At 35.3% G+C, this 144,179-nt stretch overlaps 5 protein-coding genes and 1 long non-coding RNA gene across 6 annotated transcripts; 4 read left to right on the top strand and 2 right to left on the bottom strand.

The window, feature by feature from the left end:
- Positions 1-1,252: 1,252 nt before the first annotated feature.
- Positions 1,253-2,062, top strand: LOC128210935 (putative deoxyribonuclease TATDN2). The gene has a single exon (XM_052915280.1). It carries the CDS (start codon positions 1,253-1,255, stop codon positions 2,060-2,062), a length of 810 nt encoding a protein of 269 aa, XP_052771240.1.
- Positions 2,063-41,213: 39,151 nt separating this feature from the next.
- Positions 41,214-45,197, top strand: LOC128210412 (uncharacterized). The gene is made up of 4 exons (XR_008257162.1): positions 41,214-41,366; positions 42,754-42,832; positions 43,181-43,221; positions 43,611-45,197. It is a non-coding gene; the product is annotated as an uncharacterized LOC128210412 (long non-coding RNA).
- A 3,887-nt stretch (positions 45,198-49,084) lies between these two features.
- LOC128212196 (mitochondrial proton/calcium exchanger protein-like) lies at positions 49,085-76,522 on the top strand. The gene is made up of 16 exons (XM_052917521.1): positions 49,085-49,223; positions 50,358-50,412; positions 50,719-51,292; positions 51,810-51,947; positions 52,165-52,299; positions 52,974-53,186; positions 53,505-53,645; positions 53,944-54,054; positions 54,459-54,575; positions 57,624-57,692; positions 60,342-60,501; positions 63,127-63,338; positions 67,510-67,641; positions 67,962-68,071; positions 71,592-71,733; positions 73,425-76,522. The coding sequence occupies exons 1-16, from the start codon at positions 49,181-49,183 to the stop codon at positions 73,644-73,646; spliced, it is 2,574 nt and encodes an 857-aa protein (XP_052773481.1). The 5' UTR covers positions 49,085-49,180; the 3' UTR covers positions 73,647-76,522.
- A 594-nt stretch (positions 76,523-77,116) lies between these two features.
- LOC128211256 (uncharacterized) lies at positions 77,117-84,787 on the bottom strand. The gene is made up of 2 exons (XM_052915832.1): positions 83,755-84,787; positions 77,117-77,680 (listed from the first exon to the last, which is right to left on the bottom strand). The coding sequence occupies exons 1-2, from the start codon at positions 84,623-84,625 to the stop codon at positions 77,271-77,273; spliced, it is 1,281 nt and encodes a 426-aa protein (XP_052771792.1). The 5' UTR covers positions 84,626-84,787; the 3' UTR covers positions 77,117-77,270.
- A 14,059-nt stretch (positions 84,788-98,846) lies between these two features.
- On the top strand, positions 98,847-112,760 carry LOC128211257 (cell growth-regulating nucleolar protein-like). The gene is made up of 8 exons (XM_052915834.1): positions 98,847-98,899; positions 106,505-106,661; positions 106,890-107,010; positions 107,209-107,316; positions 108,385-108,477; positions 109,721-109,997; positions 111,472-111,665; positions 112,122-112,760. Exons 2-8 carry the CDS (start codon positions 106,537-106,539, stop codon positions 112,260-112,262), a joined length of 1,059 nt encoding a protein of 352 aa, XP_052771794.1. The 5' UTR covers positions 98,847-98,899; positions 106,505-106,536; the 3' UTR covers positions 112,263-112,760.
- A 1,046-nt stretch (positions 112,761-113,806) lies between these two features.
- On the bottom strand, positions 113,807-141,784 carry LOC128211255 (exportin-7-like). The gene is made up of 27 exons (XM_052915831.1): positions 141,736-141,784; positions 138,507-138,653; positions 137,653-137,746; positions 137,215-137,285; positions 136,812-136,985; positions 136,349-136,498; positions 135,019-135,145; positions 134,335-134,408; positions 133,476-133,748; positions 132,824-132,996; positions 127,515-127,572; positions 127,049-127,184; positions 126,105-126,210; positions 125,502-125,637; positions 124,900-124,973; positions 124,176-124,320; positions 123,362-123,518; positions 123,012-123,076; positions 121,810-122,006; positions 121,184-121,266; positions 120,576-120,630; positions 120,255-120,414; positions 119,788-119,926; positions 119,130-119,290; positions 118,521-118,619; positions 117,471-117,598; positions 113,807-116,116 (listed from the first exon to the last, which is right to left on the bottom strand). Exons 1-27 carry the CDS (start codon positions 141,748-141,750, stop codon positions 116,005-116,007), a joined length of 3,309 nt encoding a protein of 1,102 aa, XP_052771791.1. The 5' UTR covers positions 141,751-141,784; the 3' UTR covers positions 113,807-116,004.
- Between the last annotated feature and the right edge of the window lie 2,395 nt (positions 141,785-144,179).

Below are 144,179 nucleotides of genomic sequence, written 5' to 3'. Positions count from 1 at the left end.
GGGTCAAAGGGCAATCAGTATTTTCTCTGCTTTCAGATGTCTGACTTTGGAGAATGTTTGGAACGAGCAGGGGAGAAGAAGGCCTTGGTAGCTAGCCGGAACCTAATAAGGGAACTAGGTCTCTCCGGGCCATCAACGGAGCGTCAAATGGCCCTGTTGCAGCAGCAGGTCGCCATTGCGAAGAGCCAAAACCAACGACAGTGGTTGAGGACCGTGGCTGTAGAAGCTTGCGATCTGCAGTTTCAGTCAGACCAGTGGGTAGATGAAAATATCTTCAATATCCTCCACAAACAGAAGCCCGTCAGTGAGATGCCGGCTGGTCCCTGAAAGGACATTCGCCTTCAGCAAGAACCTTCCCTGGAGCAGGTTCTCGTGAACTTCGCAAAGGCTTCACTTGAGCCAGAAAGTGCATCAGTAGAGATGGTGGAGGCAGAGGAGGAAGCTATGTTGGCTGAGCCGACGGAGGAAGCGCAGGAGCCGTTGCCGCCATCACCGCGTCGAAGTCCACGCAGGAAGCCTGTAAGTCAGGCTACGAGTCAACAGAAGGCTACCATTAGGGTTGCTCCTAAGGAGAAATCAGCGCACAAAGAAGTGAAAGAGCCGGAGACAATGCATCGTTCCTCAAGGGACTCTTCACGTCGTAGCTCTGGTTCGGGTTATTGTTCCTCTGGGGACTATTCCCGTTCCAGGCAGCAACCTACAAAGAGGCAGCGAACGCCAGATAAGCATCGGAGATCACCAGAAGGCGAAAAGCCGACTGGTCGTCAAAGGTCTTACCAGCCCAGATCACGGCCTATTGATTCCGGTACTAGGAGTCTTAGGCGCGTGAGTCCTGTTAGACAGCCAGCCAAGAAGAGCAGCTCGTAAGAAACATCTGTTGTGTGGCCTGATGTGGAGCAGCCTCTACTAGGGCCCATGCTTTTGAGGCTCATATCCAGGCATCTTCAATGAGGAGCAGATCCTCACTGAAAAGGTGACTACGCAGCGCCTTACTGTCCTGAATCTGCAGGCCATGCAGCTGAGTCGCACCCCGGACCTGCAGTCCCTGGTTAATTACATTGACCTAGCAGGCCAAATCAGGGCAGATGAGATCCAACTTAACAACATCAGTAAGGCCTCAGTACTGGCCCTTTGTGATGCTCTTGAAGTGCCTTGTCCGGAGGTGCTTTTTCTGTCCCCTATTTCAACCCCTGGTTTATTGCTCCACTGAAGAGCTCAGATTGTCAACTGCAGTCTATTAAACCAGTCCAAAATGGAGGACATGAAGAAGGCCTTTCCAGCTGTGGAGTGCCTGGAAATCCCCGTATCATGCGATAGTCACTTCCATGCTGACCGTACAGCAGAACGGGCCAAGATGGGGATAGATGATTTACAGTCCTTTGTCGATTCGGCGCTCTGTATCCCTTCTCTGAAGGTCAATGTAACTGGCGGAGTAGCGGTGTTCTGTGACGTGAACAGTTACCCTACTCAGCTAGATGTGGATCGGCTACGACAGCAAGGTGTTGTGGTGGTTGTTGGTATCCACCCGAAGCATGCTGCAAAGTTGACCGAGAAAGATTGGTCAGCTTTTGAGGCAGCATTGGCATTATCGGGTGTTTCTGCCTTGGGTGAAGTAGGCCTAGACTACACTTCACAGCCATCCACATGGGGGATCCAGCATTCTGTTCTCCATCGTGTCCTGGGGTTTCTTCGCCCAGATCATGTTCTGGTACTCCACAACAGGCCAGACAAGCGCAATGTTGGGGCTGACATGCTGCAGCTTTTGATTCAGCTAAAGGGCTGCATCCCAACTGAGCAGAGGATCCACCTGTATTGCTTTTCCGGAAGCCAGTATGCAGTGGACCAGTGGAGTAGGCACTTTCCCAATACCCAATTTGGGTATACTACTTCATTCTTGAGCAATGGGAAAAGTGCCATTCAAGCTCTGCGAAACATGGATGAGTCCCGATTCCTCCTGGAGACTGACTCTCCATACATCGGAAATACGAAAGCAAGCCACGCTACACCTGGACATCTGGGGAGTATTGCCAGTGCTGTTTCAAAGGTCAGACAGGCACCATAGCAGGATGTGTTGAAGACAGCCAATACTAATGGTAGGAGGCTGTATGCAGTATCCTGAAGTACAGGATAAGCTGCCTTCCTTTTCTTTTAGGTGGGAGGGGGAAGGTGAAGTAGGTGGGTTGAATTTGAGCCCATAACACCTAGTTGCAGTTGGTTAATCCATGTAGCCTCACCCAGAAGTGCTGGAAGAAAATATTTACTGATGTAGATATTTTGGTAGACGTCAGTGGCTCGTTCAACTCACTGGTTGGACCAGTCCTAGCAGTGATTTTGTCAGATACTTTTGACTTGATCAGCCTTCAACAAACCCCGGTGCCGTCCCAACAAAAGAAACAGGGGGAGAGTGAAGTGCGAGTGCACTCTTTGACCTGTTTACACATGGAGTGCTGACGTCACTGGTGCGCGCGCATATCTCGGGGAGTTCGAGATCAGCTGTTGAAGAAGCAAGACGTTCTTTGATAAACTGCTTAATAAAGACCTCACGTGTTCTTTCCCTAAAGTTAATGGTAAGCTAGGTTTGGTCTAAATAATAATAGGGAATACTTTAAACCTCCCGGTTCTTTCGTAATGGCGAATTTCAGCTTCAGGTCGGTGCATTTTGTTTGATTATACCGTAAAGATCAATCTTACTAGCATAAAAGTTATATTTTTCTTGTAGATGGGAATCTTACCGCATCAGAACAGTAAAAATTATTAGATTATCTCAATATTTTAGGAACTATGCTTTATTGATTAGGTCCGTTTGGAATTGATGATTTTTTACACATGTTTACCTTATATTTATTTATATATTATACTAATTTTCTTTCATGATCTTGACCGAAATAAATAAATGATAAAAAAAAAGAAAAATAAAAGAAGAAAATATGAAACAAGTATGTATTACTGTATCCGGGCAATGTGACGAGCACCTGTGGACACCACCGATGTTCAAACAACCAAGCGATATGTTAGACCAAAGTCAGAATGAGAGGCGAACTATTACCACGTATTTGTGTGTAAGTGTTATTTTTATACTTAATATATTTTTTTTAAATATAAAAATGGTGTAAAAAGTGCCGTAATGAGGAACTAAATGGAACTGTCATTTATTTTTAGTGGGTGGGGTAGGTCAGCTTCCATTTCGCAGATGCTGAGATATTTAATAATAATTTTGAAGCTCCAGTGATCAGTGGCAAAAATTAAGAACACAAATACTTAATTTGATTTCTTTGAAATACAGATAAACTTGTCTGAATCTGACTTTACTAAGATTGTTGATAACAATGTAATGGCACAATTTGATGCCTGTTCACTATACACCAGTCATTTGTAACCACGCCCCCCCCCCAGGTCCGGGGAATAGCGGGGACTTTGACTTTCGGTCCAGCCAAGCCCGGGCAAAATCTCCGCCCTGCGGGGATGATCTGCTGGTAAAACCCCCGCCAAATGCCCCAGCACCCAAGGGACCCTAGATCAGGCCAGTTTCCTGCTGTATTTGGCGTAAAGACAAAACCACCGCATTCACCCAGCACTGCGGGGCCACCTGGAAGGTAAACACACGGCCCATTTCCCCGGCTGTCCCCGATATACCCTCGTGGTTACAATTAACAGGTGCACTATGTAACAGTCAATTGTAAGCGGGGACTTTGACTTTCGACCCAGCCAAGCCTGGTTAAGACCCGCATGACGGGGACGACTTGCTGGTAAAATCCCCGCCAAATGCCCCCGCACCCATGGGACATTCCCCGGTGTTTTTGGTGCAAAGACAAAATCACCGCATTCACCCGGCACTGTGAGCCCAACAGGAAGGTAAAAGGAAGGCTCATTAAAAGACAAAAATAAAAAAGGTGTCAAAACAGCATACATGCTATATCCCCCGGTGGGGGAAAAAACCCGGAATTTCGACCCATCCCCTGGTCCCCCGCCCTATATCCCCTAGAACTTATTTTTTTTTTTCAAAACTTGACTAAGGTTGACAGTGGAAAGCATCAATAATATTAGGAGTGTGAAATTCCATGAAGGACCATGATGAATACGTCCAAAAGTTATTGTAATTTGAGTGTATTTCTGTATTTATTCTTATATTATAAATGCAGATATTGCACTAATTTTCATAGCGTAAAAATCCCCTGGTGTAATATAAAATCCCCTGGAATTCAGACCCAATTCCCATGGGAAGCCTCTCAGAAATATGGCATGTATGAAACAGTAAATACGAGAGGATGCAGCTTTAAATTGGTGTGACACTAGTTTGAGCATACTTTTTCTTTGTTATTGTACAGGCTTTAAAAATAATTGATTTAAGAAACCTCATTCCTATTATTTCTGTTGTATTTTATGTTTTCGATTTCAGGCACTGGAGTGTTATCAAAAATGCCATAGTACTTAGGATTGACCTGCAATACATGGAAAACATGTAACACAACTGCAATGCCAACCTGGAAGGGAAAATAAGTGCAAGATTGCATTGACAGACCAAATAAAGGAGAAATAATTTTGTTTGGTTCAATTTTAAAGATTTCAGAAAATCCTTTAATAGGGCACAACCTTGGAAATACCATATTGTGAATAGGGCTCTTTAAAATGTGAAAAGGTGAAAATGGTCTAGAGGATAAGCCTAGGTGTCTTCCTCAATCCAATGTTGTAGGTTCAAGCCCCACCAAGATACTTTCTCATGGCCTCAGAAAAAGGTTGTCCATACTAGTTTCTACTAAGGCAACAGACTTAAGAGTTATTTTGTGAGCTTTTAGCTTGCATAGCAATCTAGCTGAAATGATTAGGCATAAAAAAGATACTAGCTGACTTGCAATCAGTTTACAATTTAAGTTGGTTTGTTTTTAAGTCGGTTGGAATGTTTTTAAGAAGTGATGAGCATTGCTTACTGCAACCAATTTTTTTTTCTTTATTAAGTTGAATTCAACGAACTTATAACATGATTTTACAAACACATTTTTATTTCATTGATTGTATGGGCTTATTGACTAAAATGATGCAATAAAAGTTATTCTGAATTTTCTTGTTTTTGTTTGAAGAAAATGTGTTGAGGTTTTGGCATACATGTAGCATGAGTGTCATCATTATTGTTGTGTGCAAATAAATCATTCAAACAATGTCATAAAACCATAAGGTCAAGCCAAATACTCAAAGAGGCACATGGTTGTTGCCAAAAGACCAGTAATATATTTAAAAAAATGCATAGAAATATTTTGAACTCCGACGCATTGTAATGCTTTAGATATCTTATTGTGAGTTTATGGTTAGGCTGTGACATGCAGTATTTTTTATAATACAGATTTAGTTTTGTATTGGCAACTTAATGCCATGAATAGGGTTTAACACCAGAAAGATTATGAAGTCTCCCAAAATACTTGATGCACTTACCAGTACATGTAAAAGGGCTTGGCACAGAAATGAAATTTAAAAGTGGGAGCAAAACCTTAATTATATTCAATATTACATTGGATTTCATGCATAATAAAGGGAGAGCAATAATTTAAAGAAATTATTAAGAATGACTACCCTACCACATGTTATAGGTAGGATGTTGAATATCTATCCGTTTGTCTGTCTGATTGCCTGATGCCAAATACTTTGTATTGAATTCTCCCCTTAAGGGAAATGGGATCATTTTTAATGGAGCGCTGTTCATGAACATTCAAATGTGAAGCATGGATTTCCATACTTCTGCTTTATTGCTTATTGAATAATTTGAAAGTTGAACATTGGAGTATTTGAACATTGAAGTATTATAGAGACCAAATTGACCTTACGACAGGATTTGATTGACAGGTCCTATCAGCCAATCAGAATATAGCGCTGATAAGCCGTGTTGTTATCCGCCATTTTGTCCGTAAAACTGACCAGAGTCCGTTATATACATAGGCTGGCATTTCCTCGCCTTTTGTAGTATAATGATAAAAATTTGTTGTTATGGCACTTGTAATTCGGATACAAGGTAGCCAGGCCGACTAAAGATGGCGAGCAATTCGTTCCGTATTCGAAACCAGCGACTAATTTAGAAAACATGCAAGCGCTGGATCAGACTCTGTGAAATACCTCACCAACAGCTGAACTTGGAAATTTTGAAAGATCGTTCAAAGGCAAAACATCTATACGTCTGTACAAACTACTTATTTGCTTATAAAGGGGGATCCGCTAAAAAAATATTTAATACTGAAATTGTCCGTGCATGACCTAAATTACTGGTTGGAAAACAGTAGCCGGCGGAAAGCAGTAGCCGGCAATCGCTTTTTATTCTTGTTTTTTTTTTAAATGTTCTTAAAAAAGGTGAGAATGGTAAAAAAAGAACCGTATCCAAGCAACACCATTTGCATGGAATCCAACACAAAGCGTACGTTTAAACATTTTATTTACAAAAAGTATTGGAAATGTCAAAAAGTTCGCTAACTTTCTCGTGGGGGATGCTCACGTAAATGTTACTGCGCATGCGCAATTGAATAAATTTGCATATCTAATTATAGCACTAGCATTTACCGACAGTCAAGTGTTGGTTATAAACGATTATTCGTCGATGAATCACAGCAAAATGTATTTTGCGCTTGGTTTACCAGTATTACTTCCCTGTTCAATAGAGGCGCCCCATGGGGAAATTTTACTTAATAAGCCGATAAATATCGGTTTTATAGTCAAGGAGCGGTACTGAAATAAAAACTGCCGGGTACTGCTTCTCATAATCCGTAAATTGGCACTAATTGATTACCCTCTTTGTGGACCCAATTAGGCACGCGCTTCATTACGACACAAATTTTAATATTGTAAAGTTAGTAGACCTTGACCCCTAGTTTAATAAAATCTAAGTATTATTTCCATTACATTTTGATCTGTCGAGAAAAGCTTCAAAAACATACAAAAACTGCCGGCTACTGCTCTCCAACCATTAGTGTTACTATTTTTAACTAAAAAAACATCGTACAGTTATGCTTTGGCTTATGCTGTCAAATCGGCATTAATGGCCATTTAATATCAGGTTTCAACATGGACACGATTGATTTCATTCAAGATAAAGGTATTTTTGTTGATACCCGTTACGTATGATTATAAACTGCTTTGCTTTCAATGTAAATCAGAAAATATCGTACTACTAAATTTTTGTCCGAACCATCGCATGCTTCCGAATCTCATCCACTCGTAAGGTTACTATGTAAACAATGGCTATTGTAGCTGTCATTTCGACATATTTCATAGATCTCTTATTTTCATATTAGCACTTTGTCGACGGGAAACCCAATCAAGAAAACCCTGACCCTCAAGCAGATACTGTATTTGACCAGCTCACACCAGCTAGTCCTCCTCCAAAAATCAGATTAATATCTGAGCCACCAAAAAAAAACCAGAACAGAACGGTCTGAATCGTTAAGGTATTATTTTCTGTATATATAAATCAATTTATTTCACTGTACTGTACATTTAAATCAATTATTAAGTTCATTAGAACTTGATTCTGCCAAACATATTCTGTAAAGACTTAAGCTTAATTATGAATAAAGAACAAGTCAAACATGTAAATGTATGTTTTTCAATGTTATTCTTATATATGGTGCCATTTACGTAAATCTACAATATTTCATGATAGTTCATCCCATGTTCAGCTTCCGGATCACATGCACATATGATTACCAGCATTCTTAAAGTTGCACTCTCACAGATTTCTGTTTTGACACTTCTTTTGTCTCAGAATCAGCTTATTTTTTGCATTCTTTAAATTAAGTCCTAACATATAAATCACAAAGCAAACTTCTCCGAGCCAAAATATGATAAATGCAATCGAATCTTGCGTAAGTTGTCAAACCGATCAATCTGTGAAAGTGCAGCTTTAACAATTAAAAATAACTTCTGCTTATGCTATATATGCCATTGCAATAAAGAGATGTTGACCTACAGTATCATACTTAAAGCACCAAAGAAATATCAAAGTTTAAGTAATTTTTGCAAAACAACAATGTATTTAATAAATCTGATATTAAATATGCAACAACTGGGGCCGGTTGCTCAAAACCTCAATTAAATTTAACAGTACGTTACCTTAACCATCCGTTATAAGTGTTATACTCCAGAACTAAAGCTAACACCATAGAGGTACATCCTTCCAAGAATCCATCAAAACAACATGCTGAACAACTTCAATGACTCTCTTCAAGAGACCACACTTTCCTGAAATAAATAAAAGATGCCAATATTAAAATAAATCAGTTACATGTATGGTTAAATATATTAATACTAGCTGTAAATGCTACTGCCTTCGGCTACCTCCGACAAGCTTCGAGATAGACCTCGTAAATCGTAACAACTCGGCCATGGCCGAAATGTTCCGGTTGTTTAAAAATTGGGTCCCGAAGCCTTGCAGGTGCCCTTCATGTATATATCGCTATGTTTTGACAGCAAGAAATGAAAATATACCACGTCAAACTCATAATCATTCGTAGGATATGACATTTTTATGTATGGAACTTATATAAAATAACATGATCTGGTAATATTTCTTGTTTTAATGATATTTTTTATTTGTTAAATGCTTTAACCCGGAATTCCGATCGGAATAACTACCCAGTTTCGATACTAAACAATTTGTACGTGAAAGATTTGCCATATCAAAAAACGTAAAATAAATCCGTAAACGTACATTTATTTGGACTACGGGTTCCCCATTCGAGCCATTTATGATTTACTCATATTGTGCGATGATTTTGTCTTTGTTTCAACAATACTGTTAGAATGACCGGTGTTATTAAAAGTTAAACTTACCCTTGTTTGCATTTACAGTATGCGTCACACACACGCTTTTCTTTTGTATCGATGTCAATGTTGACAACATGGCGGCTATCCGATTTTCTCTGACTTAGATAGATTTCACCCCGTAAATGTTAGATATCGTCATCCTCTAAAGATATATCCAGCCTTCCGATGTAGCACCCAGTTACACATTCCTTTGACTATTTTTTTTCGCAGTGAAATGTCACATTTATGATAATTTGTCAGGAATATCGGAAAGCGAAACGACACGAGACGCCATTGCTTCCTTGTTTGTTTGACGGTCAATTGAATTCTGTTGCATATGATACATGTTTTGGCAGTCCATTTCTTGTAAGTTATATAGGTTAGTTTTCATGATGTAGGGGCATTCCCTTCATTTACAAAAATATCATTCATCTACCTTTAAAATATGTTCAAATGCCTAAATACACAAACATATTAACCTATGATAAGTAAGTTATAAGTGAGCTTGCCCCCCCAGTCAGCTTTATCAGGTGATAGCCATGCATGCCTTTGATTCAGCATTATTGGGTTCGGGCTGCAAAGTGAACAAGTTATGTTGAGTTGGGATAGGGTGGTGACTAGTTTGGAAAATCTTTCGTGACAAAATTTTATTCCAGTTAAGGCGTGTTGTTAAATAGATTCTCTTTTTCATTAGTTTCCGAAAATCAGATTTTGAAATATTTATCTCAGTTAAGTGCTAATAAAGTTACAGGTTTAGATGGTATATCTTCTCGTTTTTTAAAAGATGGAGCTTCTATTATTGCCGAACCTCTTGCTCATGTTATAAATTTATCCCTTATTCAAGGTGTGGTACCAGATGATCTTAAATCAGCTAGAGTAGTTCCCATATTTAAAAAGAATGACAAAACTTCTGTAGGTAACTACCGCCCGGTTTCTATTTTAAGTATTGTATCAAAGATTTATGAAAGGGTTGTATATGACCAAGTTGAATCATACTTCAAAGTGATTTAAACAAGTTATTGTATAAATTTCAGTCTGGGTTTAGAAGTGGCTACTCAACAGATACATGTCTAATTCATTTAACAGATTTCATAAGGATGGAAATGGACAAAGGTCACGTAGTAGGTATGATTCTGTTAGACCTCCAAAAGGCTTTCGATACAGTCGACCACTCCATTCTTCTTATGAAGCTTTGATCAGCAGGACTTGATGATGACATTTTGATGACATGGTTTGAATCCTATCTTTCAGATAGAAAGCAACTGGTTGATGTCTCCAGTACACACTCTACCACTTCTACTATTTCATGTGGAGTTCCACAGGGTTCCATACTAGGCCCTCTTTTATTTTTGATTTATGTTAACGATATGTCAGCCGTGGTTAAAAACAAGCTCTTGTTATACGCTGATGATTTCAGGTAAATGTAAGTTTTCTGTGGAAACGTCATTGAAAGATAACCTGCATCTTGTCAGTCAATGGTTGGTTGATAATAAGTTGTCACTTCATTTAGGCAAAACTGAATTAATTTTATTTGGGTCTAAACATAAAATAAGGTCAAACTCAACACTTGATATTACATGTAATGGTACCATTATCCAACCAACTTCTGCTGTTAAATATCTTGGCGCAACTATTAATCAGACTCTATCTTTTGATTCAATGGCTTGTTCCATATTAAAAAAAAAGGCTAATGCAAGATTGAAATATCTATATCGAAAGAAAGGTTACCTTACAAAACACACCAAGAAACTCCTTGTCATGATCTTAATTCAATGCCATTTTAATTATGCCTGTTCTATGTGGTATCATGGTCTGACCAAGTTACTTATAACCAAGCTCCAAACCACACAAAATTAACTTATGAGGTTTGTTTTGGATCTAGATGCAAGGTCTCACATTGGCCCAAAACACTTTAAATTACTCAACTGGTTACCTGTCAACAAACGTGTAAACCAGATTAGTTTGGGTCATGTCTTTAGAATAAAAAATGGCATAGCCCCGGACTACATGGGAGACAATTTTATCTCCCAAGATACTGTGCACACACATAGGACAAGGTTATGTCAGAAAGGGGCTTATGCTGTACCAGAGGTCAAAGGTTTTGGGTTAAAGTCCTTCTTTTCTGGTATTTCCTTATGGAACAAGTTGCCATCTTGTATCGCACAGACTAAGAAATTACCTGTTTTTAAATTGCTAGTAAAGAATCTTTTTTTTAGATAATTTGGCATAATTAGTTGTGCTATTAAAAGGTTTTGTTTGTTGTTTTTTTCATTTATTTTATTCAAAGATTTCCAGTAAAGGAACTATTTTAACTTAACCTCGCATTTTATAAGTACTACATACTGTCATATTCATACTATATTGTGATAATTATATTTAACTTTCTCAACTTACAACTTTATGTTACTAAATTATGTAAAGTGACTGTGTGACTAAGGCAATTTTTTATTTTAATGCATAAAGACAAACTTTTAATATATTTGTGCAATTTCGATTACAGCTATATTATTATTTAATTATGCAATGCCTCCCTATGCCAAGCCACCAAAACAAAGGTCCACAATGGAAATAAGAGTTTTGTCTTTTTTGTGTCATCCTTTGATCGGTGTGCCTGTCATGGCTATTGAAAATATCATGTATGTATAATGGTATTTACTATACATGCTGTTTATTTAAATGTCCATGAATGTGCATACCTTTCTGAAATAAATATATCTATATATAACTGTAAACCCGATTCGTATACAAAATAAATGAAGAAACACAATAACAAAAGTATATATGTGGCGTTGGAAACTTATAACTTGGTAAACAATAAGGATGCACACATGATCGTGAATCATAATGGTGAAAACCCGTATAATACCATGTTCATGCAGCGCTATCAGCGCTTTGATAAATATTGTTGATTTGAAGCAGACGGTCACTGACGATTAGATTTGTAAACAAAGGAAAGGTGGCGCGAACAAAATCAAATACATCACTTTATCAGTAAATGTTTTCAAAGTTTATTTGTAAAATATTCATGATGAACATTTCTTTGTAACCCAGAAAAAATATTTTGATGCTTTATGTAGCGTTTACCTATCATGTTTACGATCATGTCAAAATTCGCCAAAACCGCCATTTTGTCAGAACGATTTTCGGAGTTATTTTATCAATGTTTTATGCTTTACAAGTGATGTTTTAGGCAAGGCCAGTGATTTTTATTGTCATTTTATTCTTAAACATCAGCATATTAAACATTATTTTACCAAAGACAGTTAAATAACAGCCAGGCCGAATGTAACATCCGTACGTACTAACTAAAATTCGTCCCCAAGATATTTATTTTTGTGTGTATTTATGTTTTTATGATTGTTTCAAATAACACTTAACTATCTAAATCTGTTTTTAGCTCACCTGAGCACAAAGTGCTCAAGGTGAGCTATAGCGATCGGTCTATGTCCGGCATCTGTCGTGCGTCGTCCGTCGTTCGTCGACCGTCGTTCGGCGTCAACAATTGTTATAATCATCTTCTTCTCTTTAACCGCTTGGACAATTTTGATGAAATTTCATAGGAATGATCCTTGGTTGGTGTTTTTTCAAAATTGTTCAAAGAAATGAATTCCATACAGAGCTCTGGCTGCCATGGCAACCTAAATGAAAATGTCAACAATTGGTTATACTCATCTTCTTCTCTTAACCGCTTGGACAATTTTGATGAAATTTCATAGGAATGATCCTTGGTTGGTGCTATTTAAAAATTGTTTAAATAAATGAATTCCATGCAGAGCTCTGGTTGACATGGCAACCAAATGGAAAATGTCATTAATAGGTTATAATGATCTTCTTCTCCTAAACCGATTTGACAATGTTGATGAAATTTCATAGGAATGATCCTTGGTTGGTGCTTTTTCAAAATTGTTTAAATAAATGAATTCCATGCAGAGCTCTGGTTGCCATGGCAACCAAATGGAAAATGTCATTAATAGGTTATAATCATCTTCTTCTCCTAAACCGATTTGACAATTTTGATGAAATTTCATAGGAATGATCCTTGGTTGGTGCTATTTCAAAATTGTTTAAATAAATGAATTCCATGCAGAGCTCTGGTTGCCATGGCAACCAAATGGAAAATGTCATTAATAGGTTATAATCATCTTCTTCTCCTAAACCGCTTTGACAATTTTGATGAAACTTATAGGAATGATCCTTGGTCGGTGCTTTTTCAAAATTGTTCAAAGAAATGAATTCCATGCAGAACTCTGGTTGCCATGGCAACCTTAATGAAAATGTCAACAATTGGTTTTACTCATCTTCTTCTCCTAAACCGCTTGGACAATTTTGATGAAATTTCATAGGAATGATCCTTGGTTGGTGCTTTTTAAAAATTGTTTAAATAAATGAATTCCATGCAGAGCTCTGGTTGCCATGGCAACCAAATGTAAAATGTCATTAATAGGTTATAATTATCTTCTTCTCCTAAACCGCTTTGACAATTTTGATGAAACTTCATAGGAATGATCCTTGGTCGGTGCTTTTTCAAAATTGTACAAAGAAATGAATTCCATGCAGAACACTGATTGCCATGGCAACCTAAAGGAAAATGTCAACAATTTAGTATAATCATCATCTTCTCCTAAACCCCTTGAACAATTATGATAAAACTTCATAGGAATGATCCTTGGTTAGTGCCTTTTCAAAATTGTTCAAAGAAATAAATTCCATGCAGAACTCTGGTTGCCATGGCAACCTTAAGGAAAATCGTCAACAATTGGTTGTAATCATCATCTTTTCTTAAACCCATTGGACAATTTTGATGAAACTTCATAGGAATGATCCTTGGTTGGTGCTTTTTCAAAATTGTTTAAATAAATGAATTCCATGCAGAACTCTGGTTGCCATGGCAACCTAAAGGAAAAATTACAAAACTTATGAATACTATGAAGCAAATACTATGAAGCTTAGTGCTTAAATATTTGGTGTGTAACACTGTCGATTGGCTATCTACCATGTTTATTCAAATTATGCCCCTGGAGAAAAATTGGCCTCACCGCGTGGGTTATAAGTTCATTATAAATACATTTTGTTAAAATCTGATTGTTTTGTAAAGTTTACTCTTGAAGCAAGGGCAGCAAGTCCTGCTATATGGTCTGCCTTTTTGTTGGAGATTCCACTACTTTCTATTTTTAGTTACAAGGGAACAGATTTTGAATTTTATAATTTAGTCACTTCTGAGGTAATTATTGTTCTTTTTTAAGGTTTATAGATTCAAATTATTATTATACACTTTATTCACAGAAGAAATTTCATTTTTACTTTATATTAAATTTAATAATCAGACTTTTTCATTGAACTTCATGTAGATTATTGATCATGCAGATGCTATAATCTTATCTTTTGTGTGGATAGTGTTATTCTCTTAAAATTCATATAATGAAACTTTTTTTTAACAACATTAGAAGGAATGTGATGTTGTCCTAGATAGGTTAATGTGATAATGTTAGTTGAAGGTATTGAATTTGATCTGATATTTGATTTTTAGAGCTTAAGGCAGTTTATTGATTTTGTTGAATGGTGCACTGTTTGTTGTTTGTGTATCTTTACTTAAAGTTCTTTCAGTGTGCAAGCAATTTGACATAGTTTTGTCAGTGTGCAGGCAAATGAACAAAGTCCTGTGTGTGTGTGCAGGCATTTGAACTAAGTCCTGTCAGTGTGCAGGCAACTGAAAAAAGTCCTGTCAGTGTGCAGGTATCTGTACCAAGTGCTGTCAGTGTGCGGTCAATTATCAAGTCCTGTCAGTGTGCAGGCAATTGAACAAAATCCTGTCATGTGCAGGTATCAGAATTAAATTCTGTCAGTGTGCAGTCAATCATCAAGTCCTGTTAGTGTGCAGGCAAGTGAATGAAATCCTGGCAGTGTGCAGGAAACTGTAACAAGTCCTGTCAGTGTGCAGGCAACTGTGACAAGTACTGTCAGTGATTATCCAGGCATCATGTTTGATCAGTATGTTTTTCAATAATCTTGAGGACAAATATCAGGCTATATTGATTACAAAGGTTAAACCCTTTACTCAGGTGAACGATTTAGGGCCATTATGGCCCTCTTGTTAGCTTTATTGGCCAAATGCCATTTTTAGCTCTATTGGCCAAAGACCAGAAGTGTCTGTTGTTCTTGCATCCATCTGAACTCAATTGCTTGTGAATGTTTGTACAAATTATGTCCCTGGAGTCATTACTGGCCACGCCCCGGGATTCACAGGTTTGGTTTTTAGCTCTACTGGCCAAAGGCCAGAAGAGCTTATGCGATGGTAATGTTCACACAGTATGTGCGTCCGTGCATCTGTAAACAATTGTTTGTGAACTCGATACAGTCTTCAGTTTTGATTGTATCTCGATGAAACTTTTACGGTATTAAGATATCCATAAGAGCTCGGTTCCTTTCGAAAACCAGCCAGATCCGCCAATGCATGCCTAGGTTATGGGCCTTGAAAGTATAAAAAATATGTGCGGGTGTAAACAATTGCTTGTGAACACGATACAGTCTTCATTTTGATTGTATCTCGATGAAACTTTTACAGTATTTAGATATCCATTAAACCTCAGCTATTTTTAGCTAAGTCTATTTTTAGCCAAGTCTACATGAGCGAAGTCTATTTTTAGCCAAGTTTACATGTAAAGTCACAATTGCTTGTGAATGTTTGTTCAAATTATGTCCCTGGGGTCATTACTGGCCACGCCCCCGGGTTCACATGTTTGGTATACTTTAATTGGGAAATGTTAAAAACCTTTTTGTCTGAAACAGCTATGCAGATCCTTGCTATTTTGAACAAGGCTTAATTTAGTGGTCCACTACCATGGTTGTTCAAATTATGCCCCTTGGGTCAAAACTGGCACTGCCCCGGGGGTCACAAGTTTCCTAGAGACTTCAGAAATATTTTCAAAATCTTCTTGTTTCAAACCACAAGGCTTATACCTTTGATATTCGTTGTGGAGCAACACATGATGACCTTTTACCAAGACAGTTGAAATTATGCCCCTTGGGCCAAAGCTGGCCCCGCCCCTTTTCACCTACTTTATTTTTAAGCTACAGCAATGAAATTGGACCATGTGTACAGTTTGGAAACGAGCATCAATGTTTTCTTCAGATGACCTTAATTATTTTTGAAGCTACAGCAATGAAATTCATGTTTACTATTTTGTAAACAAATATTTAGTTTGTACTTTGATGACATTGTTTGTGACCTCTTGACCTACTTTCTCATTTTTAAAGCTATAGCTTATTTTTGAAGCTAAAGCAATAAAATTTGGACCATGTGTACTGTTTTGATAACAAATATTAATGGTGTGCTTTGACGACCTTGTCCATGACGTTTTGACCTTCTTTATTATTTTTGAAGCTACAGCAATGAAATTCATGTTTACTGTTTTGTAAACTAATATTTAGTTTTTATTTAATGACATTGTTTGTGACCTCTTGACCTACTTTCTCATTTTTTAAGCTACATCAATACAATTTGGACCATGTGTACAGTCTTGCAAACGGGCATCAATGTTGTCCTCGGATGACTTTGACTGTAACCTTTTGACCTAATTTCTTATTTTTGAAGCTAAAGCAATACAATTTGGACCATGCGTACAGTTTTGATAACAAATATCAATGTTGTGCTTTGATTACCTTGATTGTGACCTTTAAACCTACTTTCCTATTTTTGAGCTTCATCGATTCATTGTAGTATGATTGATTGATTGATTGACATTATCGCGTGATTTTATCATGGTTTCCTTCAAAGGTCAAATTATCCATATACTGTTGTAGATGTCCTTGTCGACTAGTGCTTTAGGCGTCGGTTTTAAAAAAAATCCTTGACTTAATCGGCGTGGGTTCGCACCCCACTAAAACCAAAAATAAATTTGTAGTTGAATTGTATTTTTTCTGCAATTTCGGATTCATTGAGTAAAATAATGATAAAATAAGTGTTTGATAGATGTTTTACCAGGAAAACTAATTTTTGGTCCCCCAAAAATAATTGAGTCCCTTTAAAATATATGGTACCATATGAATGTGTGCTGTAACTAGTATATACATGATTTGGAAATGAACTGCTGTCACTGGCACATATCAAAAAAGTTCATGCAATTAATCTGCTTACAACATTTTTTTCTGTCCTCAGATGTTGAACGTGCAACGTTTTCAACGTTCCAAGTGAACAATATTTGTTGCCTATTACCCATTGTATAATATGTACTCTATACACACTTATGTCGGATCTTTATGTCGCCTGCGTAGGCTCTGGATTGAAAATGACCACAAGAGCCATGCCAGTAGAGCATAGGCCCTCATGGGCCTCTTGTTTCTTCTCCAGACAGACTTATTCAAAATGATGCCCTGAAGTAAATGTCAAATCTCGTATGTTTTTTCTGTACAGTACTTAAGTTTACTAAAGTACTTATTTTTTGTACCTTTTAAAGCACTACTTATGACTAATTTTGAAATTACAGCAAAAAACAATAACATTTTTTTTTTATGTTTCAGTTGAGAACAGTGATAAAGGTGATGAAGAGAGCTCTGAAAATGATGATTCACATGGACGTAATGACTAAGTTGAGGACAGTGAAATAAGTGAGGAAGAGACCTCCGAGGAAGATGATTTACATGGAAGTAATGACTCAGTTGAGAACAGTGATATAAGCGATGAAGAGGGCCCCGGAAATGATCAAGACTCGTCTGAAAACAGTGATGCAAGTGAAGAAGAAGAGGAGCTTGAAACATTCAACAAAGTAGATATACTTGAGCAAACAAATCCGTTTCGCCTTACACTTAAAAAGGAAGTGGCCTTGTACAAAGTAAATAATGATCGAATCGATGGGTTAAATAGAGTAAAGTCAGAAAATGATATTGAAACATGCATTATCGAAGAATTAGAAAGAGACAAGCATTTGGAAAAGAAAGACATCAAACGAAAAGATTGTCCTCCATTTAAGATAGTTTGGTTCCACTATTCAATAGAAAAGGAAACAAATATTCGAGCCTCGCAAAATGCGAACACCCTGGAAGCAACCAATAAACAAAGATTACCAGGAGATCGAATAACTGGAAACCTTCTCATGTATTACAGGTTTTTGAATGGCACGCCTGAGGTTTACTTTCTTAGCAATGGTGGAGCATTTCATGGTATCTTACATTTGGTGGATAATGACTTCAGAACAAAATTTGCAAAATGTTTCTTGGATGATCAGTGTATCAAAGAAATTGAAACAATTAACATTGCCGGACCAGCCACACAGGTGAAAACCACATTTAAAATGGGTACAAAGAAAGCATTGCAATTGCCTTTATATTTGGATAAAGTCATAATCTCCCTAACAAGCATTCTTAAAAAGGACTGTGATCTCTATAAAATTATAAACGGCAGTGTTGACTGTGTAAAAAAAAAAAATTGAAAATTGGAATCAATACAGTTCGCATTTGTGTAAAAATGAGCTATGAGATCTGGTCTAAAGTTATTCAACACATATCAACCGAAGTGTCAAAACCCGTCCCCGAAACAATCATCTACACTGTACTCGATTTTGTCCGACAGGTGAGTGGCACACATCAGCGCCAGAAATTGTCATCAGCTATGTCAAAAGAAGCGGTTGATTTGATTCTTAAAAATAAAGAATCGGATTACTTTTACCTTAGCCATCGATATGCAAGAGACTTTATGCTTTCATCAGATTTTCGTATTTTTATAAAAGAGTCTGGTCAACGAAACAAAATCTTCCAACAATGGAACAGTGTTCCGAATTTGCTAGACATAATCAATGCGAACCGTGAGCGAATCGGCAGCCGAGATCTGGAAAAAGATTTAAATGATCGAAAAATCATTTTGGCATACAGAAATCAAACAGGAAAACTGGTAAGCGAAGCAGTGCAAGACTACATACACGGGTCAATTCAGGTCGATGACGAACTTTTTCACAAAATAGGATCGAAGTGGTACCAGCTGTCTTCACACTTTTCCCAAACAGTCGATAGAACGTTCACAGAATTTTCAAAGAACTGCACATTTCAACAAGAGGAAGAATCTCGTATGAGAGATGTTTTCAAGTATCCATGGAAACACTCCGGCAAACAGTTTAATATTGAAGATGTAAACTCGGTTCTCGGAATTAAGGAAGAAGAGGCAAGACTTCTTGTGAAAATACTTGTAAAAAGTCATATAAGCATTGCCTCTGGAAACAGTGAAATGAGTTTCACAGATAGCAGCTCTTTGTTTCCAGAAAGATCAGAAATGTCGGCAGATGTTGCAAAAGAAATCAAAAATGTTGACAAGCAGCCAAATTCATCTTCGTCGACGACTAAAGAAAAGAAGGAGCTGTAAACAGGGGAGGGAAACACTATACAACGGAACAGCGATAACAAAGGAAAGGCGAATTTGTAGAAAAGTCAATGGAATATATGAGGTTGTTAATCCGGTTTTAACACCTGCTGTATACCAAAAAATAGCCAAGAAGTTTCCTGTATTAATGGAATATGAAATAACAAACTTTTGACGAAGCATGATGCCACTAAATGAGAATGAATATAATCAGTTGTATCTTCATCAAACGTGCACAGAAATTGTATTCCCTGGAGATCGAGTTGAGGCCAACAATGTTGAACTTTTTGATATTCTACTGCATGACAAAACGCGCAGACAAACATTTCTTATATACAACAAGAACGGTTTTGGGAATACAACAAGAGATGCCTGCGCTCAAATCAGAGATTCCGCCGAACTTCTATGGCATGATTTCATGAGAGGACTTCAAACAAACATCGAGCTATTTTGGGATGCTGGAACTAACTCGTCTGTTGCCTTATCACAATACAGGGAACAGTTAAAAGAAAAACTCCTAAGCATCGGGAAAAAGGAGTATTTAGGAATATTTGCAAAGGACGTAAAGTTTGTCTTCGTGTTTGCATTTGTGTCTTCAGCCAAAACAGACCACAACTTGAAATTTGATTTTAAGGCATTGTTGGGGAGAGACTTTAAAAGCGAAGGACTATGTGCAGATGGTACAGTGGTATTGCAAGAGTTGCAATATAAGAAACTTGTTACCAGAGACGGATACCTGACTGATAAGTTCTTGGGTATTACAAGTGAAAAGAAGTTTCTCGAAGAATGCGAAAATTTGCATATTTTTGAGAATGAAACACAAAAAAGAAAAAAAAGCCATTTACAGTATTTTGAAAAAGAAGGGAAAATGCAGTATTTCTACAATTGCGAAAATAGAATTGCTTGCCCTCGACAAAGACTTTGCAAAATACCAGATTGGTGGAGAGAGGAAGTTCGATCTTCGCATTCTACAGCTAAAATCAAGCTGATATTTAGTTGACAGGATATGATACCAGAACGGACTTAAAGAGACTAACCACAGATATCCTATCGATATAGAGTACATGCATTTCTTGCATACCGGACGTGTGTTTCCGGTCATGTGACCAGGGCTGGAAAAACCCATCTTACATACCCCATGTAAGATGAGTCACGCGCAACAACGCGCCACTTCTTATTTCATTTATTGTATGTTTCTTATTTCATTTATTGTATGGTTTATGAAAAACATATTATGCCTTTTTTATTAAGCGCAATCAAATACATATGTTTGCAAGACTTTTAATTAAAATTGAACATAAATAATCGTTAAAAACGCTATTTTGAGTTATTCAAAATTACTGCGCTCTATGACGTCGGTAAACAACGTCGCACGCGCTTTTTGGTGTAAAAGTACAAAAGTTCTTTTCAACGTCATTCTTCCACAAATTGATAAATTTAGATATGCAAGAAAAAAAATCAATCATGTTTTTCCGGTCCGGATCGAAAAATCCGACCCTCGGGCACGTTGGGTGGCCGGTAACTCGGCAAGCCTCGTTACTGGCTTACGCACGTGCCCTCGGCTTGGATTTTTCTATCTGTACCGGAAACACATGATAGATACTTATAGTCTGTATAACGCATTTGGCATGTAACACTGTGACCAATGTGGCTATACTTACTTTGTATTGAAGATTAGTTGTTCTGAAAGATATCGCTTTATCAAATGTGTTGGTCCTTATCAACATCACAGCTAGGATTTTAGTAATCCGAACATTTATTGTTATACAGTCATTTGTTATTATGTGTGTAGTTTCGTTTTTTTGTCCGTTTTATTTGGCGTTTGATGATATTTCACTATTGTAATTCCTTTCTTTGACATGATAATATTATTTCCGATATTTGTCTTAAATTGTAATATTCTAGTGTCATATTTTGCTACACATTTGTTTGAAATGAACTTGAGGAGCCAGTTTACAGAAAAGGCGAACAAAGTTAAAATAATAAATGACCTTGTTGTCATTTTTGACGTTTAAGATTATTGAAGATCCTTTGGCTCATCATTGTTGTTTCTCAATCTTTATAACTGATATTAAGTACATACGTTAAATATACATGAATATTTATAGAAGGTGCCCAAAAGCGTCCGCCACTTTGATTGTATATTTTTTAACGGAAATCTATATTTTTGAAATGAGATAAAGATATGAGAAGTTTACGTAAATCGATATGACATTAACCAACAACACATATAGGATTAAAAATGGCGGCGTAGCGTACGCGTTTTTTGTGAGCGGAGAAAAGAAAAAATATAAATCTGTAATTATTGGGCTATTTTGACTTTTTTGGAAAATATTTTATTAGCAAAAGGTGTTGTTTGTCGTGTTTTGTTGATAGTGGATAGTTTTACGGATCTAAATGGATATAGACACTGGATTTGCAGTACCTGTAAGTAATCGTTTCCAAATTTTGCAAGGGCGCGAAAGTGACGAACAAAGGAAAATGCAATTTTTGAACACATCTAGACAAAACTTCGAAAATAGTTCTGTAGACAATAAACTGTTCTTGATGTTTGATGAGTTACGTTCTATTCGAGGTGAGCAGGCTAACTGTAAGCATGAAATGATAAACTTTCAGCAAACACTTGGTACAATGAATGAAAAACTAGTTGAAGTCATACACACTGCTGATACACAGTCCCAATTCATGAAAACACTTGCTTACAAATCAATCGATGCTGAAGCCCGATCGAGACGCAACAATCTGATTTTTCGTGGTTTTGTGGAAAATGAAGGTGAAAATTGTACCTCACTTATTTTAGATTTTATCGAAAATCGGCTGACAATAAGAAGTAAGGACGTTCGAATCGCACGTGCTCACAGGCTGGGCATGAAGGATCGTAGAAAACATATACAGCGCAGACCTATAATTGTCAATTTCACTGAATTCTGCGATGTGGAAATCAATAAGAAAAATGTGACGTTGCTGAAAAATACCGGGTTTTCGACTGACTATGATTTCCCGAAGGAAATACAATAAGCCCGATCCCGTTTTATCCCCGCATGAAAGATCTTAAAAGACAGAACCCCCAGGCTAAGATCGTAATGGTATACCCGGCTAAGCTCCTCATGGACGGTAAACTTATAGGCGACGAGTTACCAGAGTGGAATTCTTTCATCAGGGCCAATCGTCTGGACCCTGTGGGTGGTGCTTATGCTCGAAGTGCTATGTATGGTAATATTCCCATGCAGACTGGTCAACATGCGATGACGCAATCTGGAAACATGTAACATGCAGTGACAAACTTACCAGGCTACGGGGTACAGGCTCCTGTGGGTAACTCTCCCTCAAGTAATCCATACGGCACGGTTAATCCCCAGTATTATATCCAACAGAATCCAAACACTTGTATAGGATATACTAACTCCAGTCCGAATCCTGCACCTTCACACAACATATTAAATCCTATGTCCAATACGCAATCCCCGCTACCGTACCAGCACCCTACAATTGCTCCACCAAACTATGTCCCTGTGTGCGGTGGCAATAACTCTGTTCAATCATACAGACAGACTGGGCCTGATTCCGAAATGTCCCCTCATCAACACACTCTTAGTACTGATACCACGGGCAACCCAGTAGTTCCTACACAACTACACCCTACAGTGCACCAATCCACTCATGTCATTCAGACTAACTCTATACAGTCAGAATCCATGCCGGATCCTAAGCCAACGAATATGCACGAGTCCCTTAGTTTGTCCGCTAACTCAAACCATTATTCCCGAAATATCCATGAAACCCATGTCAAATCCCTTCACAGTGAGTCTGTACATGAAACACTTCCAAAAACATTGAGTGTCAAGAAAGTGAACCAGGCATCTGAATCTATACAGACTGATTATACACAACGGCAGAGTCGTGGGCGTGCACGTAATCCACGTGCTGCGTCTAAAGTAAGAGCGCATTCAGCTGTACCATATAGACGACAGAGTGTTAGTGTTACACGGCAGAACAATCGTAGCTCACCTGTTGCTATAAATAGACTTGTTCAGCAGGTAGCCAGTGTGCAGCATGCGGAACAAGATCAACCGTGTAGAGATGGGTTTTCCCCTACTATGGTCAACACTACAGACAAGGGTCAGTAGGACACAGCTGAGAAGGTCACGCTTAGGTGTGCATTGCTGAATGTACAGGGTTTAAAAACGAAGCGAACTGATAAATTAAAATCGCCTGAACTGCAGTCGGTATTTAATTCGCATGACATTGTGCTATTTACCGAAACTTGGTCAAATGAAAGTGTTGATTTGCATGTTAATGATTTTCATTATCACGTTTTACATAGAACTCAGAGCAAAAAATCCAGCAAAAGAGATTCTGGTGGTATTATTTTATATTTGAGAGACAACTTTGTTTCAAATGATACTCTCGTATTTCAGAGCGATGATGATATTGTATGTATTAAAATTAGTGGTAATTTATTGTCTTTGCAAAACGACTTGTATGTGCGCTTATGTTATGCAGTTCCCGAGAACAGTAGTAGACAATCAATGATAGAAACAAGTATGTTTGATCGTCTTACGGACTTTATTACTAGCTTAGGGTCTACATGTGAAGAAAATCTAAATTTTATGTTATTTGGTGACATGAATGCTCACACAAGTAATTATCCTGATTTTGTCACTGATGATAATTATTGTACTCATATGAATGTTTTACCTGTTGATTATGATATTGACCCAGTTATGAATCGTTATTCACAAGATAAATGCCGTGTAAATAGTTATGGTTTAACATTGTTAGATATTTGTAAACATACTGGCCTAAGAATTCTGATATCAAGGTTTGGCAAAGATAAATATATAAGTCGCAACACATTTGTTGGGAGTAGAGGTAGTAGTTTAGTTGATTACGTAATAAGTACACAAAATTTGTTTCAATATATTGACGTTTTTGAGGTACAAGATCCAAATATATTAAGTGATCACTGCCTTGTGGATATATCTCTTGTTTTTAATAAACCTGTATCTGTACATGTACAAAATGCCAAGTCATGTGAAACTAGAGATAGCTTCAAATATGTGTGGAATAACGGTAAAAAGCATATGTTTGCTGAAAACCTATCTTCAGAAAATACGATGAGTAAACTTAATTATTTCAATGTCAAGGTGAATAATGTTAAGTCTTCTTCTGATATTGATGAATGTATTAATGATTTCTCTAATATTATTGACGGGGTTGCGTCCCCTTTGTTTAAAAAGGATATTAAACATACATTAAACGCTGATAGCGATGCTTCAGCCACTCATATTGTTGATTGTAAATGGTATACGCAAGAATGTTTTGAACTTAGAACTATTTTTCACAAAATGTTAAATATCTATCGAAATAATAGATCTGATTTTAATAGAAAAAATATGGTTCATGCACGTACGAAATATAAATCATGTATACGCAAATGTAAAATGGATTATGACCGCAATGAAACGGCAAAATTAACCGAGGCAAAACATAAAAACGTTAAGTTGTATTGGAAAATGCTTAAAACTTGTGCTGGTGTTAAACAGTCTAATATTCAAATTGATGTATTTAAGAAATATTTTGAGTCTGTGAATAACCCAGACGATCACTTTTTTAGGCCTGATGAAGATGTTTTGTATTTTATAGAGAGGTATGAACAAAATGATTTTAATATAATGTTTCATGAATTGAATGTCCCTATTACTGAACAGTGCTTACTAAAAGCAATTCGTCAACTACAGACAAATAAAAGTAGTGGTCCGGATAAATACCTTAACGAATTCTTTATTAATGGTAAACATGTTTTAATGCCATTTTTGTTAAACCTGTTTAACAAAATTTTTGAAGAAGGATACTTCCCAGAAAGTTGGTCTGAAGGATTTGTAATACCCCAACATAAAAAGGCAATATCAATGATGAAAACAATTATAGAGGAATTACATTATTGAGTACATTAGGTAAATTATTTTCACGTGTTTTAAATAATAGACTGGTAGAATGGGCAGAAAATTATGGTGTATATATTGAGGCCCAGTCAGGCTTCAGGCAAAAAATGGGCACGGTAGATAATATATTTGTTTTGCATGGTTTGATTTCTCATATGATTAATAACGGTAAAAAATTATATTGCGCTTTTATTGATTTTAGCAAAGCCTTTGATTATGTTGTTAGAGACAACTTGTGGCTGAAATTAATACAATTAGGCGTCCGTGGCAAAATATTGAATATTATAAGATCTATGTACAACTCAGTAAAATCAAGAGTAAAATATTGTAACTCTTTAAGTGAACCATTTAATTATATTTAAGGGGTACGTCAGGGTGAATGCTTATCACCATTTTTATTTGCTATGTTTCTAAATGATATTGAATACATGTATATACATAGTGGTATGCAAGGTATAGATGTCAATATGTTTAAAATATTTCTTATTTTATACGCGGATGATATTGTTTTATTTGCAAACACTGAAAAAGAATTACAGAATAGTCTAGATATGTTATATGAATATTGTAATAAGTGGAAATTAGTTGTTAACACTGATAAAACTAAAATTATGATTTTTCGCAAAGGTGGCCGATTGAATGTTGATACTATGTTTTATTATAATAACTGTCCTGTTGAAGTTGTAAACAAATTTACATACCTATTGTATTCACTACTTTTGACACATACGACGAAAATGTGAATTATTATAAACATGTACATCATGTAATAGGTGAATATAAGTCTTTATCTCCTATGTAAAATGTGCTACTGTAATGCATGTATGAGATCATGTCAACTTAATATTGATGCACGTTTGCCATATCATATATTTTGCAAATTGTACCACAATGGTCTATGACCTTCTGGGAAAAGAGAAATAAACACATATTTCTAAAATTAATGAACATATTTTAACTAAGAAAGTACGAAGCTGGAACAAGAACTGTCACATAAACGTACCAAATGCCCCTTGCGCCTGTTGGATGGGAAGCCATTCTTTTATATATAGATATAGGTCAAGAACAAGGTCAAAGTGTGTTTACTTAATGTGCAAGGCTTAATAGGTAAACAAAACAATAAACTTGACTGTGAAGAAATGAAATTATTGTTTAATACTTATGACATTCTTTTATTTACCGAAACTTGGTCAAATGATTTATTTAATTATGATGTTGATAATTTTACTGCATATATTCTGCATATATTCTTCATAGAAAAGATAAAGTTAAAAATTCTAAAAGAAGCAGTGGTGGTGTAATAATTATATTCATAATAAATTAAAACAGTTCGTTACATTTGTAAAGAATACTAGTAATTGTATCCAATAGATAAAATTAGATGGGAACTTCAATATTAATCATGATATTCTGTTGTGTCTTACCTATGATGTTCCACAAGGTAGTTGTAGGGAATATTTGATTGATAACAATGTGTTTGAATTGATATAAGATGATATGTTAAATTTTAATACAACGTTTGACAATGCATGTAAAAAAAAAATATGTGGGGATTTTAATGCACGAGTTGGTGAAAGGCCTGATTTTGTATTAAATGACAATACTCACCCGTGTCTAGAAGATATTTTACCAGATGATTATATCAAGGATGAATTTTTACCAAGAAGCAATTTTGATAAGACTGTAAATGAAAATGGAAATCAGTTATTAGATTTTTGTAAGATGTCTGAAATGAGAATTTTTAAATGGCAGGGTAAGGTTAGATGCGGGCATAGGAAAATATACATTTGTTAATTCACTTGGATGTAGCACCATTGATCTAGTTTTATGTCAAAATGATATGTTTTCATATGTGAATAGCTTTGAAGTATTAGGTCCCAATATATTATCTGATCATTGCATTGTGAGTTTTAGCTTAAGGTGTTCAACAAGATTTTTTATGAGTGAAATTGAGGTACCTTGTAATGAGGCTGTGAATATTGAGCACAATGTTAGTGGCTTACCATATAAATACAAATGGAATGATGAGAAAAAAAATAATTATGTAAATGCATTAAATGATGTATGGGTTACAAATAAGCTTGGAACACTGTGAAAATATTGAAAAATTCAAAGAATAATTCTGATATAGATTGAGAATTGAATTATTTTTGTAATATTATTGAACATGTGTGCTCACCATTGTTTAAAAAAAGTTGTACTACTAACAATATCTCTAGTAATAATAAAACTGATGATGCTATATATTTTGATGATGAGTGTAGAAACTTAAAACATTGTTATTACAAGAATTTGAATGTATACAGGAATTACCCATGTGATATAAATAGAAAAAATATGGTAGAAGCTAGAAGTATACATGTATAAAAATACTGTTAGAAAAAAGAAATATATTTATGATAGACAACAAACACAAAAGCTAGATTATCAAATGCTAAACTGTATTGGATATTGTTAAAAGGGTTGATTGTAAAAACAGACAAATTGAATTTGTCAAATAAAGATTTCCTGGAGTATTTTAAAGCTATCAATGACCCAGATTCAAATTTTTATCAACTTGATGAAGATATTATACATTTGCATGATAGATATGTACTTGGAGAATTAAGTAAGTGTCAAATCTCGTATGTTTTTTCTGTACAGTACTTAAGTTTACTAAAGTACTTATTTTTTGTACCTTTTAAAGCACTACTTATGACTAATTTTGAAATTACAGCAAAAAAACAATAACATTTTTTTTTTATGTTTCAGTTGAGAACAGTGATAAAGGTGATGAAGAGAGCTCTGAAAATGATGATTCACATGGACGTAATGACTAAGTTGAGGACAGTGAAATAAGTGAGGAAGAGACCTCCGAGGAAGATGATTTACATGGAAGTAATGACTCAGTTGAGAACAGTGATATAAGCGATGAAGAGGGCCCCGGAAATGATCAAGACTCGTCTGAAAACAGTGATGCAAGTGAAGAAGAAGAGGAGCTTGAAACATTCAACAAAGTAGATATACTTGAGCAAACAAATCCGTTTCGCCTTACACTTAAAAAGGAAGTGGCCTTGTACAAAGTAAATAATGATCGAATCGATGGGTTAAATAGAGTAAAGTCAGAAAATGATATTGAAACATGCATTATCGAAGAATTAGAAAGAGACAAGCATTTGGAAAAGAAAGACATCAAACGAAAAGATTGTCCTCCATTTAAGATAGTTTGGTTCCACTATTCAATAGAAAAGGAAACAAATATTCGAGCCTCGCAAAATGCGAACACCCTGGAAGCAACCAATAAACAAAGATTACCAGGAGATCGAATAACTGGAAACCTTCTCATGTATTACAGGTTTTTGAATGGCACGCCTGAGGTTTACTTTCTTAGCAATGGTGGAGCATTTCATGGTATCTTACATTTGGTGGATAATGACTTCAGAACAAAATTTGCAAAATGTTTCTTGGATGATCAGTGTATCAAAGAAATTGAAACAATTAACATTGCCGGACCAGCCACACAGGTGAAAACCACATTTAAAATGGGTACAAAGAAAGCATTGCAATTGCCTTTATATTTGGATAAAGTCATAATCTCCCTAACAAGCATTCTTAAAAAGGACTGTGATCTCTATAAAATTATAAACGGCAGTGTTGACTGTGTAAAAAAAAAAAATTGAAAATTGGAATCAATACAGTTCGCATTTGTGTAAAAATGAGCTATGAGATCTGGTCTAAAGTTATTCAACACATATCAACCGAAGTGTCAAAACCCGTCCCCGAAACAATCATCTACACTGTACTCGATTTTGTCCGACAGGTGAGTGGCACACATCAGCGCCAGAAATTGTCATCAGCTATGTCAAAAGAAGCGGTTGATTTGATTCTTAAAAATAAAGAATCGGATTACTTTTACCTTAGCCATCGATATGCAAGAGACTTTATGCTTTCATCAGATTTTCGTATTTTTATAAAAGAGTCTGGTCAACGAAACAAAATCTTCCAACAATGGAACAGTGTTCCGAATTTGCTAGACATAATCAATGCGAACCGTGAGCGAATCGGCAGCCGAGATCTGGAAAAAGATTTAAATGATCGAAAAATCATTTTGGCATACAGAAATCAAACAGGAAAACTGGTAAGCGAAGCAGTGCAAGACTACATACACGGGTCAATTCAGGTCGATGACGAACTTTTTCACAAAATAGGATCGAAGTGGTACCAGCTGTCTTCACACTTTTCCCAAACAGTCGATAGAACGTTCACAGAATTTTCAAAGAACTGCACATTTCAACAAGAGGAAGAATCTCGTATGAGAGATGTTTTCAAGTATCCATGGAAACACTCCGGCAAACAGTTTAATATTGAAGATGTAAACTCGGTTCTCGGAATTAAGGAAGAAGAGGCAAGACTTCTTGTGAAAATACTTGTAAAAAGTCATATAAACATTGCCTCTGGAAACAGTGAAATGAGTTTCACAGATAGCAGCTCTTTGTTTCCAGAAAGATCAGAAATGTCGGCAGATGTTGCAAAAGAAATCAAAAATGTTGACAAGCAGCCAAATTCATCTTCGTCGACGACTAAAGAAAAGAAGGAGCTGTAAACAGGGGAGGGAAACACTATACAACGGAACAGCGATAACAAAGGAAAGGCGAATTTGTAGAAAAGTCAATGGAATATATGAGGTTGTTAATCCGGTTTTAACACCTGCTGTATACCAAAAAATAGCCAAGAAGTTTCCTGTATTAATGGAATATGAAATAACAAACTTTTGACGAAGCATGATGCCACTAAATGAGAATGAATATAATCAGTTGTATCTTCATCAAACGTGCACAGAAATTGTATTCCCTGGAGATCGAGTTGAGGCCAACAATGTTGAACTTTTTGATATTCTACTGCATGACAAAACGCGCAGACAAACATTTCTTATATACAACAAGAACGGTTTTGGGAATACAACAAGAGATGCCTGCGCTCAAATCAGAGATTCCGCCGAACTTCTATGGCATGATTTCATGAGAGGACTTCAAACAAACATCGAGCTATTTTGGGATGCTGGAACTAACTCGTCTGTTGCCTTATCACAATACAGGGAACAGTTAAAAGAAAAACTCCTAAGCATCGGGAAAAAGGAGTATTTAGGAATATTTGCAAAGGACGTAAAGTTTGTCTTCGTGTTTGCATTTGTGTCTTCAGCCAAAACAGACCACAACTTGAAATTTGATTTTAAGGCATTGTTGGGGAGAGACTTTAAAAGCGAAGGACTATGTGCAGATGGTACAGTGGTATTGCAAGAGTTGCAATATAAGAAACTTGTTACCAGAGACGGATACCTGACTGATAAGTTCTTGGGTATTACAAGTGAAAAGAAGTTTCTCGAAGAATGCGAAAATTTGCATATTTTTGAGAATGAAACACAAAAAAGAAAAAAAAGCCATTTACAGTATTTTGAAAAAGAAGGGAAAATGCAGTATTTCTACAATTGCGAAAATAGAATTGCTTGCCCTCGACAAAGACTTTGCAAAATACCAGATTGGTGGAGAGAGGAAGTTCGATCTTCGCATTCTACAGCTAAAATCAAGCTGATATTTAGTTGACAGGATATGATACCAGAACGGACTTAAAGAGACTAACCACAGATATCCTATCGATATAGAGTACATGCATTTCTTGCATACCGGACGTGTGTTTCCGGTCATGTGACCAGGGCTGGAAAAACCCATCTTACATACCCCATGTAAGATGAGTCACGCGCAACAACGCGCCACTTCTTATTTCATTTATTGTATGTTTCTTATTTCATTTATTGTATGGTTTATGAAAAACATATTATGCCTTTTTTATTAAGCGCAATCAAATACATATGTTTGCAAGACTTTTAATTAAAATTGAACATAAATAATCGTTAAAAACGCTATTTTGAGTTATTCAAAATTACTGCGCTCTATGACGTCGGTAAACAACGTCGCACGCGCTTTTTGGTGTAAAAGTACAAAAGTTCTTTTCAACGTCATTCTTCCACAAATTGATAAATTTAGATATGCAAGAAAAAAAATCAATCATGTTTTTCCGGTCCGGATCGAAAAATCCGACCCTCGGGCACGTTGGGTGGCCGGTAACTCGGCAAGCCTCGTTACTGGCTTACGCACGTGCCCTCGGCTTGGATTTTTCTATCTGTACCGGAAACACATGATAGATACTTATAGTCTGTATAACGCATTTGGCATGTAACACTGTGACCAATGTGGCTATACTTACTTTGTATTGAAGATTAGTTGTTCTGAAAGATATCGCTTTATCAAATGTGTTGGTCCTTATCAACATCACAGCTAGGATTTTAGTAATCCGAACATTTATTGTTATACAGTCATTTGTTATTATGTGTGTAGTTTCGTTTTTTTGTCCGTTTTATTTGGCGTTTGATGATATTTCACTATTGTAATTCCTTTCTTTGACATGATAATATTATTTCCGATATTTGTCTTAAATTGTAATATTCTAGTGTCATATTTTGCTACACATTTGTTTGAAATGAACTTGAGGAGCCAGTTTACAGAAAAGGCGAACAAAGTTAAAATAATAAATGACCTTGTTGTCATTTTTGACGTTTAAGATTATTGAAGATCCTTTGGCTCATCATTGTTGTTTCTCAATCTTTATAACTGATATTAAGTACATACGTTAAATATACATGAATATTTATAGAAGGTGCCCAAAAGCGTCCGCCACTTTGATTGTATATTTTTTAACGGAAATCTATATTTTTGAAATGAGATAAAGATATGAAAAATTTACGTAAATCGATATGACATTAACCAACAACACATATAGGATTAAAAATGGCGGCGTAGCGTACGCGTTTTTTGTGAGCGGAGAAAAGAAAAAATATAAATCTGTAATTATTGGGCTATTTTGACTTTTTTGGAAAATATTTTATTAGCAAAAGGTGTTGTTTGTCGTGTTTTGTTGATAGTGGATAGTTTTACGGATCTAAATGGATATAGACACTGGATTTGCAGTACCTGTAAGTAATCGTTTCCAAATTTTGCAAGGGCGCGAAAGTGACGAACAAAGGAAAATGCAATTTTTGAACACATCTAGACAAAACTTCGAAAATAGTTCTGTAGACAATAAACTGTTCTTGATGTTTGATGAGTTACGTTCTATTCGAGGTGAGCAGGCTAACTGTAAGCATGAAATGATAAACTTTCAGCAAACACTTGGTACAATGAATGAAAAACTAGTTGAAGTCATACACACTGCTGATACACAGTCCCAATTCATGAAAACACTTGCTTACAAATCAATCGATGCTGAAGCCCGATCGAGACGCAACAATCTGATTTTTCGTGATTTTGTGGAAAATGAAGGTGAAAATTGTACCTCACTTATTTTAGATTTTATCGAAAATCGGCTGACAATAAGAAGTAAGGACGTTCGAATCGCACGTGCTCACAGGCTGGGCATGAAGGATCGTAGAAAACATATACAGCGCAGACCTATAATTGTCAATTTCACTGAATTCTGCGATGTGGAAATCAATAAGAAAAATGTGACGTTGCTGAAAAATACCGGGTTTTCGACTGACTATGATTTCCCGAAGGAAATACAATAAGCCCGATCCCGTTTTATCCCCGCATGAAAGATCTTAAAAGACAGAACCCCCAGGCTAAGATCGTAATGGTATACCCGGCTAAGCTCCTCATGGACGGTAAACTTATAGGCGACGAGTTACCAGAGTGGAATTCTTTCATCAGGGCCAATCGTCTGGACCCTGTGGGTGGTGCTTATGCTCGAAGTGCTATGTATGGTAATATTCCCATGCAGACTGGTCAACATGCGATGACGCAATCTGGAAACATGTAACATGCAGTGACAAACTTACCAGGCTACGGGGTACAGGCTCCTGTGGGTAACTCTCTCTCAAGTAATCCATACGGCACGGTTAATCCCCAGTATTATATCCAACAGAATCCAAACACTTGTATAGGATATACTAACTCCAGTCCGAATCCTGCACCTTCACACAACATATTAAATCCTATGTCCAATACGCAATCCCCGCTACCGTACCAGCACCCTACAATTGCTCCACCAAACTATGTCCCTGTGTGCGGTGGCAATAACTCTGTTCAATCATACAGACAGACTGGGCCTGATTCCGAAATGTCCCCTCATCAACACACTCTTAGTACTGATACCACGGGCAACCCAGTAGTTCCTACACAACTACACCCTACAGTGCACCAATCCACTCATGTCATTCAGACTAACTCTATACAGTCAGAATCCATGCCGGATCCTAAGCCAACGAATATGCACGAGTCCCTTAGTTTGTCCGCTAACTCAAACCATTATTCCCGAAATATCCATGAAACCCATGTCAAATCCCTTCACAGTGAGTCTGTACATGAAACACTTCCAAAAACATTGAGTGTCAAGAAAGTGAACCAGGCATCTGAATCTATACAGACTGATTATACACAACGGCAGAGTCGTGGGCGTGCACGTAATCCACGTGCTGCGTCTAAAGTAAGAGCGCATTCAGCTGTACCATATAGACGACAGAGTGTTAGTGTTACACGGCAGAACAATCGTAGCTCACCTGTTGCTATAAATAGACTTGTTCAGCAGGTAGCCAGTGTGCAGCATGCGGAACAAGATCAACCGTGTAGGGATGGGTTTTCCCCTACTATGGTCAACACTACAGACAAGGGTCAGTAGGACACAGCTGAGAAGGTCACGCTTAGGTGTGCATTGCTGAATGTACAGGGTTTAAAAACGAAGCGAACTGATAAATTAAAATCGCCTGAACTGCAGTCGGTATTTAATTCGCATGACATTGTGCTATTTACCGAAACTTGGTCAAATGAAAGTGTTGATTTGCATGTTAATGATTTTCATTATCACGTTTTACATAGAACTCAGAGCAAAAAATCCAGCAAAAGAGATTCTGGTGGTATTATTTTATATTTGAGAGACAACTTTGTTTCAAATGATACTCTCGTATTTCAGAGCGATGATGATATTGTATGTATTAAAATTAGTGGTAATTTATTGTCTTTGCAAAACGACTTGTATGTGCGCTTATGTTATGCAGTTCCCGAGAACAGTAGTAGACAATCAATGATAGAAACAAGTATGTTTGATCGTCTTACGGACTTTATTACTAGCTTAGGGTCTACATGTGAAGAAAATCTAAATTTTATGTTATTTGGTGACATGAATGCTCACACAAGTAATTATCCTGATTTTGTCACTGATGATAATTATTGTACTCATATGAATGTTTTACCTGTTGATTATGATATTGACCCAGTTATGAATCGTTATTCACAAGATAAATGCCGTGTAAATAGTTATGGTTTAACATTGTTAGATATTTGTAAACATACTGGCCTAAGAATTCTGATATCAAGGTTTGGCAAAGATAAATATATAAGTCGCAACACATTTGTTGGGAGTAGAGGTAGTAGTTTAGTTGATTACGTAATAAGTACACAAAATTTGTTTCAATATATTGACGTTTTTGAGGTACAAGATCCAAATATATTAAGTGATCACTGCCTTGTGGATATATCTCTTGTTTTTAATAAACCTGTATCTGTACATGTACAAAATGCCAAGTCATGTGAAACTAGAGATAGCTTCAAATATGTGTGGAATAACGGTAAAAAGCATATGTTTGCTGAAAACCTATCTTCAGAAAATACGATGAGTAAACTTAATTATTTCAATGTCAAGGTGAATAATGTTAAGTCTTCTTCTGATATTGATGAATGTATTACTGATTTCTCTAATATTATTGACGGGGTTGCGTCCCCTTTGTTTAAAAAGGATATTAAACATACATTAAACGCTGATAGCGATGCTTCAGCCACTCATATTGTTGATTGTAAATGGTATACGCAAGAATGTTTTGAACTTAGAACTATTTTTCACAAAATGTTAAATATCTATCGAAATAATAGATCTGATTTTAATAGAAAAAATATGGTTCATGCACGTACGAAATATAAATCATGTATACGCAAATGTAAAATGGATTATGACCGCAATGAAACGGCAAAATTAACCGAGGCAAAACATAAAAACGTTAAGTTGTATTGGAAAATGCTTAAAACTTGTGCTGGTGTTAAACAGTCTAATATTCAAATTGATGTATTTAAGAAATATTTTGAGTCTGTGAATAACCCAGACGATCACTTTTTTAGGCCTGATGAAGATGTTTTGTATTTTATAGAGAGGTATGAACAAAATGATTTTAATATAATGTTTCATGAATTGAATGTCCCTATTACTGAACAGTGCTTACTAAAAGCAATTCGTCAACTACAGACAAATAAAAGTAGTGGTCCGGATAAATACCTTAACGAATTCTTTATTAATGGTAAACATGTTTTAATGCCATTTTTGTTAAACCTGTTTAACAAAATTTTTGAAGAAGGATACTTCCCAGAAAGTTGGTCTGAAGGATTTGTAATACCCCAACATAAAAAGGCAATATCAATGATGAAAACAATTATAGAGGAATTACATTATTGAGTACATTAGGTAAATTATTTTCACGTGTTTTAAATAATAGACTGGTAGAATGGGCAGAAAATTATGGTGTATATATTGAAGCCCAGTCAGGCTTCAGGCAAAAAATGGGCACGGTAGATAATATATTTGTTTTGCATGGTTTGATTTCTCATACGATTAATAACGGTAAAAAATTATATTGCGCTTTTATTGATTTTAGCAAAGCCTTTGATTATGTTGTTAGAGACAACTTGTGGCTGAAATTAATACAATTAGGCGTCCGTGGCAAAATATTGAATATTATAAGATCTATGTACAACTCAGTAAAATCAAGAGTAAAATATTGTAACTCTTTAAGTGAACCATTTAATTATATTTTAGGGGTACGTCAGGGTGAATGCTTATCACCATTTTTATTTGCTATGTTTCTAAATGATATTGAATACATGTATATACATAGTGGTATGCAAGGTATAGATGTCAATATGTTTAAAATATTTCTTATTTTATACGCGGATGATATTGTTTTATTTGCAAACACTGAAAAAGAATTACAGAATAGTCTAGATATGTTATATGAATATTGTAATAAGTGGAAATTAGTTGTTAACACTGATAAAACTAAAATTATGATTTTTCGCAAAGGTGGCCGATTGAATGTTGATACTATGTTTTATTATAATAACTGTCCTGTTGAAGTTGTAAACAAATTTACATACCTATTGTATTCACTACTTTTGACACATACGACGAAAATGTGAATTATTATAAACATGTACATCATGTAATAGGTGAATATAAGTCTTTATCTCCTATGTAAAATGTGCTACTGTAATGCATGTATGAGATCATGTCAACTTAATATTGATGCACGTTTGCCATATCATATATTTTGCAAATTGTACCACAATGGTCTATGACCTTCTGGGAAAAGAGAAATAAACACATATTTCTAAAATTAATGAACATATTTTAACTAAGAAAGTACGAAGCTGGAACAAGAACTGTCACATAAACGTACCAAATGCCCCTTGCGCCTGTTGGATGGGAAGCCATTCTTTTATATATAGATATAGGTCAAGAACAAGGTCAAAGTGTGTTTACTTAATGTGCAAGGCTTAATAGGTAAACAAAACAATAAACTTGACTGTGAAGAAATGAAATTATTGTTTAATACTTATGACATTCTTTTATTTACCGAAACTTGGTCAAATGATTTATTTAATTATGATGTTGATAATTTTACTGCATATATTCTGCATATATTCTTCATAGAAAAGATAAAGTTAAAAATTCTAAAAGAAGCAGTGGTGGTGTAATAATTATATTCATAATAAATTAAAACAGTTCGTTACATTTGTAAAGAATACTAGTAATTGTATCCAATAGATAAAATTAGATGGGAACTTCAATATTAATCATGATATTCTGTTGTGTCTTACCTATGATGTTCCACAAGGTAGTTGTAGGGAATATTTGATTGATAACAATGTGTTTGAATTGATATAAGATGATATGTTAAATTTTAATACAACGTTTGACAATGCATGTAAAAAAAAAATATGTGGGGATTTTAATGCACGAGTTGGTGAAAGGCCTGATTTTGTATTAAATGACAATACTCACCCGTGTCTAGAAGATATTTTACCAGATGATTATATCAAGGATGAATTTTTACCAAGAAGCAATTTTGATAAGACTGTAAATGAAAATGGAAATCAGTTATTAGATTTTTGTAAGATGTCTGAAATGAGAATTTTTAAATGGCAGGGTAAGGTTAGATGCGGGCATAGGAAAATATACATTTGTTAATTCACTTGGATGTAGCACCATTGATCTAGTTTTATGTCAAAATGATATGTTTTCATATGTGAATAGCTTTGAAGTATTAGGTCCCAATATATTATCTGATCATTGCATTGTGAGTTTTAGCTTAAGGTGTTCAACAAGATTTTTTATGAGTGAAATTGAGGTACCTTGTAATGAGGCTGTGAATATTGAGCACAATGTTAGTGGCTTACCATATAAATACAAATGGAATGATGAGAAAACAAATAATTATGTAAATGCATTAAATGATGTATGGGTTACAAATAAGCTTGGAACACTGTGAAAATATTGAAAAATTCAAAGAATAATTCTGATATAGATTGAGAATTGAATTATTTTTGTAATATTATTGAACATGTGTGCTCACCATTGTTTAAAAAAAGTTGTACTACTAACAATATCTCTAGTAATAATAAAACTGATGATGCTATATATTTTGATGATGAGTGTAGAAACTTAAAACATTGTTATTACAAGAATTTGAATGTATACAGGAATTACCCATGTGATATAAATAGAAAAAATATGGTAGAAGCTAGAAGTATACATGTATAAAAATACTGTTAGAAAAAAGAAATATATTTATGATAGACAACAAACACAAAAGCTAGATTATCAAATGCTAAACTGTATTGGAAATTGTTAAAAGGGTTGATTGTAAAAACAGACAAATTGAATTTGTCAAATAAAGATTTCCTGGAGTATTTTAAAGCTATCAATGACCCAGATTCAAATTTTTATCAACCTGATGAAGATATTATACATTTGCATGATAGATATGTACTTGGAGAATTAAATACTATGTTTGAGGAACTGAATGAATCTTTTACTCATGTTGAAATTGTTAAAGCATGCAAGCAATTGAATAATGGTAAGGCAGCAGGGCCTGATTATTTGTTAAAGGTTTTTTTTAATATGGTTTAAATAGTGATTGTTTTTTAAGGCGGTTTGTACTTTGTTTAATAAGTTGTTTTATAGGGGATATTTTCCAGAGGCATGGTCGGAAGGTTTTATAGTTCCATTACATAAGAAAGGTGATAAATATGATGCTATTAACTATAGGGGAATTACATTATTAAGTACTTTGGGTAAATTATTTACTAAAGTGATACATAATAGGTTGAATTTTTGGGCTGAAAAATATCATGTGTATATTGAAGCTCAAGCAGAATTTAGACAGAATATGGGTACTGTTGTTAATATCTTTGTTCTACATGGTATCATTAATTATTTGTTAGAGAATAAAAAGATATTGTATGCAGTTTTTGTGGACTTTACGAAGGCGTTCGATTTTTTGGTGAGAGAAATCATATGGTGTAAGCTTTTAAAATTAGGAGTAAGAGGAAATATGTTTAATGTTATAAAATCTATGTATTCAAATGTTAAATCAAGACACTTAATAATTCAGTAAGTAATGAAGATTTTACATGTTTCTTAGGTGTGAGGCAGGGAGAAAGTTTATCTCCATTTTTCCATGTATTTAAATGACATAGAAGAACATTTAATGTTGAATGGGTTCAATGGCATTGATATGGGTATGTTAAAATTATTTCTGTTGTTATATGCTGATGATATTGTAATCATGGCTGATTCTGAGAATGAGTTAAAGAAAAGTTTATTGTTATTAGAAGAATAATGTGATAGATGGAAACTAAGTGTAAATTCTACCAAGACTAAAGTAATGATTTTTAAAAAGGGTGGCAGGTAAAGAAATAATATTAGTTTCATATATAAGGGGGAAAATTTAAAGAGAGTCAGAAATTTTACATACTTGGGTATTGTCTCAGGTGGAGGCTCTTTTACAACAACTTTTGATACACTAGCAGGACAAGCATCTAAGGCTATTTTTAAATTAAATTCATATTTAATAAAATTCCCTTCTATTTCCATGCAAAATAAATTAGATCTGTTTGATAAATTAATTCTTCCAATTTTAAATTATGGATCAGAAATTTGGGGTCTAAATAATTCTCTTGTTCTAGAAAGAGTTCATTTAAATTTTTTGTAAAAAATTTTTAGGTGTTAAAATTCAAACTCAGAATAATTTCATCTATGGAAAGCTTGGTAGAACTTCATTCTTAAGCAGAAGAGCAGTTAATGTAATAAGATATTGGTAAAAAATTGTTAAATTAGAAGATCATAAATATACTAAAGGTGTTTACATTCAAATGTGTAGTAGAAACACAGCCAAATTTTAAGTCTTAGGCAAAATCTGTACGTACTTTGTTACAATCTCTTAGATTCCATTATGCTCGGTTGAATCAAGGTGTTGGTGATGAAAATATATTTATGTCTTTGTTGAAGTCTAGACTTAATGATACATTTATCCAAAACTGGAGGTCAGAACTTAATACCTCGTCACGTGCAAGAACTTATACAATGTTTTGTAATTTTATGTTGCAACCTTATTTGACAAATGTTAATATATATAAATTTAGAAAAGACCTATGTAAATTACGAGTATCATCTCATAGATTAGGAATAGAAGCAGGAATATGGCACAGACCCGAACCAATATCTTTTGAAAATAGAAAATGTATTGTGTGTGATGTCTTGGAAGATGAATTTCATTTTATTCTTGAATGCCCTCTGTATAACGAATTACGACATTCATATATCAATAAGTATTATCGGAATAGACCAAACGTGCCAAAATTTGTTGAATTAATGCAATCCAAAAATGTTAAAGTGAATAGAAATTTAGCCATGTATATTAATTATGCATTTAGTTTAAGAAACAAGTATCATTATTATTATAACTAGTGATAGCCTATACAAACGTTTTTTCACACTGATCTCTCACTCTCATATATTGTCATGTATTGATTTTACTCTACATGTATACAATAGTTATTAGTTTTGTATTTTACGCGATGTCATATATGTTCTGTATAATATAAATATGGCATTGATCACTTGACAAGTTAAATATATTAATGTATACACATGGACAGTATGTTCTCAAATGTATACACATGGACAGTATGTCTACATGTATTTCTGAATAAACCACTATATATATATGTGTTGAATAAAAATTGCAAACAGATATTTAAAACCCCTTTATCTTGACAAGTGTCTTCACATATCGGTGAAGATTAACTGATATCCCATTAGTAAAACAAAGTTATGGCTAAGACACGAAGTTATTCTATTATGAATTCCGTATTGTACAACATTCAACTCGAAGTATAACTTACTGAGCTTGATTCTGTAGTTTTTAGCTCGACTATTCGAAGAATATGTGGGCTATACTACTCGCCCCAGCGTCGGCGTCGGTGTCGGCGTCGGCGTCCGGTTAAAGTTATTGGGCAAGTTGGGATTTTCACTTATAAGTCAAATACCTTTCATTCAATTGAGTTAATACTTCACACAGTTGTTCAGGGCCATCACATGATGAGGTTAGATAACTCCATATTATTCTTTACACAGATTATGGTCCCTGATTGACTATGAAACTTAGGTTAAAGTTTTAGGGCAGGTTGGGATATTTATAAATAACTTCTATACCCTTTGTTCAATTGACTTAATACTTCACACAGTTGTTCAGAGCCATCACATAATGAGGTTAGATAACTGTATATTATCTTTTATACAAATTATGGCCCCAGACTAGCAATAACAACGTAACGTCGTTTTTTACACTTCCCTATTCTGCACAATGCTAATACCACTCCTCACTCCAATGGATATTACTCCTGCAAACATTTATACTTACTGCCGAAAATGGTACCAAAATAATCATGAATAGATTATCTATCAACTGTAGTACGGGTTTTATCTAATTATGTGAAACAAAATAAAACGAGCAAAAAGTTTCACAAGCATTTTTTGTAATATGTCGTTTTTCTGCCGGTCTTGGGACGTTTTGACTGTCATTTTATACTTTCGATTTCGGATATTTTAAGAATTGTTTTGATTGTCAATGACTTTACAAGGATACATTGACGTCTCCTGCATCGGTGAGTATAACTTTAATGAATTATTATGTATATTTTCTGCTTTTATTTTGACAAAAACTGAAACAGGGGATAAAACATGCTGAATTATAGGTCCAAATCGAAAGAGAACAACAATGCATCATCGAATTTCTGAAAATTCATTCATTTATCTACACAGTGATACTATCCATTTGATTCAGTAATCTGTCGCATTTTTCCGCAAGGGCTATTTATAAACACATCGTTTCTGAGAGTGGCCAAAAACAAGAACAATTTGATGACTCATAAGGCATGCAACCTTAAAAGCCGAGAGTATCCGAATTAACCAGGAAGTAATTTTTGTTTACTTTTTAAATGCCAACCTCTGTAAATAGTAATTTATTTTTAGTAAACATTGAGGTAGGTTCATGCATATCATTGTTTTATTATATTTAGAATGCTATTTATAAGGGGTTGCCAATTCTTTTGCATGAACATTGGTCAAATGTTTTATAATATGAATAAATAAGACATTTGCAATATTGTGATTGGTTTTAATGAAATAAACAGACCGGGTTCTTTAAGGATCTGGTCACTTTCGGTTTTAAAAAATGTAAATGACCGGAATCTTTAAGGATCTGGTCACTTTCGGTTTTAAAAAATGTGAATAAACTATTGGAGAATTGGCAGTTATTTTTTATTAAGCCATTCTATATTATTAATTAAGAATCTGTCAAGCTGAAGTTTGTTATTGTTTATGCGCATGTTTCTGCAACGGGCATTGACCGACAAATTCATATTAAATAACTTAAAAGAGCTCGACAACCAAAACCCAATTAATCAAATTACAACGCCAAGTTTCCATTTAGTGTTTTATTGGTTAATAAGAAAAATGCAGGCTGGCTTATATACTGCATTTCACAATTGAAACCTAAGAAAGTAAGCATTTTTTTAATCTTCTAAACAGCTAATTGGATGCCTACCAATTTTAATTGTTTATAGATCATACATTATCACCAAGTAACTAATACTTAAAAGTTAAATAATAATTGGAAAGTTTCAAATTTCAACATATCAATGTTTTAATGTGTGAATTTCAGGAAACATTTTTATGTTCTGTATAGTTACTTGGATTATAAAATCACTCTCTGTAAAAATTATTCAACTTTTCAAACATTATTTGTCTTCATATTTATTGGAATTCCTGTTATGATAGGATTTCAGTTGCTGTCATTAATTTTCAACTCAATGTTTTGATTATTCATTTGAAATCATTTTAAACTTCACATTCCATAAATGGCTGTTCTTCCTTTTTGACTAAATATTTTGAGTATTTTTACACATTAGTATGTCTGCCAATTCATGGGTGGTCAGTTTTGTCATTTATTAGTCTTTTTCCCTTTTTTATTTAATCTTTTCTTCCTTTCAGTGAGAAATAAAGCCATAGAATACATTCATACCACTCAAATTCAGCCAGTCAGAATGATGGGAAGGATTGCAGAACTGAGGTAACTTAGAACTATGATGCATATATTTACCAGAGAATATCTCATAAACATGCCATTTGCTTAATTTTCTTTGAAATCATACCTGAAGTTATTGAGAACTCTTTATAAACTTTGACATTTTGTATGATGACATATTTTATTATTTGTAAAATAAATGCTTTTGACATTTTTTTGAGCTGTAAAGTTGAATTGATTCTTAAATTGATTCTGGTAAATACCAAACTGTGTATAGACATCAAACCTCATTACATATATATATATATATATATATATATATATATATATATATATACATAGTTGTCCCTCTCTGAATAATACATAATTATCTATGTTTCTGTTTACTTTCAGTTTCACTCTCACCTGACTGATGCAGATTCAGTAACCTAATTGTATGTACTTTTTTGTCAAATTGTATTTATTTGCTCTATTAAAAATATAATGTTGACTTTTTTGAGGAATAATTTTGAAAGGAAAAATAAATTATTACAGAGAAAAGGTAATTTGTTATGTACAAAAAGTGGACAAAAATGTTGAACAGTATGAAGTTTTAAATTAGAAAATCCTTATTTCTCTCTGTATGTATGTCAACTTTATTAAGACAATATTAAGACAATATCTGGTAATATAATGTATTCTCTTAATTAAATGTGATAAAACCTTTTTACACTGTATGTATACATCTGTATATGTATGTTGCCATATAAACTGAATGCATGTAGTTTCTTTTGTGAACATGTGTATTAATTGAAATCAACACATTCCTTTGTTATATTTTCAGGCTCATGATGGTTTCTGAGAAAAAAACAGCTTGGTGTAATTTGACAGTATTTTTCAGTATTTGACAGTGGTTCTATCATGCAACAGTCATACCATGAAGTGTCTCACAGATTCTGTCTCAATTCCTGCAATACCCAAGATTACAGTGTAGTGCAAAGAGGATTAATTTTCTTGCAATAAGAAGTATCTGCACTTCCAAAGACCCCTGTACAGCATGAACAGTTCCTTCATTTTTTGAGTGATTATAGAGTGAAAATGTTTCCATATAAAATGTTTTCTTTTTATGTGTAAAACTTGTCATGAATGGTTACAAATACATGCATGGACATTATGATTCCAAATCTATGCACATTTTGATTCCAATAATTAAAGTATTTTAAATTTGGTTTGAAACAGAAATATTGTCCTTATGTTTGTTTCTAAACATTATCTGGTATTATTCGTGTTTATAGTTTCCATGTCAATTTAAAAAAAGTCTGTTCTTTTAAAGATGCACTCTTACTCCCACATAAGATTTACCACAATTAATACTTTTGTTTTATTATTCCAAAAAGGATGAATAAATGTTGAACAATGGTTCTAATGAAGGATGCCTACTTCTACTTGAAGGAAATGTGCATAAAAGACAGTATTTCTACCATTTGAGATCATAGTAGATCACAGTAAATCTTTATGCATTCACCAATCATTTAATATCTTTGCTTTTTCAGCTTAAATACACGGTTACAATATTTTTATCAATACTTAATATTTTCCAAAAATGAATTATTAAGTAAGTTGTTAAAGGGTTAACAGTCAAAGTGTATGTTTGTTATACATGTGTATGCATTGATACTGAATAAGAGTGGCACTTTAAACAGTTGCCATGGTAACTATAGAGTCTAGTGTTCTTAAGAAACTGTAATTGTTGTCTAAAAACCTTTGTATTTTCAATGTGATACTTTTTAGCATGTCCGCTTCAGTCAATGAAATATTTTTGTTATTTGTTAATCATTTGGTCATACTTTGTATAGAATTATATATATAATTTAACCTTGAAAATTGCTGACAATCTCATACTTATATAGAAATATTCAGAATTGCTAGATGGGTTGAAGTTCACCTTTATTACAACTGTCAGGCAATCATGGCAAGATGTACATAATTCTCATTTTTAACAAAAAGCGATGTTTAAAGCATTTTTTGTATTTTTATTGAATGGTTACCATGGCAACTAATTTTTTGTTTGCCTTTAATCTTCCTATTTATAATACTATTCATTGTAAAATGCAACAGTCAAGCAGTGAATGGAAGAATGTAAATGTTCTTTGTCTTTTACCTTTTTCAAGCTCATTCTTCAAAATATTAAGCAATTTTAAAATTTCTTAAAAATGGACGTTTTTTCATCATTTTTTTAAAGTAAAATAATTTGCTTAAAACTTTGTTTAGGTTCTGATATTTAGGAATGTGTATTAAATTTATAGAAAATAAACAAAATGTGTTGTTTGACATTATTCATTTCATTTAAATTCCGAAGTTTTGAATTTGACCTATTTTGGCAGAAAAATTGATAAAAATGTAAAATTAAAAGGGCCATAATTCTGTCAAAAATTGATGGATTTTGAAAAAATGTACATATTTGAGTTAGTAATGACATAACCTTTAAAATGATATATCACTTTAATATACCGCATTAAATTATTTTTTTACGTTGTTATTGCTACCCAGACTATGGAACTTAGGTTAAAGTTTTAGGGCAGGTTGGGATATTTATTAATAACTTCTATACCCTTCATTCAATTGACTTAATACTTCACACAATTGTTCAAGACCATCACCCAATGAGGTTACATAACTCCATATCCTTAATACAAGTTATGGCCCCTGATTGACTTAGGTTTTAGGCAAGTAAAAGTTAAGGGTAAGTTGGGATTTTAATAAAAAAAACTTATATACCTTTCTTTCAATGCACTTAATAAAATTCAAAATTATTTACGACTATCTTACAACAAGAAACACAACTCCATTTTAACCCTAAATGCAAATTATGTCCCTTGAATATTTTTTTCTAATTTCTTTTGACAGGCACATTTTTACATTCTTAACCAGTTTTTTACCAAGGGAAAACAAGGAGAGTTATACTATATGGCCCTTGAATTTTTTATTATTATTATTATTTATTTTTTATTTTAATTTCTTTTGAAAGGCATATTTGTATATTCTTTACCACATTTTCATAATGGGAAATCAAGTTATTTGAATGACTTGCGTCATTTTTCGGGTGGTGGGAGGGCAGCATCAAAGTCACCTTATGTATTGAATACTTTTAGTTAGGTTTGCCATAAAAAGACCAAACTTGTAAATATAACATTGTTATTGTATTCACTTCAAAGTCAATACGGCGAAGTCGAGCGCGCTGTCTTACGACAGCTCTTGTTCATATAAATTTTACTATGGTGCTGAACAATAATGTGAATTAAAATACCTTCAATTATAAACAAAAATCTGGAGCAATTATGTGTTTTGCGGACGAACGAACAGACGGGGCATGCAATAACTTCGAAGACATAAAACAGATGAGATTAATTTTTTTTGGAATTGGTCATGACTAGATTATCCATAAACTCTTGAACAATGAGCAATGAAAGCATCATAATTTATGTGATTCTAACCCGAGTAATCCTGTGAAATGTGTACAAATATCATATGACATTCAAACCAGAATAATACTTATTTTTTTGTAAAAGGGCATGCATGGGTTTTGTTCTATTTACTTCTTCCTTTTTGCGAGGGCAAAGGTTCTGCAAACCATTGTTTTCAATGCAGTCTAGAGAAAAACTAATAATAAAAATGAAAACGATTTAAAAACAACAATAATCTAGCCAACCAGACATGCTTACGTAGCTTGAATGGTGCCAAATGAACTACGAATAAACATTTGGAAAAATAACCTGGATCCAATAATCTTTTCCAGCTCAATGTCATCTTGACATTTAACATACAGCTGGTAATGACCAATATGCGTCCTCCCCTGCCCACTCCCTCCCCGCTTGCTTCGGCGCCTCTGAATTGAATTATTTTAAATGACCAATATGCGTTAACGAAATGCTCAAGCATTTAACTTGTAAGCTACAATGTGAAAGTGCGAAAAAATGTAGTTAAATACAGAAACAATAATTGTACATAAACGGTTTGTAACGAAGTACATTCGGTGTTGTTGTTTGTTTCGAAAAAGATCATAAACGTGCAGAGAATATGATATTATCTCACAGACTAGAGTTTACCATTGGTCTTCAACCTTTATATATATATATACATATATATATTCGAGGGGTGATCCAGAATTAACGGGACTGAGTTAATTTCTTTTTTAGTATAAGTGCGAGGGTAAAGAAATTCGTACAGTTGTATGTACAATCTTTACTGTATTATATCTGAAAATTTCAAAACAATATCACGATAAATATTCATATTACGTTAATAAACATAATGTATGCCAGCAACATGCGGGGACAGTCAACGTTCACAAATGACGTCGTCCGACGTCGTGTAACAGGTCGTTTCATTAATCATTTTTCAATATAATCTCCCTTGACGGAAATGCATTTTTGATGCCTTGAGATCCATTGGTCAAACATGTCTTTATACCACTGAGTATCTAAATCCGAAACAACACGATGTACTGCATGTGACAGTTCAACAAAAGTATCAAATCTGGTACCCTTTAAGGCAGCCTTTACCAATGGGAATACACGAAAATCCATCCGAGCTAAGTCCGGAGAATAAGGAGGGTGTTCCACTGAATCGCAACCAAGTATATTTATATCCAACCTGGTGGATTCTGCCGTATGAGCGGGGGCATTGTTCTGGTGTAGCACTTCAGTATCCATGGTAACGTCGGGCCTCTTTTTCTTCAACGCACGTGGCAAATCTATGCGCAGAACCTGAATACAGAAAACACCAATGTCTTAGAATAATTTTAAAATCTACTATTTATTTGACTACTTTCATATTGAGTGCCTATAATTATAATATTAAAATAGTGTGTAATGATTTGTTTTAAAATATAAACCATATCATTATTAAAGAAATACTTTTTGATATTCTTAATTTTCAACGAACCTTTCCATAGTAAGCAGCACTAACCGTTTGTCCAATCGGCACTGCGTGTTGTAGAATCATCCCATGGCGGTCGGCAAAGAAAATGTACATCTGCTTGCCTGTTGTTCTGGTAACTTTGGCCATCTTAGGTGTCGGTGATCCCGGAGTCTTCCACTGACGAGACTGCTCCGTAGTCTCAGGATCAAACAGGTAAATCCAGGTCTCGTCACAGGTGATAATGCGGTTCAAGAAAGCCTCCCCTTCTCGTCGATAACGTTGTAATAACTACTTGGAGGCATTAATCCGTTTTGTCCGTTGTTCATGTGTTAGTAGGCGGGGTATCCATCTAGCATTCACCTTTTTCATGTTCAGTTGTTCAGTAATAACTCTCGGGACTGTACCGAAACTATAACCAGTTATGTTACAAACTTCTCGTATTGTTGTCCGCCTTTCTTTCTGTTGTTTCGCCAGTAGATGACGTCCTTTACAGATGCCACTAACGTTGCGTCTACGGAACTCTTACGACCACGCCCCTTTTCACCTTCCACAGAAGTTCTGCCGTCACGAAATAGCCGATGCCAATCAAAAATCCGAGTCCGAGATATATTCAGTCCTTCTATAGACGTCCTTCTATAGACGTCTTCTGTATCATTTCATAGGTTTTCGTCGGCAAATAACCAAGCTAACAGCAAAATCAAATGACAGCCCGAGTGTCTAGCGGATTTTTGACGCCATAATTTTAAACAGGTAGTTACACTTGAATCGCTGTTGTTTTTCAACGGAAACAACAATGACGTTGATTTTTTTTAAATGGCGTGAAAAACCTCTAACGTTGATCGTGCAATTTGGCGCTAAAATATCTCTCATTATTATGAAGAATATGACTTGCACGTTTTATGCGATAAGTAGTTAACGACAGTGTCCCCGGTATTACGTCACTTGGTTGCTATAGAGGTTAATAATATGGAATAACATAGATCTGCAATAAAACTAATTTCATTAATATCTTTGCCGTAGATAAAAGTGTGTATTCAGAAAGTTTTATAAAAATCTTTTGAAAAATAAAGGAAATATAGGGACAGTCCCGTTAGTTCTGGATCACCCCTCGTATATGTATATATATAATTATTCTCCTTCTAGAGCCGGCGAGGTTAGAGATGGGGAAAACGTTACCAATGTTGTCAAAACTTGTGTCTAACCCATTTGCTTTTTTGCATACGCTATATCATTTTGTAAATCAATTGTTAAATCGAGCTCAGTTACTTTTAACACGTACAAAAGTCATTGTATCGTACAGTTACCGATACTTTGTAAAGGGGTTCTGCGTTGGAGAATAACACCGTCGGGTCATTAAACTATTGACTGCTACTTCGCGAACCCACTTTAAACCGGTTTATATTTCTACTAATCGAATACAATTGTATTCTTTGGGCGAAAAGAAGATTCTCAAATCAAAAACATTTGCTGTCAGAAAAGTTCAGGATAATCAGAATGTCAGGATATTTGACAGCAGGTGTTAGAACTACAGTTTTGCGTGAGTTGCACATTTTATAAATGTATATGTTAGACTTCGTGCCAATCATCATGCATATCATTTGGGTCAAGGCTGTCAGACTGACTGTTTAATGTTATGCCTGTCTGAGGTCAATGGCAATGCTAGAATGTAAACATTCACTGATTCAGTAATAAAAATTACTTCGCTTGTGAAGTTGGCGTGCAAAAACTTGAGTCTTTGCCGTTTCTCAAAAAAACACATCCAAGGTATTCACATGAACCTTTGTACACAAGTTACCAGTGTCAGTGACAAAACATGTTTACCAGTAGGCAAGTAGTTTTTGGACACTTTCAAGATATTCTCCTGATTTTTGATGATATCTGAATATTTTTTTTATATAATAAACTTAAGCTCTTCTTCTGATGAAATAATACAAATAAAACTGAAGTTAATTAACTTACTCCTTTTTCGTAGGTTCAGAATGAAGTGGTCAAGAAGGGTAAAATATTAGTCTAATAGAAGTAGACCTCAGACACTTCCTAAAATTAACAACAAAACCGAGAAGCGAGATTTTTTATTATGTTTAAAATAGGATTATTTAAAGTATTAAACATTAGATTTTATTCTTTTGTCATTAAAATAAATATATATATATATATATATATATATATACCAGTACATAAAATATGAGTGGTACCTTGTAGGGTATCTATTTTTAACACATTTGAAATGTAAACGTTCAACTCAAAATGAATATTCCCTTACAATGTATAATGTTTTCTGCATAAAAAAGCCAGAATACCGAAATAATTGTCTTACCTGACTGTTTATGGTGTGCTTTTTGCGCTTGTACACTGCAATTGCGATACCCAGCGTAAGTTAAATGTGATTTTGCGATCTTTTACTCCTTACCTGATAAAAAGTTTCAGTACCTGCTGAGACGTTTCAACCACCTGATTGATAATATCCAGGCACTTGATATGTAACTTCCGAAATGAGGCGAAAATCGCGAATGTCCAAGAACTGCTGTTGTCAGAGAACCACTTGCCTACTGGTACAGATAAGCCCAGTAGTCTTTTTTTTAAGAATTGCAAACTTGCTCTTTATTCACAGGATGTTATTATACCTGTTCATTGATTCCATCAATTTTGTGAATGTTATTTTTCATTTTAGGGCCTCCGTATGGAATTTGTCGTTGTTACTGCCATCGCCTGTATCATGCAGATCAGTATGTGACTTTGCAGATATCAGTTTCACAGCATAGATTTGATATTTGACATGAAAAAAGGAATCATGTTCAATTCATTAAATAGTGTCATTAAAACATAAGATGTTTGTAAAAATGCATGTAATCAACATCTCTTTTACAGAATTGTTTGGAAATAAAACATTTTTTTTTTTTAGGAAGCTTTGTAGTGTTCTTTCAGTACAAATTGTTTAAAGCAATTGTTTGTTAAAGTTAATTGAATGCCTTAATTAAACCTTTAACTTATTGCTATTTACCATTATATGTCTACTTTGTTTTACTTTACAGGTATAGAGGTTACACCAGAAAGTCGGAGACCGATGCCAGTCGGGAAGCAGTTTTTGTGAATTCACTCTACCTCAAGCCTTTTACATATACGCAGACAAGCAATAGAACAAACAATCATATATCTAAATTCTCTTCTACCATATTTGGACCACTCACTTCTCCAGTTATAACTGAATATCTTTCAACACGATCTCTGCATTCCTCTGTTTTCCTGTTAAAAGAAGATACCCGAGTGGAAAAGTCGGTGAAAATTATAAAGGAAAAAGTAGAGGAGGACAAAAATGTTTCGTCTAACAAAACATTGACTCAAGGAACGAAAAGTGTCCAGAAATCAAATGAAACTACTCAAAAGAAAGGCTTTTTAGCAGTGAAACTTGAAAAATGGAAGGCTTTGTTAGCAGAAATGAAGAAAGTTGGTTACTTTCATTACATGTGGACTGGTTTAAAACATTTTGTTCGACACTACTGGGATGGTTTTCGGTTGATCTGGAAAAATTCGAAATACTGCATGCCCTTGTTGTTCAGGTATTTGAGGGAAGGTCGATCCTCGTTAAAGAGAAGAGAATACAAAATGGTAAATAGTGTATTATATTCCGGATATTTCTGCTTTATTGAAAATAAAGTGCTAAGAATCCTTGACTAAAACTAATATAATTACTCAAAATTGATTTAATAAAGTATTTAATATATAAGTTCCTCCATTTCATTTGCCTATCATTTGGCAGGGTGTATTATGGAATCACCTACCCATGGTGGCTGGTCTAAATCTAAAATCATTCTTGTCAAATTCTAATTTAAACATATATAATAATACTGTTTGTGTGTATCATATCTAGGCTAGGAATTAAAGACCAGCTAAAATATCTCTAGGGCTGTTGTCACTCCAATGTTTAGGCTTATAAATTAGCATATAGAATTGACATTGTGAGCTTCCTAAAATAAGTAACTTTTACCTGCATTAACAATAATTGATGACAAAACAAGGTCAGTAACCATTCATGTTTCTGCAATTTGTATGGTGTTAAAGTGTTTGGTTGTAGGCCTGTGGCATATATGCTTTATGTAATATTGTAAAACTGTATGTGTTTCAGTTGACGCGGACGCTAGCAGACCTGATCCGGATGGTTCCCCTTATACCCATGATTCTGATTCCCCTCGGAGAAATCTTCATCCCATTTTACATGTCACTGAACATGATGCCAAGTGTTTTTCAGAACAAACCAAAGACAGTATGTATCATACAAAAAGAAAGAAATTTCATTTATAACATTGATATTTTATTACAGGGTGTTCAGTTATTTAAATGTGAACATGAAATCATAAAATTTTCTCAAAAGTTTTATAAGGCAACCATGAATTAATTGCTAGATTTTTTCATACAGTGTACATGATAATGATTTTCTGACTGGAAAGATTGTTATTTTTTGTAACTCCTCTCTCACACAGGCGGACTACAAGCGTCAACTGCAGATAAAGCTGGAATATGCGTCCCTATTGGCCAACAGCCTGCACGAGATCCCTCTGCGGAAGGCCAAGTCTGGAGCAACTACAGTACAGGACTTTGCGGACTTCATGCAAAAGGTATACTGTTCTTCATTTGGATTTTCCATTTTAGAATACAGATTTTCAAGCACAAGCCTAAATTTCAATAATCTTATGTGGAGAAGGACAAACAAATATAGGCCCTTGGCTATATATATATCCCTATATAAATCATAGGTAAATGGGATTTTTTTAATATCCTGAAAACAGCTTTGCATATACCTCTAGACTAATGGAAATTTCGATGAGTGGGGTTTGTCCTTTACTAGTATTTAGATGATTTTCCTTGTTTGATGTTAGATGTAATAGAATAAGGTTCTTATAATTTAATTAAATAGTCTGTGTAAAACCTTTTTAACTTGACAATTTGAAGAATAAAGAGAGCTAAACTTGCCCCGATGTCGGCATCCACATCCAAGTCGGCATCTAGTTAAAGTTTTAGAGCAAGTTGGCATTTTAACTTACAACTCCAATACCCTTTATCACTCTCCATGGCCCTTTATCAACTTTAAAAGTTTGGTTCAAGTCTTAGGGCAACTTGGGATTTGAATTCAGGTCTCAAATACCTTTCATTGAATGGACTTCATACTTCACACAGTTTAATATTAGAGCCATCACACAGCGAAGTCTACCAGTAAACAAGTTCTCTTGTTTGTTTTTTTAATATGCTATAACACTAGTACAGGTCTTAAAACTGCTAGATTTATCACCAGGTGAAAACCACAGAGAAGATCCCATCTATCGACGAGATCACCAAGTTTTCCTCGCTGTTTGAAGACTCGATCACACTGGACGACCTGAACGTGACTCAGCTACAGGCCCTGTGTAAGATCCTGGGTATCGGCTTCCTCGGGAAGATCCCCAGCGCCCCGGTGTTGAGATTTCAGATCATTATGAAAGTGAGGGAACTGGAGGTGGACGATAAGGTTGGTCACTAAGAATTTGTCTCTCTATTATGAGGACAGCTGTTAGAGCTTGTACATGAATAATAAGCAAAAATATTTTGGAGCAGAAATATAATTATAATGATAGACCATATATACAGTGTTTTATAAAATCAATAATCTTTCTGTGTGCATTTGTTGATATTAACAGTTTTAATCATCTATTTTCATTGATATTGATTAACCTATATACTTGTTGTCTATGAAGTGATCCTGAAGGGAAAGTACAGTCTCAGGGCTCCAGGGATGAGGACTTAGTATCATCAAGTATGTGTTAACCTGAATATTTGTATCTGTCAGGTAATCCAGAAGGAGGGTATGGACAGTCTCACCACTGAAGAACTTCAGGCTGCCAACCGAGCTCGGGGAATGAGGGCAGTTGGCTTGTCCGAGGAAAGGCTCAAAGTACAGCTACAGCAGTGGCTTGACCTTCATCTCAAGGTCAATATTCAGCAAATGTTATTAATCTGACAGTGTATGGAGTGTGGCATGTTTCTCTTGCATCATCCTAATTTTGATGTTCTGTCTGGAGGCTGATAAAAATCATTGTACAGTTAAGCTTTTAACTCAGTTTCTTCAATGTATCCAAAATTAATCTTTTTTGTATCAGAGCTGTATCATTTCTCCTGAAACATTGTGTTCCAACAGGTTTTCTACTCATAGTTGCATACTTGAACAACTTGATACCTTTAAGTTTACCTTTGATGAAAGTGAAACTAACCATCATTTCCTGTCACAGAGTCGGGTTCCCACCAGCTTGCTTCTACTGACTAGGGTCATGTACCTGGACGAGAACCTGTCACCGGCTGCACAACTTAAGGAGACTCTGAAGAGCTTGTCAAACTCCACTGTGAGTACTTATTACAAGACTGAACAGTGATATGCTTTCCTACTATTAATATTAGAAGTGAATACCAACAAATCCCATGAATTTCATGTAGAAAAAAAATAACTGTTGTTTTGTCCTTAAAATTGAAACATAAAGTGTTGAAAGTGCTTTTAAAATATAGAATAACAATTGTTAATAAAAGCAAAAAAACAAACAAACAAAGGGAATGTTCTTTGGATTTGATATGAATGGAAAAGGATTCATAAAATTCCTTCTGTTTAACAATCAAGCAAACTTGTTAACAACAGAATTTGATAAGAGGAAGTTTGTACCTTGTGCATATGTTTTTTTAGATTAATATACTTAATATTGACACAATCCCATACATAAAGTGATACTGTACATGTATTTCTCCTGGTGTGTAGGTTGACAAGGTGCAGGTGACGGCCGCGGAGACTCAGGGTGAGGAGGTGGATACGGAGAAGAAACTCCGTGTCTTGGAGGAGGAACACGCCGCCATTAAGAAGGAGAAGGAACAAGAGGTTGGAAACATAAATATTGTAGTTCTTGTTTTTACACTTACTTAAGTTTTAAGTTGCATTTTTCTTTTTTGCATTAAATTTCTGTGTAATTTATGCAATCGTAAGAGAAGCCAATAATAAAGCATTGGACACGATGGCAGCCTTATCACAGGGCTTCCATTAAGAGTATGAATATTGAAGTATGAACTTTCTTCCTGTCATTTTTGGAAGTGGGGAAGACTCCAGAAGAGTAAAACAATCCAATAATATCTATCTGTTATTTTAAAACTTTAGTAATTTATAAATGCAAATGGCTGACTTAATATTCTGATCTTCCATGCCTTCACCTCTGAAAGTTTTCTCCTAAATTATGAAAGTTTTTGCAGCAGAAGCCCTGTACTGGTAAAATGCTTTCCGGGCTGCTCAAATTCTGAAATTTATATAACAGGGCATTTATGGAAAATGAAACACTTGTGTATGAATTTGAGCATGTAATTTGTTCATCCAAAAATCTAATATCAATGACTGTATAGTCTACACCAAATGGATTTACCGCACCTACTTTGCAAAAAATGTAAAACAGTTTTACTTTTATTTTAAAGAAATAACCTGTTTTTAACCAGGTTTTCAACGAAAACCGGGTTATTAGAATGAGGTTGTCGTTGGGCGGGCGGGCGGACGGGCGTCAAACATTGGTTTCTGTTCAATAACTTTAGTTAGCATTGATAGATATTGATGAAACTTGGTGTGTAGGTAGCTTATGGGAGGAGCTAGCTTGGGATTGCTTTTGAGGGGGTGGGGCTAAGGTCAAGGTCACTGTTACTAAAAATAGAAAAATGGTTTCTGCCCAATAACTTTAGTTAGCATTGATAGATATTGACGAAACTTGGTGTGTAAGTTGCTTATGTGAAGAGCTAGCTTGGGATTGCTTTTTGAGTGGGGAGGGGCTAAGGTCAAGGTCACTATTACTTAAAATAGAAAAAATGGTCAAGGTCACTGTTACTTATAAATAGAAAAATGGTTTCTGCCCAATAACTTTAGTTAGCATTGACCGATATTGATGAAACTTGGTGTGTAGGTAGCTTATGTGAAGAGCTAGCTTGGGATTGCTTTTGAGGGGGGTGGGGCTAAGGTCAAGGTCGCCTGTTACTAAAAATAGAAAAATGGTTTCTGCCCAATAACTTTTGTTAGGATTGATTGATATTGATGAAAGTTGGTGTGTAGGAAGCTTATGTGAAGAGCTAGCTTGGGATTGCTATTGAGGGGGGAGGGGCTAAGGTCAAGGTCACTGTTACTTAAAATAGAAAAATGGTTTCTGCCCAATAACTTCAGTTAGCATTGACCGATATTGATGAAACTTGGTGTGTAAGTTGCTTATGTGAAGAGCTAGCTTGGGATTGCTTTTGAGTGGGGAGGGGCTACGGTCAAGGTCACTATTACTTAAAATAGAAAAATGGTCTAGGTCACTATTACTTAAAATAGAAAAATGGTTTCTGCCCAATAACTTTAGTTAGCATTGACCGATATTGATGAAACTTGGTATGTAGGTAGCTTATGTACAGAGCTAGCTTGGGATTGCTTTTGAGAGGGAGGGGCTAAGGTCAAGGTCACTATTACTAAAAATAGAAAAATGGTTTCTGCCCAATAACATAAGTTAGTATTGATAGATATTGATGAAACTGTGTAGGTAGCTTATGCGAAGAGCTAGCTTTGAATTGCTTTCAACGGTCAATGTCACTGTTACTTGAAATAGAAAAATGTTTTTTGCCAAATAACTTTTGATAGCATTGATAGATATTGATTAAACTTGGTGTGTGGGTAGCTTATGTAAAGTTAATTTAATATTGTCAGAGATTATCATCCTAAATATAGATTTTTTTAACCTTTCTTGACTCCTTCAATTAAACATACTGGAACTTTTTAATATGCCTGCTCACTCCCATTTTTCTTGGCAAAAATCTGATTTTTTTTTCGATTTGTATGGCCTAATTAACCAGGTTTTCTCATATTGAAATCTAGTTATAAGAATGACGGGCGGGCGGGTGGGTGGGCGTTCGGCTGGGCAGCGTCAAACTCACCTATGAAACTGAATAACTTTAGTAAGGGTTGACATATCTTGACCAAACTTGGTCTATAGAAAGAGTTTATGGGTACCTTTCATGGGATTGCGTTATGGGTCCCTAGGGTAAAGGTCAAGGTCACTGTTATTAAAAATAGAAAAACGGTTGAAACTGAATAACTTTAGTTATGGATGACATATCTTGACTAAACTTGGTCTATATGAAGAATTTATGGAGACCTTTCATGGGATTGCGTTTAGGGTCCCTAGGGTCAAGGTCAAGGTCAGTGTTACTTAAAATAGAAAAACGGTTCAAACTGAATAACTTTAGTTAGGGTTGACATGTATTGACCAAACTTGGTCTATAGGAAGAGTTTATGGATACATTTCATGGGATTGCGTTTGGGGTACCAAGGGTCAAGGTCAAGGTAACTGTTACTTAAAATAGAAAAACAGTTGAATCTGAATAACTTTAGTTAGGGATGACATATCTTGACTAAACTTGGTGGATAGGAAGAGTTTATGGAGATCTTTCATGGGATTGGGTTTGGAGTCCCTTGGGTCAAGGTCAAGGTCACTGGTACTAAAAAAAGAAAAATAGTTGAAACTGAATAACTTTAGTCAGGGTCCACATATCTTGACCAAACCAGGTATAAAGGAAGAGTTTATGGATACCTTTCATGGGATTGCTTTTGGGGTTCCTAGATTCAAGGTCAAGGTCACTCTTACTAAAAATAGAAAAATGGTTGAAACTGAATAACTAAAGTTAGGGTTGACCAATCCTGACCAGGCTTGGTATAAAGGAAGAGTTTATCGATACCTTTCAATGGATTGCATTTGGTGTCCCTAGGGTCAAGGTCACTGTTACTAAAAATAGAAAAACAGACACAGGCTGAAGTTCTTCTGTCAATCATTAAAAACCTGGTATCATCGCATTGCGGCGTTTCTTGTTTTAAGTTTTATATCTATAAATGTTAGTATTAAATTGCGAACATTTGACTGCATTACAGGAGAAGGAGAGAAAGGAGGAGGAGAGGCTGACTAAGGAGACAACCGACAAGAAACAGAATGATCTTAAGGTACACCAACACATTATTAAACTCCCCTCGATTCCGCAGGATTCCCCTGGACTCACTGCTAGTTGTTTGCATGGGAACTACTCACGCTTTTCTTTGACGCTGCTGGGGCAGTATTCAATAAGCAAATTAGCTTGAACTTAAATTTAAGATCAGAAACTAAGTGTTTTGATTTGCTTGTATATTTAGCTGACCAATATGCTGAATGGAATGACTGAGGCATTTCTAAGGATAAAGATAAGATCAGTATTGAATTCTGCCCCAGCACTGATCTTGCACAAATTGTTGAGAAAATAAAGCAACTGTTCTTGCAAAATTATACTGGCCCCAAATATCTTGAGCAGAGCAGGTTTTAGTATAGTATTTCATGTAGCCATATTTCTTGCTTAAAACTTTCAAATGTTCTCCTTTAAAAGCCTCAAAACCCCTTGAAAAGGAGACCATAACACAATTTTTACCAATAAAAGCTGCGTTGTTTTTCAATGTTTTTCTTAATTGGTTCTAGGAACGATATAGCTTGTCTGATCAATTGTTATTAATAACTGAACAAGACAGTTATTGAAGTTAATGATGTATCACCATAAGATTGACTTAAGTCGAATATTGAATACCACCCCTCAACTTGATCCTGTTATAAGAGAATTAAGGTTGTTCTAGAAATTGGGGCCTAGTTCTTGACGTTGATAGAAAGTTTTAGAGATGATATATTTCTGAAAAAATACACTTGTTAAGAGATCTTACCAAATGTTATGGGAGTTGGTTTGATATGTAAGGTACTTAGGTAAACTTCATATCATCACCGAATGACGCATCGTAGTAATAATTCCATGCTAAATTGTCAAATGAGTGTAGGTTATGTGGCCTTCATTTCGACTGTATATTGTACTTTTAAGCCAGGAAATGGCTGCATTGCCCTTTCCCACTTGTCTGGAATGGATTTTTTTATGCTTGTATTGAATAAAATTTGCTTACTTAAACGCATGTGTCATATGTGAAATTATAAGACATGCTATTATTAGATACATCATAATGGTTTAATAATCACACCACCAGGTAAAATCATTCGTTGATGTAAGGATAGTTTAGATAAAACCATTATATTGAAGGAGGATATGAGTACAGAGGAAAATCTTTCTTCTCCTGAAATGCAGGTATGACCATGTTTTAGTGTAGCTCACATAACATTCATACCAGCAATGACACACATCTTCTTACAGGCATCGAACACGATCTTACAAACAATCCGTAGTGAATAATGCTTTGGTTATGTTAATAATTTCATATAGTAGGCTGTTTATTCATGTTGATGGCCTCACTTACAAATGCCCAAGCAGCATTTTTTCTGTTTCGGAATTTTAGCATCACTAAAATCAGCAAGGCGAGTCGCATCTAACTGCAAAATGCCATGTAAATAGTCCAATGAAAAAATGGTTTTGAATCATGTGATTAAAATGTCGAGCAATGATTGGACATCTCACAGAGAAGCAAAAATGTAGAACCTTCAGAAACTGTAACTTATTATTATGTAAAAAAAATGTGTGATCAATTTACCAAGATCAAATACTAAAAACATTGCTACTGAAAACATGGGATTTTGTAGTTTTGACATTTAGAAGTGAGGCCATCGATGTGTATTCTGTTAGAAAAATGCAATTTCTTTGAATGACGCAACACCAACAAATTCATATGGAATAAATACTTATTCAGCTTTTCGAATAATTACAGTTTTTGTACTTTTTCAAATATTTGTAAACTACTATTTTATAAATGTTTAAGCAACATCACCATGGCTGATTTTCACTATTCATACAGTTTTACAGATCCAATTACTTTAAACATAGCATGCTTGCCTATTAAAAATATGTCGAGATGATCCTGTTATTTTATGTTTATGTTTTCCATTTGCAGTTGAGGTAAATAATATGTTGTTGTTGTTCATGTCTATTATTCTTTTAAAGATTGATTCTCAGAATTTTTATTTAGATTTGATTTATTTTTTTGCATTATACCATTTATGCAATAATAAGGCTACTAAATGACAATTTCTGTAGCATTATATGCATATTTATATGTTATTAAAGAGAATATAAATATTTACAACCCCATTTTATACATTTTGCCCCATCTTTTCATTTTATTGGCAAATCAAACATCAAAGTACCCTTTTGTTTATTTTCTTACAATTCTTTAAAAGAATATGTTGATATCCCTTATTATTCATGAGGAATGGTAATTTTTGTTCAAGGTTTTAATAAGTTTGCATATTTTTTTATTCACGAATGTATGTACAACTGAGCAGATACTCCTTGTCCCCCTGACCCCCACTAGTCTATTATTCTTTGAAATATTGTGTAAATTTTCATTTTAAAATGGATAGGACATACCAATACATCATACTAATGTTGTTTTAGGGATTAAAGTTTGATAGAAAAACTTTTTTTGCTTAAAAAATATAACAAAAGACTCCTTGCTTGAAACACAAAGTTCAGCTTTTATCAAGAGAAAATCTCATTTTCACTATCACAAAGTTATGCATTGTCATGTATTTGTATTCATTTTAATTCATTTTTATCCATTGTCCCTTTTTTAATTGAAAGCATTCTCATTTCATTTTTACACTGTGGTTTGCAAGTCTGTCTGTGTGTGTTTAAGGAGATGGCCCTGAAGGAGATGCAGCAGCGGGTGATTGACCAGGAGTTGGCGGAGAAACTTACCACTTTACAGCAGGAGAAGGCTGAGGATAAGATAACTCTGCAAGACGTTGAGCCCATGGTTGACACAGCGCCCACTGTGACGGCCAAACCCACTGAAGGTATGGGCAGGCTTCTTTTACTGCACATGGTATAGATTACTTGTCTCTTTGATACAGCAGACAGCCTAGTGCGAAGGCATGGTATGGTTGAGCCCATGGTTATCATAGCGCCCACTGTAACAGCGAAACCCATTATAGGTATGGGTAGGCTTCTTTTACTGCAGATGGCATAGATGATTTGTCTCTTGGGTACAGCAGACAGCCTAGTATGTCTCTTGGGTACAGTAGACAGCCTAGTTTGTCTCTTGGGTACAGCAGACAGCCTAGTATGTCTCTTGGGTACAGCAGACAGCCTAGTATGTCTCTTGGGTACAGCAGACAGCCTAGTATGTCTCTTGGGTACAGCAGACAGCCTAGTATGTCTCTTGGGTACAGCAGACAGCCTAGTATGTCTCTTGGGTACAGCAGACAGCCTAGTATGTCTCTTGGGTACAGCAGACAGCCTAGTATGTCTCTTGGGTACAGCAGACAGCCTAGTATGTCTCTTGGGTACAGCAGACAGCCTAGTATGTCTCTTGGGTACAGCAGACAGCCTAGTATGTCTCTTGGGTACAGCAGACAGCCTAGTATGTCTCTTGGGTACAGCAGACAGGCTAGTATGTCTCTTGGGTACAGCAGACAGCCTAGTATGTCTCTTGGGTACAGCAGACAGTCAAGTATGTCTCTTGGGTACAGCAGACAGCCTGGTATGTCTCTTGGGTACAGCAGACAGCCTGGTATGTCTCTTGGGTACAGCAGACAGCCTGGTATGTCTCTTGGGTACAGCAGACAGCCTGGTATGTCTCTTGGGTACAGCAGACAGCCTGGTATGTCTCTTGGGTACAGCAGACAGCCTGGTATGTCTCTTGGGTACAGCAGACAGCCTGGTATGTCTCTTGGGTACAGCAGACAGCCTGGTATGTCTCTTGGGTACAGCAGACAGCCTGGTATGTCTCTTGGGTACAGCAGACAGCCTGGTATGTCTCTTGGGTACAGCAGACAGCCTGGTATGTCTCTTGGGTACAGCAGACAGCCTGGTATGTCTCTTGGGTACAGCAGACAGCCTGGTATGTCTCTTGGGTACAGCAGACAGCCTGGTATGTCTCTTGGGTACAGCAGACAGCCTAGTATGTCTCTTGGGTACAGCAGACAGCCTAGTATGTCTCTTGGGTACAGCAGACAGCCTAGTTTGTCTCTTGGGTACAGCAGACAGCCTAGTATGTCTCTCAGCCTGGTAGTGAGTCACGGAAGGTTGAACCCATTCTCCAAACTGCACTCTCTGTGATGGCTTAGTCTACATAAGGTATGAGCAGGCTTCTTTACTGTAGATAGTATGGCAAGGAGTTGATATACTATCACAATACTGTATGTGATATACCCTGCACTCACTGTGATGGCTAGGCCCACAGAAGGTATGAGCAGGCTTCTTTACTATAGATAGTATGGCTGTCTTATCACTTGGTGACATGAGACTGGCAAGGAGTTGATATACCGGTACTATCACAATACTATCTGTGATCAACCCTGCACCCACTGTGAAGCCCAAACATATGGATGGTTTTGCAGGTTTATTTTACAGCAGATATTATTCAATTATTACTAGGTCCTTAGGTCCATTAGAAGTTTGTTGCCAGATGGCTGGAGATGTTGTCACGAGAGAGCCCAGGTGTAAATAATACTCTCAATAGTCGACACTGCTGCCATTGTGGAAGTGGTATAGGTTTTGAAATAGTGAAAAAGACAAGATGCCTGATGAACAAGAATTAAGGTTTAAAGGGACTAGACACCAGATGGTCGACAAATACAGTTTTCCCTCAAAACATGCCTGGAATTGTCAATGCGTGCTAGTATGGGGCCAATAATACATCATTTTAAATAATTACAAGAATAAACACGTCAATCATGTTGCTGTCTCAGCTGAGTTTTCCCATTTTAAAATAGCGCATAATGGTTTCCCTGTTTCAAAAGCGTGGAATGGATTTTCTGAACCCCTTGCAGGTCATGTGATCATCTCAGTACACATACACTAAACTGTCAATAAGTATTTTAGCAACTTGCTGTCATTTTCAGCAGAGTTAACCTCTTTCAAAAGTTTCCATCGAATTTTATCACAGATGTTGATCTTTTGGGCTCTGTTTCTACATTGTTTTGCAGCAGATTCTGCTTCCTCGCAATGTCTTTTCTTCTTCCGAGCCAAGAAGTGTGTATATTTAACATTTAAAAGTCACATGATGAGTACAGATAAATATACCGACGCCATTTTTAAACATACTCAGATTTACATGGTAGACCATCCCAATAAATTTCCAATTGGAAAAATGTGCAAAAACTGCAGAAGATGCATGTGTCATTAGCGATGTGCTACATCAGTAAGTAAATTTTAATGCCTGGTACACAACGTTATCAGTTTTATATAAGTTTTTGACAATGTTCTTTTTTTCTTGTAATTATATCATCTGGTGTCTAGTCCCTTTAACATCCATTGTAAGACCTTCGAAACAAAGGCAGATTAAAATTATATTTTCTATTCTAAACATCATTTGTTACGGGTTGGGGGGAAGCTTTAGTTTGATCCCCAATATTCCTGTTCCCTCCACCACACACACAAACAAACGCACAAATATTTTTGTATCATTTTGCTTTCAGAGCTTAAGGTGGAGCCAAGCACTGTCCCAGAGGTGGTCCCAGTCCCTGAAGTTATCACTGCTGAGACTGTGGTCCCACCCACCGTGGAAGACATCGAGGAAGACATCACTGCCAAGGATCTCGGGGAGATCGAGAAAGCCATTGAAGACATGGCCAAACACCACAAAGATGAGCTGTCTGAGGTTAAAGGAGATTTAGATAATTACACCGAGGTATTGTGTGCTTCTTTTGTAGTTGCCTTTATTTTCTAGCTCATGTTGTCTCACAAATACATGGTTTCTTTTTATGTTAATTATTAATCTTTTGGGAACAATTTGTTCACCTGCTTTTCAATACTTTGCATATTTCCTTCACACCAAGGTGCCATGGGCTGTGGATCCAATCCTTGGTGTGAGTTGGTTTGGGGTGACCAAGTACCACAAGTTGGTTTCCTAGGGTACTCGTATTTTCCAGACCACATTTCCACATTACATTGAACCAATGATTGTGATTATTGGGATGTCAAAACATCTTGTTTCATAATTAGTTAAAATTTGGAATGGGTCAGTCAAACAGATTTTTCACTCCTGCACTTTAATTAGTCAACACATTGTCATATAAGATGATCTAACTTTAACGAAATAGTTTTATCCTCGGTCGAAAGGGTCTGGAGTGTACAATGTATCAAGTTACCAACCATTTCTAGAACAGCCAAGGTCAATTGTATGCTTGTACTAAAGAGAATATATTTTTATCTCATCTGTTTTTTCGAAGAAACTGCACACACTGTGTTGGCCTTATTGCAGGGCTCTCCCGAGGGGGCTTGGGCGAAGTGGTCACCTATAATTCCCAAACTTCGCCCATTTGTATCGCCAAAGCGACATTGACTTCACCGCAAATTTGAGCACATGGTAAATCTGTGAATCAGCGAGTCCTATTAGTCAAAATATTGCAATTAGTAATTCATAATTGATAATCTCCTAATCCGATAATTGGGCCGTGTATCATCCAATTAATAGTGTGGCATCGTAGGTATCATCAGCGTCATGCTAAAACTTAAATATTGGCCAAAAATAAAAAATAAACTGTTAAAAAATATTCGAATAACTCTTGGTGCACATGTTAATAGAGACAATACACACATGTATGGTATGCCCATGACTGATTTAATAATAGTCTAAATATGCCCCCTTTTTAGACAAAAAAAATTGCAGGCCCTTCAAACTTGGCCATAATTCAAATCTGTTACAGATATTCAATAGAAACCTGGTACACATGTTGCCAAAGACTATATGCCCAGGTTGATTTAGGCCCATAACTTTGACTTGAGTAATTGTCGAGTTATGCTCCTTTTTCGACCCAAGAAACAGACAAGCTTTTGTTATCTTTTCGCAGCACTGTTGTAATTTTTTTTTTGCGATTCCTTTGTTTTTATGCCCCGGAAGGTGGGCATATTAAAATCGCACCGTCCGTCCGTCCGTCCAACTCAATAACTCAGAATATTATGGACAAATTTTAAAATAACTTGCCACATGTGTTCGGCATACCAAGACGACATGTCGCGTGCAAGAACCGTTTCCCTACCTCTAAGGTCAAGGTCACACTTGTGTGTTTATTCACAATGCAATGCTGCATATAAGGACATAGAGTATAGGTTGTCCTGTCCGGGCTGTAACTTTCCCTTGTATGGACAGATTTAAAAAAATAACATGCCACATGTGTTCGGCATACCAAGACGACGTGTCGCGTGCAAGAACCGTGTCCCTACCTCTAAGGTCAAGGTCACACTTAGCGGTGTATTCACAATGGAATGCTGCATATAAGGGCATAGAGTATAGGTTGTCGTGTCCGGGCTGTAACTTTCCCTTGTATGGACAGATTTTAAAATAACTTGCCACATGTGTTCGGCATACCAAGACGACGTGTCGCGTGCAAGAACCGTGTCCCTACCTCTAAGGTCAAGGTCACACTTAGTGTTTATTCACAATGGAGTGCTGCATATAAGGACATAGAGTATAGGTTGTCGTGTCCCGGCTGTAACGTTCCCTTGTATGGAACGATTTTAAAATAACTTGCCACATGTGTTCGGCATACCAAGACGACGTGTGGCATGCAAGAACCGTATCCCTACCTCTAAGGTCAAGGTCACACTTAGGTGTTTATTCACAATGGAATGCTCCATATAAGGACATAGAGTATAGGTTGTCGTGTCCCGGCTGTAACTTTCCCTTGTATGGACCGATTTTAAAATAACTTGCCACATGTGTTCGGCATACCAAGACGTCGTGTCGCGTGCAAGAACCATGTCCCTACCTCTAAGGTCAAGGTCACACTTAGGTGTTTATTCACAATGGAATGCTGCATATAAGGACATAGAGTATAGGTTGTAGTGTCCCGGCTGTAACTTTCCCTTGTATGGACAGATTTTAAAATAACTTGCCACATGTGTTCGGCATACCAAGACGTCGTGTCGCGTGCAAGAACCGTGTCCCTACCTCTAAGGTCAAGGTCACACTTAGGTGTTTATTCACAATGGAATGCTGCATATAAGGACATAGAGTATAGGTTGTCGTGTCCGGGCTGTAACTTTCCCTTGTATGGACAGATTTTAAAATAACTTGCCACATGTGTTCGGCATACCAAGACGTCGTGTCGCGTGCAAGAACCGTGTCCCTACCTCTAAGGTCAAGGTCACACTTAGGTGTTTATTCACAATGGAATGCTGCATATAAGGACATAGAGTATAGGTTGTCGTGTCCGGGTAACTTTCCCTTGTATGGACCGATTTTAAAATAACTTGCCACATGTGTTCGGCATACCAAGACGACGTGTCGCAGGACAGACCCGTGTCCCTATCTCTAAGGTCAAGGTCACACTTGGGTGTTTATTCACAATTGAATGCTGCATATATAAGGACATAACAGTGTCGGTTGTCAAGTATGGGTGGTATTTTTTGTGTTTAGAGGCAATTTAAAATAACTTGCCATATGTATTTGACATGTAAAGGCAAGATCAACTTTTCATGTACTGACCTTGTTCATAGGTCAATGTCACAATCGGGGGCATTCGTCACATACTGTGACAGCTCTTGTTTTACTATATTATTGTTTAATGTAAATCTAAATTATTGGCAAAGTACATTATAGGTGAACTTATTAGAAGTATTAAATTTTTAAAAAATTGTAACAAGAAAAGATAACTCTGTGATAGAGCTGTATTTCATTGTTCATAATTACGCTCAAACCTGCAATGCCAAAACTGAATTAATGTTTGTACTGTATATACAAAACTTGGAATTTAAGACACAATGGTTATAAACATGGTTCAACGTTTATCCCTCCATAACTCCACTTGAAATGAGTGTACTAGATTAGAGGATGAGAGTTGTGTAGTGGCAAAGGTGTAAGAGTCTCACCTCAGTTCACCAGGAGCCATGATTACAAACAGCCCAAGTCTAGACTCAGGAAAGCTTTTTTATGAAGGAACAAAAATCATATTTATTCCATTTCTTTTACGAAAATGAATGTAAATAATAGTAAAACATTCAAATAGTGAAACATTTCAGCAAATTTCACCATCATTCCTTTGATAGAAGGAAAATAACAGTGAAATGAAGTTTTGCCATATTGAGTCTTGAGTCTGAACTCTGACTTGAGACTGTTCGTAATCACTGCCCCAGGGGAACTTCCTCGTGGCCTCTCAGTACACCAGTATTTTTTTCTACCCAGTATGCAGACTCGTGTGATTCATATCAGATTTTCGCCGTCTTAAAAATTGAGCTTAAACAAGTCATTATAAACTAATATCACTTTGTGTTGTGATTACCACATGTACTTTATTTTCTATTAACACTTACAGTGTACCAGTGATTCATTTGACAGTCATATATTGCTCTTTCGTGTTTGAAAGACCGGAAGACACAAATACAGTTTCAATGTTTTCAAAGAATTCTCTCGTAGAAAAGAGAATGTATTAAATATCATGAGAATAAAAAATCTGATCAGAATGGGTTTTTTTGTGTGATTTATTTAGTTTTGGTTTAGCCCGAAGATATTATTTTATTTATGCAATTCATTCTTGGTATTGAATGTGATGTGATTCTTCTACATAAATTAATCGTGATTCTGCGAACATTGAAAACTGCCACTGCATTTTTGTCTTAACGTCTAAGCAGTGTTTAAGATACTATCCACTGACTTAAAGCCTTGTTTTACATATTTATAATTGAGCAGATTTGGGGAATCAATAGGGCTGTCCTTTCTTTAAAAGGATTGTCAAATAACTCCAAGTCATTTACAAATGAAAATGATGGCTGATGGTATTCAGTGCCCTCACACATCAATATTGTCTGTGTAGAGAGTTGTGTTATGTTTCACCATGTATATAGCAATGCTATTATTCCAGGACATGGCTGACATCAAGGCACTATGTGAGAACACTGACTACGCCAAGCAGATTGAGGAGACAAAGGGTGCGAAGAAACTCCACAACTACCTGAACAAGTACCTGCACCGGCTGGACAAGAGAATCACTGTGGTATCACTGTCCTTATTCAATTCAAATACTCAGATACAGTTAACATACAGATTCGGTCAAACATCGTAATTTGCTTATAATTGGAAATTTAAACAATTAAGAATATAATATTTTTAGAGTACATCGTGTGAAGTATCCATAAACAGCATGTTGTTTATGCCAGCATGTAACCAAATCGAGATTTTTTGATACTGTATGGCATTTAAACCAAGAAATCCATTACATTTTATTCAAGGTGTTCTAACCTTCAAGAATTAAAGAGCTCTGTGTGTAGAGTATCCACATACTAACTTTGTTAAATTACTAATTCATCTGGGCAGGTTCAAACCAAGAAGGAGGAACTGCTGGAGACTATCGAGAAACAGGAGTCACGTCTGCTTGACGAGACTGAGCATCCCCCTGAGATACTCAAGGCCATCGAGATAAAAAAGTGAGCACATTTTACAGTAATTAGAACCTACAGGACATTTTAAGCTCATCTGTTATATGAAGATAAAAGTCAAGGCATCTTTGAAGCCTCATTGTCATAACTTTGACATTAGCAATAACCTGGACACTAATCCCTAATTTTGTTCACATGTTTGCAATGGCAGTGTGCATTTACATAGCAAGTCCCATAACTCTGGTTAAAATATTGAGTTTCATCTTTTATACAATAGAGAAGTGTGGACAAGTTTTGGCACCAATAGCTTGCTAGAGCATCAATTTTAAATAATTACATTACATTATAAAAACATTTATCATTTCACATGTTCTGCCATTTGGCTTCTGAGGTTTTAGCTTAAACTTAATTTATTTAACAAGAATTGCAAAGAAGGTTATATAAACCTATGCTAAGTCTTTCTTGTTGACATGATGTTGTTCACAAGATCTTGTGTTGTGGGGGGGGGGGGGGGCCTTGAGAATGGCAAAAAAAACAAACTTGTTCGGCTTGGTGATATATAACCAAACTTAAGTAGGGTTTAAAGAAGCAAACTATGGTGCAAACCAACTGTCTTAAGAAACATGTACTGTATAAAATGTAATTGTACTTACCAAGAAGAATTGTCGCATGTTATTGCCGAATGCGACAACAGTGTCCACCTACTTAATGAGTTCTTAGTGCATGTATTGTCAATTTGTTCAAATGACTTTGTAACCGAACTTGCTAGTCTTGATGCCATTGGTTTCTGTCTCCGTCTCCTTGGCGCTCCTTTGCCGCCATTACTTGATAGTTCGGATGAATACGCATTCCTTAACGTGTCGTATTCTTTTATTGTGAAATGCGTGAAAGCTTACTTCTCTTAGTAGAAGTATGTCCGATGTCAAGGTACATGTACACTTATAAATGGCCCTAAGCATATTTTGCTCTCTTCCGATACACAAGTGTTAAATTATTTCGAAAGCGTTCAAACAACGTATGATTACTACCTCAATTACGTACTGTATATTGCATATCGATTGGATATGGCACAATTGTTATATAGTGTGTGTTTTTCTCTATTGTTAACTTGATTTCTTATGTGTTCATTCAAATACCTTCTGTTTCGTTTCGCTAAGGTATTTAACTCATTGATCACCTTGTATATTTGCTTATATTCATTATTTCGTTCATATATATTCATTTGACAATAGTTTATATTTATCATATATATGTATATATATATATATATATATATATGTATGTATGTGTGTGTGTGTATGTATGTGTATATATGTATATATGTATATGTATATATATATATATGTATATATATATATGTATATGTATATGTGTATGTATGTGCATGTTTAATTCACCAAATCCCTTTGTATGTGTTTCGTGTATTACATATGTATTTTCCTATCTTCATTATTGGAGGCAATAAAATATTGAATTGAATTGAATTGAATTGGTTGAAATTTTCATTCCCTATCTATTATTAGATGCATCTATCCTTTTGAGATAGTAATGGACATTTATCATGTCATATGTCTCATTTCCAGCTGATAGTGAAATGAATAAACAATCCATTGTGAATAGTATCAATTTAGGCAAAACAAAGTATTAAGTATCCGTTACCTGATGTATGTTACCTTAAAAAGTTGTTTTTCTATTGAAATATGCTGATTTTGGGAAGGGAATGTTCAGAAAATGTTCAGAAAATCACTGTTCAAAATTGGTTTGGTTATTTTATGGTGCTGCTAAAATTATATAAATAATAACAGAAGACAGAACACAGCTGGAAATTCTTAAAGAGTTTGGAATAAAGAAGTTACTACATAACCCTGCTGTTGTGACTATCCCATGAATCTTGGAAAAGTCCATATAGAAATTCATCACATGTACAACTTGTCTCATTGCTGTGGCAAATGTATTTTAAGATTGATAGACTTTGATTGCAGTGCTCTTAAAAAAGCAAAACATTTTTAATTGGCCCTTTTTTATAGCTTGACAGTTTGATATCCATCTTGTAGGAATGGCTGAAAGAGCTCATTTTACAGTTTGGTAGTCACTGTTCAGCCTCTTCCCCCTGAGGTTGTGCAATGTTATTATCCCCCGCCTTTAAAAGGCGAGGGGATATAGTAATGGTAGGCGCGATTCCGTGTGTGTGTGTGTGTCCGTCCGGCCAGCCCCCATTCATTTCTTTGCCACTCCTCTTACATTTCTCATGGGATTTCCAAACTTTCACAGGTTGATGATCATAAAGTGAAGAAGCGCATATTGTCGGGCTTTCCCGATTCGACCATTTTAGAAAGAGTTATTGCCCTTTGCTTATTTTACATTTGATATTGGTTTCTTCGCAACTCCTCTTAGGTTTTTCATGCGATTTCTACCAAACTTTCACAGATTGATGATCATAAAGTGAAGCAGCGCATATTGTCGGGCTTTCCTGATTTGACCATTTGAAAGAGTTATTGCCCTTTGCTTATTTTACATTTAAAATTGGTTTCTTCGCAACTCCTCTTACGTTTTTCATGCAATTTCTACCAAACATTCACAGATTGATGATCATAAAGTGAAGCAGCGCATATTGTCAGGCTTTTGTGATTTGACCATTTTTGAAATAGTTATTGCCCTTTGCTAATTTTACATTTAAAATTGGTTTCTTCGCAACTCCTCTTACGTTTTTCATGTGATTTCTACCAAACTTTCACAGATTGATGATCATAAAGTGAAGAAGCGCATATTGTCGGGCTTTCCCGATTCGACCATTTTTGAAATAGTTATTGCCCTTTGCTTATTTCACATTTAAAATTGGTTTCTTCGCAACTCCTCTTAGGTTTTTCATGCGATTTCTACCAAACTTTTACAGATTGATGATCATAAAGTGAAGCAGCGCATATTGTCTGGCTTTTGTGATTTGACCATTTTTGAAATAGTTATTGCCCTTTGCTTATTCTACATTTGAAATTGGTTTCTTCGCAACTCCTCTTACATTTTTGATGTGATTTCTACCAAACTTTCACAGATTGATGACTCTATAGTGAAGCAGTGCATATTGTCGGGCTTTCCCGATTAGGCCATTTTTGAAAGAGTTATTGCCCTTTTTTTACATATAAAATTGGTTTCTTCGCAGCTCCTCTTATGTTTTTCATGCAATTTCTACCAAACTTTTACAGATTGATGATCATAAAGTGAAGCAGCGCATATTGTCGGGCTTTCCTGATTTGACCATTTTTGAAAGAGTTATAGCCCTTTGCTTATTTTACATTTAAAATTGGTTTTTTCGAAACTCCTCTTACGTTTATGACTATAAAGTGATGCAGCGCATATTGTCAGGCTTTTGCAATTTGACCTTTTTTGAAAGAGTTATTGCCCTTTCTTAATTTTACGCATTTCTTATGTTCCTGAGAAACTACCCTTACCATTGATTGGCTTTCCATACAAAAAATGCCCCATGAGGCGGGGGATATAGCTGTCTGTGATCGCTCTTGTTCTGATCTATAACTCGTGCATAAATTCAATAAATATTACCTTGTTTCGACAGAGGAAACCTGATCAGTGTGAACGAGGTGCTGTTATCCCTAAAGCGTCTACAGAATGTTCCGGACGATGTTCGCATGCAGAAGGTCTTGCAGGTGCTTGATACCGACGAGGATGGCCTCATAGACATCAATGATGTTCTCAAAGTAAGTTAATGCTGGGGAGTCGGTGAGTTTGTTTTGTGTTAAGATGGGGGCTGTTACATGACATTTATACCACATGATAATAATGAAATAATGCTTTCATTGATAGAACAAATTGGTTCAACAAATGATACCTTGCTTGATCAATATATAGATTTTAATTCAATATTTATTGATAATATGTTGCTCATATTGTGCATATAGAATCAGTAACTGGTCATCCATCGTTGGTTACCCCTAATACATTATTACACTATGCTTCGTTTTGAACAGTGGACAATTTGAGGAGGAAATTCCATGTGTTGTATAAGGTTCCAGATGCTTTCCTGTAGAAAAATATTCTGGGGAAAGCTGGAATCAAACTGGGTCCATTCAGTACAATACTCTATGACAGCATTCTAGACCTCTCCGCCATAGATGCTTCTGCCAACACAGGGTTTTTGAAGAATATTTAATTGTAACATGCAAATTTAATGGAAAAAGAGTTGTCTCCCCTGTCTCATGCATATCCAACAAAAGGAGATTTTGTCAGTCAGTACTGGTTCAACCCAGGAAAGTTGTATCCCATGTATCGGTGCTTTACACCGAGCACGTTAAAGAACCAAGAGGTCTCTTCGCAAAGAGCTAGGGTATTGCAACCAGATCTCTTGTATCTCACTCTGTTTCTTCTCTGCGAATTGCTGTCACTTGGCATTTAAACACAATTTAAGTCGTGATGGCACCATTGCGGGGTCAAGCCATAATGCAGCCAATGGGCGCAGGCAGACCTTTTATAAACTCAAATCAACAGCAACAATTGTCCCACAGTATTAATGAAGTATAACATAAATTAGAACTGTGGTTGCTAACGATGCTGGTTGTTATACAACAAATTCAGGAAATGTGTTTATAGGCAAGCCTTTGGCAAGCACACTTTAATACAAAGTTCCTTCACAAGTTGAATCAAATGTGTGTTTTATGATGACAAGTGTCACATGCTTTTTCAGTCACAATTAATGAAAAACCCTAATTTTTACCTGGTACAGCTGATAAGCTGAACACTGCAAATCAGTGCCATTTCCTGTGCTGCATGCATTCCGATCTATTTAATTCAGTTTGAAAATGGAAGAAATACTGAGATTAAATCTAGAACAAATCACAGATACAGTAAAATATTGACAATTTTTTGCTGGTTTTTTAAATGGTGATGTGACACTTGTTTTGATGATGTATGATGTTGTATTATGTTAAGGACACCATTAGTGAATCCATTGATAAAAGTACTGAATGTCTTAAAACATGTTTTTAATATCATTGAGTCTTCCAATTATTCCAATTTAAAATTAACTGTTCTATTCAACTAAAGATATTTATCACTCAAAAGCAGATGAAAAAAGGTAGGATTTCCTGGGATATTTTCAATTAGCAAATACTTTTTTCAAATTAAATTGATTACAAATATGCATAGCTTATAAGTACCTTCCATGGCCGTGAGTGTAACATAGGTTCATCACAACCTGAGCATAGGATTTTTTGAACATTTTATTTCCAGGTCACCGATTCATTATTAATAATAATAATTTATTATGTTTTGTAATGTTATGTTTGTTTGTTATTCATGTTCAAAAATAGCTTATTGAGCTAATGTTATTCTTTTTGTTATCATTAACCAACTTAAATAATAATTCTTGTTTCCTGTATTTTGTTTATTTCAGGCAACAGAGTTGATCAGCCAAGAAAATCTTAAGTTGAGCAAGAAGCAAGTGTCAGAGATGATGACGTTACTGAGGAAGGAGGCGGAGATTGATCTCGCTGAGAAACAGCATGAAAAGGAGGTAAAACTAAAGGAGGAGATTCAGGAAAATGGACCAATCGGAAACCAGGAGGCAGTAGAGGGGAAACAGAAAGAGGCTGAGAAGGAAAAAATGAAAGGCTGAAGGTGTTAGTGGGAAACAGTTGCTAGGTACAGCAGTTGCTAGGGACAACAGTTGCTAAGGACAGGAGTTGTTATGGGCAACTGTTCAAATAATTTGCAGGGCTTTTATGAATTTGTTTTTATTTTTGTTTTGTGTGGACAGAGTTTGAAAAAATAATAGAATGGGGTAAATTTTAGTCTTGTCATGTCTATAGTTCATTTTTGAGTTCATTGGACGTCCTGGGTGGAATTTTAGGTAAATGTTTAAGAATATCAAAACTATAAAAATGGCAAAGAAAATATAAAAAAATTGTTTATCTACAATCATTTACATGGTATGGAAGGGTGATTTTTATTTTGGATGAAAATTATCATCTAGATCATATCATGGAGAGTCATAAAAAGTATTTAGAGTTTTAAAACACCTGACTGAAACCCCAAAATGGCAACAGCTATTATAATAGTTGTATGGTTAAGAATTGAAAGTTAGGTTAAGAATTGAAAGTTAGTTATGAAAATTTATTCTCAAATTGCATGTTTTACTTTTGTTATATATGAAATTTCCTTTAAGCAAGAGCTGTCTGTGATATCTGTGTAATTTAAGCAAATGTTGTTACATTCTGTCAAGCGTTTAACACTGAAAACATTGTGAGAAACTTTTTGATGGTCTGTGTGATTCATGTTTTAATATTGTCAATTTTGTATAAGTCTAACTTCATCAGTACATATATGGTGTTTACATGTAGACCTGCATGCCCTATGAATTTTAGTGCTGGAAAGACAGAAAAAAAATGACATGATTGGTGTCCTCTCTAACAGTAGTGAGAAATCTATGTCCTATTTAAACTTTTGTATAAGAAAGATTATGGACATACTTCGAAAAAAGAAGAATTTTGGAAAAGAATACAAGTCAAATGACAAGAAATGAAAATCCTATGGGGAAAAAACACAAGAACATTTTGGGTAAAAAAACACAAGTAGATCTTTCGGAGGAAAATAAAAACACAAGAAAATATTTGAGAAAACACAAAGAAATCTTTTAGGGTAAAAGGAGATCCTAAGAAAATACGAGTATATAGTGTAGGAGGACTCTCCTGTCAATCAAAGATTTTCGATGTTGTGTATCCGTCATAAATATGAAACTTTGAAAAAATTTTTATAGCCTTTATGATGATAAAGATAATGAAATAAAGATAACAAATTTTAAACACTTTTTGCAAACTCTCTGATAATCTTTCTGCAATAGTTAAAACTGATTCAATTGTTTTTCGATTTTTAAACAATTTTCATCTTTATTTTCTATGTGCTGCAGACATTAATAAAAAAAAAATTACAACAACAAAAAAGCAGTTACAGCTTATAATCAGAAGTTATATCAGATTTGAATATTGGTTCAAATACATTTATGTCTGTGTAAAACATTGATTGTACGTGTTTGTGTATACATTTTGCGATAGAGATGATCAAATGTCACTGAAAATAACATGTTCATTTGCTTAGAATCACATAACCTAAGTATACATTTATTTTGAATAATAAATTAAACTTTTTGTATCAGTCAAATATATAAACGCCATCAAGATGCAGCGCATTTTGTTACTTTTTTTTCTGCCAACTTACAGGCTTATTATAGTTTTACTTGCTGCATTACATCTCTGACAAGTTTGATAACCAGCCATATCACTGTAGTCACTAAAGAGTTATTGCCCTTTTATTATAGAAATTACCTAAAAATGGTCGTGTACGCTTAATAACTTTATAAGCCTTTGTGCAATCCTCACCAACCTTTATGGGACTGTGTATTGGCATAATGTCTTGGGCAAGTTATATAATAGGTCATATCACTGAAGACACTTACGATTAAGCGCCTTGTAATTATAGGAATTTACCTCAAATCGGTCTATCGATCAATTACTTTAGGAGCCTTTTTCTAACCCTTACCAAATTTGGTCACAATGTGTATGGGCAGAATATCTTTGTCGGCTTCAATAACAAGACATGTCACCTCAGCAGCATTATGACCCTTGAATTGGCAAAACTGTTTTGAGAGTGTTTGCTCCCTAAATTTGTCCTCATGTACGACCACTTGTGACAGTTGGCAATCTTGCTTGTTTTTGAATATAAGTTGAGCCCTGTTGGCTCATACTCTGAGAAAACGACCCAAGCGGGATTATTAGCCTTCGGTGAAAAGAAATCGGTCCTCTACATCTAGTTAGAGCCAACTTTGAATACAAGCCAAGCAAGTTCGAGCCAACGGGGCTGGACTGTATATGTAATCATATTAAATGAAATATGATACCTGCATCATTGCAGAAGAGGTCCTGTCGATTTTCAGCTCTTGAAAACATTCAGTAATGTCCCTTTAATCACACATTTCTTTTATTTAATACTGGGATTGTAAGATTCTGCGTTAGCAAAATCACATTTGCATTTATTACATATCTTTGTGAGTTTATTTACATGCTTTTGCAGTGCATTTAACTTCATTCAAAAAATCTCAATCATTTGACTAGATTGTGGAAAACATGAAGCTTAATATACTAGGGCATAGTATTACATGTGTGGTTTTATTGTGTAAACTGGTGTACTGAATTCTACAATATTTCAATGTTCATGTTTTGGTTGTCTATAATAGTAGAAATGTTTTCCATATGTTTCTTCTAAGCATGTAATTCCAAGATTAAATATATATTATCATTGTATATCAGTTTTATTTTTTGCTCATTGTCGAGTCAAAGCCACAAAATGCACAACAATACACTGATATCTTGCCCAGTTTTCCAAGATACCCATCTATATCCATGTGCTTTGTTTGGAACATATTGTGGTCATACTGTTGTTGATTGATATTGTACCATGCTTCTAGATATTATAATTAAATAAATGAAAGAAAATGTTTCATTGTATTTGTTATGACAATATTCTTTATTCTTCCAATAACAGTACTTTAACACAATAGAACAAATGTTAAATGACGAACAAGGTACACATCACAGGGCAGTAAAAACCAGGCCAGTAGTTTGAACCATTTTTGTGGTCTTGTGATAAGATACTTTTCTGTCAGACCATGGATGGCAGGTTTGATCACCGATAAAGGTACAAATCGTCTTCTGAGAAGGGCGTTAAATGGCGGTTCCGGGTGATAGTGCTATACACTGGTGCACGTTAAAGAACCGGAGTAGCTGTAACCAGGGTTACTGTGCACTATGCCCCATAACCTAACAAGACTGGCCGACGCTGATGGATAGGCAAATATCCAACCTTCAATACATGTAGGTGAATTCTTCATACAATGCAACTCCATACTGTATTGATATCATGTGATAATAGTCCTATGATTACAGAGAGAGCACGTAACGTGCGTCCAGAGTGATAACAAAAGCCTTTCCGGCCTTGAAAAACACACAAATATTAACAACACAAATAAAAATAACGGAAAAAGTAACTATGTATCCAGGTTTATAGGTACGTGCTGTATCATTACTCCCATTGTTGTCATTTTATTTATAAACAAACAAAATCCCCTTAAGTCGATTCCATCTATATATGGGGTCACCAAGCAACAAAGTGTAACACTGGTATATGACACTATAACCAAACACTTGCTTATTTATGGAGTGGATACCTTAAAAAAACTTCATAATAATCAGTGGAAATACGGTGAGAAAAAACCGTACGGTGTAAGTGGTATAGCTGGAGGGTAAAACATGGGTCTGATCATTTCTTCCGCGTCATAAAGACGTTTGCCGTCCTTGACCAGGATCGTTACAGACGCTGTCTTGGAACTTCCGGTCAACGCTTGGTCACGCTGCATCTGTTTCCGCTTGGTTTTATACCGGCGGTTTTGAAACCAGATTTTGACCTGGGTTTCTGTGAGTTTAAGTGCGTTCGCCAGGTCTGCGCGCTCGGGGCCGGACAGGTAACGCTGGTGCCGGAAGCGGCGCTCAAGCTCAAACACCTGCGCGTGCGAAAAGGCGGCACGCGACCGTTTCTTCCGAGGTTTGCTCGACTCCCGCAACGATGTTATGCTGGCAGTCGTGTTGACATCTGCTTGAACTAAAAATAAATAATAAACACGTGAATTTGAGAATATACACGATGTGATATTTGGTTAATAGTAAAACGTACTCTAATATAATAAAAACATTTTTTTTATCTACAATTTGCGTATTATTTACCTTTTTAGGGTCTTTAGACTTTAAATAAGAATTTATAATATTCACTTTAAACTCTCTTTTTTCATTTGTCACAATCAAATTTCAGTTTGTATTTTGGCTAATTGAAATTAGCTACGTGAGCCTGTTCAGCTTAAAAAGATCGGGGCCGGGCCTCAATATCACGAAAATAACCCTGAATTTCAACTGAACACATTATTTAAATATTGTATTTAATTGGAAATGAAAGGGGGACAATCTAGTTCTTTCAAATTTTTACTTGTACAGTATTTAGCGAAAATGTTTTATGCCTAAATAATGTCACAAACTATGATAAAACACTTGCATGCAGTTTATTGTTTTTTTTTACTTTTTAGTGATTACTCAATAACACTTTTTGCTATAAAAATTGTTTTTCTTAAGAAGATTGAGCAATTATGTTTATCAACGTAAAACAAGAAAATGCCGCGGAAAGCGGATTTTGCACCGGCAATATAATCGTGCTGTAGGAATTTGACAAAACTCTTAATATACAAATACCTACAACCCTATTGCTTCATTAACCGTATCTCACGCAAACACATGTTCAGTGATAGAAGCGAAATATAATAACTACAAGAGGTCAGTAAGGCGGAGCTCTGTCACTCTCAAACTCAAACTCATTTTATTCGTGATAAGAGGCCACCGGCCCAAAACACAGTGTACATAAAGCCAAGGCATGAACAAGTAACAAAATAAAATGAAAAAAATCGTTCGTCTGGCTGAGCCAGACTTGGGCGCTTGAAATCTCAACATGTATCTCCACATAAACAATAACCTATACTTAATTTGAAATCATGCCATACTACTATGTGCAAAAAAAAAACAAGTTTAAATTGAGAAATGACGTGAGTTAGTTCTTGATATTGGGACCAGAGGATATAACATAGGTCAGCGACAGTTTCAGTATTTCAGAATAATTTCACTTATTATCTATTACTAATTTACTCATCATGATAGGTAAGACCGACATATGACAGCGCCGTCTTGTTTAAAGCATACTATGTTTATAATGAACATCAAACAAAAGTCCTCCCATAACGCATTGCATATAGCAATTAAATATCTAAAAATGATTAAAATTAATTGTTACATCTCGATAAAAAAACATCGTTGATTCAATATCAGTTGGATATTATCACCGAATAAATAATGATATATAATGAAGCACATAGGCATCGGAGTTATGATTTTTAGTTACATGTATATGGTTTTCAAACTATTGGCTATACAAATATCAAAGAAATCCTAATTAAAATGTTTTGGACCATGTCCGGGATAGGAGGTTAATGTCCCGGAAAGGTCGAGCTACGGCAAACGTTTGTTGAATTATAAAGAATTGAAAATTTGATTAAGGCTTGAAGATTGTATCTGCCTGTTGATGTCTATTTTTTAATTCAAATAAACTATTAAAAATACTTCATTAAAAATGTCGCCAGTGTGAGAGTCCAATATTAGGTCTTAAATTTTATTTTCTTCTTCGCTCAAAATAAAACATATATACAAAAATGTCCGTTAATGTCAAAACTGGTATTGAAAGGGAAAAAACATTATTCTCTTTACTTATGTATATATTTTAACGATCTGAATTTGCAATATCACTACATGTCTGCAATGGCATTGAGACAAAATGTCATAAACTATAAAAACAAAAGAACACAATCAAAACGAGATAACGAATGAACTGCAATCTGATACGGAAACCCTATTCACGCTACACCCTAAACACCCTATACACCCTACACCCCATACACCCTACACTACCCCTTACATTCTAAAACCTATACACCATACACCCTATTCACCCCATACAATATACACCAAATACACCTACCCATCCTACACCCCATACACCCCATAAACCATACACCCCATACACCCTACACCATATACACCATACACCCTACACCCTAAACATCCTCAACCCTGTACACCATACACCATATTCACAATAAAAACCCACCACCCAATACACGCTACACCATGAACAAGCTATACACCCTACACACTTCATACATCCTATACACCACACACCCCATACACCCTATACATCACACACCCTATACACACTACACACTCCATACACCCTACACACCTCATACACCTTACACACCCTATACACCCTACACCCTACACACCTCATACACCCTACACACCTCATACACCCTTTACACCATATACACTCAATACACCCTACACACCTCATACACCCTATACACCACACACCCATACACCATATACACCCCATTCACGCAACACCCTATGCATCACACACCCATACACCCTATACACCCCATTCATGCTACACCCTATACACCACACACCCATAAACCCTATACACCCCATTCACGCTACACCCTATGCATCACACACCCTATACACCATACATCATATACACCCTCTACACCCCATGCCCCCAACACCTTATACATCACATACCCCATATACACCCTTTACACCCTATAACCTATACACTCTATACACCCCATGCCCCCTGCACCCTATACCCTATACACTCTATGCCCCTACACCCTATACACCCTATACATCTTTACACCCTATACACCCTACACCCTATACACCGTTTACACTCTTTACATCCTACTACCTATACACCCTTTACACCCTACACCCTATATACACCCCATGCCCCCTACACCCCATACACCCTACACTTATACACCATTGCCCCCTACACCCTATATACCCTACACCCTTTACACCCTATTCACCCTATACAGCCCCTGTCCCCTACACTATATACACCCTATACACCCTACGCACTTTACACCTTATACATTCTATACACCCCATGCCCCCTACACCCCATACACCCTACACCCTTTACCCCCTATACACCCATGCCCCCTACACCCTATATACCCTACACCCTTTACACCCTATTCACCCTATACACCCCATGCCCCCTACACCTTATACACTCTATACACCCCATGCCCCCTACACCCAATACAACCTATACAACCTATTCATCCTTTACACCCCATACCCCCTACTCCCAATACAACCTTTACAACCTATTCATCCTTTACACCCCATACCCCCTACACCCAATACAACCTATACAACCTATTAATCCTTTACACCCCATACCCCCTACACCCAATACAACCTATTCATCCTTTACACCCCATGCCCCCTACACCCAATACAACCTATACAACTTATTCATCCTTTACACGCTATACACCCTACACCATATACACCCTATACACCCTACGCACTTTACACCCTATACACCCAATGCCCCCAACACTCTATACACTCCCTACACCCTATACACCCTTTACACCCTATACACCCTTTACACCTTATATACCCTACACCCTATGCACTCTATACACCCTATACAACCTATACACCCTACACCCTATACAACCTATACACCCTATACAACCTATACACCGTACACCCTATACCCTATACACCCTACTCACCCTACACCTTTACACCCTATACACACTTTACACCAAATACACCCTATACACCCCATTTCCCCTTCACCATATACACCCTATATACCCTGACATCATATACCCCCTGATCCCTATACACATCATACACCTGATGCACTCTACACCCTGTACACTCTACGCCCGTACCGCCACATTTTCTATAGGTTCCCGCCAGGTTATCACCAGTAATATATCATGGAGCCGGGCCGAACCTCCATTCTCTTGGTCGCGAGTTCTGCGCTCACCACCTAGACCACCCCCAGGACAAATTAGATGGTAACTTCGGCAATATACAATAATATATAAATATTCACAATATATTATATAAAAATTCCTTCCATGCTGTCAAGGACGTGGGGTGAATCCTAAAGTCCCGGGAACTTTTTTTCGACGGGTTTTATTTGCTGCAATAATCCAATAAGAAATGATGAAAAAAATCATGTCTGATACCTATTTTTTATTTATCATCAGTGTATCATAAACGATAAGGTCAAGCACGTGTGTGCTTTTTTCTGACCGCTTTTTCCGAACCGATACGAAAATGTCCTTGCGTGCTTTCATGATAATAGCCCTTTGTTGAAGCAACATGTCAGTAAAGCATACACGCATTCGGAGCACCTCGGCCATTTTCCATCGAAAACAACATCGGCGGTTTAACGGCGGTTAACATCTCGTCGGAAATCCTTACATTTAACTATCCTGCAAGTAGATCGCGTAGCAATTTCAATTTAGCAGTTAAAGTCGATTTACTTTTGGAAATCTTAATTATCTATGAAGTAATTCAAATCACTGGCACTCAATTTAAGATTAATAATACAAAATACACTTTAAATTAATACAATACATTAATACTATTATTTAAATTGTACGAACTACTACTGATTCGATGGACATTGACCGTGTAGTTCTTAATGGCCCACATGGTCAGGGCATTCAGCTTAATGCAACATTTACATGGTTTAACACATTCCGAGTATCTTTTTGAAACGGAATACTAAACATGAAGAGACCGATATAGCGGAGCTCTGTGGTACGGCAGTTTATACACAAACGTTCGGCCCCCGTCCGCCAGTTTCCTGGGTATCAACCAGTATTTGATGTCCTTGAGTCGGTATTGAACCCGGGATTCATTGTATGCGAGCGCTGCGCTCTTCCTTGGGTTCGAATATCACTTGCTCCGCTTTAAGGAGAAAATGATACCAAATGTAATTATAACTTATAAATTTAACGGCGTTGTAATATTTACATATTCATTTTTTTTACTGTCACAGTTTACACATATTTTTAAATTAAAATTTCGGAAAAATAAATTGAATGGTTATTTTTTTCTCCATTTGTTTATTATATGTTGTTGGTTCTTCCATACATAGTTTAAGGTCGAACTAGAGCACTCTCAAAAAGTAGAAAGGTTTGCGCAAAGTGGATATAAAAACATCGAAAATTATGCATAAAAATATTTTTTTCATATAAAACAAAGTCTTATAGAATTGTTAGTGACAGAATGCAGTTGCCCGTCAACCAGTACAACGCTACTGTTAAACAATGCCAAAACGTATATATTATCTTATATTTATTCATTACATACTGCAAAGACGACTGAAACATTCAAAATAAATATTTGAATAATGAATATTTTATAAAAATGTCATATAATAAATGAAAGTAAGAAACGTTTGTTTTCATGTACTCATAAGTAAATAATTTCGCCGCGGAGTCATGGGACGCCAACGCTGGTCCTTTTTTCTTTTATCAAACTAGGGATATGACTAAATAACTATAAAGGCCAGAGTTATGGGTCTTGCTATGCTCGTGCGTGTTGCATCTGGCAGCATGAGTGCCAAGTTCCATTTGAATATCTTGAACAGTTTCTGAGTTATCACCAAGGTGACGGGTTTTTCACGCCGACACGAAGACTGTGACAATACCGGCACAAAAGCGTCACAAAATTAACATTAACTGTGATCTGATGTATTTCAATTGAAAAATGGGGTAAATCATTACTTATTAAAGCCGGAGTGAGTTGTGGGTGTGTGCGTATCGTCTCTGTCAGCACGTGTAATAAGATTCATTTTAATATGGTGGCTTTATTGCCAAAGTTAACGTGTTCTGCACTACGATGCCGGCGACAAAGCCGGGAACGCCGACACCATGGCTTTAACAATAAATAGACTTTATCTTCGAAATTAGACGAAGCTAAAAAAAAGTGTTTTACCTTCTAAATGATGTTTGATCATATATAACCATTTTACGCATACATGAATGTTATAAAATTTTAAAAGAAACAAAAAGGTTTGTAAACTATATATGTCATTTTAAAGCTAGAGATATAAACATCATAATGAAATTAATTAATTGAGCATCAAACTTGCATTTCCAGGTATAACTACATAATATGGATTACTTCTAGGCCTCATTTTTGTATCAGACTGAAAATCTGCCGACGTCTTGTCGAAAGACTTACCTTCTTTTCGGAATATCGGCTTACTCCTGGAAACAATGTTAGAGTTCTTTTTTCCCTCTTCAACATCCATAAGCTCACCCGTCCCCTCCACAGACTGCCGTATTACAGCATCCTTGACTTCAGTAGATTTGTCTTCTGTGGCATGCTTAGTGTCCTTGACATTTGCAGAAGTATCATCGCCATCGTTGCGACCACCATCACTGTCATACTCTATGGACACGCCTTGTTCGTTTGTTTCATCTGTATCGGAGACACTCATTTCAAAACTGTCATTGTCGTTAATTGAACACTCTTGCTTTTTCACTGATATTATGCGGTTTTCATCTTCGGGGAAATGACCACAGCTTACACTAATGTCGCCCTTTTCATTGGAATTATCTATATTTGTTCCAAGAAGTGTGCTTCTTATACAACAGTTTTCATCAGAAGATATATGGTCAGCGGTCTCATTTATTTCGTCTTCTTCCTCCAGATTTCTTGAAAAATGCTCGGGCGAACGATTCAGTCTTGTTTCTCGGTCGTATGAGTTCAAGTTAAATGGAATTTGACCGTGGACATTTGAATTTTCCCAACATAATGTATTGTGGCGAAGTCCATACATTTGTTTTAGCCTTTGTAAGTAGTTTCCTGTAAAGGAAGCGTTGGCCGCCGATATAAGCCTTCCATAGTACTGTTCTTGTTCACATATATTACGTGGAACACATGGGGCTTTTGTTGTTTCTTCAAAGCGTTGACGTTTCCCTTCACCGTGTTGGCAGTTTTCACTTTCCTTTTTATCAACTCTCTTTGGGGACGACAGAATACTTTCTATAGTAAATGAACACCTTTTAGTCTGTTCAATTTCAAGACGATTCTCCGTTTTTATATCCATGACAATAATTAGTTGTAATATCTTAAGTTCTTTAATGAAAACTACATTTACAATTAAAGAATATTTGCAACAATGACATCAGCGGCAATTTCAATTTCACACCATTTTCATCTAATGGGAACAAGCTCACTACTTAATTCCATTAAGAAGCAAACAGGTTATTAGTTTTCATATGCCGTAATCTAGATAACTAATGTTGTGGGCTGCTCTTTTTATCAGTCTTGCCCGATAACTTGAAGAAGCACTCAAGAAAATGGGCGGTCCCGGGTAGACGGGAAAATAAACACGGAACCAACCAGGTGCGCGATTCAATCGTGCCCTGCCTGCAGACAGTCATAATTGATGCATGTTTAGCTGTGCACGGGCATACATTATCATATCACATATAACAGCGGCTATAATAAGTTCATTTGCGTTAATTTGTTATTTATAATGCTGTTTTTTAAATAGTGGTAAAAAGTGTTTTATCATAACCAGTAATGAATGGAAACCACTTCATATTTGAACGTCATGATCGTTTAATCAGGTGCTTGTGTGACTGTTGTCGGTGGTACTGTTGTTGCTGTTACTGCTGCTGCTGCTTCTGCTGCTGCTGCTGCTGATAATGTATTGAGTTTGATGATTATAGAGAGCATCCTTATTTAAGACATAAAGGCGACGAAAGCGTAGGCCCTTAACTGATATACAGAACGGGACAACGTGATATTCAAGTGTGTCAAAAATAATCTTTTATTTCTCATACCTCAAAGTTAATCATTTTTCAATTAAAAGTTATCGAATGTCCTACATTTCAGATCAATTAAAATCTGTCCAAAAATAAATGATATGCAGAAGATGATATAAAATCAATCCCAAATTTGTTAATATTTCAGAATGATAAACAGCGGGGCTTATCAACCGAAGACAGGGATTAGTGTAGAGCTGAAATCCCGGTAATCTGGCGTCTATGACACTGAATGACTCATTCATTCATATACCTGCTTGTATTTTTTCGTATTTTTTTTATAAAATTAAGATAAAACGTAATAAGGATTGTACGATATGTATTTAACAAATACTTTAATTGCGTGTTCATCATCATCATCATCATCATCAATCATCAATCATCATCATCACATGCAGCAGCAGCACCACCACCACCATCATCACCACCACCACCACCAGCAACAGCAGCATCGTGATGGACTTAAAACTGTTTGTAAATTTATTTCAATAATGTTAGTGTACGTTTGCTATATCACCAGTTTAAGAACACTCTTTATCTTGTTTATTATTTTATTAGTAGACAATTCATCAGAGAAAATATGATCATCATTGTATGTTTTTTTCTTGTTTTAAATATATAAAAACAAAATTTGTTGAGCGGGGAGGGGGCACTTTCTTAAGTTTTTCGCCATAGATCAACATAAACACTCTCACAATAACAATAAGCGGAATTCTTTCCCTGTTTCACGACTCCGTTAGAACTCCCGTGCACATAAACTTATCATCGCCCGTGCTTCAAAACCTTTCAGCAGCAAATTCGATTCTCATTATCTTCCTTCAGTGGGATTAAGGTAACTCTTGTCTGTTCTTACCCAATTACTCAAGTCTGTTGATTCAAATGTAGCAGCGACTTTAAGAAGTGAAAATGACTTCTCCATTCGGTACTTGCGGGCCTTAAGTTGTATATTATTTACTGTTATTCCGTTTTATGTGTAAAACAGGCCCGAACTCATACGTTTTTATATGCGTCTACAGTTCTTGCCATCATTTTTCATTCCTAAGTACCGCTATATTACAAAACAGCTAACAGAACAATGCAAAGTTAAACAACATTCATAAAAAGAATAAGATCGAATGACGAAAGTCTTCGCAGTTAAGGAATCCACCCCAAAAGTAAACTAGCTCAGGTCCCAATACCTCGATACATCTCAATTCCCCTTTTAACAGGATCAAGCTTAGCACACTCTTCTTGAGTTTGTATAAATTGCGTAATATTTTCTTATTAAAGAGTTTTGAGGCCTTTAAAGGAAAACATATTAGAGATAAATAAGATAAACTTCTTTTTTTAATATACTCATATTGATGCTAGTAATGTTGCTAAATTAATTAAGATACATAAGTGAGTTACGCTTAAGAATGTTTGAGAAAATGGGCCCTGATAGCTCAAATAACGTTGATGTTGAATCTTGATGCCCGGTGATCCCAAGTGAGTTGGGGTATTGCTTGCTGATAACTTGTACGTACAGCGTAGATGACCAAAACTAGATTACACATAAAGGTATGAGACTTTAATTCAGCTGAAATCAGTCATGAAACGACCATTTTTACAATTCTCAATACCCAAAAAGCTTGTTTGTTATATTAAGGTTAAGATCTGCACATAAAACCCTTTAAAATAATACATGTGTCAAAATAATACGGGATCAATTGGCATGTACATAATCCCACATGTTTGTGTATGGGACACCTAAAGTTGGTCCTCTTTTGTTTTATTTTTCCATAGTATGATCATTACAACATTGATATAATTATGCAAACATGGTATTTGTTCAAGTATAATTGCAAAAAAAGTCATATCTTATTAATATAAGTCTATAGTGCTAGCATTTTTCAGTTACCGCTAATGTTCACTCACGTACGCTATCTGCTTTGTTTCCGTTTCCCAGTTGCAACGCAGCATATACAGTGGAAGTGGGAAACTAAATGCAGAACACCTCTAGTTAGCCTTAACTGAACTCAGGGCTGATTTCCCCATGTTTTCGATTTTAAAAATGCTTTAATGAATAAATCTTCCCCGATTATGGCTCTCGGTCGCCAACCAAGTGCCCTCATCTTCGGAACGCTCAACAGTAAGGCAATAATATTCTCAATGAGGGGCTTCACTTGATTAGGTAATCCTTAAGAATGACAAGTTAAACAAATAATTGAACGTTCTTGGTTAACAAGTCGTGAATTCGACACCTGTTAATGACAGGTTTTCATATTATCGCGAAGGGGGCGACATTGATTTCCAATCTCCAGGTTTATAGCATAAGCCACTTAAGATAAAGAGACTGTATTTTAGCCGCACTCCATCGAATGAGGTATGCTCTCCAAGAAAAACACATGTTTGAGCAGTTATCTTATCAAAAATTAAGAGGTTGGCAGGCTGCACTCCCATCTAGTAACTGGTGTATTCCTACCACAAGGGCTGCAAAGTGCATGGTTACAATAGCAGGTGCACGCATGGTCGGCATGTTCAGTCACGCGTATTTGTACGGCCATCGTGTCTGATGCAGTGCCGACGCTGACACTGTTTTGGGAAGCAATGACGGCATATTTTGCCAGAAACGTCAGTAGCTCTTGTCGTTGGCCTTTGCCTTTTACCGTTACAACAAATACTGTATAATGGTCACTCGCAAAGTCCGGTGTGGTGTTAATGAAGGGAATTAAGACGCCATGGTTTGCCTTTGACTTCAGCAATTATTCTTAGTCAATCTTCCACTCTGTATTTGACCCGTAGCGCGTCATTTTGCTGAATTCGCGAAAAAAAAAATTTTTTTTTTTAATAAAACAGACATAAACTAAACATAAAGTGGACAGCCTTAGAGCAGTCAGGTTGATAAAAATTGATAAAATTCAAATCATAAAAATGATTAGACTCTACCAAATAGATTTCGGAAGGTCACATGTCATCTCAGGTGTGTGAAATCCCCTTGTATAATTTCCGTCCAAAAGCCCACTCCTACCTCATATAAATATGGTCCTCAGCCCCACCTCTTGCATGGTGCCAGTTCCACGACATGTGTTATCAATGTATATATGTATATTTGAATTATATTTTGATCATGTAATGAGGAATACGATTGTGTTGAAATTACTTAATAAAGGTGTCGAATCTTAAATAATGATTTTAGTCGTAACGTTAAATGAGCCTAACAGGTGGGAACATTTTTTGTTCTTATTTCCTCACAAAAATATAGCAAACTAAATAAATTACGATACTATCACGACTTATCCAACCATCAAAAAGTATCAGAATCTTTAAAAATAGAAAATAATTACTATACGGTTGATATTTTTAAAGGATTGCATATCCTGATCTTCGATGAATACATGAAAATTAAAATAGTATTTTAAGATTGGCTTCAACTTCCATTCAACAAAATTTCATTTATAAGTAAAAACTTTATCATGTCTGCTTTTTTATTTCGAAGAGGTCGACTGCCACCATCAGCAATTTGGTTTTTACAATTGGGTATCACGTGCAACTATTGAAAAGGCGGTCTCATACTCCCGCAAAGCATCCATACAGGTATTGTTTGCATTGGGTTCACTTCAAACAACCAATACAATCTCAGCTCTAAATTACGCTCTCAAGAAACGGAACTATTTCAAGAGTCGCTAGCATCCGCCGTTGAGGCGATATGAATGAACTATCTCCGGTGCAAAATGACATTGCGATCATGTTTTGTTTAACTGATTGGCGAGCACGTTCCACTATTTAAGTTTAGTATGCAAACAGTAGTATATGCAACTTAACATGCTTGTGTAACTCGGTCATCGAAACAAATCAAGTGTCGTGTAGCGTAGTTTCTCAGGGAACGAACATCGCCGCGTTACATCGTTACAGTCCTACTGCGGCTGGGTGAACACCAGTCTATATAATTGTAAATCTGTGGTGGTGCTGTTGTTGTTGTGGTGGTGGTGGAGGTGGTGGTGGTGATGATGATGTATATTTACACATATTGTTGTAAAGGTGGATATCTCCTACCGGTCAAAGAATATTAGTTTGTTATTTCCGACCTTTCCTCGTATATACACATGTTCGTGTAAGCCCAGCATCGTTATAACTTGTTGTTTTTTGTTGCTGTTGATGGTGATGATGATGATGGTGTTGCTGTTGTTGATGTTGTTGTTGTTGCTGTTGTTGATGATGATGATGATGAAGATGATGATGGAAGAGCAAGAATCCGAATTAAGTAAGTGTGAAGAGAATATGACCGATAAAAATGAAATTTGTACTGATAGAAATTATCACAGAAACATATATAAAAAAAAATATTTAAAAAGTGAATGAAACCAAGATCACTGAAACATCAAGTGATTCAAGTGAGAAATGTTCCACTTTTGGCGAAAACGAAGCTGAAAACCCTAGTCTTGATATAGCATAACGCGACCTGACACAACAAAGGAAAACATGTTTGAAGCACACGCACCTCCGACGAATTACCACAGACCATAGACAACTCTCTTGCAATGCATGCGGATATAAGTAACGTTATCGCCGAACTAGGAACAAACGTATGCAAAGAAGATATGCTTGTTGGTCAGTCGAAATGAGAGAATTTATCTTCTGCATGAATGATATGGAGCGCCTAGAAAAAGTTCTAAATGAGAATAAAAACGTTTAAAAATCTGATCGATGAATTAAAGAATGTGACAATGGATAAATCTGAACATCTTGAATTGGAAGTTCCTCAATCCCGTAAAGATGCTATGACAGCCTCAGACCGACTTACTTACCTCCACCGTGGACCTTCACCTTCAGCAATGTCTAACATTCCACCAATGGCACAGGTCTATCAGACTTAAAATGAACAGGGAGAACACCTGCAATCAAATGGGGATAAACTAAGTGAAGAAAACAAGACAACACAACAAAGAGCAACTAGAAGAACACTATCGAGACGATTGTTTGTCATTTTCTTGAGTGGTTTGTTTTGGAAACTTATATATGTTTTTGTATTGACTTTAGTCTTTATACATGTCTTTCATCTTAGAATTTCTGTCCAATAGTTAGGAATGGCCTTTTATTAATAAGTTTACTTCTGCTATCCAATTGTTTTTATTTTTTAGCTTACATGTACAACGTACATGTATTTGTGTCGATATTGAGCGAATTCGATATAACATCATTTAGATAAAGTATGTTACATTCAATCCAGTTCTTAAATAGAATACTTTTATGTTTAACTTTTATAAATGTATCAATCCATATTATATATTTTCTAATATTGTAGTGTCTCGGATATTTTAGTTTGATTAACGGACAGGTGTTTAAACTGAATACATAGAATTAACAAATATTTATAAAATAAAGTTTTTTGTTTGTATAGATCGGTATAGATATAATACTGCCTAAGTTCATATAAAATATGAGCGTTTAATTCTATCTCTTTAACCCCTCCAAACAAACTTAAAAATCATGGCTTTAAAATATTTACTATTGAATAAGGCGTCACAATGTTTTGAGCCAGGTATACAAGTTTTGGAAAAGTAAAAAAAAAATATAACCGTAATCTTGCCAAAGAAGGTAAGTTTTCGTTTATTCCAATTATTTATCAATTGTTTACTTTTTCCCTAGTCTTTCAGCTTAAATTCATACATTCATTTTTTATTGTTTCCATAATTTACACCAAGTGATTTAACGTTGTTTGAGGTGATCTTGATATTGATTTCATTTCTTTTGCATTTGCCAATCCAGAGACCTTGTGCTGTTGCCTTCATTTTGTTTAAGTCCTGAATATATTCCAGATTCTTCAATAATATCGAGAACAATTGGTATTTCATTTATGATTCTTAAAAAAATATAGTTGTGTCATCTGCGAACTGAGTTAATTTAAGATGTTTTCTTGGATGTTAATATCATAAGTTGCATTTTTTCTTACCTGGGTTGACAATATTTCATCTAGTGTTATAAAAAGCAATGCACAAAGAGAACAGCAATGCACAAAGAGGACAGCCCTGCAAGATGATTAAAAAGGTACAAGAAGACCAGGATCATCATTGGTGCCATGTTTACTAACTAATATTACACAGAAATCAGACTCAACCACAAACTACACAGCGCGCTGAGGGCAGAAGGTTTACTATAGAGGCAAGCAATCACCACGAGAGGCCCGAGAGGCACGGAGAAGGCATGGAGCTACGTAGCACATTACTTGCTCAGGATTCAGAGCGTGAAGAGATAACAGAGGTTAAGAAATGACAGAGCATTTACATGATAATTGGCAAATGCCGTATAACTACATGTAATTCATATCCGTAGCATTTAAGAAAATATGTAAATAGCATGAAAGTACATGCAGATTTATCTAAATTGAATGAAGTAGTACTGTAAAGATAAGTTTTTTAAAAAAAAGGGCAAATATAATCATTGCATCTTTTGCAGAGGAACGAGCTGTAAGGGAGCAGGGAAGGAAGGCAACCTCCAATCTCAATGTTTGGAAAACCCAAACTAAAACATGTTTATTGAAGAGAAAGAAATCTTAAAGAAGCGAAAAGAACCAGATACGACATTTAGAGAGCCTGAATACGACAGCCATAAACCAATACAGCGACGCTTCTACGTTTTCACAATGGATTGAAGGTCTGATAAGTCGGATGCTAATTGCTCAACTGACCATTCAAGCAGTGAAGACAACATTGGTGCACCTACAAAGCGTCATTTGTCGTTTTTTTACCTGTTGACGACCGCTCACATTTCTGCGAATCAGACTCGAAGAGCTTTGTTCTTCTTCCATGTACGTTTGCAACACTGCCAGTGTAGAATCCCTTCGAAACATACAGGCTGACAGAGCTTCTTGTATTTATGCATTCAGCAACCAGTCATTGGCATCATTGTGTATAATTTCTGCCTCTCGCTCTCCATACGAATGGTCAGAAAGATGTAAAAACTTCGCTGATAGCATTTCCAAACCACTTAAAACAGCGCCAGATTGAACTGCCATCGATCAGTGCTGTTAAATACGGTACCTGGACACTGGACAACGCTAAACTACAAATTATCTACCAGCGTTGTCGAATGGAAGTAGAAGCAAACATGAACCATTTTCATTCAGCAATCATCTTTCAAATGCAGATTTAAGGGAAACGCTGTTAGAAGCCACAATGAGGCTGAAGGGGGCAGGGACAAACACGAGTGTAAACGATTTGCAGAGTCAGGCAATTTCACAGGTGGTAGGCCGGCCATAGACAACCTTGGCCCACAGAACACAGCCAGAAATATCGATTTATCAAAGCACAAAACTCAAGTCAACTTGGATAAAATATAGTGGAAATGGCTTAATTACAATTTTAAATGATCTCAGACGTACTGTTAAATTAAGTCATGGACGACTCTCTTGTTAAAAAAGTTTGTTATTGTATTCAATATACTCTAGATTATTATCAATAAAGCTAAAGCAATCAATACGTATTAATAAATAACAAACATCTCAAACATCAAGGGACAAACGTATACAATGTTTATTCAAGGAACTTCAAGAAATATCATGGTGTTTATTACAGTTTTCTATCGGGTTGCTTTCGGAAAAATCTTAATGAAAGTACACCTTTATTTATATTGCGATGAAATATGTGAATTCCCCTTAAGTATACGATTTGTAATTAAAGAAACGCTAAACTTCCTGGCTATTGTGGCCTGAAGTGGAATCACTGATTATTTTCATTCTGCAGAAATAAATATTTCCAAAATATGTTCAGCTTCGGGACTTTATAACCAGAAACGTAAACACTCATTTTGGAATACTCCAGATGAAAGAGAATTGTTAAAGGTCTGTGGTAGGTTTTCCGCTTACAGGAGGTTTTCCTAATTCCAATACTTGTTTTAAAAATCTCAACACACAAACAAATTCACCGATCTGTCTGCAGGCTCTTTGAAACACATGACATATCATGTATAGGGGTTCTCAGCTTTGCGGTGTTTGGTCGTAATTTGATAGGAAATGATAGAACTAGAAAAAATAAACATAATATAAATCTAGTGTGTAGGCACCAAGACAATATCTCATTACAGGACAGAACCTTCCAAGTAGCTTGCACATTCGAACTATATACTAGAGTTATAATAGGCAGCATATTACAGACAAGATCAACTAAATAGAACATTGCAGACAGGAATCACGCTATAGTAAGCACACGACATTCAAGAATTATGTACACTAGTAAGAACATTACAAGAAAAAAATACACTTAACAGCATAACTGGCATTAAGTGCACTAAAGAGCACTTTACATGACGGAATTACAATAGCAAGCACATTACATCAAATTTCATCATATAGCAAGAAAGAATTATAATAAGCCGCATATCAAAGACAACAATGCCAGTATATAGTTCTGGATAGCCAATTATTACACCAGATAGCATATTACTGGCATGCCGCTACATAAGTAAGCATATATACCCATCAGTTATTGCAAGGCTTACACTTTGAATAACATTACAAGTAAAATATCACTAGATACCACATTACAGGCAAAACTATCACTAGGTACCATATTACATGCAAGAATATCACTAGACACCACATAACAGGCAAAAATAACTCTAGATACCACATTACAGGCAAGAATATCGCTTTTTAAGATACTACATTACAGGCAAGAATATCACTAGATACCACATTACATGCAAGAATATATCACTAGACACCACATTACAGGCAAGAATATCACTGGACACCACATTACAGGCAAGAATATCACTTTTAAAGATACCACATTACAGGCAAGAATATCACTAGATACAACACTATAGGCAAGAATATCACTAAACACCACATTACAGGCAAGAATATCACTAGATACAACACTACAGGCAATAATATCTCTAGATACAACACTACAGGCAATAATATCACAAGATACAACACTACAGGCAAAAATATCTCTAGATACAACACTACAGGCAATAATATCACTAGATACAACACTACAGGCAATAATATCACTAGATACAACACTACAGGCAATAATATCTCTAGATACAACACTACAGGCAATAATATCACAAGATACAACACTACAGGCAAAAATATCTCTAGATACAACACTACAGGCAATAATATCTCTAGATACAACACTACAGGCAAAAATATCTCTAGATACAACATTACAGGCAATAATATCTCTAGATACAACACTAGATACCATATTACAAGCAAGAATATCTCTAGATACCACATAGCATGCAGTAAAATCACTAGATGCCACATTACAGGCAAAAATATCTCTAGATACAACACTACAGGCAATAATATCTCTAGATACAACACTACAGGCAAAAATATCTCTAGATACAACACTACATGCAATAATATCACTAGATACAACACTAGATACCATATTACAAGCAAGAATATCTCTAGATACCACATAGCATGCAGTAATATCACTAGATGCCACATTACAGGCAAAATATCTCTAGATACAACACTACAGGCAATAATATCACTAGATACAACACTACAGGCAATAATATCACTAGATACAACACTAGATACCATATTACAAGCAAGAATATCTCAAGATACAACACTACAGGCAATAATATCACTAGATACAACACTAGATACCATATTACAAGCAAGAATATCTCTAGATACCACATAGCATGCAGTAATATCACTAGATGCCACATTACAGGCAAAATATCTCTAGATACAACACTACAGGCAATAATATCACTAGATACAACACTACAGGCAATAATATCACTAGATACAACACTAGATACCATATTACAAGCAAGAATATCTCAAGATACAACACTACAGGCAATAATATCACTAGATACAACACTAGATACCATATTACAAGCAAGAATATCTCTAGATACCACATAGCATGCAGTAATATCACTAGATGCCACATTACAGGCAAAAAATAACACCAGATCAAAGTTACAGTTGACAAATTGTGAATGATTGCACCCAATCCGTCGTTGAACGGCAAATTTCGAGAGGCTCAACTAAATATCAATTCATGCAAATAAGAAGCACCTGCTTCCGTGGTGGTTGTCCTTTGAATAGCATCCAATATTCTACCCTGTATATTAACCAATAAGAAAACTCTCTGAAACGGTTCTTTTTTGTTGATTCTTTATTAGTAATTAGTTCAGAAAATAACCGGAAGAAATGTAATGTTATTAGGATTAAAGTTTCTCAAAGCGATCTTAAGTTGATTAAATGTGTGCGTGAGTTATAGGATCATTAGCCGTGTCATAATCTTTATAAATTACCTTAATATCCTAAATTGATTGATTTCTTTGAAATATCAACATATGCGGCATTTACTAATTGCCGACATACGCTCTGCACGCCAGCCCCTTTGTGAATTCGCCGTGGTTTGAGGAAGCCCGTTTTAGCGGTTGTTTAAACGCTGAAGGGAATCCAATTTCTGGAGAATATCTCAATTGATCGTGTTTTCCGACTGAGCTATCAATATATTAAAAGAAGTTGATAAAATGGTCTGAGAAGTACCATTTCCTCACGAACCTATTAAACAGATTGGACTCCAACCACGTCCAAATGATTGGAATCATCTACCAAGTGGGTGAAATACGTTGTAACAAATAAAAAGTATGATACCTAGCATTGGTGAAAGCGCTCCAAGTTTGGAACGAAAAAACAACAACTATTCTCTATAATGTTTGGGCTTAAATTAAGCTGCACTCTCAAAGATTGTCAGTTTTGACTCTTTTTTTATATTTTGTCTTGTGAAAAGATCAGATCGCAGTTTTTCATCTTTAATTCAAAAACTGATGTTTTATGGCTAAAAGCGGTACTAACGCTTTAAGAAAAATGAGTTTTTCGGCAGTTTCCCAAACAATTGAGATCCATTACATTGTGATTTATCTTATATGACTGAATTGAAGGCATTGATGTAAAAATCAGCTGATTCTGAGACAAAAAAATAAAAGTAAAAACTGTCAATCTGTGAGAGTGCAGCTTTAATACTGATTTTATAAAACAAAAAAAAATAGTTTACCGGCATAAAGATAATTTAATTTTAAAGTAAAAATTAAAACTCTTTAAAAATGCACAAAAAATACCAAACTAAAATGTTGCGCTTAATCCTATTTGGAATTTGGAACATGATTAGTATTAACATCAAATTCTATGATCACATACGCTAATGGTTTTCTTTCTTTTTTTTCAAATCTAAGGGTAATGGATTTCAAGCATTTAAAAACTCTTCGGCAAAAATATAAATTTACTAGCAATAACTAATTGTGTTTTATCCTAAGTCATAAAAAAGCGTGTTATTGTCCACTTGAGAGTGTATACATGACTAGTATTTACATCAAATTCTATAACCACAAACGCTAATGGTTTTCTTTTTTTTCAAATCTAAGGGTAATGGATTTCAAACTGCTCGGCAAAAAATATAAATTTACTATCAATATCTAATTGTGTTTTATCCTGAGTCATAAAATTGATAACATACTTAAAATATTCTCGTTTAATTTATTATCATTGAAATAAACCGATTCTAACGTATGAGAGATTTTAAGGGGCTGGGGACTAAATATTTACAAATCATCGGGAGCTATTAGGATGAAATTGGATTGCGAATTCCGTGCGCCTAATAGTTCAAATGTAAACACTTATGTTTCAGGCGAGAATTATTTAGCATTTGTGTGGAATTTATTGTATTATGCGATTTATTGTGGTATTTGATCACATTCATGAACAGATAAAACGAAACGCATAATACGATTTTCATAAGGTAGTTAATCTATGAATTTTATGTTAGAGCGACAAATCACAAACCTCAAATTAAGCATATAATAATTATAATTATGGAACGTTTTACCTCTTCGTAAACGGATGCAAACGAGACACTTAACGCTGCACTCTCACAGAGTAATCGTTTTGACACCTTTTTTTAATTTGTTTTTGTCTTAGAATGAGCCATTTTTTACGTAAATATCTAACAACCAGTGATATAAGACTGCTGACAAAAAAATCAGATATTTTTTTTTCATATTTCCGTTCGAAAACTTATGTTTTATGGCTGAAGGTGTTACTAATGCTTTAAAAAATGCATAGAAAATTAAAAAATGGACATATTTATGAATACCTGCGATCTGATTTTTTGTCAGCAATCTTATATCACTGGTTGTTTGTTATTTACGCGAAAATTGGCTCATTCCAAGACAAAAAATAAAATAAAAATAAAGGTTGTCAAAACGGTAACTCTGTGAGAGTGCAGCTTTAAACGCTTCTCTATCAATTTAGATACTTCATCACATTTTGAAAAAGACAAAATGAAAGAGATTTTTGCTACGCATTAACTATCGACGGTTACGTTGTCCGAAGCTTATAACCGACTTTATAACTATACCCTTTTAACGAACACTACTTGGGATTAATACACGTTCTACTTGTCCTTCCAAAACAAGACAGAATAATTGTGTGGTGTGCACACTCTAGTGATAAAGTTAAGTTGATTAAAACAGTGACAGAATGGTAAGGGGCATCTTGTCGAATATTTGACATGGCTGTCCAACTGAGAGGATTATGCGGATATAGTCAATCCAGCCAAACAGCGATAACTATTTTTGTTCGTATAATTTGAGAGTTTTGCGCGAGGTGTATGATTCATTAAAACCATGGGAAGTGCTCCATTTTTATTCACATGCTAGTTCATGCTGTTTTTGTTATTTAATCTTTGTCATGTCATTCATTTATTATATGAAAAGTAGGAAACTAGGGTGCATCCGCATTAAACTATTAAACTTTTCATACAAAAAAGAACATTTTTCAGGCATTTTTGTCATATCTCTATGGCTTTGATGTATTTTTTTTGGAAAAAAAAACATGTCAAAAACTTGCCGGAATCAACCGGATGGTCGAATATTGCCAAAAAGTGACCATTTCCATATAAAGTCACTAATAATCGCTTTTATTTTAAAGAAAGAAAAAGATAATCGCTAACAATCATGAAATTAAAAAAATGTCATTCATTAGAGTCTACAAAATGACATTTCAAATTTTCTAATAAATCAACCCATTCATTCCTGGTGGTCTGAAGTATCCGGCATTTTTTTATAATGCATTTAAGTCTCCTTTTCTTTTCGTGTTAATAACTTTAATAATATAATAATTTATATATAATTGTTATTGTGTCGGAAAACTGGGAATCCTACTATCAGATGAAAACAAATTACCTTGAGAATATCAATGCAAAGTACATTTTAAAACACAATATTTGAAATCAAACCTGCAAACCTGGGGGGATTTGGTCACGAGTTTTACCAGCATCGGTTACGGCCCTCTCAATCACATAAAATACTGAACAAAATGTTACCTTGAGAGGTAGGACCGGTGGAGTAAAAAGCACGACGAGCCCTCTTCAAGGCCACACAACGTTTAGTTACAAAATTGGGTCCCGTGCTAAACGGCCATGGAATCATGATTTCTCGTGATGCGCACTTCAAATAGTGTTGTGTAACCTTTTTGCAAGCTTTTTAGTGTCTACAAGCGTTTAGTGATAAAGAGCATTATCCATAAGCATAAGGTTTGTAATTTTTAAATCGGACACGTATTGTACATCAAAAAAGTAAAAATTAAATCTAAAAAAAAACAACCTAATTGCCAGTTAAAGTACTAAAGTCATCCCGAAATTTCGCTTGAAAATGTTCTCAAACCTCTAATATCATGTGTTTTCGCGACAGAGTCCAATTTTGATCAATGTTTTGTTTTATATATTAAAATCAGTAATCTGTTTTGATGTAATTGAATTGAACAGCGGCATTTGACAACCATTAGGTTTGGATACAGTATTTTTTCCCTACCTTATACGGACTTGCTCATGTTTTTGGACTCAATCTTTTTTTCATTGCAATTTATCTGAAAATAGAAATTCTTCATGATTTTTGAAGCATTTTTTAATATTTGTCTGGTTTTATATCTTATATCTTCTGGGCACACAACTGGAAACTGTTTCACTATAAGCTTTGAAATAACAATGTTACACATGTTTGAAGTTTCGCTATTCAGAGTAAACAAAAATGTAGCCACAATAATGCGCGTTTAGGGAATGTTTTTTAACATTTGGATATTTATTGTTACCCTATAACGCCACAAGTCGATTTATTTATACCAGTGTAAAATAAAATATTAGGCTATTATATTACAACAACACTGAATTGTTTAAAGGAAACATAAAAGTGACACATAAATGATATACTGGTTAATACCTTTTATTTATAATTTAAGTTGTCCATGATAAACTGACGCTGATCAGCTTCTGTCAACTTTTGACTGCCATATTGGGTTAGCCACTATTAGTATATTTATCCTACGCAGTGAGGCCAAAAAAAAAAATAGGTCTGTTTCCGGTCGCCCGACCGACCCTCTTATTTCCGCGCCGACCCTATACTTTTTATTGGTGTAAAAGTTAACTGCGCGCATATTTAGTACTTTTCGGTACTTTCTTTCCTTTAATTTTCTTATCTTTGGTCTCATTTCGAATTCGGTAATTTGATAAGCAGTCTATTAAAATGGCGGCACCCATGTCGAGTTCGTCAGTGTTGGGACTGAAATTGAAACGTTGCTCCCACAATAAAACCGATAAAAATATTTTAGTAAGCCTGCCAAACAATAAAAATATTGAAGATGTTTGGCATATCTACCATGATACGAACATTGGTAAATCGAGCGTGACGATAAAATGCTCTACGGAAATGTCTGGTGCAACAAACTTTGATGTTGAAGGTATAGTGTTTGTATTTTGGCAAACCATATATTTTTCGTTCAAATTTCAAAATAATGGCCATGTTTTTAAGATATCACCTGCAATGAATTACTGTGTCTTATCAACTAAACTTGTATTTGTCTTTTTGTCACTGTCATATTCTGCTATTAATGTTAATTCTGCAAAGCTTGTGAAAATAAGTTTGTTCTGGTACTTCGTTGGAATGAGCTTCGGTAGGAAATTATTCGGCCTGAAAACACTTGTAGAAGGACTTTTATTTAATATATGTCTCTGGTCTCTTTTTTACTTAAATTTGCAAAATGTTGTTAAATATATTAAATTCCATTGATTTGTTATGAATTTCATGTTTTGAATTATAAATATAAAAACACCATTTTCACTTTGTAGTCTTCTGTGAGAACTTGAAGTGATATAGTATTACTATATTCTGTCATATCACAGCAGGTCATACCATTCCATGAACATTTTTTGAGAAAAATGTTGATTTTTCTCAGCATAAAGTGAAGTAGCCAGCTTGTGGATGTGTAATTAGAACTGGCATGTGTTCACAAAACATTTATGGATCTCAATTGAGTTTGAGTATGAAATTTTGATATTAGTGTTACCAAACCTCAGGTTTAAACTCCAAATAAGTCAGATAACCAGTACCTAATTATCACTTTCAAATAGTTAGTGTCTTAAATTTAGTACAAAACATATTTTTGAGATTTAAATAAGAAATTAAGTTTCATACTCTTAATTCAGTTGAGAATGGAAACGCTTTGTGAACACGGGTCAGGTGTACTTCGGAGATCATTGAAGTGACAAAAACAGCTTCTGACAATGTTTGGAATTTTAATATTCTATCAAATATAAGAATAGCATTATAGCACAAATGTGAAATTGGTAAATATGAAAAATTGACAAATCTGAGGCACTCTTTTTCGACATCTGTCATACAGACAAACATGTTCAACAATACATGCATTTATATTCTAGAAAATGTATATCTATACATTATAATTAATACACATTATACAGTTCTTAATAAATGAATGGACTTGTATTTACATTTTATGCTTTAGTACCTTTTAAAATTGTCTCATACGCAGTTAATATGGTTGTTTTTGAATAAAAGTCAGCCGCCTTCTATTCTAGATCACTTCCCCCCCCCCCCCCCCCCAAAAAAAAAAAAAAAAAAATGCCTACCTACCTACCCTCTTTTTTTTGGGAAGGAGACCGGAAACGAACCTATTTTTTTTTTGGCCTGACCTCCCCTGTTGGGACATCGATATTCTTGATACATTATTCATAAGGTTGATTTTTTTTCGACTGTTTTCCTGATCAGTATATATATATAAATGTATTTGTTTTATTAAAGCTTTTAAAAAACCTTATTTATATGTGTTCACATTTTTATCAAATATTGATGCCCTTAACTGAAGATGACTACCTGATTTCAAATGCGCATTTTATTAGTGGAGTTTAACCGGAACAGGTGCGCGTTATCTTTGCGCTAAATATACTTAGCGCTGGGATCTTGGCTAGGAAAACAACAAGTGGTATATGGACGCGAAGAGTCGCCAACACAAAAATTATCAGACTCTGAAGCGGCTGTTTATATGGACTAACAAAAATGCAGCAATTTTTAATTATTGACTTATACCCAATCTGGAGTTTCAACTGGTGAAATTTGTCATAATATGGAAAATATCACTAATATGAATACAATGTATCTGTATTTAACTACTTCAGTGTTCGACACTAACGGGGTTCCGGGATCCCGAGGACACCAATTTTTCGGGAGGGACACCTAAACTTCGAAGTCCGGTATTCCGTCGGGACACTTAAATTTCTGACCAATAAAGGCTAAATATAAATAAATAAGTAGCATTTCATTAATTTATTACCTAAATTCGGGTCCCCTTAAATTTCTTGACAGTGCATGTCAAAATGATACTATAATTATTATTATCAGACACACCAAAGCGAAAGTATAGCTGACTGTTTGATTATAGTTACGTCATGAATCTATAAATAAACTGGTCATTTCACATGGTGCATGCAGGTTAACGCTTCCGTTTTGTTGTTTACATTTTCAACAAGGTCAGAGGTGACAGAGATTTATTATCGGTAAAATACTTATGTGGAATTGTTTTGCTTATGTGTCAGAACCACCCCAACAAGATGCCAACACTGGTGATACCTTTATGGTACGACCTTCGAGTATTTACAGTAACATTTACGGCACAAAAGACCGGCATAATACATTCAGCATTCTTTGTTAATTTGCATTCAACTTATCAGTATTCTTTGTTAATTTTAAAGACATTTATTTTAATGCTATGATCAAATCATAATAAGTTTTATTCATTATCTACAGTCAATTTATAAAATTTTATGATTTTATGGCGCGAAAATTAACATACACAATTTTTGGTCGTCTGCTCTTCCAGTATGCACTACAGCTGTTGGCCAGTCTGATTGATTTATCAGCAGCTCTACTAATATAAATGCGTATTTTCCGAAAATCTAAAAATAGTAAAAAAATAAACAATATCAAGTTTTTGTTTACATTGTATCCATCTTTGTTTTTGACTGAAAACAAAAGGGACTTAGACATTCTACCGCTTTTGAACCCAATCTACCAACATAGAGACCCAAATATACCTCTCTCCCATTGCCAGAGGTTCACATGTCTGACAATATAGTGCTTCTAAACTTGTCATTACATGCTGCTGAAAACATGAATAATATGGTGTATACTTGAATAACAAATTGAAAAGTAAAAGACACTGTATTTGTATGTTGAATTTAATATTAAAACAGGCTCAACAGTGAAACAAAATGTAAAAAGTGGAAGGGACTCCTAATTTCAGGAAGGGACACCTGATTTCAAATGTTGGTGTCCCTTCGGGATCCCTTGGAAAAATGGTTAGTGTCGACCCCTGTACTTCTACATCATGTTGTGCATTTAAAATAAATATTTTATCTGTTAATCTGAAATGTTCAGTTTTTGTTGTCTTTTTAATGACGACAGACATTAATTTTGTATTTTATATGTTTAAATCTTAGTAAACTGAATGCATCATTAGATTAGTCGTTAACATTTCTGTCCACATACACATTTAAACACATAAAAATATAATAATAAATCATAATGAGCCGTGTAGGATGTTAACTAATAAAATGCCATATCAAATGAGGCTAGACTTTATTTTACATAGGCGAACTTGTTCAATACTAAACTTATACCAAGTATTATTTATAATGATAGCCAACCATACTATAGGAATATATATTTCATAGCCCAATGCCCAATTTTGACTTCAATGGTTTTGGGGTAACCATTGCACATTGAAGTGGATGACCAATAATAGTAATTTATTATGCCCCCGAAGGTGGGCATATTAAAATCGCACCGTCCGTCTGTCCGGCTCTGTAACTTTCCCTTGTATGGACAGATTTTAAAATAACTTGCCTCATGTGTTCCCCATACCAAGACCACGTGTGGCGTGCAAGACTCGTGTCCCTACCTCAAAGGTCAAGGTCACACTTAGTGTTTATTCACGATGGAGTGCTGCATATAAGGACATAGAGTATAGGTTGTCGTGTCCGGGCTGTAACTTTCTCTTGTATGGACAGATTTTAAAATAACTTGCCACATGTGTACCACATACCAAGACAACGTGTCACGTGCAGACCCGTGTCCCGTGCAAGACCCGTGTCCCTCCCTCAAAGGTCAAGGTCACACTAAGTGTTTATTCACAATGGAGTGCTGCATATAAGGACATAGAGTATAGGTTGTCGTGTCCGGGCTGTAACTTTCCCTTGTATGGACAGATTTTAAAATAACTTGCCACATGTGTTCCACATACCAAGATGACGTGTCGCGTGCAAGACCCGTGTCCCTACCTCAAAGGTCAAGGTCACACTTAGTGTTTATTCACAATGGAGTGCTGCATACAAGGACATAGGGTATAGGTTGTCGTGTCGGGTCACGTTTTTCCATTTGCTAAAAACAGTTTTCATAGCGCCACCTAGCGACTGAAGCATTCCTACTAAAAAAGACACTAATATTTAAATATCATCTTTGATATTGCAGAAAAAATACATTTAAGTATAAAAAACAAATAGTTTTAGTGGGGAGCGAACTCAGGCTGGTACATTCGAGAAAAAGATAGAAAACTGACAACAAAACCGTTTGCCCTCAAGAACTCTTATGTAATCTGAGGGATAACTTAACCTTGAAGCATTTTGTTGAAAATAACGCTATTCAAAATTGTGTACTTCAAAGACAATATTTGAGACTATATCAACATTTGTTGAAGGTTTCTAGCCGTTAGAATCTTAGTTTTTACAATCCTAATGATTTGCCATACTTAATTTTATCATAAAAAAGTGCACTACAAATCATGAGCGAGTCCCTTTATAATGAGAACTCAAAAAGACTACTTATTCACACATGGTGAAGCAAAATTCATAAATCTGTATTTTTTCTATAATCTATCTCCTTTGTTTTGCTGATAAATGGACTTAATTCCAGAGATGTAATTCAGCATAGAAAACAGTGTGCAATGTAATAAGCCCCATTTCTACTAGCTATGTCCCTTGTTTTAAAAATCTGACCTTTTCACAATTTAGTAACACTTTCAAACCATTCAAACTGCCCTGGTCCAAATCACACAACAGTGAGAAAAAACCCCACTTCATTGACATCATCTCTTTTTTTTACCATCACTTGTTTTCTGTGATGTAGAACCTATTTATAAGATCTCATAAACATTTCTGGAACAAGTTTAGGGAAAGTTAAAAAGCTTTTGGCAATCTTGTTAATGTTAACTTTTCACGTTTTATGAAATTTTATATTATTTATATGAAAATGAATTTAAGATTCTTATTGTCATCTGACACATTTGTCGCCGAAATCTAGAATAAAGGGTTAACTTATAGTCAGCTTCTTTGTTTCATATATGTGAAAAAAATCCTAAAAAGGGTGTTATTTAAACACCTTTAAAGCAAATCCCCTTTTTAGCTCTACTGGCCAAAGGCCAGAAGAGCTTATGCGATGGTAATGTGTACGTAGTATGTGCGTCCGTGCGTCTGTAAACAATTGCTTGTGAACACGATACAGTGTTCAGTTTTGATTTTATCTTGATGAAACTTGTACAGTATCTAGATATCCATTAGAGCTTGGTTCCTTTCGAAAACCAGCCAGATCCGCCCATGCATGCCTAGATTATGGCCCTTGATAGTATAAAAAAATGCTATTGTGTAAACAATTGGTTGTGAACACGATACAGTGTTCAGTTTTGATTGTATCTCGATGAAACTTGTACAGTATATAGATATCCATTAGAGCTCGGTTTCTTTCGAAAACCAGCCAGATGTGCCCATGAATGCCTAGATTATGCATGCCTAGATCATGGCCCTTGATAGTATAAAAAAATGCTAATGTGTAAACAATTGGTTGTGAACACGATACAGAGTTCAGTTTTGATTGTATCTTGATGAAACTTGTACAGTATCTAGATATCCATAAGAGCTCGGTTCCTTTCGAAAACCAGCCAGATCCGCCCATGAATGCCTAGATTATGGGCCATGAAAGTTTTAAAGAAATGCTGTCTATTTTTAGCCAGGTCTGCATGAGCGAATTCTATTTTTAGCCAAGTTTACATGTACATGTAAATTCAAGTCTAGAGTTAAGGGAGACAATTTGCAAGTCTAGGATTTTGAGAGACAATTTGCTTTTTGCTTTTGCAGTTGATTTTGTGAATTACTCTGCCTTGTTCTTGTTGAAAGCCCAAAGGCCATTTTTTAGCTTTAAGTTCTGTAGTTTGCGCATTCATCTTAACAAAATTGGTTGTGAATGTTTAAGTTATGCACCTGGTGTCATTACTGGCCACACCCAGGGTTCACAGGTTTGGTAAACATAAATCTGGAAAGGTTTGAAAATCTTTGTTCAAATTGATCAATGTTGTCCTAGGATGCCCTTGACTTTGACCTTTTGACCAACTTTTTTTAACTTTTAAAACTACAGAAAATTTTACTATGAGTACAGTTTTGAAAGCATTTTTTTTTTTGTCAGATGACTTTTACTTGGCACATATTAAAATAGTTCATGCAACTAATCTGCTTACAATACTTTCTGGGCTCAGATGTTGAACGTGCTACGTTTTCAGGTAACCCAAACACAAAACATAAACTATATGTCTGTTGCCTTTTACCCATACATACATGCTCTAGATTGATATGACCACAAAAGCCATGCCATGGGCCCTTTTGGGCCTCTTGTTTAAACCAGTTATTTGGACAGTGAAAATATTAGTAACATTAAGAACTTGTGTTCATGCTTCTTTCGATAGAACAGATGTCACAGTTGTTATGTGTGTATACTTTCTGACAAGTTTCTTGTGCATTCTAAAGTATTTCAGATTAGAACATTGACAGGTTGCGGAATGGTGGTGTTTGCATGTAATGCCTGTGGCGAGTCCTTGAAGAAGAATCAAGTGGAGAAGCACTACTACACGAAATGTCGGAGCTGCAATGTCCTCTCCTGTCTAGACTGCGGCAAAGATTTCTGGTATGTCTGAGATATCATGTTTGCATTTGAAATTATTTGTGTAATTCATGTATTCAATAGACATGCATTCAATTACCTTCTTCATGTAGAGACAATGGGTTTTACACTTTCTCACAGACTGATTTTGATTTACCATGGTGTTTATGTCATTCAATAAACCTATATCCTAAACTTGGGGTGCAAACTTAAGCACTGGTATTTACGCAAAATATGATTTGTTTTCTTCAGTGGTAATGAATATGAGCAGCACACAAAGTGTGTGTCTGAGGAAGAGAAGTATTCAGGAAAGAACTATGTAGCAAAGCCTAATGCAAACAAGAATGAAATCAAGCAACAGCAGTGGCTCCAGGTATGATGATACAACATTGCTTATCCATGTTCATTTAAGTTGGGATTTTTAAGACTTTTATTCATTATTGTAGTCGCATCTGAAAATTAGGTCTTCAAAAGCTACAAAATGTATCAGTTGCACATTTCGTTTTTTGTACATGTATACTATGCCGTGAGTAAGTATATTTGTTCAGTTTGTTCTTTGGATGTATTTCAGCAAGTTCAGCTGGCTATAGACAAAGCCAAAGCAAATCCACAACTAAGAGAACTGCTGGTGAAGCTGAAAGATTTCCCCAACATTCCAAGAAAACAGAACAAGTTCATTGTGAGTCTGTATTTGTATCACTTTTAATTCACAAAGTCAAGTCTGTGTGTGGGGTTAGCAATTCTGTTTTTAAAGGTAATTCATAGCAATGACACTACGAAAAAAACAAAGCATTTGCAAGTCTAAACTGTCATTTAATATCATTTTTAGCTTGACTATTCAAAGGATAAGGAGAGCTATACTACTCACTCACGCGTCGTCGTTGGGGTCACACCTTGGTTAAGGTTTTGCATGTAAGCACCTTCAAGTCATCATCTCAGTAAATACATCATTTATTGCATTGAAACTTTGATATGTATTCCCAACTATCTAACCTACTAAATTAATGAAGTTAGATAACAATTATTTGAATAGAATGCAAAAAATGGGCCTTTATTAGAAATTCTGGTTAAGGTTTTGCATGTAAGCACACATCGGTTAATATCTCAGCAACTACTTGATGTATTGCTTTGAGACTTTATACAATGGTACTCAACCACCCAACCTACTTGAATAACCAAGTTCGATAGCTGTATTTTGCAAATAATGGCCCTTTATTATTGGACTTAAAATATTATTGTATACATATGTATTGCATGCTATTTCCATCAAGTCCGTATTTCATTAAAGGTTAAATGTTTTTGAAATTTACACAAATCTTTGCAGGCATCATTCTAATCTAATTTTACAGTGATCCATGCATGTTTCGCAAAAACTTTTCAATCCTTACATTGAAAAGCGGCGGAATAGTCGAGCGCGCTGTCTCTGTGACAGCTCTTGTTCTACATTAATATTAACTTAAAATTACATGAACTTAAAATCTTGAAGAAGTATAAAAAAATGTTCGTTGTCATTGCAAAATAAGTGGCCAGTATAGTTGAATGATTTAAATAGAAAAAGATGTTTTAAAATCACTGTGCGTATCACATATATGTTGTTATGGTCGATAATAATGATTCTGTGAAAGAACAAGATGCATGAATATAGATTCTTTAAAGGTTGTGTAAGCAAGGGATTAAAAAGTTTATACCTAGCTGTGTTTGCTGTAAAGATTTATTTCAAATGATAACCATACCTTTACTTTTTCAGAACTTCCTCGGCAACAGTGTGAGATGTCGTAACCCTAAGACTTGTTCTGAGGCATGGAAGGTGCTGATGGAAAATGTGGAAAGACCAGCACCGGTAACCTCTTTGTACCCTTCACTTCAGAATTCATACCAATGTTTTTCCACCTCTTTTGGAATGAGGTCAGAGCACTAAGATATTGTGAAAATAGCTATAAAATGTGTAAAATTGTGAATATTTGAAAGTAGATTTTAAACAAGGAAACATAGCAGAGGCTCTTTAAGGTATACAGAATTTTAAGAGATTAGGAGTACATTTAAACATAATTGTACTAGTGGACTTCTTTAGGGTTGAATTTCTTGGGGGGGAATGTGAATTTTGAGTCTATTTTTTGTGATAAAAGTATACTTGTTATGGGCCCGAAGGTGGACATATTAAAATCGCACTGTTCATCCGTCCGTCCGTCTGTGTGTCCGACTCACTAACTCGTGCCCGGGCTGTAACTTTCTCTTGTATGGACAGATTTTAAAATAACTTGCCACATGTGTTCGACATACAAACGACATGTTGTGTGCAAGACCCATGTCCCTATCTCTAAGGTCAAGGTCACACTTAGTGTTTATTCACAATGGAATGCTGCATATAAGTATATAGAGTATAGGTTGTCGTGTCCGGGCTGTAACTTTCCCTTTTATGGACATATTTTAATATTACTTGCTACATGTGTTCGACATATCAAGACAATGTGACGCTTGCAAGACCCATGTCCCTACCCGTGTCCCTACCTCTAAGGTCAAGGTCATACTTAGTGTTATTCACAATGGAATGCTGCATATATAAGGACATAGAGTATAGGTTGTTGTGTCCGGGCTGTAACTTTCCCTTTTATGGACATATTTTAATATTACTTGCTACATGTGTTCGACATATCAAGACAATGTGTCGCTTGCAAGACCCGTGTCCCTACCTCTAAGGTTAAGGTCATACTAAGTGTTATTCACAATGGAATGCTGCATATATAAGGACATAGAGTATAGGTTGTTGTGTCGGGGCTGTAACTTCTCTCTTGTTTGTATTGTGAATAGGGCTGAATAGTTGTTGAATGGCTCTTCTAAAAAAAAAAAATGCAAACAAAGAATTTCATTAGGACAGCCATAGCTTAATAATTTTGAATTAAATTGTACATATATTTGATAGGGTTTCTTTAAATTCTTGAACAAATCTTACTGTAAAAATTACTACCACTTTAAAACTTAACGCTTAATATAACAAATTACATTCAAGTATTTGTATCATATTAGTATTGATTTATATTGATATACGTGTATATTGGATGTTCTGTTATTTTAATTAATTTCAGCCAAGTAGTTCACAACAGGGCAATGGATCTGCTGACATTAAAGCTTCAGAAGGCAACAGTGAAAACACAACAAACAATCTAACACAAGACTCATCTGACCAACATGCTGTGAGCCAGGTTACCGAAACAGAGGCTAAGAAAACTAGCAAAAGAGAGAAAAAAGAAGAGCGGAGAAAAAAGGCCCACAAGAATGAGAAAAAAGATAAACAAGAGGAGGTTGCTGAAGAAAAAAAGAGTAGAAAGAAGAAGAGGAAACGAGTTGATTCAGTGGACAATGGTAATTGTTAATTCAAATGTTTATCTGTATGGCTACAGAGGTTAATATTTACACAAGCCAGCAAGACGAGGCCCTGATTTCTCGAAACTTTTTAAGCTAAACAGACTTTAGTAGCTTATTTTGTTTATCAATATTTTTTACTTTCACCTGATTTTGATAAAAATAATATTTTTCCTTGATTATCAGACAGATAACTTCAATAATCAGACCAAATACTTCCAAAATAGTAAATATGTCACAATTTAGATAGAGGAACAAAAATAGTGATCTTAGATTAATCGTGTTATAACAGACTTAAGAAGTTTCGAGAAATCAGCCCCACCACTTGTAACATGCTTGTAGAGTGTGCTCCAAATTTCCTTATACTATATGTGTGTACTACTACTATTTTGATCGCCTTTTGAAAAATATTGCTTGTTGTATCATATTTACTGGTCAGTAGTGTAGTATTCATGATTTATATCAAAATTTTGTCATTAATTTTATACTTATCTCTTTCAACACTGTTTCGTATGTTCTAACTGACAGTTGTACCTAGTTGTACCATATGTAAATAATGTGTATATCGCTTGTGTTCATTGTCAATGTTTGAATATGAGTTAAATATGTAACTTGTTGACCACTCTTGGGTGGAAATAATGAGAATAAGACCAGGCTTAAATATCCCGAAAATTCCATTCAATCTCAAGCTTAAATCATTTCTCAAAATTACAGCATGAAATTGTTCCATACTACTAGTGTTTGACTCTTCTTATAAGGGCATTCTCTGGTGCATTATGTTGATAAACGTCATTGCTCAATATTCTAAAGAAGTTGTTTCTTGAGCTCAAAATGTATGGTACTTGCATAATAACTCAAAAATAATAACTTGGCCTCAAGTACAATTTTTGCTCTAGAATTTGGTTTTTTTTCTATAAAATGTTTACTAAATATTTTTACCAATGTACCAGTACTGTAATCTATGCACTTTTATAAAGTGTGGAACATATACAATTTTTAACCATGTGAAGTGGTTCTGTGGTGAAATGAGTCAAGTTTAAGAATTGACTTACATTTGTAAGTATGTTTGTGATATTCGGGCCAGCATTTGCAGTATGCTTGCAGATCTCAAGCTTACATTATAAGAACCATAAACAGCCTCATCCTTATTAAATTAAAATGTTAGATGAATGACTCATATCCCGTTGGTTCAAATTTGATTATTGATGACTTTGAATAGAGTGGTTTTCTTGCTTTTGTTGAGAACCATGAAGACTATTTTATTACTGTAATACTGCAAAATCAGATGTTTTATTACTGTAATACTGCAAAATCAGATGTTGTGATAATGAACTAGGGTTTTTCTAATACATTAAAGATCATACACACATGCTTGTAACTAATGAAGACCATAAGTATTTATCTTGAAGAAGGAAATATCAGGAGCATTGATACTGAGGTAAAATTATTTTGAATGTCTAATATCAAATCATAGATGATGCAGAGGCCTCCCCGGAGCAGGATGACAGCAGACTGGTTGCTGTTGAAGATGGAGGTGCTGAGGAGGAGGAGGAATCAAGTGAACCAGTCAAAAAGAAGTTCAAGACCAAGTTCAACTGGGCAGAGATTGTGCAGGAAGTACTGGAGTCCAAAGGCCCGGAAATAAAGATAAAGAAGCTGCGGAAAAAGGTACTCAATATTGAAAAGTGGTAGCAATTGTAGGACTAGTAGGTCATTTATTATTTCACGTAGTTACTTCAATCTTGCAAGCACCCTCCAGGGTCTTCGTTAAGAATTTGAAACTAAAAGTATATTGTATGAACTTTCTAGTCATAAATTTAGAAGATTTCTCTGAAACATGGATGTTCAAGTTCCTGTAACACAAAAGAATTTCTATCTCACTGAATAACTATTTCGATATCAAATGAAATAATTTTTAACTAAAACATGCCAATTTCCCAAATGTATTAAAACAGTCCATTTTAAATTGACTTCCAAGCCTTCATCGTTTAACTTTTAACCAAAATAATGGCAATTTCTGTGGCTGACTGTCTCACTAAGTACTGTAATTTATGTAAAAATAAACATAATTATACCGGTCCCTGTATGTGAAATAACGATGGGAATTTATTTGACAACTTTCAGGTTCTTGCCGAGTACCTTTCTCAGGGATGTACAGCAAAGTCTGAGGAAAAACTCTGGGCCACGTTTGAAAAGAAACTCAAGAGGAACCATGCTGTGAAAATTATGGGGGATCGAGTGAAGCTGGTTACCGTGGACAGATAGAATGGAGTGTTCAAACAGTTAAAATTGTGGGAGATAGAGTCAAGCTGGTTATGGTGATGAGATAGACTGGAGTGTTCAAACAATGCTGTCGAATGGATGCATCTTGAAATAAGCTTTTTTAAAGAATAATGGGGCATATAATCAATGAGCATATGACAAATTCTCATAAGAAAACAAATTTAAATTGAATATATTGTGAATTTCCGAAATAGAAATGCAATTTAAGTTCATAAATCTAAATAAGCTTGGAGTTATAATCCAGTCTATTTGTTTCAATATATATCTAATTACAACCAAGTCTCCTCTATGTGCTTGTTGATAAAACAGTCCAAAGGTCTTACCGGTATTTTAAAGTTTTTATTTTAAACAAAATGTCTTTTATTCTAACTATTGTCAAAGAAAAGAAGTGTGAACGCATCTTTTACGGACATCTGTTGTATAAAAAAAATTGGTTTCTTAAATGCTTTAAAGAAAACAAAAATATATCAACAAAACATACCTGGTTTTTGTTTTTTCGTTGTATATTAAGAAAAAAGGTTTTATTAATATAGTAGAAAGTGGTTTTCACCTTTGACAGTGGCTGGACCTGACCAATATTGCAATAAATTTTGACTTACATTTAATAAAGATTCTGACAAGTTTCAAAATGATGTAGAAAATGTGGCCTCTAGAATTTTAAAAGGCTAACTGTTGGAAACAGATTATTATTGTAAAATAACTATTATCACTTCTTGGCTACTAACTAGTTCTATCACTTTAGCTTTTACAGTTTAGACGTAGACTCTCAAGCAAAGACAAACATGAAATTATAATCATTAGAAGGTAGTCTTCATTCACATACGTTCAAGGTCAATTTTAGGGGTCAAAGGTCAGATTTTTGCTCCTGAATATTTCCAACACATAAAGGACTAGGGTACATCAGGCAAATGTGTAGAGTGAATTTTTAGACCACATAACTTTAAAGTCGAGGCCATGTAAGGAAAATAGGTAAAATTATCTATCATTACTGTAACTCTCAGTTAAGCGGTAAATAATTTTAAAATAACTGCACAAATATGCATGTTTCAGTCGCATGTGTTCTTAGTCAAGGTTTCTGACCATGTATCATTTACACTTGATAAACACTTATCAGAGTTGAGTATTTGGAAATGTGGCACAAATGTTCACAATAAGATGATTCAGCCAGTTTCCTGTTAATGAAAGGAAGGCACAGGTTCACCACATGGAGTACATGCAGACTGCATGGTAAAGACATCACTTAGGAGTAAAAGGTTATAAATGTATAGCAATTGTTCAGGTCTTCTCCAGATCCTCTCAATCCATCTTGGTACAAATGTTCACTACACTAATAAAATCCCTCTTTGAGGTCACTCTAGCCGAAACCTGAGCAATTTTTAGTCCGTTTGCATTGAAGCAAAAATCCCGATATTGTGGAGATAGCATAAGTGATCAATTTCATACCTTGGCCATCCTGAAACCGTACCTTGGCTGTAAATAAAATTGTATTATTATATAAAGAAGTGGAAATTATCTCAACACTTGACAATTTTTTAACTTTATTTTCAATATTTTATACATAACATTACAAATATTCTACCCATTTCTAAGTAGACAAATTTATATAATACACCAAAAGCCATATGTATAATTAGAACTCAAATTAACTGGCATCCTCTCAACTTTAGTATTCAAACATTTTATTAGCTCTCACACATCATATGCTCTTTTGTTAGACACTTGAAGCTTTTTTCGAGCAGACACATTGTGTCAAATTCATAAATGTTTGATGCAAAAAACAGATGATCATTATAAGCTTTCAGCTTCCGATCAAATACCTAAATTTTTGTATTAAAATATACATTGTCAATTGAACTTTTTAAGAAATAAACCTTGTTTAAAACAAACTTGTACCATTGAAAAATGACTCCATATATTGTTTACAACCTGATGTACTATGCACTGTTCAAATTGTAATGTTAAATTGTAATAACTGTGAAAAAAACAGTTCATGCATATGGTTTCATGATGAGTCACAAATACCAACCCTGTATCTACATCTGAGGCTCAGCGCTTAACATATGTCCCGGTAACTCCATATAAAAATAGGCGCAATATCGGTCAAGCATTGAGCCCTCAAAATGTGAAGTACCTGTAGCTGCAAATTAGGGGATTCAAGGAATAAATATCACAGTGTAATACAGTTAGTACCGTACAGATGGAAATCTTATTTCCACATGATGTCAGAAGCACATATACAATGTAGCACTTTGATGATAAAACTCATTTCTAACGTTTAACAAACAAACTGGTTTATAACAACCAGCTTTATCTGAATAACAGGAGAAAAACAATTATAAGCCATAAATCTTTACTAAAGTTAATTTTGCTTGTCAATAAAAAGTACCGGTACATGCTCAAAATGCCAAAAACATTATCATGCAAAAACTTGTAAATAAAATAAATCCTTTTAATTTATCAAAATAACCTTATCCGAAAACAAAACTACCAACAAAATTTAGTTTCATTTCATTCATTAAAATGATCCAAAAACGAAGAAAAGAGCGCCACTGAGAACTCCAACACACATTTTTGTATATACATTTATGCCACTGACTGGGCATGGACAACATGTGTACCAAGTCTCATTTGTATACCTACGAGTGGTTTTTGAGTTATCGCCAAGGTTGAGGTTTTAGCACAACAATGACTCCAGCTATGACCATGCCTCGAAAAACAGATGACCTAAAAATGACCGAATTTTGTTATGATTAAAATCTCATTATGTGAGCTTTGTTCATCAGAAATCATAGCCCTTAAATCCCTCTCTACCTATTGTGTAGAAAATCACCGCACCAATTATGAATTTTAAGCACCAGCCCATATATCATTGCAACAAAATGTCATTTAATATCAAGTGTTCTCAATAAGAAGTGGCCTCTGGCCAACATTTCCCTCCTAATAGATGAATTTCAACCAGTTAAGATTTATGAAATTTGTCCCTCTCTCTGGATAATAAGCACGACAAATTGGATTTTATTTCTGTAGCTATTTTTCAAATTCAAGCAACTTTTATTGAGAAGACTGAGTATGTTTCCTAGATAAACAATACTTTGTAAAAATGAATTGTCACACCAAGTCATTATAAATACATGATATAGTGACATGATAAATTGCTGAGACATACATGTAACAAGGGTGATAAAATGAACATAATATTTAAGATTCAATCTTAAACATGGTTTCGAGAACAACATGTGGGAATGAACAGATAAGAATGAACGATTTCACATAGACAATGAAAGCACTTTGTCATTGGTATTGCCAGGGTTCTAACATCACAACACTGGACATCAGGTGTTTGATTGTGTCCACAAGCTATCCTCTTGATGCCCAAACATATTATCCAATTTTTAACAAGCACTCCACAAGCAGCCAGCTTGATTGGAGCTCTTCTATCATTGGCAGCAATTTCCTTAACTAACCATTCTGATTGGTCGGTTTACAAAAGGTGGGTTAACATTCGGCAAAAGTCCTGCTGATTGGCCAGCCATAATAATGGGCAAAGCTTTAATTTCTTTAACAGCCTTGTAAATTGTCTTCGGGTTGGGCTACATCTTTAACAACAGCCTTGCTGAATTGTCAGCTGCTGATAGGGCACTCTAGCTACTGGTGATTCGCAGCTCAAGCTACACAAGTTCAACAACAGGCCTGCTTAATGCGCGCTTCTAGTCAGTGGGTGGGGCTACAAGTTCATCATGTCCAATGAGTTTGTCGATGTGGAAGGACTGCCTGAGCCGGTGGCCTTTAATGAGTCGTTGACATCTCGCCTGAACAGCGAAAGATTCTGGGTGAATCTGAAATGAGAATAGCAGAAATTAGGAAGATGGCATGGAAGTCAAGTGTTGGTGAATTATTCCAACCAAAACATGCAATACAGCTGCAGAGTGACAGGTTCTTAAGAACACTGGAAATGAGTATAAGCTTGCTTGCAGCTGTTTGAAAAAAAAAAAAAAAAATCAAGGCAAAGATTCTGATTAAGTTTCATGGACCAGAGTTGGAGTGGATTTATTGCCAGTTTGTTTCCAAGATATATCTAAAATTTCACCGAATGGCCTAGTTTTTGACCCAATGTGACCCACTTTAAGGACTACAAAGATTACACCAAGGGGAACATTCCGGCCACAATTTTAAACAAAGTCTGACTCGTCCATAGCAATACTTAGTTCCAGACATGATTTCCAAACCTTTGACCTAGTGACTTACTTTATGACTCAGTTTCGAACTGATCCATAAAGTATGAACATAATCTCACCAATCATGACCAAAATATGGTTCCAGACAAAAATATCTAAGATTTGTCCTTGTGACAAAATCTTTGGTTACATGTGATCAAGTTTTGAATTGTTCAAGAGTTCATCAAGGTGAAAATATTCTGATTAAGTTAGATGAAATTAGAATTGTGGACCAAATATAATGCCTCTAGTGTGTTTTGGACCCTTTGTGACCCACTTAACATGCCATCAAGACTTTATCATTCTGATCAAGTTTGAACATAATCTAACAAATCCTACCAAGAAATGCTTCCCTATGATATGATTCCATACCAAAAAGATTGATTTGACCTAGTGACCTATTTTTTGATAACATAAATGTGTCTGAGAGTTCATAGAGTGAAACATTCTGGTGATTTTTCATGAATATTGGACCAAATATGACGTCTGAAGTGTGTTCCAAAGAGTATCCTTAGATTTGATCTAGTAACCTAGTTTTTGACCCCATGTAACCTTTAACAAGGAGTCAAGAACTCGTCAAGTGGATCAATCTGATTAAGCCTGAACATTATCCTACCAAGAAATGTTAAAGGAAGGTGTGTCAGACGGACAGATGGACAATGCCAAAACAATATCCACCTCCCAAAACATTCGCTTTGGCGGGGGATGAAAATACTACTGTTTGCACTATATAATAATGAATGCATAATTGTTGACAAATAAAGTTCTTTTTTCATCTCCACGAAACACAAAAAAATAAATTTTGCGAAAAGCATAGAAATTCATTGTTTCAAGGCGGAATATTCTTGTCACCGGTTTAGGATAACTTGCAATTCTGAGGATTAGGCTTTTATTTAACTATTGTTATACAACAATGAACAATTCATACCACAAAAAAATTATAACGACAACATGGTACAGTAGTACAGATCTATACCTGTCCCTGTTTTTGGTGAGAAGGGAGCGCTCAATCCCTTCCATGAGGCTCTCAAAGCACTGAGCCATTGTCTGCTGCTTGTCCTGGGGCTGACTCGATATTATACTTGCACGCAACTTGTTGAAGTACTGAAACAACAGACAAGATATTATAGTTATATTTAAGCTGTTGATGAAGTATACAATACTTAGGTTTCAATAAACAAGAGAATTTCAGAGAACTGAGTATGATGTTTTCATAATTACTGATCAACAAATCTTTGTAAAGAAAGATGCCAACTGAGTGCTGCTTTGGCATAAACATTTGCTAGTCTGCACCCAGCTTTTATTTTAGAAGACATACATTAAAAATAACTGTTATCTTTGACTTTGACCAATTGATCCCAAAAGCTTAAACCTATCTGTAAAGTTGTAAGATCCTAAGTTTAGCAGAATTTTAGAGTTAATGTGCAGACAATTTGTTTAACAACATTTGCTGTGATCTTGTACTTTGAAGTAATGACAATAAAAATGAGAAGGGTCATTTACTGGTCAAGTTCAACTTAGTGAAGTTGTTTTACAGTTTAATCATCATTTGTCAAGGGCAACATACCACTGAAGTTTCATGGTCCTATGTCAAACCATTCTCAAGATATTGTGCAGACAGACTATCGGACAGACAAATCTACTTCTCCAAATGAGAACATAATAAATCATCATTCAGTCATACTGACGGAACTTCCACATTGGTGTGTATTGCAACTCAACTACCAGGTAGCTTATTACATTGTATATTAACGGAACTGTGTCAAGTTGGTTTTGAAATAATGTGTCAACCTCCATACAATTTCAAAACCAACAAGCAAACAATGGTATTAATTGCTTATCGGTGGTTATAGCAGAGTGTTCAGCTCATCGGCCTATAGATCTGAGTATCAGGAGTTCGATACCTATTTAGAGTTTTTGTCCAAGGTTACCGTAATACATGTTATCATCAAAGAAGGCAAAACGGCTCATAAGCCCGGAGAGCTCATGGTACTTGATAATCGTTGTGATGTAACATAACTCTTACCTCCTCGTTTAGCAGGATAAGGCCAAGAAGGGGCCTGGACATGGACCACTGGTTCCGGCAATCCTCGAACATGATGATGTTCAACACTGTCTGTAGCATCTGCATGTTAAACACAAGTGTCAGATGTTCACATCAATGTTAAGTAATAGAATATAGACTTATAACCAGGTTTTAAAAAGGTTCAGGGTGCTACAGAAGGGTAACAGGGTCCTAAGGGAGAAAAGGGCACCTTTCATTGGGCTATGAAGAATTTTAACAATATGAATTTAACAGAAAATGTTTAGGAAGTGTTTTATTAAAGTAATATAAGGTATCAACTGCCAAATATGTTAAATTTGAATGTCTGATTATCATAAACATTTAATTTTTAGAAGGCAGGAGATGGCATATACTGCTCTATGTGATGTTAGAATTTGGCTACAAAAAACCTTTCCATAAATCTTTCGATGAAACCCTAGAATTCAGTCAAGTATCTGACATGTATTTGAATGTAACACAAAAGACAAACATATTTTCTAAACTGTTTATAATCTATCAGATCTTGTTGTTTAATCTAGTTAGACAAACTTATATTTTGGCCAGAAGTGTGCAAGCCAGTTAACCTCCTACCTGTTGCAGTATTTCTGGATGAAGCTCCAGGATTCTGAGAAATGCTTCGCTGTCCTGTGGTGCACTAGGATGGTTTTTCTTCTTCTTGCTTGTCAGTCTTCTGAACAGGTAAGTGATGATATTGTCCAGGGTTGCGCAACACCCGGTGCATACCATGGTGTCTGAAACAGACCATGATGATAGCATAGATGGAAGGGTCAGTTCAGAAATGGTGATTTGTTTTTTCCAAAGGCCTTCATTTATTTGGATTACCGCACATGAAAACCTTTCTCTAAACAGTTAATACCAATATAATATATATTCCAATGGACCATATTGAAAATTGTTATCCACTGACTGCAAATAAAGTTTTTAAAACTTAAGTACAAACTAACATGTATTTTATCTCTGTTTTTTTTTCACCATTCCTGATCAATACTGCCATGTATCGATAAAAGTGTATGACAATTAGATCAGCATTCTTATCTGCTTAATATTTCATTCTTAACAGCAATGGCCAACATGAGCACCAAACGCTGATACCATGGAGAATCCAAATTTCTCTCTTGACTAATGGACATAACCAATATTTTGTTGGTGATGACTTTTGTCACTAGTAAGTTTAAGGTTTTTGCACACAAAAATCAAAAATGTACACCAATCATTCAAGTCCACTCACCTAGTGCAGTGAGCCCCTCTGAGATTGTCGAAAGTATGTAGAGGAACACTTGGGGCTCCAGGTTGGAGATGAATGTCATGTGATCCTGCGCCAGGCACTCCAGGAGGCCGTAGTAGTTCTGGCTTAGCTTAGGGTAATCCTGAAGTACAAGTGGCCATTTATAAGTGTTCTAGGATACAATAGTCTAACAGTTATGTTTTTTTTGCAACAAATTTGGATTATTTAAAAAAAAAAAAAAAAAAAAAAATTCATAGTTGTCAAAGATACATATGACTTGCGCAAACAACTTGGACTCATGAAAAACCTGAAAGCTTTCAATCATGAAAGAGAAAACTGTACTCAAGAATGAGCAGATCTGCAATCTACTGAAAACAATGCCTGATTTCTAAAACAATCTTGAGTCTTTGCATCTTGTCAGATTGTCAGAAGTGATGTATTAATTTACCAAATGAAGAATATGAACTTACCAAAAGGTCACTCTGGGAGATGGACAGAAGAAGCTTAACGAACATGGAGAGAGCGTTGTCAAGGGCATCATCACCATAGAGACGGAATACACCAAAGTTCACATAGTTACCACATAACGCCATTCGCAGCATGGAGAAACTTATTGATATACCTTTCAATGTGAATTCTAGTTAAGGAATACAATTAGTTGCCCAGAAATCTGCCCACACATGTGATACAGATAAATCATTTTGACATGTTCATAATCAAAATGTGAATGTTTTATTAATACCTTTTTTCAAATTAACTTTATTTTACAGCAAGGAATTGGTAAAGGATATTTCATTGGATAAGTCTGATCTTTAGGGATATCGCCTATCGTTAATATTCTAGAACCTGAAACAAAATTAAGAAGTAGATTTAATATTTATTTACGATACACATACTGAAGTTCTTCCAATAAATGTGACACATATTTGTGTGCATAACACAAAGCAGAAAAACAAGCAGAATCTATCTATCGTCTGTATTATTACTGCCCAGGTAATAGGCATTCATATACATGTGCATATTGTTACTGGTAAGATATGTACCAAGTTACATGCGAATATCTCCGACAGTTTTTAAAATATGGCCAAGGTTTATGTTTTTGCATGCTGACAATGACATTAATAATTTAGGCTTTGATGATACCTCTTCGCAAATCTGACAAGCTAATGATTGTCATGTCCATGTTTTTTAACATCTGACATCTCAATAATAACAAGGACCTAGCAAAAGCATTTTTTTTTTACTAAGAGTAAAATGTATTTCAGCGAAATACATGTACAACACTTAATCAATTGTAATGCTTAATGCTATTGCATAAAGACATATCCGGACAATTAACACTATTTTCTTATATAAATTATGGGTACAAGCAATACTTGGAACTCAAAAGTGCACTTACCATAGCTAACCATGAGCTTACTAACTTCCCTGAATAATAATATACCATTAGGAGATGAAACATCAAACTGTAATCTTTGAGATCTGAAATTGAGATAGAGCAACTTCAACAGGAGTATTCAAACAATTAGAATTGGTCAGGACAACCTCATTCAGTTCAGGAGCAAATCCAGAGAATCAATAGGGACTCTGGTATACCAGTTCAATATTTATTCAGTGAGAGAATTCAAATTAAAAGTTTCACTTGCAAACACATACACACTTTGCCTAAACTGACCTAACAAACGTTTTATTTTCGAAATAGAGGGTATAACTATTCAGATATATTATTTTGGAAGTGATCAAATAAAATGTGCATTGATGAAACATGTACTGGTGATGATTCTTATGAGCAGATTTTACTTTAACCATATATTACCTTGTTTTAACACTTTCAATAGTTGGACTGTTGGACAATATTTAAAAAAAAAATGACACTTCAACATAAAAGCTCACTTTCATTTCACACTTTTATTCCTTGCATAAGATTATCAAGCTGCGTACATGTATCAGATGGGGTTTAAGATAATTTTATCACTAATAAAACCCTTCAATTTACAATTGCAAAAGATTTTATATTACATGTACCTGTTTTGAGCAAGTTCGGCCATCAGTTTAAGCACTGGGGTTGTGACACTGGGTTCACTGTACCAGATTTCGATTGCACGGTGTAGGACGGGGGTGTAGTTGGGGTACAGCCAATCAAACAGCATCATGTAGCTCGTCTTTGTGTTAAAGGCAAAGGCTACACCCCTCAAATCCCGCGCCAGACCAACTAGAGATCGCTACAGGACAAAATGTATAGATATTTGATTTACTAAGGCAAAAGATGTTTGTAAGGGATGTATGATATTCCATCTATTTGGGTCAAGGGCTCAGGGTATGTCTGTATTAGAAAAATGTTTTACTTTTACTGTAATTGGGAATTACAATTTTGTCTAGAATGAATGCTTTAATAAAAAGGCAGAAATTGAACAACCGCAGGCCTTCCAGCAGCCACTTACAAAAAAGTAGGAAAAAAGTAGGAGGTTTTCAGACAAAAAAGAAGGAAATAGTAGGAATATATTTTACAAAAAAGTAGGAAAAGAAGGAATATTTTTGGCTAAATATGTATTTATTAATAGCTATTAACTTACCTAGAGGAGATGTTTTTAATGCAAAATCATACCATTTTATATGCCACATTGAATATTTTAGTGAATGATGCTTGGTCAGTTTCTGTTGCTGAACTGTGTAGTCATCATCCCTCAGCCTTTATTATGAAAGATGATGCACGTCAAAATGGAACATGTTGCCACACCTTTCAACAACAGAAACCAGCCAGTTTGACATCTTTTGATCATTTTCTGCAAATAAAACTAGCACAATGATCAAACTTTAATATTTTTGCGGACTTTATTTTCAAAAAAGTAGGAATAGTAGGAGTTTTTTTAGAAAAAAGTAGGAAGCTGTTAAAAAAGTAGGAACGCTGGAAGGCCTGCAACTGTGATGATTTATTTTTCTTTAGGAAAACATCAACACTTCCATGTAAAAAATTTCTTGGGGTTGAATTGTTTTTAGAATTCTTTTAACAAACAAAAAACAACAACAAATCTTCAAACCGGAAACTGGGACTTTACTTTTTACATTTAGGAAAAATGTCAAGAGATCTCCTTACATCTTCCTGAAATTTTACTTATTAAATTTCAGAAAATATCCAAATATATACTGATAAAATCATTACTTAAAGAATAAATTGTTCTTATTAACATCAATGTATCTTTAGAATATCTCAAACACTCTAAACCAACCTTTGCTTCTTCTACTTTGATAGGAGTGTCTGCATTGGCTAACATGTTGTTCACTTTGTCAAACACTGAAACAGACAAAAAGCAACAGTGAATGATGTTTCTATTTTTAAGGGCAGCATAACTCTTCCCTTACTTTGATATACAGAGTAAATTTGAATTTAAAACATATTTACATGTATGCTATGAGTAGGACATAAATTTTAAATATATACGAAAGACCAAGTGCAAAAACCTAGTCTCTCTGACACTAGGTATATCACCATTTCGGCGATCACCATTGGTGCCCAAATCACAAAAATAGCATCATTTTACAATCAATATATGAACAAAGTTCTTTTTTTATTACATACCTTCTAGAGGCATCATAAACTGCTCAAATCTCTCCTCATCTTCCCCGAGGTCGACCATAAGAAGCCGACCTAGTGCTGTGTAGAATAATGTCCGACATCGCATGTCAGCCATGGGACTGTTTCCTGCGTTTATCCCAAGGAACGGGAAATGATCACTCTGAAAACATAGGTTTAACAGATCAAAGTTGTCGCTTATCTATACTAATTCCATGTTGAACAATGCCAGATATCAACTGTCAGCTATAGGACTGGTAAAATACAAAATTCTGCCAAAACATGTTATGATAGCAAATTTCCATGGGCTTTTTATACATGCTCTTTACTGTATTAGAGATGGTCTTTCTTTTTAAAGAAATTGATTAAATAATTCCAAGGGCCTTAACTCTGATTTTGTTAAGTGCATAGGGAAACAAAACACTAGGTGCACAACTCTATCACCCCATTAACATTCCCCTAATGTTTCGTGACTATAGGTAATAACATAGTTTTAGAGTTCTGAGCGACATAAGTTTGCATTACAATTCGGAATCACAGAGGGACGGAGGGAAACACGCACAGACCATTAAGGGCAAATCTATATGCCCCCCCCCCCCCCATTTTTGTGTGGACATTAAAATTGACACTTTCTTACAGGAGTAAACAAAGGCAATTGAAAGCACCATATGCATATATGTGTATTTAGTATCGATGTTTTTTTTACAAAAATCTCAAATAGTATGATCTGTACAGCCATAAGCATTACCAGGGGTTACAGTTTACATGTGAGCTTTTAACTCATAGTACATATGATATGTAAACATTACAAGCCCCTTACAGTATGATTGTTGAGCATGAACTGAACGGCCTCTAGCTTCACCAGTTTCCTTACACTGCTGTACCCCACAGACAAGTCGCTGAGCAGCTGCAGCGTCTTGGAGATTATCTGTTCGCTTCGACCCCAAAACTTCAGGTTTGTTATACTGCAAAACAATGAAGAATATTAAAATTTCTAGTTTATATTTCACAGAACTAAAAACTATTACATGATAACATTTATATAAAGAATTGGGAAATAATTCCATTTTTCATTGCTTGTGATGAAATTTTAAACATATTAGTACCAGTTTTTCATTTAAGATTTTTCTTACATACATGTTGTTATGTCCCACCTGATGGCCACATCAAAACAGACATCTTATTAAAAGAGATCCTTAAACTCGATGTGTGCTACTTTCCTAACAGTACAGCAATCACTGCCACCATGCAAATCACATGACAATAGATACTTAAGATACCATTTTGGTAAAGATTGCAAATATCTTTGATTTAAAAAAAAATCCATTTTAACCTTCAATTCACCTTGAATAATTGGAAATTGATAAAAAAATATCCAGAAAAGAGAGATTTTTTTTTTACAAACGTTTATAGAGCTAAAATCCAGCTATACTCACTCATGGTGGCAGAGATCTATTCTGCTTGTCAGGGGCATTCACTGTGTAGGAGATTAAGAGATCCTTTGTAACAATTATTTGAAGGTCATATTTATTATGAGAACTTACATTTTACCAATGAACACACTAAGGACCATAGATTCATCACTTAGACCAAGGACTTCTGACAATCTTCTGTACACCTAAAAATACAATGTACACATGCATAAAAAGCTACAATACAAAAATAAAATAGTTCAAGTGTTCATACGCATTGCTTACATTCAGTTTTAGCATTATATGTGCAAAAAACTAATACTTTGACAACAAATGATTTTAAAGTGATAGTCTATTAGAGCTATTGTGTTGTTAAGAAATAGATTATTGAGTAAAACAAATTTGATCCTTTGTCTTAGTTAACATACTTAAAACCATAGTTAAAGAACTGGCCCCAATTTCACAACATATCTTTACCATTAATAATCATAAGCATCTCATTCTATTTAGTCAACTTAATTAAACTTGTATAACAAAGTAAAAACTAGTTAATTGAGATACTGAAGATGAAGATTTCCTTTAAAAGTCAGTCAGAATTCTTCAAAATAGGAATATAATACCAAAACAAAAACAGTATGCCTAGCCTGAACATGTATTATGCTTCGCTTGACCATGTTATAAGGGACTTAAGATTATTTAAGAAATTTGGGCCACATCGAACAGAACATGCATACCTTTGATGATTTCTGTACTTGATCCCCCACATATATCTTTCTGAACTGTTCAAAGAAGCTGAGGATGGCTAGGTCTAGCTTTTCACAACCATTCTGTGATAACCTCGAATCTGTCAGGTTCATTAGCTGCAAAACCCTGCAGAGTTCAACATCCAACATTTAATGAGCTAGCAGAAATAAACGAAAAAAAAGATCTCTGTCAAAAGCAGCTATGATACATGGTAGAAATCATGAAATTGCCTAGAATAAACACCCTCTTTCCAAGAAAGTGATAATTTTCCATATAATCATGCAGACTGAAAATGATAATTGTCAATCCTGAAATATTAGTTGGGGACTAAATAAAATGGGTAAAGTAGCATAATTCATAGACCCCTTTTGAAATTGTTTCTAAAGTCATTTAAATTTGTTTAAAGGTAATTCAAACTGCTTTTAAACAAATGCCCAAGCACACACCCCCAATCTTCACAACTGTACAATAGTCTGAAGTTAAAATCACTTAATCCTGATTTCAGGATTACTCCTCAACTTAGGACACCTGCCTTAAGTTAATACATTTTAGAGAAAGTATAGTTTACAAAAGAATGGGTCAAACAGTCTTGCCTGCAGACCAGTTCACCATCCATAGCGTCATGTTCATCGGTGCTAGCAAAAGCCACCCGACCACCTATCACAGATCCAATAATGTACACAAGCCATGTCAGGCGACCTGCAAAATAGTAAGATGAAGGTATCAACACAGCAAATAAGAAACTCTGAACATATTGTCCATGCCCCAATAAAAACTCTTTAAGAGGTAATATTATGAAAATTATTGGAAAACAAAAATAGTGAGCTTAGCTTAATCCTATTATAAGGGACTTACGAAGTTTAGAGAAACTGATTCACAGTCACTCTCAGAACATAATCTCTAATGTACAAGCTGTGAAGTGAATGCAGTTCAATCAGTTTAGTTCTGACTTCATACTAATGTATTTTAGCTTGATAGTTAAGAAAGCTGGATTTGAGTTACTCTGGGGCCTGTTTTCTGGGTAGAAACTATTACAGTAGTCTATTTTGAGAAGCCAAGATAATTTTTTGCTGGAGCCCAACCCACAAACCTCCCTGGTGAGAGGCAAACACCCTTACAAATACGAATGTACCCCAAGATCAAGAACACAACATAAAACACATCAATATAAAATGACACAAAATCTCTTGTTTTACTTCAGTAGCTTAAACTAACAGCCAAACATGAAACTTCCCTTTCTTCATGATTAAAGGGACGTTACTGTATATTTTTTTGAATTTGCAAGATCATTTCTTGTTTTCCTTGGAATACAGTTTTGAGACAACATTAACCTAAAACACAGGTGCTGCTGAGCGAATGCCAACATTAGTCTTTTTTTTTGTTGTTAATGTTTTTTTCCTGTGCATGATGACGACACCAATGCTATAACAATACCTGAACTGTTCCACCCGAAAAGTAGACAAATTAAGGCAAGATCTAACAATGGTATGTATAATCTACCTTTAATCTAAACAGTCAGATATATAAGTGATCTAACCTTGCTGTATGGTTAACTCTGGACTATTTCCTCCGCCTGCATTCACCAATTCCTGATAACGCTGTGCTGATTCATCAAACAACCGAACCAGTAATGCACAAGTCTTGTCATATTCACATCTGCCTATTGTTGACAACTGAAATTAAGATACAGAATACTTCTGATTTTAGGCATTTGCAAATATGAACATTGATGTTCTATCCAAATTGAAGAAATAAAATGGCATTTTCCGTTCATTTGTTGAATGAATTCTTATCAGTTTGAATTAAGTCTTATCAATTAATTCACATATTAAACATCAAACATTTATCTAAACTAAACAGGTAATCTGTAAGAAAAATATTGTTTCTGAATTTTTAATCATAGAGTGAATTCTAGTATTTTTTTATGTGTAAAATTGCGATCATTGTACAAGAACAAAGAATCTGAGTATACAAGAAGAAACAGCATTTATCTGCATATTCACCTGTTCTAGCTGTTGTGATATAAGACCATGGTCCTCTAATGGATCTTCTAAACCATCCCTGTAAAGAGAGGAACAAAACTGAACTAAAATTTCAATATTTCATGTAATTTCATTACGTCTATGACTTATGTTTTATGCAGCCTTCCATATTCGATGTTATTCAAATGTATATGTCATGTATGTAAAGAAATGATGAATAATAAAATTTAGTATTAAGTTAACTGTATATATTTGTCATGTTTTTACTTCACCTTAAACATACCCATAAATCGTATTTCGGTTGAGAACGGGAGAATACTCTTATTGGCTAAATAAAGGAAATTCTTTTGTCAATAAACTCATTATTTCTAGATATTATTTTATAATTTTTGGCTACAATGTGTAAAATCATCAAATATATATGACTATTAAAAAATAAATACAATAGCAGGCGTCTTTCGGTAACTTTCTATCATTTTTACTCCAGTTTAAGCATATCCATAAATCGTATTTCGGTTGACAACGGGAGGTAACTCTATTTGAATAAAAAAAAGGAAATTCTTTTGTCAATAGTCATTATTTCTAAAAAAAAAATTATTATTTTTTGGCTACAATGCGTACTATAATCATTATACATACAAGATTATGTAAAAATAAATGCATTAAGGCGTCTTTCGGTAACATTCATGCGTATTTGGTAATTTTATCCGTCTTTCGGTAGTTCTGGCTTCCATAACTTTAATGTTGATATTTATTTTTTTGATGTTTACAACACATTAAAGTTATGTCGTAACCCCCATAGTAAAGTCAACCAGAATCAATTGAGTGTGATGATGCAATGTAATCACATGACCATGATGACGTCGATGGATTCTATTTATAGCATCGGATTCACATTGTTCATTTAATTGAAACCAATTGCAGTAAGGTTGAAAATACCTTTTGATAAGTAAATACAATAAATTTATTCCAAATTTGTTATTAGTTATTTACTTATTATTTGAAATAGAAAAAAATAACAGCAAAATAAACACTACATGTGTGAGGTCAAATGTAGGTCACATGGGTATTTTCTGAAAATCTTGTTATCACGTGATTAAATTTGAACACAACTATGACCTAGTTAAGGAATGCTTATAATCGGATTTATTAAAATGATAAATTTAACTATCTATAAAGCGTTTTTTTGGTTTTGAAAATGTGTTTTTAAACTACATTTTACTTCATTTACCTGAGGATATAGTTAGTTTGTCTTTACAATGCATACAAGTGAAAAAACAGCGTGACATAAAAATGTCACGAATTCTGGTATGGTTTGGATACGGCGTTCTCTTCAGCTAACACGTCCAAAAGGGTAATATATAACAGGTTCGCTGAAGTTCTTTAGCTAGTCTTTCAGTAAATAATCGTATTTCGGTAAGTCCAGTATCCCCACTCTTTTCCGCTAGAACACCAATTGTATTGGAATGGTGTAATAGTTCGTCTCATAAATCAACCTTTTTAACACTCAATTGATGCGTTCGAGACGTAACACGATGAAAAATACTCACACATGTTTGTTTTGACAGTCCTCCATTTGTTTCCAAAAATAGCCGAAGTCTCGAAGCGCCTCGATTTATGACGCTGATGTCATATATGTAAATAGAATAACAACACTGGGAATCCCCCATTTGCGCGCACCTACTAAATCTAAGCCTTTACAGTGAAAGTTCAGTTACGCTTCATTTTGACGGCAAACGCGCCTGCCAATTTCGGAATAAAAATAAGGATACACCTTTGTTAAAAAAAACACAACAAATATGTTTCCTGTTTATTACAAGACCTATGTTTTGATATTATTTCAATAAAATTAACCTTTTAGGCACAACTGCTTGGTAACTTCGTCCTGGAAAGACGTACCGTAAATGACTGGGTATTAGACGCCCTTTTTTTCCTCAGATTTCGATGCAAAAAAATGCCTGCGTATAATAACCCGTAACAATTTTTCAAAGTTTTTTTCTGAGGTCGATTTTTAAGCTGAGAGTTTGTTTACATTTATGTAGAAAGGGAAGTTACTCGCGTCATATTGATCGATTATATACGGGTTAAAACGGCAAGTTAAAGATCGGTATACGGTATATCGTAACACGTTTATAATTTTAACAAAAATATTTTTGGATTAAATGTTTTTCGATTAAAGTTATTCAATTTAATTTTGAATAATAAATTGAATTGAACAATAATTAAACTTGCATATAAGAAAGCAAAGTTGGGCACTGTCAAAATATTTTTTGTCAGTTGTACGATAAGGTGTGAAAAACTCGACTGCCTGTAACCTGTTAACATACCAATACTACAAACTGTTGCGATAATGGTCTTGTTTATTCGCACTTTGTCACGTTCTTTATTCTTTTCTGTAGGTGTTGACATTTTGAGAACAAACTCGTACAATGTAAGGTCTTTGCAAAACTTAACTTATCATTCTTGACGTATTTTGTTTACGATATACTGTCAGAAAGAATCTTAAAAAATTGTCATAAAAGGTACTTTTTAGTGCCATCCAACAACAAATTGTCACACTAGGTACTTTTTAGTGCCATCATGGGGAAAGTGCGTAAATCGTACACAGCACGAGAAAAGCTATCTGTTATCAGCTATGCTGAAGAGCACGGCAATCGTGCAGCGGGTCGCCAGTACACGATGAATGAGGTCAACGTACGCAAGTGGCGAAAACAGAAGCACGAATTAATGGCGGTTACTACACGGACAAGACGACCAAAGACATGACGGAAGATGAAATGGAGCGTTTCTTCGAGAGTGACGACGATGACGAGGAATTTGAGGAAAGCGATTTAAGGATTAGTGAATGACAATTTGTGTGTTTCTTTGTGCAATATGTGCTGATTGAATGTGTTTATTTTAAATAATCTGTTATGTTTTATATCACATGAAACGAATAAAAATGAAACCAATTTTGCTTTGTGTTATCATTGTATGGTTTTAAAGATAACCATCGCCATTTTCACGAAAAAAAATAATTTTTGTCACTGTCAACAAACATGGTGGCCGAAAATGCCAGACAATTTGACATTTTTTCTATGCGTCTTTTAACCCAAAACATAAATTAAAAGTTTTTTTCCCCGATTTAGCACATATTTTTTTCCCTGCGTCTAATACCCCCTATCGTCTTATAACCAGTCATTTACGGTAACCAAAATTGACATGAAATGTTACGTCATTAATTTCTGCTTGAAATTTATTAATTTTTTATTAAAAACGACCAAATAATTATTTCTAGACACCTTTGTATTGTAGAATGGACCATCTCAGATTAGTTTCTTGCTCCTGTTTGATGTTTTTTGAATACATGCGTTTTTTGTTGCTGGGTGAAAAAGGCCTACATGAAAAAGTGCCTGGCAATTGTCCACAAAAATCGAACTTGTTCTTCATTTTAAATATTTAATCAAATTCAAGGAAATAAGTGAAAAACTCGAGACTGTCTCCCACATAAATGATCTTTTTAACCATTAATATAAATAACATTTAATAAAACAAATGATAGGAGTAAATTCGGTTTGTTTGGGATGTAACAGGAATGTGCTGGACAGTGAATTCTTGCTCATATGCATCCCGAATTTTAATCAGAGTGATTTCATTGGATGTATAATTAAATGCAAGGGGAGCCGTTTCATTGAGATTGAAGACTCCTTTCGATGTGTTTGGTTTTTGTACCAGTGAAATGTCTTACATACATGTAGGTATAAACAAGAGCTGTCACAGTATGTGACGAATGCCCCCGAATGTGACATTGACCTACGAACAAGGTCAGTACATGAAAAGTTGATCTTGCCTTTACGTGTCAAATACATATGGCAAGTTATTTTAAATTGCCTCTGAACATAAAAAATACCACCCATACTTGACAACCTACACTGTTATGTCCTTATATTCAGAATTCCCTTGTGAATAAACACTTAGTGTATCTTTCACCTTAGAGGTAGGGACATGGGTCTTGCACACGACATGTCGTCTTCATAATTATGTGGAACACATGTAGCAAGTGATTTTAAAATCTGTCCATACAAGGGAAAGTAACAGCCCTGACACGACTACCTAAACTCTATGTCCTTATATGCAGCACTCCATTGTGAATAAACACTAAGTGTGACCTTGACCTTTGAGGTAGGGACACGGGTCTTGCACGCGACACGTCGTCTTGGTATGTTGAACACATATGGCAAGTTATTTTAAAATCTGTCCATACAAGGGAAAGTTACAGCCCGGACACAACAACCTATACTCTATGTCCTTATATGCAGCACTCCATTGTGAATAAGCACTATGTGTGACCTTGACACGGGTCTTGCACGCGACACGTCGTCTTGGTATGTGGAACACATGTGGCAAGTTGTTTTAAAATCTGTCCATACAAGGGAAAGTTACAGCCCGGACACGACAACCTATACTCTATGTCCTTATATGCAGCACTCCATTGTAAATAAACACTAAGTGTGACCATGACCTTTGAGGTAGGGACACGGGTCTTGCACGCAACACGTCGTCTTGGTATGTGGAACACATGTGGCAAGTTATTTTAAAATCTGTCCATACAAGAGAAAGTTACAGCCCTGACACGACAACCTATACTCTATGTCCTTATATGCAGCACTCCATTGTGAATAAACACTAAGTGTGACCTTGACCTTTGAGGTAGGGACATGGGTCTTGCAAGCGACACGTCGTCTTGGTATGTGGAACACATGTGGCAAGTTATTTTAAAATCTGTCAATCAAAGAGAAAGTTACAGCCCGGACACGACAACCTATACTCTATGTCCTTATATGCAGCACTGCATTGTAAATAAACACTAAGTGTGACCTTGACCTTTGAGGTAGGGACACGGGTCTTGCACGCGACACGTATCTTGGTATGTGGAACACATGTGGCAAGTTATTTTAAAATCTGTCCATACAAGAGAAAGTTACAGCCAGGACACGACAACCTATACTCTATGTCCTTATATGCAGCACTCCATTGTGAATAAACACTAAGTGTGACCTTGACCTTTTAGGTAGGGACACGAGTCTTGCACGCCACACGTCGTCTTGGTATGTGGAACACATGTGGCAAGTTATTTTAAAATCTGTCCATACAAGGGAAAGTTATAGAGCCGGACGGACGGAAGGTGCGATTTTAATATGCCCACCTTCGGTGGCATAAAAAGTACATTGGATTTTTGATAAAATAGCCCACAGTTTACTGGACTCACTGGGGCCGGGCCAAAAATTAGCAATTTCATGAATAGCCATTTCTTCTAATATTCAGAAGAAGTCAATACATATGCACAATACCTGACTACTACATGTACAGACTCCAGTCTGGATGTGATGTATGCGTTGGTGACCTCTGGTGTGTAAGTCTCCAACATGTGTGGTTCTGACGCCTTAACGTATGGCACTGACGCCACCATCCGCTGCCAAAGGCTGAGCAGGTAATGAACACTGTTGGGCGCAAACTGCCACATCTAAAACATGAAAAGTATATGCCAGAGTTCAACATCAGCACAAGTCTGCAAGCCCAAACCAAGAACAGACTTAGTTTTTGATTTTTGTTACAACAGCATATCTTTTTCAACCAACCGATTTCATACATGGAGAATTACGTTAATTATAATAATATACATGTATATGCATAGGCAAGTTTGGACACAATATCATTTATTTCAAGTTCGTTTTATTATTCTGTTCCTTCAATACATTAATAAGAATATGTCTAAAGTGCTAGTTATCCCATGCTTGTTTATTTCCTATTTTGGGAAGATGACTCATACATGACAAATTGGGAGTTTTACGTATGTAGATATTAGATATTGGGAAATTGTCAGAAATCACAGCAAACAAAGTAAAGGTAAAAAGTGACAAATATTGTGATCAATTAATCATTATTACTTAATACTATTTATAGCTGAGTAACAGCTTTGAAAAAGCCCTGAAACAGACATACCTGTAGACTAGTCACTGTAAATTCTGCGATGAGTTTTATAACTTGAGGATATTCATCCACTTTTACTAGCTCCCCAAGCTGGTAGTTGGACTTCAATCGCGCCAGCAAGCGACAGAACTCATGGTAGTTGCTGGGGTCTGACAGGCCCTGAACTTGCGGGTTCTCCAGGATGTCTTTGACACCTGTCACTATGTGGTTAAGGAACTTGGCACGCTCTGCGTTGTTGAATAATGATCTTCTAACTGATGCTATTTGAACTAGACAGGATAAAGCCTGCAAATTCAAGTGTACAGTCAATGTTTATATCCCAGTTAGGTGCATGTCATTATATTTATTTTTCAGCTATTTTTTTTAAATCTTAATATGGGGAAGAGGCCTTGGGACTCTTGAGAAGAGAAAAATTTGCAAGGTAATTGCACAGCATGCCATTAAAAAAAGGAATAAGTGATGTAGTTAAACACATACTCATCACAGAGGTTACTTCCCTTTGTAGTAAAAATTATCGCACTGCATGCTAGGACATTTTAAGCTCATCACATGACCGCTAATTAACAAAAACTTGCACAATGTTTCAAGGGTATTTTGACACTTTTTTAAACTCGGGAATTGGAAGTCATGTATGCATGAATTGAAAACCCCATTTACAAAGGCTTATATTTTTTTATCTGAACACAAATCATACAGTTTTATTTGTTTTGATCATAAAGTCAAATGAGGTCAGCACAATAATGCATAATTAATATGTTCCTTTTGTGCATCTTACTATGTTCTCAGCCTATAACATACTGGTAGCCAAAAAATGCCCTGTGGACAAATACAGCTTTGTTTTTTTGTTAAGTGTAAGTTTTCTGATTCTTACCATTGGTGACAAAGAGGACGGCAAGCCGGAGTAAAGGTTGAAGAAAAGCTCAAGGGTGGAAAAATCCAGGAATGCTGAAATACATGTATACCGCAAGATTACTTTTCTTGTACATTGAAATCCTTGTATTCCATATGTTATAATTGGCCTTTAATAGAAGAGGTTTGGCCCTTCAGAGGTCATTGTGACAAATGTCAGAGACTTAGAGATACACTGGCACAGGGCTTTTGTTTGGAAGTATATTTCTTTCTAGTAATGGGCTAGAACTTCCAAAATTGATGCCTTGGAAGTACAAAATGTTGCTAAACTTTTTAAAAAAAACTTCAAAGTTGCAGGCTTGGAATTTCAAAATATCAAAACCTGGTGTCAATGTTACTTTGACAATTTGGCATATCGATATAATTGAATTCTCACTGCTTTCAAGTAACGAATCAACATTCTATATATCACCAGAAATATTGGCACGTTTTGCTTCCCAAAACAAACACTGAAACATCTGCATGAACAAAGCTTGATTTAAATTGAATTGGGGACCAGGCATAAAATAAAAGACCATTGTTCGTTTCAATGAGATATTTTATCTCGTGAACACCAAATATTAACAGTTTCGTGAGCAAAGCTCTCCCTATGACATGAAATGCACTGTTTTTCCAGGCCACTTTCCTTGTGGCAGAAACCACTGACCTGTTCGCCAGCTCGTAGGTATTTGCACAGTACAGAGATCATCTGATGATTCATCCGTTGATGTGCCAATGAAGTCAAACGTCAAGCAGTTGTGAGCCAGACGGAGGGAATGTAACAACAGGCCATGCTGAAATGGATGCAATATGGGATATTGTGTTCGGTTAAATAAGTGAATGTGCAAGCAAGGAATACAAAAAACTGGAGCAGTCAATACAAAAATTGTAACAATGTGTCTGACGGCACAGCATTTCATGTGATGCCTTCCATTAATTATTTTGATATGTCATCATAATCCGAGAATTTTTAAAATGATTAAGTTTATTGCACAACCAAAGATTTATGCATATATATAAGATTAATATATTTGTGACTGAATATAGCCATACATGTGATAACGTCCCGGACGTCCGGGATTGTCCCGGAAATCGTATCTCTGTCACGGAGTCACGGAGGGTGCATGTTTTTCTCGGAGAGTCATAAAAAAAACGAAAAAAAAATCAATCTCGGAATCGATTATCTTAATTTTACCAATGTAAGTCACCTATTTTGCCTGACCGGGACACTGGTCGTAAAACACAGGACATGTTGACACTAATTCGTTAATAGGTACGTGTGTCGTCGAGGTCATCATCAATCACCCGATAATTGATCTATTGGCCTATTGTTGTGCTTAACGAGTCGAGGAGAGTTCTTGTATACAAATTCATTGTTTTCATATGGATTTGTTTGGTCTTATGAATGATAGCTTTTAATTGATAAATTTTTCACACATTTTACCGACAAACGAGCATGAAGGTAAGTTCAAAGAAAGTGACAAAATGAGTAAAAACACAAAATTAAAACACGGAAAACATCCCATATTCCATTCAAATTTCAAAGTCGATACGTCGTTATACTTTAAACAACTTACGCGTCCATAAGAAATTATCGTTGTGTATTTTTACGCCGAAATAAAACTGACGATATGGGTTTTACAGGTGGTTATATAGAGTGCTTTAATCACGTGACCATGGTAAGTCACGTAAGTCACGTGATCGCTTTATTTTAAAATCTGTCCATACAAGAGAAAGTTACAGCCAGGACACGACAACCTATACTCTATGTCCTTATATGCAGCACTCTATTGTGAATAAACACTAAGTGTGACCTTGACCTTTGAGGTAGGGACACGAGTCTTGCACGCCACACGTCGTCTTGGTATGTGGAACACATGTGGCAAGTTATTTTAAAATCTGTCCATACAAGGGAAAGTTACAGAGCCGGACGGACGGTGCGATTTTAATATGCCCACCTTCGGGGGCATAAAAAGATAACCATGAAAGCTATGTACCTGATTCTCATCTGTGAAGTCAAGGGTTTTGATATTGCCAGCTGCTGTTCGGAGAAGTGAGCAAGCTAGCTGGAAAATCTCAAACAACTGTGTGTCCCGGAAAGATGAAGCTATCTTACGGTGTTTTGTCAGAGAACGGCTTATCTCTGCCTGCAAGAAATAAAACTGGAGAGTGAATTCTTTCAAAATTCAACAAGTAAACAAAAATCTTAAACAAAAGAGTCTTAGACTTTTTTTCAAAAATGTCTTAAATGCATAAAATAAACTTGGTGAGTGATAACAATGACTTTCCATTTATTGTATTTACATGGCAAATGCGCTTAGAAAGATTGATCACAACCACAATACCTCGCTGTTTATCTTACACACTAGCTGCGATAGCAGTTGTATGCAGTTAACATTCTGTCTCTGTCAATATTAAGTAATTAAAGTAATATTTGGAGGGAAAGACGCATCTGCTTACCTCGCTGACTCTGTTCATCTCACATACCAGCTGTGAGAGCAGCTGTACCCCGATCATGATGTGCTGTGTGGAGCCACTCTGTATGAACTTGCCCACATCTGTGACCACGTTGCGGAACACATACTCATCCTTCAACACATCATACCAGCCAAGCTTGGTTATGCGGGAGAATAACTGGAAGTTCAGGAAATACTATCAAAACGTATACCAACAAGAACTATATGAATAACTATGAAATTGTATCACTTCTTAAGAATTAAATTATTAAGAGGCATAAAAATATTCTATAAACAGATTAACAATCAATATAACATTAATAATACAAAATGAATAAAGTTTTAAAGCTCCTCCATTTAATTTGACTAAAAAGTAAAAAATGTTCTGACCTTGTGAAGTCACATACCTGCACTAATGCTTGCAAAACATAATGCACCAACTTTGGCCTGGTTCCCAGGTAGTTTAGTATGTAGTTTCCTGAAACGATGAAATGCCCATGTTTGTCCAACTACATGAACGACTGCCATGAAAACAATGTTTAATATGAAAGTGAAAACTTAAAAAGTTTAAAACTGATTCACTGGCGCAATCATCAAAATAACAGACTTATTCACCTTATTAGTTTGAAACATTATATCACTAACAGGTGCTACATGTTGTCAACTTGATGCTGGTTAGATTTTAGAAAATGAAAAACTTGCCCAATTCTTTAACAATGATGATCATATCAAGGCAAAATCTAAACAAAAGTCATTCATAGTTTCACCCCACTATATAAATATGGTAATTTGACATCCTACGTTTAAACAGATCAGTTTAAGAGTTATTTATTTAACCAGCGTACTGATATCAATTCTCTGTTCAAGGGGCAGTGTAATGGTGATTCTGCTGACCAACTTTGTAAGAGTTGTGGCTGCCAACAACTGCGCATATGGGGACTGAAAAATACCTTACAACATTTAACAACAATTGCCTTGTAGCTTTAAATAATACTGTTTGCATTTAACTTTGCATTTCAAGGTTTTAAAACGTTGAATGATTGCAGCTTTTCCTCTGCCAAAAAAACACCAAGTGAATTTTGAATCTAGTGCAACATGGTCAGTCAATAAACATATCAAAGCAACTACTACTGTCAGGGATTTGGCAAAGTTTTGAACATATCATAAAGATAACATTAGATAACATAACAAAGTATCCACACATAAGGTTTGCATTTGTTTCAATTAAATTGGCCAATTATATTGAAGCTTTAAATAACACTCGCAAGAACTGCTTACAAACTCTTTAAAGAATTAAAAGACTGTCCGAACAGTCGTTAAAGCTAGTACAAATTGATTTTCTCTTCAATTCAAAATGATATACCCGGAAGGAACAAATGATTTGTTTCACTTATTCACAAGGTAATGCTAAGTTCATTTGCAAACAGTATTATCAATGTCAATAATACATGAATCATTTTCAAAGATAACAATTATTTTCAATGTACAATTATGATTTGCTGAACCATTAATCAAGAAATACATATTTTTTTAATTAAATAGCTATTAGTTATTGTTGCTGGTTTTAATATAATTTATTATCATGCATCTTTATACATTGTACAATAGTGTTGTTTTCAAAAGATTCTTTTACAATTTTGTTTTCAAAATTGTTCTTTCAAAAACTAATAAACAATTTAAAACAAGAAACAAAACTCACATTTCCACGCTCAAGAAGGAGCTGACATTTGTTGAGGCAGTCTGGAGTATTGGCAAAGGCAACCAGGGCTTTCTCAGCATCTGACCGGAGACTTGTGTCTGCTGTCTCATACAGCTGCTTACACAGATTTTCAAGCTGAAGCAACTCCTGAGGTACAAGGTAGAACAACAGAATATTAATTATTTCATAGGTCTATAGAGAATGATGTGCACTAGTTTTCTGAACAAGTCCTAGGTCAAAGGATTTCTGAAAAATACGTACATAAAGTGAAAGTAAGTTATATTGTAATTCCTGTACTCAATCAAGCTTGTAATTTGGATTATTTTCTAGCATAAAAAGCTACTAGTTTTTCAGAGTTCCTGCTGACAATTGTCTTTGGTTCCAATTGCTTCAAATCATATATGTGATAACTTTTCAATTCTGGCAACATCAATTTTCATTTTCCATAGGATTGACTTCTTAAATTACATTAGCGACACTGATTTGCCAAAACAAAGTATTTAGTGCTACAGCTAGCCTGTTCATCTTCAAGTCTTGATCTCCTGTATGGAATATATTTTTTGTCTAGAAACATTTGCATTATTATTTTTTACTCTGAATCAAAAAGTGTACTGCTAATAAATGTTATTCAATCAAATGTAAAAAATTGAGCTGTGACTGGAATTTAAATGACCTATATTTTTTTTACTGTTGACAAATAGTATAGATATATTTAAATGCAAGCTTAGGCTTTTGTTTAAATGCTAAACACCCAGGAGCTTCAATTGGGCCCCACCAGGGAACTGTGAATCAGCCAAATTTCAGCTATTTCAACCCCATGGACCTCCAGCATAAATTGGTTACAACTAATACACAGAAGCAACCATATTTCCGCTATTGAACTAGTGACAATTTTTACCACTGTATATATACCTCAATGTGTATCCCTTTAACAGTAAGGTATTAAAATTTGGTATAAAATCTTAAGATACACACAATCTTTGTTTTATATCAAGATACTACACATATCAATCTTAATACTCATGATATGTGAACTGTTATTATTGCCACTAGTGATGAAAGGTAGTCTGAATATTACAGCAATATCAGTTTATTTTAATACAAGTGTGTCATTCTTGCCAAATGTATATATATCAATAACTGATATTTTAATGAATTCAATTACTGTTCAGCATTGTTTTATAAATGCGTTATCCATTTCTTATTAACAGTTTCACTGAAATTTAAGTCCTATCACCAATTTCAGACCAGCAATTCTCTTATTGAAATCTAACATAGAATTTACCCTGTAATTCAAGGGTTTTTCAATAAAATGGATGCAGGCGGCCCATATTTGACTATGCATCTGATTGTAATCTTACCCATGTTCCCTCATCCTTTATGCTAGGAGCCAAATGTTACATACTGCACAAGTGTGGAGGAGTTCAAGACTTCCCCTGTTTTTTCAAGGACCTTTTTAGACGTTAAGGGATACAATGAAACCGTTATTGATTATAAATAAATTCCTTAATATGTTTTGACCTAAGCTGATGGCCATAGATGATAATGTTTGGTAAAAGTAATTGTCTTTAACAATTCCGTTGCTCTTTCTTTAAAAAACAACAATAGAAATTACACATCTTATAGGAGTTACTGTAGTATGTGTGCGTGTAATAACTGGCTTTCAGATAAGGCCCCCCAAAAAATTGGTTTGGTTAGAGTTACATCCTGTTGAAAAACTGGAAGGGTATGTATTGTCATCATTGGTGAATAGTGTGAAAGTCATCTTCTTTTTCTCATACAGCTTTTAAGTTTGTAACCTACGTATTAAGCATGCACTAATATAAAAAAAATTAATAAACCATAAAATGGTTGGCATCTACTTCGTAGTAAGGGTCGGGTTACCCAAACCAATAGTTTTTATCGGCCCGAGCTCATCATTTGGTTAGAGCACCATACTAGTCTTCCAGCTGTCCTGTGTTCATGCCCCGCACCGGGAGCACTTTTTTCCTTGTTTAACTTAGTGTCAGAAGTAACAGGCAGGATAGTCCAAATAATTGTACGTTGACAGATTTTTTTAGATTTTTGATATGGCAAATCCTTCACGTACAAATTGTTTAGTATCAAAAGTGGGTAGTTGTTCCGATCAGGATTCCGGGTTAAAGCATATAGCGTCTATAAAATATCATAAAAACAAGAAATATTACCAGATAATGTTATTTTACATTAGTTCCGTACACAAAAAATAAATATCCAACTTATAATTATGAGTTTGACGGCTTTTCCTCATTTCATTCTGTCAAAACATAATGATATATACATGAAGGGCACCTGCAAGGCTTCAGGGCACAGTTTTAAATCGCTCGGAACATTTCGGCCATGGCCGAGTTGTTACGATTGTGCAACGAGATCTATCTCGAAGCTTTGTCGGAGGAGGCCAAGTTATTACGATTGTATCGAGTTGTTCCCCTTCGCATAATTGTTTTCTGTGTCAGTCAACTTTTGTTTTATTGGAAAGATAAACAACTTGTTTTAATGCATTAAATGCTTGTTTAGTGCAAAATAACATTTCACTTACATGGTAAAATATGAATATAACTCTTTATGATCAATTTCAACCATAAAATACTTCACTTAAAACAATTTCAATATTTTTAAAACACTCCCGTTTTTTGCACATTCCTGTTTAGACGTTAGGGATTGGAAGAATCCCGTATAACACGTCTATTATTTTAGACTACAGGCAGGAGTGCCTGGATCGGCTCAAAAACAAGTTAAAGGGGGAGGAGTGTTCAACGTGGGTAAGAACCAGGTTAAAGTACTGTGCTAGTGTTCTAGCAGTCATGAGTTTAAGGCCCACGAAGGGCACAATTATCCTCCCAGCCCAGGTTTACGTTCTCATTTTTTTTTTTTAAGAATTGATTACTGACATTATTCAAATCAGACATTAAAACGACAAGTTTTGTTAGCCAGGTATGTTATTTAAACACATCATGTGTCAGGTGTACGGCTTTACATAAAGAAATGCTGAAGCTTTATTGACTCATTAGATTTGCAACTTCCAAAAAGCAAAACAACAGAATTGGCAAAATATTGGAGCTGAAATGATACCACTTCTTCATGATGTATGAGCCTGGATGTATGTGCATGCACTTTTATCTATACAAAAAATGTGTATCTGGTTTTAAAGATTGTTGTCATTTATGACGGGACATTAAAACATGCATAATTCAGTTCAAAAGGCAATCACCTGTTCCTCCGCCATTTTTGTTTCCCTCACAAATTTTGGATCAACTGCGCATGCGGAAAAAATTTAACCCAAATATGAACTGAAACAAAGGTTACACCAAACTATTTTTTTGTAAGGTTCCCTGGCAGTGCCCTTACGTACCAGTCACACACACGGCGCGGATAGCTTCATCTAGATACAAATAGGAACGTAATATTCTGTATCGATTCGTACCTGAGCCGTACATCAACGTACATGTAGTAATGCATAGTATTCTCACCCAGGTGTCTGACATGCATATGCTTACTACTATAGGGGCTCAGATTGTAACATTCATGTGCCTCCGGAAATTAGTTTTACCAATTCTCCTTTTAATTATCAAGCTATTATTGACTGGAACAAACTGCCACTCTGTCAAAAAGATCCAGAAACAAGCATGCATTTTCGAATGGAGAGAAAGGATACCTCAGACTGTACACGGAAAACAAAGAATGCCCAGATTTCATATTTTATTAGAAAGTATTCACTTTGTTGAACAATTTTCAATCATTGTCCAACGTACTTAAACGTAATTATCCATACTGAAACGTAACTTTCCGTAATAATAGGTATTGATCCGTAGTTGAACGTAGTTAGTTACCCGGGGATGCCAGTACTTACACGTTTTTCACCGTAGACCCGTCCACGCGCTGGGCAAGTTGCTAGCCGCAGTTTAACGTAGTTCAGAATAGTACGCCGTCCAATTACGTACTTATCCACGTCCTGTATTTTTTATGTTTCCCGTTTCTCACCTTTTTTGCCGTACTATAGGACAAGCCGACTTCTCTGTGTCCCCCACGCGGACCAATCCCGCAATGAGGCGTCTGTGTACATGAAATACACTAAACCGTTCATCGCAAACAAACAGAATACACTCCAATATATATTCCTACGCATTTAACCTATTGTATTAATGTTTATTAGGTGATTCTTGTTTCTGACTTCATCGTTTGTTTCCTTGTGATCTTAGACATTTTGATGATCAAGAGTGAGGTGGAGTTGTCACAAACTAGATATCCCCACCCCCATTATCACACACACCCTTATATGCAATTGATGAATGTGTTGTTTGTTAGATGTGTGTCTCTGGTTCAGAGTCTATTAGGTTTTAAACTAGGTCTTTGATGCATTTTTACTCCAAAATAACATTTAACACATTTAAAACAATTGCCGTTTTAATATACCAAAAAGGATAAACACATGTGGAAAACAATGATATTTATGAAGGAAATCGAGGTCTATTTAAAAGAAATGAGCAGAAAACACGGTATTTCTACCTTATGAGACCATAGTAGATTGCAGTAAATATTTTAGCATTCACCAATCATTTAATATTTTTGAGTTTTCAGCTATTAAATACACAGTTATAATATTGTTAGTAGTTAACACTTTCCATAAATGCCGCGATTATTTAGTAAGAAGTTGAGGGTGTATCACTCAAAATTTATGTTTGTTTTACATGTGTTTGTATAGATTTTGAATAAGAGTGTCACTTTAAATTCATGTCTTTACTCGGCTTGTCCTTCCAGTTTTCCATGGCATTGCTCAGAATTGTCCAGTCTTAAACCAAGTGGTCGGAAAATGTATCCTTAAAGACTGTTTAAGACAATATGTTTCCATCTTTTCTTTTCTATTAATACATACATCTACAAGCACTATAAAAATGTAGTTTATATCAACATATTTGAAATATCACAGTGGGTGTCATGATTTAAAATAGTAATACAAATCACTCTCTTTGATTTTAACACCACCCCTTTCGTTCGTTTGATGAAATACTTCATTGTGGCCATATGTTTCTCGAGCTGGTTCCACATCAACAGTGCTGATGTCTTTATTCGCACTCGCTTCTTTTCGATCGTGTCCACGCTGTTTACTTCTTATCTTCCTGGAATTTCTGTAAAAAATATAGACATCCACTTATGTCCTATACGAAATATGAACTACAAATCTGATTAATTCCTATATGCCATAAGAAAACAATTTATAAACGATTTGATTATATATTTTTCTATATTTAAACGCCTATAACGACAAATAAGTGGTATTATTTCCATGCGCTGCCTTACAACTTACAATTAAACAATGCAATAATAAACATATAGGTTACACACCACCATTGTCATTTCCTCTATAATTCAATGTGAAATGATTATATTTAGACAACATTTAAAGGCATTTCGAACGAATGCAGACTATGATAAACATATATATTCTTAAAGTACAAGCTTTAAATTACCTTTTAAGCCAATAAAAAAGGGGGGTCAAGTTATTCCTAAGATAAATCTCTCCACTTGAAAAATAAACTCTAAAAATTGCACAGTCCGCCATGACAGTTCTTTCAAAATGACCTTTCAACTATAGCGCAGCAGTTTATGCTGAAATCTCTATTCTAAATGATAAATCAAGCAATAATAGATACTCAA

The sequence above is a fragment of the Mya arenaria genome, chromosome 12, assembly GCF_026914265.1.
Source record: "Mya arenaria isolate MELC-2E11 chromosome 12, ASM2691426v1".
NCBI classification, from domain to species: Eukaryota; Metazoa; Mollusca; class Bivalvia; order Myida; family Myidae; genus Mya; species Mya arenaria.
This window is presented reverse-complemented; position numbering and strand designations above follow the sequence as displayed.

Bases quoted from the DNA above. Each gene is read 5' to 3' on its own strand.
- LOC128210935 (XM_052915280.1), top strand. From the start codon at position 1,253: ATGGAGGACATGAAGAAGGCCTTTCCAGCTGTGGAGTGCCTGGAAATC.
- LOC128212196 (XM_052917521.1), top strand. From the start codon at position 49,181: ATGTCAGGATATTTGACAGCAGGTGTTAGAACTACAGTTTTGC. The intron at 54,055-54,458 runs GTGAGTACTTAT...CCTGGTGTGTAG, and splicing joins AGAGCTTGTCAAACTCCACT to GTTGACAAGGTGCAGGTGAC. The intron at 57,693-60,341 runs GTACACCAACAC...TGTGTGTTTAAG, and splicing joins AGAAACAGAATGATCTTAAG to GAGATGGCCCTGAAGGAGAT.
- LOC128211256 (XM_052915832.1), bottom strand. From the start codon at position 84,625: ATGGATATAAAAACGGAGAATCGTCTTGAAATTGAACAGACTAAAAGG. The intron at 77,681-83,754 runs GTAAGTCTTTCG...ATTTATTTTTAG, and splicing joins GCCGATATTCCGAAAAGAAG to TTCAAGCAGATGTCAACACG.
- LOC128211257 (XM_052915834.1), top strand. From the start codon at position 106,537: ATGGTGGTGTTTGCATGTAATGCCTGTGGCGAGTCCTTGAAGAAGAAT. The intron at 106,662-106,889 runs GTATGTCTGAGA...TGTTTTCTTCAG, and splicing joins GACTGCGGCAAAGATTTCTG to TGGTAATGAATATGAGCAGC. The intron at 111,666-112,121 runs GTACTCAATATT...GACAACTTTCAG, and splicing joins TAAAGAAGCTGCGGAAAAAG to GTTCTTGCCGAGTACCTTTC.
- LOC128211255 (XM_052915831.1), bottom strand. The intron at 125,638-126,104 runs GCAAGACTGTTT...TGAACTCTGCAG, and splicing joins GATGGTGAACTGGTCTGCAG to GGTTTTGCAGCTAATGAACC. The intron at 124,974-125,501 runs GTATGCATGTTC...TTGTATTTTTAG, and splicing joins AAGTACAGAAATCATCAAAG to GTGTACAGAAGATTGTCAGA.